The 127307-nt window shown below is 42.8% G+C and overlaps 1 protein-coding gene and 1 non-coding gene across 2 annotated transcripts; both read left to right on the forward strand.

Annotated features, from left to right (window-relative positions):
- Positions 1–17611: 17611 nt before the first annotated feature.
- LOC126490848 (U6 spliceosomal RNA) lies at positions 17612–17718 on the forward strand. Its single transcript, XR_007589260.1, has one exon. It is a non-coding gene; the product is annotated as a U6 spliceosomal RNA (small nuclear RNA).
- Positions 17719–43590: 25872 nt separating this feature from the next.
- Positions 43591–114623, forward strand: Msn (moesin). The gene is made up of 13 exons (XM_050126031.1): positions 43591–43801; positions 91078–91161; positions 99501–99596; positions 100896–101170; positions 102695–102778; positions 104340–104486; positions 106415–106511; positions 108517–108680; positions 109861–109991; positions 110212–110372; positions 111455–111547; positions 111897–112121; positions 112568–114623. The coding sequence occupies exons 1-13, from the start codon at positions 43790–43792 to the stop codon at positions 112730–112732; spliced, it is 1734 nt and encodes a 577-aa protein (XP_049981988.1). The 5' UTR covers positions 43591–43789; the 3' UTR covers positions 112733–114623.
- Positions 114624–127307: the final 12684 nt, after the last annotated feature.

Raw genomic sequence — 127307 nt, forward strand, 5'->3', positions numbered from 1 at the left:
AGTAAAGGCTAGGCACTGTCATGATTGCATATAATCCTAACATTTGGAAGATGGAGGCAAAAGGATCAGACGTACAAGGTCATTACGTTTTCTTCAGTGGTGTAACTACTGGAAAAGAGAATAAGCTTAGAAATAAAGTCCGACCTACTCTCTTGTAAACAACCCTAATTAAATCTGCTGGCTCACATACATACTACAAAACACACGAATAAAAGTAGAATGTAGCTAGTTGAGAAACTAAAGAGATTAATGGAATTTGGAAGGCGGTAAAAGAGGGTAATGGGGGTGTTGTAATGGGAAAGATATTAGTGCATGCACAAAAACATTATAAAGAAGCTCATTATTATACATTATTGATTTATGTTAGTAAAAACATTGCAAACAAAAAATAAGTTCAATATCACCTTTAGCTAACATTTGAGGCCAACCTGGGCTTTATGAGGTCCTGTCTCGAAATCTAGGGTTCAATGAAAGGTGGGATATGTGTTGAAAACTAATTCTCACTGCAACATTGTTGGGAGATGAAGCCTAATGAAAACTGATTAGACCATAAAGCTCTTCCACCCTGGAAAAATTCGTGCCACCATTGTGGAAGTGGTTTTGTCACAGGAGGACTTAGGCATTCTTCTACTGTCTCTCTGCCCTTTCTACCATGGCTAATATAGGGGCTCTTAGTTTTGTACTTCACTGCCTCCCGAATACACAAGCCAATAAAGTTTTGTTCATTATAAATTTCCCCATCTGAGAATTCCAAAAGAGGAACAGGAAGTGGACTAAGATAAGGTTGGTGATGCTGTGGTTGCAGTATAAGAAACTGTCAAGTTGAATGTTAGCCTCTTGGGAAGCTGAGGCAGAAGGAGCACGGGTTCTAGGACAGCCTGCGCTACATAGGGAGACTCTGTTTCTAAAAAGAAATAGTAAAAAGAAGAAACCCCTATGGTGGGAGAGAGGGAGAGAGGTAGGAGTGGTGATCCTTAGAAGAGCCATGAAGAATAAGTCAGTTTAGCAAGAGAAGGCTGATGTGGATACATTTCAAGCAAAGAGTACGAGTTGGGTTTGTTACGGTAGCCAGAGAAATTTGCAATGTCTCTAAGTTGAAGAGGTAAAGACAGGAAGAAGTCAGACATCACACTGGGGAATAAGCAGTAAGGAATCAAGCAAAGACTTGTTGTGTTACCAGAGCTATGAAATCCCTCAGATCCTTGGCCAGGGTGTAGCTTTTGGCAACAGCCCTCATCCTTTAGGCTTTCTTACTCTAAAGCCTGCTGGCAAAGAGTGGGCTCCTTCCCAGGTCCCTGATAGAATACTTATGTTCCTTATCCAAAAACTTTCATACAGACTGACATAGTTACATTATTTCCTAATCCTCTATAAACCATCACCAAACAAAGCCCCAAACAGTTTCAAATAACTATGTCTCGGTTATTGTTGATATCTATCTATCTATCTATCTATCTATCTATCTATCTATCGATCTCTATCTATCTATCTATCTATCTATCTATCTATCTATCTATCTATTAATTGTGTGTGTGTGTGAAACACACACACACAGAAAAAGAGGGCGGAGGGGGGAGTCAGAAGACAGCACTTCAGAGTCTGTTCTCTCCCCCCACCATGTAGATTTCTATCTCAGGTTATCAGGCTTGGCGACAAGCACCTGTCCCTTTGGAGCCATCTTTCCAATCCTTGTTTTGGGCTTTGAAACAGGACCCCCTGTGTAGCCCAGGCTTTCTTTGAATTTAGGATCCTCGGTCTCAGTCTCCTGAGTGCAGGCCCTCTAATTCTTCTCTTTTAACATTTAATTTACAATTTTAATTTAAATCTAATTACATCACTTTTCCCTTTCCCTGGCTTCCCTCAACCCCTCCTATGTTCCCTCTCTAACCCTCCCCATACCTCTACAACTCTGTCTCCTATTTCTGGCCCTTTTTCCTTTGATTATTACTGAGACGAATACTCTTCTCTTAACAATCCATATTGACGGCAAAACTCCATGTTGTTGGTGGTGTGTGTTTATGAGACAGGGTCTCACACTGAAGTTCAGATTGGTCTGGAACTATGCACGCTGGGCTTCTTGTGAATTCATGGCTATCCTCCTGTAGCCTCCTGAGCACTGGGTTTACAGGCCTGCATCACTACCATACCTATTTAAGGCTTCGGATTTGAACACCAACGCCACAAAAACGAAGCAAGCAAGTCCAAAATGCTGATGGCGAAGCACTTAGAAGTTTGGGGTCAGTCTGTGTCACATAGTAAGCACAGAGCTAGCCAGAGCTATACAACAACAGTGTGTATAGAAAAGCAAACCAAACTACACCAAGACATGTACATGCTAGGCAATTGCTCTACCACTGAACTATAGTCCCATCCCTGTATACTTGCTTCAGGGCCTTTTGTCTATGTGTCCGTATACCTACGGCTGGTATGAGTGCAGCATTATTCAAATATGAGGGTTTCTTGGGTTTATGGCCAAGTTTACCTTGGATATTTCTTCTGGGGGATGAAGACTTATCAACACCCCTGGAGCCATGGACCTTCGGGGCTCAGATTAGGACTTCACGCAAAAACTGGCATCAAACTCACTATTCCCTAGCTACCACATCCAATGCTGATATTACAAACATTCCCAACCGTTCTTAGTTTGTCTGCTGACTTGATTTTAGGCTTTAAGATGGGCAAGGAATCAAAACTTCTTTCCCTGTATGTATCCTTCCCCCCCACCTTTTATTCCTCTCTGAAGTTTTCCTTTTGTATTTTTTTTAAGACAGATTTTTTTTTTTGCAGCTTGGACTGGTTATTAACTTGCTAGGTAGCGGAGGAAGATGATTTAGAACTCCTAATCCTCCTGCATTCATTTCCCTGATCCCTGGAATTAGGGGTAGGTACCACCTAGGTGGTACTGGGAATTGAATCAAGGGCATTGTGCATATTAGGCAAGCATTCTACCAACTAAACAAAATCTCCAGCCTAATTTTAAAATTTTAAACATTTTATTTGTTCATTTCTCTCTCTCTCTCTCTGTGTGTGTGTGTGTGTGTGATTGCATTGTGTAACATCTTATTTGTTCATTTCTCTCTCTCTGTCTCTCTGTGTGTGTGATTGCATTGTGTAACATTTTATTTGTTCATTTCTCTCTCTCTCTCTCTCTCTCTCTCTCTCTCTCTCTCTCTCTCTGTGTGTGTGTGTGTGTGTGTGTGTGTGATTGCATTGTGTAGTGGTCAGGAAATCACTCTTGGGAGTCAGTTCTCTCCTGTCACTTTGTGAGAGCCAATAATCTAATGACCATCATCAGTCAGGCTGGGCAGCAAGTGCCTGTACCTGCTGAGTCATCCCACCAACCCTTTAGTTTTGCTTAGGAGACAAAGTCCTACCTCTAGCTAAGGCTGCCTTGGAGTTCACTATGTAGCCCAGGATGACCTTCTCAAACTCTTAGCAATCCTCCTGCTTCAGTCTCCCAAGTACTGACTGGGATCACAGGCATGCCCTACCATACCCAGCTTTCACTTCTCTTATTCGGTGCAGTATTGTGGACACTGTCTTAGCCATTTTGTCTCCCTCGTGCCCCCTGCCCCACCCCTGCCACTCTGTCTTCTGTTTTTACCTTCAGATTTCATTGTCTGTTCTTTTGGACTTTGTCTGGACTTCTCTGTTCATGACTATCTCAACCTCTCCTTTCCCATCCCAAAGTGCATAGGGACCATGAGAAGTGGAAAACTGAGGACTTCAGAGCTGGCTCATTCGGTAAAGCGCTTGCTATGCCAGCATAAGGGCCTGAGTCTGATTCTTAGCACTCACGTGAAAACAAAAAACAAAGACCCTGGTGTAGTGAGACTTGTATGTGTAGTCCCAGTGTCCGCATAGGCAGAGACAAGAAACTTCCTGGGGCTGCCAGGCTGGGCTAGGTCTCTATTAAACAAGAGGTTGTTTGAGAAACAAGGTGGAGGACTCCTGAGGCATGATACCTGAGTTTGACCTCTGGCTCCAACTGCAATCACACCCACTTCTACACACACACACACACACACACACACACACACACACACACACGGAAAGAAAAAGAAAGAGGGATGGAACATGGGCATGACAACAACCTGTGATCTTGTTTTCTGAAGGTAAAGGAAGCGAGACATTCAAGGTCATTCTTAGCTGCTTGGTGAGACTGAGACCAGCCTGGACTACTAGAGACCAAGTCTCAAAACAAAGCAAAAAAAAAAAAAAGTAAGCTGTTTCTCTTTGCAGAGACGTTAAGGGTGAGACATAGAGCTAAATTTGTGTTTCAGGCTTGGGTGTGTCTCTCCAGAAGACAATTAAGGAAAATTAAGGGAAAACTGGTTTGCTCAGTCATGGGATGGGAGCCTGGGTGGGAACTTGGCAGCTTGAGAGTTCCAACATTCAGTGTGTGTCCTGGCCCAGAACACTCTGACTGAGGCCTTGAGGCTATTTTTGGAAGCTTTCAAAATATCCCAGAAGGTGGGTCTGCCCCGCCCCCATTGGACTTGGGTTGCCAGAGTATTCATTGAACAGAGTAACTGAGGTCTGTCCCTATACTTTTTCCTAAGCGCCCAGTGGCCACTAGAAAAAAAAATTGTTAACAGTACCCAAGATTTGGGCACAATGGAAGAGGGGGGAGGAGGAGGAACAGATGTTGAGCCGACAGAGCATTAGAAAGCAGCAAATAGAGTGCCTCGATTTATTTCCAAGAACTTGAAGTATTTTGAAAGGAATTATGGAGACTTATGGAGACCAGATAGTCTTAATTCCCTCTGTACTTATTTATTTATTTTTGCATTTTTAATTTTTTCTGGTTTTGGGGTTTTGTTTTTTTTTTTGCTTTAGGTACACATGCATGAACAGAGGACAACATGTGGGAGTCAGTTCTCTTCTTCCAACATGTGGGTCCCAGGATCTGAACTCAGAAAATCAGAAAATGTGGCTTAAGCCACAGCTACTCCTTCCTCAGCTTCATTTATTTATTTATACACACACATATTCTCTCTCTCTCTCTCTCTCTCTCTCTCTCTCTCTCTCTCTCTCTCACACACACACACACACATTCACACACAAGCTGGATATGGTAGCACATGCCTTTAATCCCAACACTCAGGAGGCAGAGACAGGAAGATCTTTGTGAGTTCGAGGCCAGCCTAGTCTTACAAAGCCAATTCCAGGATAGCCAGGGCTGTTATACAATGAAACCTTGTTTTGAAAAACAAAACCAAAAAACATCCTAACACACACACACACACAAACACACACACACACACAAGCTCTTACATTTTGTGTGTGGGTTTTTTTTTTTTTTTTGAGACAGTTTCTCATGTGGTCCTGACTGGCTTTGGTTGGCTTTGTACACGCTCTACATCCAAAGATGACCTTGATCTCCCCTGGACTTTCTACCTCAGGCTCCCAGGTTCTATGATTACAGGTGTGCACTAGTACACGCAGAAGCCTGAAGGTAGAAATAATAGTCTAGTGTGGTAATTTACACCTGTAATTCCAGTGTACTCAGGAGACTGAGTCAGGAAGATCATGAATTCTAGACTACCCTAGAAAACGGAGTGAAACTCGACTTGGCAATTGGGTATTGAGCTCAATGGCCCTGCACTTACGCTATTGGAGAGTTTGATTGATGAGGGAAGATTATAAAGATCCCTTCAGCTCTTTCAACTCTGTCATCGTTCGCTGCTATCCGTAGTATGGAGACCTAGATTTTGTATCACCTTGTTTTATCTGCTGCCAGGCTCTCATTGATCAATCTAGTTTCCATATTGATCAGAAAGCCCTATCAATGTGAATGTGGGGCTGGGGCTGTGAGAGGCAATGGGTACCCTTTAATCTGTCCCTAGCTCCCTTGCACATACTGTATTAAGCCATCCCAAATCAGGACAGGCACACAAATCTTGTGATTTAGTCCCCTTGCACCCTTTCTAACTGTGCTTACTTGCTTTTCTCCTTGAAACCTTACAAGCACTCCCGTATTCCTGACCTAGCTTGACCTTCCCTAGCTGCTTCTCCCTCCTCTCTCTTCCTCCTTCTCTCTTTCCCACCCCTCCCTGTCTCAGGAAGGATGTAGAAAGCAGGATATTGCCTTTTGCCACAGTCTGGGGACAGCCTAGTCTACATTGTAACTTCCATCCCTGCAGAGCTACATGGCAAGATTCTGTCTACAAAATAAAAAGAAAAAAGAAGGCTGTGGGGTGGAGGGTGTAGCTCTATTAATAGAATGCTTGACTAGCATGCGCACAACTCTGAGTTGGATCTCCAGGATTACAGAAACTGGCCTTGGCTGCGAATGTCTGGGTATCCCAGCACTTTGGAGGTGGAGGTGGGAAGCAGAGAATTGAAGGAATCCTTGGCTATATAGCAAGTTCAAGGCCACTCTGGGGAATACATAAAACCCTGTCTCAAAAGGAAAAAGTCTTCACACTTTCTAGGCCCTGCTCCCATCCAAAGATGACCACTTCTACTTCTCTAACCCTGATCCTTGCCACCAATAAAAGGCTTCCTTGCTCTTGTATTCCATTCAGATTCCTATACTAGGACTTGCTCTTGTTCAATCCGCTAACCGAATGTTCTTCTCCAGTTAGTTTAATTTTTCCCTCAGCTCTTTCATGTGCTACTTAATTGTAGCCTTCTCAGCAAAGTGGTTTTTGCTTTCCCTTACCTGAGCTTGTGAGCTGCTGTTTCATCTCTTAACTCCAACCTTATTTTAGCCTTCCTTTCAATCACCAACTAATGTAGCACATAGGGATTGCTTTATTTGCTTATTGTCTGTCTCTCCTGTGAGAATATAAGTTCCATGAGACTAGTTAATTTTCATAATGGCTATTGCCCTAGTGCATGTTTAAGCACCTGCTACATCATGAGTTTTATAGCTTTATTTTTATTAATTTTAATTATGTGTATGTATTTGGATTATGTGAGCGCAAGTGCTTGCAGAGCCAGAGGCATCTGATCCTGTTGGATCTGGAATTACAGGCTGTTAGAAGCTGCCTGACATGGATGCTGGGAATTGTACTCAGGTCTTCTGCAAGCACAGTATGCACTTTTAACCTCTAACCCCCACCAAGGCCTTGCAATAAACTGCTCCTGAAGCTAATACAGTAACATACTGTTGGTGTCCCTGTATTTGGCAAGTGGAGGGGAGATCATCAGTTCAAAGCCAGAATCGGAGTTCTGCATTAGTTACATAGGGAGTTGGAGGCCAGTCAGGGCTACACATAATCCTGTCTCATCCACACAAACATCCAACAAAATGTCAAAATATTGATTGACTGAAATTCGATAGATCATAACCAACTATTTTATGGGGTTTAGACTGATTCTAGATTCTAGTTCTTGGCAAAAGTATCCTCCCTTTTTTGTTTTTCAAAACAAGGTTTTTCTGTGTAACAGTTCTAGCTATCCTGGAATTCACTCTGTCGCCAGGCTGGCCTTGAACTTACAAAAATCCACCCACCTCTGCCTCCCGAGTGGTGCGATTAAAGGCGTGCGCCATTGCCGCCTGGCAAAAATACCCTTTTTTTTTTTTTTGGTTTTTCGAGACAGGGTTTCTCTGTGGCTTTGGAGCCTGTCCTGGAACTAGCTCTTGTAGACCAGGCTTGTCCCGAACTCACAGAGATCCGCCTGCCTCTGCCTCCCGAGTGCTGGGATTAAAGGTGTGCACCACCACCGCCCAGCAAAAAAAAATACCCTTTTATAGTTGATGTATCCTCACACTTCCAGCTCATGTAATATGCTGTTCCCTGTACCTAGCAGTTAATTTCCCCCATTTACGCAGTACATGGACAGGTCCACACCTCACACTTCAAGTCTTAGCTTAAAGGCTCGTGCTCTTTCTCTCTGAAATTTCTGCTTCTTCAAACTTCTTCTATTTCTTAATAGCCTCAATACTGCTGTATTTATCAGCCTATTCCTGAATTATATATATTATTATATATTTACATATTCACTTATACACTTCTTCTAAACGCTAAGGCGCCGAAAGGCCCAGGAATTATTGAAGGTGACATCTCTGATGTCACCATAGTACCTGAAATTAAGCTGGAGACAGATTTGGTTTCCATCCAGCTGTGCTATTCTTGATGTGTGTGGCCTTGATTCAGTCTCTTTGCCTCCCAAATTGTTCTAGTTTGGTTTCAGTTGGTTGTGATGAACAGCATGACCAAGGTGTCAGGCAAATAAACACTTTCTTCCTCCAAGTTGCTTTTGGTCATACTGTTCATCGAAATGAACGAAACCAAGAGAAGCCAAGTCAGGAACCTGGAGTCAGGGATTGAAGCAGAGACCACGGAGATAGACTGCTTAGTGGCTTAAAACTAAAACTAAGCAGGACAATGAGTGTTAGTTTAATGCCCTGTAATATAGCCATCATGGTACTCACCATATATGAGGAAACAATGAAATAACTGTATAAATAAAGTACTATGAAAAATATTTAGACCTCTAGTGAAGCATGATGACTCTCAGCAGTTGGGAGACTAAGAAAAGATCATGCTTCAAGTCTGAGGCCAGCAAGAGCTACATATCAAGATGCTGTCTCAAACAACAATAAACAAAACAAAAGGTACACCCAGAGAAGCATAGCTGCCCAAGCCCTTTGGAGCCCAGAAGACTTTGAATGGCTCCCAGAAGTCAAACATTACACTTTTTTCATTGTTGAAGTTTAGTTTTGCTTTGATCTAATTGTGATTGTGCTCTGGTTCTTTCTCTTGGAGTAAGAAACACTAAAGAAAAAAGTATATACATTATATTTCAAAGGAGCCTGCTGTTAAGAGATTTTGGATATTTTAAACAGACTAAACTTTCAAAGTGAATGTTTTAAATAACCATGGGACTTTTTAAAGATGAGGACTCAGTAAAAATTTTTGTTTATGTTTTATGTCTATGGGTGTTTTGCCGACATGTATGTCTGTACACCATGAATGGGCAGTGCTGACAGAGGCCAGAGGGTGATGGCTCCCCTGGAGTTACAGGTGCTTGTTAGGCACCATGTGGATGCTGGGAATCAAACCTCAATCCTCTGGAAAAACAACCTGTGCTTTGTGCTTTTAACCACCAAAACTGTCTTCATCCAGAAATAATGGGATGGTTCAACACCTATAAATCAAAAAAAAAATGCAATGCACATAAATGGACAAGGATAGAAAGTTCATGATCTTCTTGTTACAGAGAAGTCTTTGAAGAAAACCCAACATTCCTTGATGACGAAAGCCCTAGAGCGAATAGGCATGAATGGGATATATCTCAACATAATAATTTCTATGTCCAGAGATTAATGCATCTCTCAATTGTCATCAAAGATGCTTCTCTTTGCCATAGATGGTGACTAATATAGAGACCCCACACCTGGCCAGGGTGCAGAATATGAGAGCCTGTGTGGAATGCTCAGCCTCGAAGGAAACATCTCTGCTGCACTTTTTACTCCAAAGACTCAGGGATTACTGTGGAAGAGGCGGCAGGAAGGCTGTAAAAACCAGAGGCTTGTGTCCTCTGCACGGAACAGCACAGCTGCACATTTGAACTCAGAGCAGTTTGGATAGCATGTGCAAACCCTACGCAAGTTCAAGCGCCCTTCTCCAGGGGGGTGACTGCAAACATCCCCGCTAGCCAAGAGCTTTTCAGCAAGTAACAGCTGTTAGGAGAGGGAGGGTCCGTTTTCTTTTGAGTTTTACCGCTGCTCGATCAGCCACTATCCAGTAGACGGTCAGACTTTCGTGACTATGTGGCCAGCACAAACTGTCCTTGACGGGTTAAAAAGTAGATGCCACAATATCGGGAGCATCAAGGAGGGTGAATTAGGGAGAAGTTGGGATACAGGCGAATGTGGTCAAAACTTACTGTACAAAAGTTTGAAAAAACGAATCCCAATTTTCTTTTCTTTTTTTTAATTTATTTATTAAAGATGTCTGTCTCTTCCCCACTGCCGCCTCCCATTTCCCTCCCCCTCCCCCGATCAAGTCCCCCTCCCTCGTCAGCCCAAAGACCAATTTTCTTAAAAAGAAAAATAATCCATTTTAGAAAGAAGGCTGGGAAATGGAAGTTCTCGTGATTATTTTGTTTGTTTCTTTTTTCTCTTTCTTTCTTTTTTCTTTTTCTTTTTTTCTTTCTTTTTTCTTTTCTTTTCTTTTCTTTTCTTTTCTTTTCTTTTTTTGCTTGTTTGTTTGGTAGATTGACTTGGTTTTCCAACACAGGGTTTCTCTGTGAAACAGCTCTGGCTGTCCTGGAACTAGCTCTGTAGACCAGGCTGCCTCGAACTCTCAGAGATCCATCTGCCTCTGCCTCCTGAGTGCAGGGATTAAAGGTGTGCACCACCCCTGCCCAGTAAATAGAAAGTTCTCAAAAGAAGAAATCCTGATAACTAATACACCTCTAAAAAGTACTCAACATCATTATCCATTAGAAAAAAACTTTAAACTTCTTTCACCCCCTTCCCATCCTTTGGTTCTGTCTTTGGTCTTGTCTGTTGCAAATGTGAATTCGTCGGACCTGTGGTTACCTGGACACAATTTGCACAAGATCAAAACAGATAAAATCACAGTATGATTAGGGAAATTCAGCTGAAAACCACTTTCAGTTTCAGTCCCACCCTGGTCAGAGTGGTCATCATCAGGAATACAAAGGACAGCAAATGGTGACCCGGATGCAAGGAAAGAGAGACCCTCGTTTCTATACTGTTGTGAAGAGTATAAGACATTGCAGATACTTTGGAAATCAAACTGGCAGTTTCTTCTGGACATGTTCACAAAGAGCTTTATACTATAAAAGTATTTGCACAGCTATGTTCATTGCCATTCTGTAATAATAATCAGGAAATGAAATCAACCTATATATATATATATATGTATCCATTGATATTCATAGTGTTAGAAAGTGCTATCCAAGCAGCTAGGGGAGAAAAGTCATTAACAATATTAATCAAATATGGCTAACCAACCCTACATGTTATACTTACTGACCTGTCAGGCTTTATATGTTCATTGGCACAATTGTGGCCTAATGTTTGAAAATAGCCAAGGACTTTCTGACTGGATTTGATTCCATGGGAGCGAATACACGCACGGTATTATAAACTTGGTTCAAAGCCCATGGCTTAGTCACAGATGTTAGGAAGGAGCCTACTACTTTTTGTTAGATGTTTTTGCTAAACGGCATTTAATCAAACTACCTTGTACGGATTATGCTTCCACTCATGTATTAGTGCTACTCTTGATTTGATTCAGAGAAGCTTCTTCCTGTAATGACAGCTAATGCAGAGAGTCATAATTGGGCAAAGTGCTTGAAATAAATTATTTGGAGCATCTGTATCATTTCCGCCAAAGCCTAGTGCACACTGTGAAAAGAGGAGACTGAAAGATTATTTTTTTTTACAAGACTGAAGAATTCCATGAAACACTCTCCTGTGGAAATGATAACTGTGTACTCATGAACTTATAGCAGCTGAATTACTTACATAAAAAGTATAAAAAGACATGAAAGTAGGAAAATGACTGCTAGTTGGAAGAAAAAGGGTTTCTGCAGTAGGGGGGAGGTAAGAGCAGGTAGTGGGTGGTGAGTATGATTATATTTTATACATGTGGGGAATTGTCAAAAATTACAAGGAAAATGTGGCATATATATACAATAGACTTATCTCCAAACAAAGAAAAATGAAATTATGAAATTTTTAGGAAAATGGATAGAATTGGAAAATATTATAAGTTAATCAAATCAGACTCACAAAGATAAGTAACCTATGTTCTATCTCATATGCAAAACCAGCTTCTAATATATATGTATAATATATAATATATGTATTTGGATGTGAATGAATGTATGTAGATCCTTGGAAACTAGCTAGGGGCTCATGAGAGGGAGAAAAAGCCTTAAGTACGGGGAAATACTTGAACACACATGACATGAAAGTGCAAAAGGGAATACTGAGGTTGGCCAGACCTCCTAAACCATATAAACAACTTCCATGGGTCTTGGTTTCCTACCAGAATTATATAGTAAGATCCTTTGGTCAAAGTACATAGAGAAATAAATCTAGAACTGGCTTGGGAACTTCCAGCCTGCTGGCTGGCTTTCATAGTGCTGTAGGAGGCCACTGAAGGAGAAACCCATCAATTATCTTATCTGCTGGCATACGCTTCATGCTGCAAAGCTTTTCTACCAACCTGAGAGAAAAGATATGCCTACTCCAGAAAGGATGGTGCAGTAATGCGGTAACTACTTCTTTCTGATTGGATTTGAGGGCCTGATCACCAGGAGGGAATATCACGTCTGCTACTCTAAGCCTGGTTAAAATGCCATGACTGGGAAGATCAAAGCCCCTAGGGGTAATACTGCTTTGTTGTCGGTTAACTGTTGCTTATGCTGCTGATAATGTTGCTTACCTTTGCTCTGCTAAATGGACATAGTGTCACATTGCCTTCCAATAGTCATGCTTATACTTTAGAATAGTGCTGCCTTCGTCCTTAGTCAGAGAAGCTTCTTTTTGCAATGGGTGGTAGTCGCTGTAGAAACTCACAACTGGTTGATGTCCTGAAAAAAATGAGATTTATGAATTCTTGGCCTTCTCAGGGGGATATGCTCAACATATATACTTGAAAATATGGTCATACTTACTATTAATTAAGTAATGGCAACAAAGATAAGTGGGATTTTCTTTCAGTCTTCTATATGGGTAGGTATTAGAATGATACTATCCAGTGTTTGGTAGGCATGTGAAGATAAAAACCCTTGCAGCAGCTGTGTCTGCATATAGCTATAATCCCAGTGCTTAGGAGGCTGGGATATGAGCATTCCCCAAACTCACTACCAGCCCAGCAAATTCCATACCAGCGAGGGATACATAACTAAACCCTGTCACAAATACACGACGCAAAACTCTAGTGCAAATTCTAACTGGTCTTAATAATAAAAACCTGGAGTCAGATAGTAGGGGGGGGTGAAAGCTGAAAGACCAGAGAAGCAGAGCAGCCAACCACTAGTTCTTACCTCTGTGAAATCCTCTGACTAAAGTGAGCAAGATCCTGCCTCTACAAGTCCTCACGCTAAATGCCTTCAGTTCCTGTCCCCTTCCACTCTCTCTGCTCAGCTGTATCACTTCCTGTCTCCACCTCCCTAGTGCTGGGATTAAAGGTGTGAGCCACCACCACCGATTCTGTTTCTCTTATAGACTGATTCAATTTTGTACAGCCCATGGTGGCCTTGAACTCACAGAGAGCTGTCTGAATCTGTCTCCTGACTGTTGGCGTTAAAGGTGTTGTGTGTGTGTCAACATGGCCTCTATGGCTAACTAATGTGGCTAGCTCTGCACTCTGATCTTCAGGCAAACTCTGTTAGAGCACAAACAAAATATTACCACCCCCAACAAATAGTTGGGTAATAACAGCACTTGACTGACCACACAGAGAGTATAAATTTTAACTGGCCATGGCAGCCATCACTCAAGACACTGAAGCAGATGATCACTGAAAGTTTTAGGCTAGCCTAGGCTAAACAATAAGGCTGTATCTCAAACAGGTCACCCTACGTGAGACAATTATGATGTGCTTAATGTGTGTTTGTGCAAGTGGATGTTATTTGATATATATTATATATAATTTGTAGGAGGGACATAGCCGTGCATTCCTAAGTTAGGCAGATTTCTTGAGGATCAAGCTTGCTTAAAAGCATGCAGATAAATGACAAATTGGAATCTAGCCAGAGAAAACTAAGTTAGACTGGGTGAGAATGGAAATCAGGCCAGGGGACAGGCAAAGGAGCTGGAGGCACAGAGGATAGAAATCATAGGAAACTTACTTTAATTTAAATAAAAATGCTCAGCCAGGCCTGGTGGCACACACCTTTAATACCAGCAGCGCTTGGGAAGCAGAAGCAGACTGGTTGCTGAGTCCAAGGCCAGCCTAGTCTATAAAATGAGTTCCAGGAGAGACTGGGCTACATAGAGAAACCCTGTCTCAAAAACAAACAAACAAAATTTTAGAAATTAGTTAAAATATATTTAAGGACTCTGAGCAGACAACTAAGCCACCTGAGATTATGTAAGATGCCTGGCTGGAGGCAAAGATAATAACGAGCATCTCATTATTAGCGGTACAAAAAGGGTCAGGGATTTAGGTAGATGACCCATAGGTCCCTTCCCATCTAATTTTTGAGACTGAGCTTTGACATTGTTGTGGACTTGTACTGCCTGCCTAAAGAAAGGTAAGGAGCAAGGGGCTAAGAAATGAGGCTCCGGGGTCCTAAGTGAGTTTGAGCAAATGCTGCGGTCTGGCTTACTACCCCTAACCATTCAAAACAGCCTACCCCAACTTCCTGGATCTGCCTGCTTGCTGTTCCCTTCTCCCACATTCCTGGCCTGGAGAAACGACTGGGTTTTTAGCAGAAACTTGGGACTCTTGTACTCTTCTTTAGTTTGGGGTCAGTTTAATTTGGTTTCATCATTCGGCTGAAGATAGGTAAGTGATTACCTAGAGGGTGTGATTGCCGGGCAGCTCTATCTCTTTGAAGAGAAGTCTGGGCTTTCATTGTTGCTTTGTCCTTTGAATCTTGAATGCTTTCCAAAATTATTTTGCAAAAATGCCAATAATTACGGGAAAGGGATCACCTTAAGATGCCAGGAAAAGGGATGGGGGAGGAGTCCTGCATTCTGCAAAGGGCCTTTCCTAAGTGTCTAGAGGAAGTTTTGTATGCTTGGAGACTGGGAAAAGCAAGAGGGGGAGGAGGGGTCTTCAGAGAAGAGGGTTTTTAATGTGAAAAATTTAATAACAGTATTTTTATGTAAGCAGATTCTTCTTATACATCATTTAGGACTCCCTACAATTACAGATTTCAAGATTATATATATATATCCACCCCGTGACACCTCCACTTTCTCAAGCTTAGCTGCAGAAGTGCAGTTCAAACAGTGCTGTTGCTAGATAAGTGTAGCTCTAATCCCTCATCAGAGAAGTTTCTTTTTGCAGCAAACAGAGACCAATACAGAAAGCCACAGCTCATCAAAATGCAGAGGACAGATGATTATGAGGTGTCCCAACTGATACATATACAACAGAACCCCAACACCTAGACTAGAGACCATCTCAGAAGAGCAGGCACAAAGATTCAAGGACTCAGAGGACCAGGAAGTATGCTGTAAAATTTTGTCTCCTAGAAATGTCAGGGAAGTTATTCCCATAAAAATCTCAGTGCTTGCCTAATCGAGACCTGAATAATGATAACACCAGTTGGCACACCAGTGTAGATGGAAGAAATCTCACAAGCCCTTACTTACCCCTATATGAAGAGCTACAGACAATTAAGTCTGTTGACAGAGAGTCAGTGTTCTCCAGGGACAAGTGGTCATCCCTAAACATATGAGCAAGACTTAATAAAGTGAACATCTTGTATTTATAAATGTTTATGTATATATGTAGCAGTAATAAAGAAGAAGAGGCCATAAAATTGAGGAATATGGGGTAGGGTACACAGAAGGGGTTGGAGGAAGGAGGAAGAGGGAGAAAATGACAGAAATACAGTACTCATCTATAGAATTCTCAAAAATAAATTTAAAAATTCTACTGGGTATATGTACCACATTTTCTTTATTTTATAAACTCTGTATGTGTGTATGTGTGTGTGTGTGTGTGCGTGTGTTGGGGGCATTGCAGGTCAGAGATCAGTGTATCATCTACTTCTTCTAACACTCTCCATCTTAGTTTTTCTCACTTAACCTGGAGCTTACTCAACTGGCAGACTTAGTTGGCCAGCAAGCCCCAAGGATCCTCCCATCTGCCTCTTCAGTGCTGAGATTGCAGGTGCACACTGCCATGCCAACTTTTATGTCTGGGATGTGAACTCAGTTCCTTATGGTTTCCCGGCAGACCATTACAGACTGAACCATTTTCTCAGTCCAAGGGAGGAATTTGTCTACTCAGGGTTTCTGCTTAAAATTAGAAGAGCAGTCTGAGCTACTAGGCCAACCAGTTTATAACGAAAAACAAACAAAAATTAGGAGAGCTAATTTTTTTTTTTGCAGCAAACAGAGACCATGTAATTCAGCCTGATTACATCAGTAAGATGTAATTCAGCCTGAGAGAAGAGAAGTAGAGGCTGCATTAGCTGCCTAGTCTCATGTAGGGACGGATCCACCAGAAAGAGATGACAGGATTTTATCGCTCCCTAACGACAACTCCTTGCTTCAAAAGTGCCTGGGAACTGGAAGGACTAGTGACTTGGCTAGGGTGAACAGAGTTTGTAATTAACCTGTGACTTTTCTAATGTAGTAATTGCAAGTTATAGTGGGCATATATCAGGAATGATGGCGTGTTTGCCTAGCATGCACAGAGACCTGGGTCTATCCCCATTACAGCATGAACAAAGTGTGGTGGTTCAGGGCAGTGGTGCGTGTGGAGGGCAGGAGGAGCAGGTCATCCTCCACTATAGGTTACATAGTGTGTCAGAGGGCAGCCTGGGATACATAAGACAAAACATACATAAGATACAAAGCAAACTTAAGGAACAGAAAAGAAGCTTTCAAATCCTACACAACAGGCAAATCCGAATGATTGGTTAACCAACAGCATGAATACAGGTGTTTGAACCTTAAAGTACCCTAGGTATGGTACACACACCTGCAACCCAGTACTCAGGAGTCTTGAGATGGGAGTATCATGAGCTCAGGGCCTGCCTAGGATCTATCACAAGACCGTGTTTCCTGAAACAAAACGAAACTGTCATTTGTCCAAGCACTTGTTAGAATACCCACTTTCCTTTTTTTTCTGTTTTCCACTCGGTGAAATGAGGTGAGCCTTTAAAGGAAGCACTATCTGCCTCTTTCACTGCTAGAAGATGGAGTATTCGTGAAGGGGCTTGGTGACCTACGAAGCACTAAGTAGACTTCTGGGTAGAACACTTTAAATAATAGACCTGTTCCTATGCTGAAATATCACAAAATGTTTGCCAGTTACATCTGAAATATCTATTGTAGGGTAGCCAGCTAGTTCCTGATTATTGTTCTGGTTAGTTTTTTTTTTTTTTTTTTTTTTTTTTTTTTTTTTTTTTTTTTTTTTTTTTTTTTTTTTTTTTTTTTTTTTTTTTTTTGGTCATTTTGACCTGAGCTAGAATTATCTGGGAAGAAGAACCTCGATTGAGAAAATGGCTCGATCAGATTGCCTATAGGCTACTCTGCGGGGGTATTGATGATTGATGTGGAGAGGCCCATCCCATGGTGGGTACTGCAAGCTCTGGGTAGGGGGTCTTGAGTTGCATGAGAAAGCCAGCTGAGCAAGCCAGTAAGCAGTGTTCCTCCTCCGTTCTGCTTCAGTTCTTGCTCCGTTTGAGTCCTTATTTTGGCTTTCCTCTATGGTGGACTATGATCAGGACACATAAGCCAAATAAACCCTTTCATCCACAAGTTGCTTTTGGTCATGCATTTTTGTCAAAGCAATTAAAATCTAACTAAAACAGTTATGCATTCCTTCTCATCTATAAGTGCTATTACCTTCCCCCAACATTAGAAAAAAACATCTCATAATATCAGGGGTTTCAGAGTGTAGCTTGTAGCACACTTGCCTAACATGTGGAAGGTTCTAGGTCCCACCCCCTAACATAATAGCAAATCATTTTGAATGTCAGAACTCTAGTATTCACTTCCACAGATACACTAAAATTGGAATGATACAGAGAAGATTAGCATGGTACTCGTGCAAGGATGACATACAAATCTGTGAAGCATTCCATGTTTTGCCACAAGCCTCGGTGTCAGAGAGGCTAGGTAACAAGGAGGGCCCATGGTGGGGGGAACACATGGATCTCCCTGGGAAGGGGAAATGGAAGAGCTCTCCTGTGTAGACTTGTGTCAGGTGTGGATGGGACATTGAGGGATTGGGTTGGGGTGGATGGGGGGAGGGGGGAGAGTACTGAAAGAGATGACTGGAGCAGAGCTTTGGGGGTCAGGTGGAAACCTGATGCAAGGGAAACTCCCATAAATCTACTGACCCCAGCTAAAACTCCTGGTGACAGTGGACAGTAGCCTCAACTGGCCATCTCCTGGGATGGATCGGATTGGTGACTACCTCAACTGTGGTCAGAGAGCCTTTATCCAGTAACTGATGATAACAGGTGCAGAGAACCAAAGGCAAACATTAGACTGAGCTTGGAGAATTCTTATTAAGAGAGGGAGGAAGGATCACAGGAACCAGAGGGGTCAAGGGCATCGCAAGAAAATCCACAGAAATATCTAACCTGGGCTCATAGGAACTCACAGAGACTGAACCAGCAACAAGGGAGCCTGCATGGAACCGACCTAAGCCCTCTACATATATATGACAGTTGTGTAGCTTGTTATATTTGTGGGACTCCTAACAATGGGGCGAGGGGAGAGGGAAGGGACTGGGGGGAGAGGAAGGAGCGGAACTGCAGTTGGGGTGCAAAACAAACAAATAAATAAAAACAGTGTCAGAACAACATATACATTTCAGTCCTATTGCACCATCAAATAGGTGGATAGGTGCCTGAGATCATAACTCAGTGTTAGCATATGAAAGGCTTGGAATAGCTCTTCAATATGGCAAAAGTAACAACAATACACCCAAATAGTTGGGTAGATGGAGACCTTGAGAAGTAGAGTTTTACTTCTACAAATAGATGTGGATTTGTTTTGCTTGGTTTTGGTTTTTGGAGACAGGGTTTCTCTGTGTGTAGCCCTGGCTGTCCTGGTGTTCACTCTGTAGACCAGGCTGACCTCGAACTCACAGAGACCCATCTGCCTTTGCATCCCAAGTACTGGGCTTGAAGGCATGTGACACTACTGCCCGGCTACAAATACATGTTTGTATTGGAAAAGCAAAAAAGAACTCTGGGAGCTCAAGGCAGGGGAATGGAATTAAGTGTGTGGAGTCATTTGTGGTTGAGGAGATGAAGCTAGAGGAAATGCCACTGCTTTCCTAGTAAATATGGGAGAACATTCTGACACTGGGGACAACCCAGTTAGCATCTAATGGACGCACCAAATCAGAGAACAGAATTTTGTCAGTTTAGCACGGGTGCCTTCAGGATGTGAAGGCACATATACAGGACATGAGACTGACCATATCTTCTCTGCGAAGGAGTTTGGGTTTTAGCCTGCAGGTGTCAGGATTCCACTGTCAGGTCTTAGGCTAAGGTCAGGTATTTAATGATTTGTGTTTTGCCTTTTCATAACTATTTCTTGTACTCTTGGCAAACTTCCTATTTCAGTACTTCAAGTTCTGGCATTATATATGGATGCTTCTGGGACTGATTAGTGCACTTGTAACTTCAGGCCAAGCACAGGGATTATAAAAAAAAATAGTAAGAAAGTTTCAGTCTTGCTCTCAATCTCAAGAAAACTTACATCCTTCTGTCCCAAACCACTGAATACTGGAGTTGACGCCTTGCGTTGACTCATCCCTGAGACATGGGGCTGGTGGGAAGGCTGGCCCCACCCTTCTGTCTGGGCTGAGCTGTGTAGATTTTGGACCCAGAAAATGTGCTTTCTAGGCTATTCTGGGTAAGGACATCGGTACTCCTCTGGCTCTGATATGCACTAGTCTCTCAAGGTTTTTCATTGCTCCTTTTTATCATATATATAAACAGAATTCACCCACTTATCTTCTGAGCTTCATGTAAAAAAAAAAAAATCCACCCAACCCTAAATCCCCACGGCGTAGTTCTCTTTCTTTTTGTACTAGATCATGTTTCTGGGAGTGTAAACATCCAAAGCATTATGGTATCAGAGAGAAGGGACTTTCTGTAAGCTAAGGGGTTGAGGGTGGAGTACTCTCATGGAGGAAATTACATTTGACTTGGTTTATTAAGGGTGGATATTTGCATTCATTTCTGGCTGTGGAAATGATGTAGCTAGCTGGAATTATAATCTAAAATAAATTCCTTCTCTCTTAAGTTGTTTTTTTTTTTGGTCAGGATATTTTATCATAGCAACGGAAATGAAACTAGGACAGGTTCTGACACATGGCAGTTTTTGAAAGTCCATAAGAGGGGCAGAAAGACTGTTCAATGACTAAACACATCCTAAGGACTCGTGCGGTGGAAGAGAGAGCCGACTCATCAAGTTGTCCTCTGGCCTCCACATGTATGCCTCAGTGCACACACCCCACCCCAAAAAGAAATACAAATTTAATGGAAAAAATAGTTTAAGTTCCATAAGAGAAAATGAGGATATGCATAGCTTAAGCGATAGAATCTTAGCTAATGAATACAAAATTCTGGGTGGACTCCTAAGATCTCCTTGAACTTGCTGACTAGCTGAAAATGACCTTGAGTTCTTGATACACCTACATCCTCATGCTGGGGTTACAGGTCGGCAGTGCCACGTCTGGCAGCACTCAGGAGACAGGGGCAGGTAAGGATCGCCATGATAGGTCAGCCTGCTGTGCACAGCAAATTTCAGGACAGCCAGGGTTACAGAGTGAGGTACTGAATGAAAGGAGGGGGAGGGAGAGAGGAAGAGGTCACCTTAGCTTAGGTGGTGAGTTTTAAGAGAGCTTTATCTACAGTCTGAGTGTGGCATTAGAAGCGGCAGGGCTGCGTTCCCGGCACCCGGCCGCCTGCATGGCTAGCTTATGCCCCAAAATAATTACACGGAAACTGTATTTTTTTAAACACTGCCTGGCCCGGCTAGTTCCAGCCTCTTATTGGTTAGCTATTACATATTGTTCTAACCCATTTCTAATATTCTGTGTAGCCCACGAGGTGTCTTACCAGGGAGGATCTTAACCTGCATCTGTCTGGAGTGGGAGAACCATGGAGACTCCTTGACTAAGCTTCTTTTTCCCAGCATTCTCTTCTGTTTACTCCACTCACCTATGTTCTAACCAATAAAATGGTCCAAGGCAGTTTCTTTATTATAATTAACCAATGTCCTTCCTCCATCAGTCTGAGACCCCCTCTTTCCACAAATCCACCAAAAAAGCACTAGCACTAGTGTTTTGGCACATGCCTGCAATCCTAGCTTGCCAAAGCTGAGGCAGGAGGATTACTTATTGTCCAAGGCCAGGCTGTACTACATAGTAAGTGCCAAGCCAAACTGAGTTATTTATAGAAACTATTTCTCAAAAAGGGTAGTATTTTGGGCAAAGTACACATATTCATGAAATTGTGAGAAACATATAAATTTAAAAATAAAAAAATCCTGAAAAAGGATGGCTTCAGTTACAGAATGATTCCGATGGAAAGGAAACTAGTAAAGGCATTTGAGAGGAACTGTGTAATACACTGTAGTTGACTATCCAGAATGAGGAGAAGAATTTCAGCAAGAGGGACAATAACATATGGCCAGGTCCTAAGAGAGTCCTGGACTGGTTCATGGCAATCAGAAGTTCATGTATTTTAAGTACTTGTGACTCTCTGAATCTTAAGCAAGAGTTTTCTTGTAATAAATAAAATATCTTTTCTGTCCTTGTCACATGCTTCAAAATTTCATGTCTTATATAATACAACCATTTTATATCCACTTTTAATTTATACTTGTATAACTCCATACCATAAATTGAAAAGAGAGCCTCCCACAAGTTCTAGTATATCATTTTTGTATGGTATTGCCAGGTCTCGTATTCACTAATGGTTTTGTTTCTACCTCCCAAGTGCTAGACTGTAGGTGTCCATCAACATGCAGGTTTTTTTTTTTTACTTGTTTCGGTTTTTAAAATTAGAGGTGGAAAATTGAATACAGGGTTTTATGCATGCTAAGCAAGTATTCCACTAACTGAGCCATATCTTCAGTCTTTAAAACATTAAATATCTATCTATGTGTGTGTGTGTGTGTGTGTGTGCTTTATTTATGTGTGTGTGCCTGCTTGAGTTTATGTGCACCATGTGCATATAGGAACCTTCAGAATCCATAACACAGTATCAAGCCCCTTAGAACTAGAGTTACAAGTGGTTTTGAGCCACTATGTGGGTTCTGGCTAGAGAACTTGGACTTTCTATAAGAAAGCAGCAAGCTCTCTTAACCACTTTTACCAGGTTTCATGACCTACTCTTCTGAAATTTAATCTTTTGAGATCCTAATCCAAGTACACTATTTTCCCTCTTCCCTTTCTGCCTGTAACCTTTCTCCCACATACTCTACCTTTTGCACTCATTCAAATTTGTGGCTTCTTTTTCTCTAATTATTACAAATATAATATATAGCACACACACACACACACACACACACACACACACACATACACCTGAACCTCATTGGCCTGGTAGCTTAGCCAAATCAATGAGCTTTAGGTTCATTATGAATGCCTATCTCAAAAAAGAAGGCAGATTGGGTGAAAAGGAAACCTGCCACTGACATAGGTCTCTACATGCACACATATACACACACATACTGGTACAAGCACCTACACTCACATGTGTAAAGTACACTGAGTGTGGTCATTTGAATAAAAATGGCCTCCATAGGCTCATATATTTGAATGTTTAGTCATTAGGAAGTGACACTACTTAAAGGGATTAGCAAGTGTGACCATGTTGTGGTGGGTTTGGCTTTGTTGGAAGAAATGTGTCTCTGGGAAGTGGTCCTTGGGATTTCAAATGCTCAAGCCAAGCTCAGTAGCTCTTTCTGCCTGCTGTCTACATATCCTTCCTGATGTAGAACTCTCAGCTCCATCTCCAGCACCATGTCTACTTGCATGGCACCATGTTTTCTGCCATGACAATAATGAACCTCTGAACTGTAAGCAAGCCCCAATGAAATGTTTTCCTTTATAAGAGTTGGCATGGTCATGGTGTCTCTTCACAGTAGTAAAACTCTAAGACATTGAACAAGTATATACACTATACATATGCATTCACAGGTTTTGTTAAACATCATTAAGTATAGATTAGATTAGTGATGCATGCCTAAAATCCCCACATTTGGGAAATAGAAACAGGAAGGTTAGGAGTCATCTTGAGCTATATAGAGTTGGAGGCCAGCCTGAACCAAGATCCTGTCACATCCACAAATAAATGCTGGGTATGGTAATGCTAACCTGCAATTCCAGAAGAAGAAACAGGAGGATTTCCACAAGTTCAGGGTCAATTAGAATTGTACATATGAGGCCTATATCTATATCTATATCTATATCTATATCTATATCTATATCTATAATATATATAGATATAGGTATATTCTCTCTCTCTCTCTCTCTCTCTCTCTCTCTCTCTCTCTCACACACACACACACACACACACACACACATATCCAACATCAGGGAGGAGGCTTTCAGGTCAGATCCAGCTTGGGTCCTCTGGGTCTAGTGTCTGAAGTACATGGTATCTTCAGCACTAGGAATGTAGTTTCCAGCTCTGGGGGACAACTGAGGACAATAATAATGGTTTGTAATATTTTAGGGGTCTCCAAAAAGAGGAACATGGGATGTACTCGTATTTGGTTTCTAGCCATAAATAAAGGACATTGAGCCTATAATTTGTGATCCTAGAGAAGCTAAATAAGAAGGTGAACCCAAAGAAAAACATATAGGCATCCTCCTGAATATTAACCTTCATCAGGCGATGAAAGGAGACAGAGACAGAGACCCACAATGGAGCACCGGACTGAAATCTCAAGGTCCAAATCAGGAGCAGAAGGAGAGAGAGCACGAGCAAGGAACTCAGGACCATGAGGGGTGCACCCACACACTGAGACAATGGAGATGTTCTATCGGGAACTCACCAAGGCCAGCTGACCTGGGTCTGAAAAAGCCTGGGATAAAACCGGTCTCGCTGAACATAGCGGACAATGAGGACTACTGAGACATCAAGAACAATGGCAATGGGTTTTTGATCCTATTGCATGTATTGGCTTTGTGGGAGCCTAGGCTGTTTGGATGCTCACCTTACGAGACCTGGACGGAGGAGGGTTTTCCTTGGACTTCCCACGGGACGGAGAGCCCTGATTGCTCTTTGGGCTGACGAGGGAGGGGGACTTGATTGGGGGAGGGGGAGGGAAAGGGGAGGCGGAGGTGGGGAAGAGACAGAAATATTTAATAAATTAATAAAAAAAAGAAATCGAAAAAAAAATATAAAATATTTTAGGGATCTCTTGGACAACTCTGACCAACAACTTAAAAGAAATCTTCTCATGACAGATGTTGGTGTTTCTGTTAAATAGTCTTTGACTCTTAAGGGGAGGAGTGTCAAACCGATTGTAAAATTTCATTTAAACTATGCATGCATATGTACACACAGACTTCCATGTATTATAGATATTTTAAGTAGATAGGTAATTCCTTATGACTTATTTAGACATGCAAATATTTTACCCTCCTACTTCCTTCTTCTGTATTTATCTCTTCCCCGTCCCTGACAAAAGCTCCCACTCCATTTTATCCCTTTCCCCTCAGATCACTTGTACCCTGCTTCTCTCCTCTCTATTGCTTCTCCTGACCACAATGATTTCTTTTACTTTCCTGGTTTCTAAAGTTACTCTAGGTAGTACACTCACATGGAAAGATTTGGTACTAGGGATCTCAGGTAATAAAGAACATACAACACTAGCATTTCTGGGCCTAGGTAAACTCACTAAATATGACCTGTTTTAGTTCCATCCATTTACCTGCAAAGTTTATTGTAGTGTGAATTCTAATTGGTCTTAATAATAAAAAAAATGGATCTAGATATCAGAGTAAATGATGAAAGATCAGAGAGATAAAGGAACAAGCTCCAGCCAGCTTCTAACTTGCTAATTCCTTAGCCATAGAAAATAAGACTCTTCATCTCGGGGCTGTGGGGTCGAGCCCCACATTGGGTGTCAGTTTATGATTTAATTTTTCTTTACAGTTGAATGGTGTTCTTTAATGTGTAATGCACTGTATTTCACCATCTGTTCAACAGTTGAAGGATATTTGGGTTGTTTCCATTTTCTAGCTATTGTGAATAAACAACATGAATAATGACTGGAGCATATGCAGAGGAATGGTATGACAAAGCCATATAGTAGACATATTCTTAGGTTTTTGATGATTCTCCACACTGATTTCAGGAGTGACTGGACCAGTTTGCAATTCCTTCAACACTTAACAAGGGGTCACTTTTCCCAGCATCCTCTCCAGTATTTGTCACTTGTTTTGTTGATCTTTGCTATTTTTAATGGGGTAAGATGAAATGTCAAAGCTGTTTTGATTTGCATTTCCCCAACTGCAAGGGAAGATGAAAAATTTATCAGCTATTTATTAGTTATTTTTATTTCTTCTTTCTACAACTCACTGTTCAGATCCCAGGCCTGTTTTTGAATGGATCAGTTTTGATTTTGACCTTGCTTTTTGAGTTTTTATATATTCTGGATATGAATCCTCTGTGAGATGGACAGCTGAAAAAGATTCTTCCCCATTCTGTGGACTTCTTATTCACTCTGTTGATTGTGCAGATACTTTTTAATTGTATGAAATACTACTTGTCGATTATTCAGTTTTAGAATAATGGAGTCCTGTTCAGAAATTCCTTTCGTACACCTTTATCATGTAGGGTAATACTTATTTCTTCTATTAGTTTTGTAGAACGAATTCTAATTGGTCTTAATAATAAAAATACAAAAATAAAAATAAATAATAATAAAATAATAAAAACCCTCAGTCAGATATTAGGGAGTGAAAACTGAAAGATCAGAGAAGTAAAGCAACCAGACTGGTGGGGGTGCTGGGATTGAGACACAGAGGCTTCTTTTCAGGGGAAAAAACAGCAACCTTTATCCCCCCCCCCCAGCTAAAGCCTTTTATACCTCTACTGCTTCTGTGGAAAACCATTGGCCAGAAAGAACACAAGCATTCTTGTCAATTACAGACCACAAGGAAGTTCCGCTGTCGGACAGGGGGAGTGAGGGCAGCTAGATCACAACAGTCAGCCACTAGAGAGACTTCTTACTTCTACCAAATCCTCGGACCGAATGGGCCTGAGATCCTATCTCCACCTCTCTAGTGCTGGGATTAAAGATGTGTGTCTCCCAAGTACTGGGATCAAAAGCATGAGATACCAACTGCTGGGATTAAAGGTGTATGCCACCACTGCCTGGTTTCTATGGTTAACTAGTGTCTAACTCCATCCTCTGATCTTCAGGCAAGCTTTGTTAGAGCACAAACAAAATATCACCATATTTTCCCTTTTTTTGTCTAAAATAAAAAAGGTTATAACTAATAGAAGAAAACTATATACAATAAGTACAATAACTATATATAATATATAGGCAATAAATACAACAACAATGTCTAGTCCATTAGCAATTCCCAAATTCAGAGAAAATACTCCATATCTAACCTATCTTGATGAGTTCAAAAGGTTGTACCTAATTTATTTTCTAATCTGACTTGAAATTACCCAAACTATCTTTTAATGTCTCTCAACCTTACATACTTTACACCTCTTTAGTAAATTTCTTTTTTGAATCCGGTAACAAGAAATGCCATATTCTGTAGATCTCTGAAGTGTTTGAAAATGGCCTGTCTATCTAAAATATATTATCTCTGTTTGACCTTGAAAACATACATGACTACAAGTTTGACTAATTACTAACCTGCATTTCCTTGTTATCCTAAATAGTTGGTAACAATAACTTTCAAGGGCTAAAAATTTGCATTACGTTGCTAAATGAGCTGTATAGTTGCAACACTTTGAACAAGATTAGAAAATGTATCTACAATATGTTTTAAGAAAAATAATTTTAAATTTGTGTCAATGTACAAAAATCCATATCAATGTAACATATTTAAGACTATTGCTTTTTTGGTTTAAAAGTAGATTCAATAATCTACCCTTATCCCATCATATCTATATCCCCTTTTTTTCTTTTCAAAACAAGAACTCTGTATCTAATCTTTGTTCAACATTTTTACTGACCACTACCAATAACAACTTGTAACCAGCCACCCTAAACCATGACCAATATCCATAACCTCCTGCTGTCCGGGGGCAGCAGCTTTTTTAGGAGATCCTGAGAAGAAAATTTTGGGTTAATTGTCAAGTCTGGGTAGAGGTATGGGAAAGTGCAGGGCTTGTCTCAAGCCCTAGCTAAAGTCCTCTGTGAGACTGGAATATTTCAGTTAGCTACCTCAAAATTGTTCTGAACAGTTTATAGTCCAAAGTCAATCTTTAGGTTGTGTTTTTTCAGCTTAGTGGTGTTATCATAGTCCTGGTAGAATCGTCATTGTGCGTCCCAGCCTCTTTTGGAGACTTCAAAGGTTGCTGTTAAGTTTGGCCATGGTTCACTGTAGAAAACTTAAGCATTTTAAATGTCATATGCAGCAGATCTCAGAAAGGTTGAAGGATCAATATTTGTTATGTACATCCAGACTACTAAAATTTAATTTCTAGTTACCTTGATAGAGACTCAAACCTGAAATTATGTACAGGAAGCTAAATGAAATCTTTTTATAGAATTAGTTAGTACTAATTAGTTAATAATTAGTTATTAATAATTAATTAGTTAATTAGTTCATAATAATTAGTTAATATCCTGAAAAAAGTTTAAAAATATATTGATCTTATAAATTTTGAAATAATATTTATAACTTAAGAAAAGCTTTAAAGTTTCAAAATAATGCCAAAGGATTATGAGATTAGTGAGAATACAATACTCTCTTAATTTTTTGTTTTTTTTTCTATCCCATATCAGGTAACTCTTTTGACATAGACAGAGATTTTGTTTGTTTGGTTTTTTGAGACAGGTTTTTCTGTGTAGCTTTGTTGCCTGTCCTGAAACTAACTCTGTCGACCAAACTGGCCTCGAACTCCCAGAGATCTGCTTACCTCTGCCTCCCAAGTGCCACCACTGCCCAGCAAGACAGAGATTTGGGATTTTTCTTTAACAAGCATGCTTAGATTTAGAGAAGGAGAGAACCATATTTAACTTCAAAGCTAGGTTTAATTTTTAATTAAACTGGGATTACAAAAAGGCAATTTGCATTATATGTCTGTAGAGAACAGTAGAAAGAAACATTTGGGGAGATTTATGAAATTTCATCCTGTTGAAAATGTCATATACCAATAGGCTAATTTACTCTTTTTCTTGGGACAGTTTTTCTAGATAATTTGTCCTTTTTCTTTAGATGTCATGTTCTTTAGAGTATGGTTTCTTACCGTAGGCATTAGGTTCTTTAATTGCTCTGGGAAGGAGTTTACCCCACAATGACAAGAAATGACTGAACCAAATTTGACATGGGGACCTGCAAGAGGCCCCTCAGGGTGTTTTCCAATGGCAAAGAGCTACCATGATTATATGTTGTTGATCTACATTCATTAGTACAATATTGACCTTTGCCACACCTTCTGCTTACTTCAGAAGGGAGGGATGTTCTGATTGGATTATGCTTAGAAAAACAAATGTTTCTAGGAACACCCTGTTTACAATTCCTTTTAAGGTGACCTGTTCACCACAATTGAAACACTTGACATTTCAATATTTCTTCAAACCTCTAGAAATCACCTCTTCTATGCAAGCATCATCATGGTTATGAGATTCAATACTGATTGTATATCAGATACATTCCTCCAAGGATGCTGATCTTGCCTTTCATGGTCTAATTACCCTTTTGTATTGCTCATTAGCATTTTCAAAAGCCACAGATTCAATAATTATTTGTCTAGCTTCTGAATTTGGTATCATTCTATTTACTGCTGAAGTCAATCTTTGTAAGAAATCAGTGAAGATTTCTTTTGAGCCCTTTATAACTTTAGTAAATGACTTAATTTTCTTTCCTGTTTCTCCAATTCTGTTCAAAGCATTCAAAGCTGCTGTGAGGCATAAAGCCAGGATGTGTGGTCATCACACAGAGATTACCTTTGCATAATCGTCCTCTCCAAGAAGTTGATATTGCCCTACTTCATTGTTCAATTGGTCCTCTATTGTAATTGCAAACTAGGCTCCAAGACTCCTGTAACCAAGTCTCTCCAATCTTGAGGGATAATTCTATTGCTAGGTGACCATGGATTTAACATCTGCTTCACAAAAGGTGAATTCATGCCATATGAAATTATTGCTTCCTTGAATCCAAAATTTCTACAGGAAAATCAGCTCTTATACAGCCTTGGGGATATCTATCATTTGGCGATTCCTGTAAGATTATTGGATAAATTAAAGTTGGTTGTTTGAATACCTTAGGCTGTTCCTCTCTAATGTTACAATGCAACGCTAAGATTGGTTCTCCTTTACATTCCCATGTCTGGATTTGACTATCTGTTTTAGTAAGTTTTTTTTTAAGGCCTGTATCTTGGCATTCGTATCAACCAACTATTTTTAGAGATAAACCAAGAATTATCGAACCAATAATAAGAGTTATCAAAATAATAATTAACATTTTGTTAATCCTGGTTGATTATACCTTCATTTATTTGTTCCATTTTTAAACCGTGCATTGCACAATCATCCAGAGACTTAACTCTCTCCATTAGAATAGTGTCTCCCATGTTTTAATATGGGAAAAAAACTTTCTCTTTTAGCTAATTTCTCCCTTTAAGGATTCCTAATTGTCTCACCAAATTGGCAGACAATGGCGATGAAGATGTGAGGTTTATTGCTGCTGTGCAGAGCAGTAGAAGCGGAGTGGCTTTCAAGGCAGCTACCTAGTTTGGCAGCAGCCCAAGAAGGGAGTCCAGGAAAAGCCCACAACCTACGGGGAGAAAAGAAGCCAAAGAGCCGGCAATCTGCATGGGGGAACGTATGGAAGTGCCTAATCCTGTGGTGTTCGGAGCTCAAATGCCTGTGGAGTTTACTGCAAAGAGGCTGCAACAGAAACATCCCAGACCTGTTCAGAGTGCTTGAGGAAAATAAAGGAAAACCTAGCCTACAGGGTGTTGACTCTGGCTAAGTGCAGCTCTGGCCTATGCCAGTGGCTGCAAAGTCAGAGGCAAGGGGCTGTTTAGTGAATTTGTGCCCCATGTTGAGTGCTGAGTGTCGGATGTAGAGCAAATTCTAATTGGTCATATAATAAGTTATTATTATTATAATGTCAGATATCAGGGGGTGGAAGCTGAAAGATCAGTGAAGTAAAGCAGTCAGCCACTAGAGAGACTTTTTACCTCTACCGAATCCCCAGCCTGAATGGGCCCATGATCTTGTCTCCACCTTCCTTATATTTCTATCTCCACCTCCCTAATGCTGGGATTAAAGGTGTGTGTCTCCCAAATACTGGGATCAAAGGCATGAGATCCCAAGTGCTGGGATCAAAGGTGTGGGCCACCACTGCCTGGCCTCCACCCTCTGCTCTTCAGCAAACTTTATTTGTTAGAGCACAAACAGATTATCACTACATAGTTTCAGTTTTCATACTTAAGTCTATGATCCATTTGGAGTCAGTTTTTGTGTAAAGTGATAGATATGGGTCTAATTTCATACTTCTGCATACGGACATCAAAATTTCCCAGCACTCTATGTTGAAGATGCTTTATTTTCTCTGGTTTGTGTTTTAGCATCTTTGCCAAATATCAGATGGCTGAAATTATGTATACTTGTGTTAGAGCCTTTGATTTTGTTCTATTTATCCACATATTTGTTTTATGTCAGTACCATACTGGTCTCATCGCTGTGACTATCTTTGTGATATATTTTGAGATCTGCAACTGTAATCCTTCCAGCATTGTTCTTTTTGCTTAGGATCATCATTCTAGGTATTCATAATCTTCTGTAGTTCCATATGAATTTTAGGTTTTTATTTCTGTGAAAAATGAGATAGGGATTTTTTATTGGTATTGCATTAAGTCTATAAAGGGATTTTGGTAGAATGGTCATTTTCACAATGTTAATTCTACTAATTCATGAACATGGGAGATCTTTTAATTTTCTATGTCTTGCTCTGTTTCTTCAGAAGTTTAAGTTTTTCAGTCTAGAGTCCCTCCTTGGTTAGCCTTATTATTATTATTAATTATTATTATTTTATTTTCTCTTGTGAATGGAAGGGTGTTCATAATCTTCTGTGTTTCTTTTGAGTATATAGAAAAGCTATTGATATTGGCAAATTGATTTTGAAACTTCTCACATTGCTGAAATTTCTGATCATTTCCAGAAGTTTTTAGGTAATTTTCTTTTCAGGCATCTCTTATTATAATATCATGTCATCTTCAGGTAGGGATATTTTGGCTTATTGTTTTCCTGTATTTCTTTAATTTCATTCTTTTCCAGCTAGTGATATGGGCACACCATTAAAAAGAAGCAGAGACAGCAGACAGCCTTGTCTTGTTCTTGATTTTACTGGGATGGTTTCAAGTTTTTCTACATTTAGGGTTATGTTGTTTGTGGGTTTCTCCTGTGTAACTTTTGTTATGTTGAGATTTGTTGCCTGTAGTCTTACTTTATTACTTTTTCTTTTTTCCTTTCCTTTCCTTTCCTTTCCTTTCCTTTCCTTTCCTTTCCTTTCCTTTCCTTTCCTTTCCCTTCCCTTCCCTTCCCTTCCCTTCCCTTCCCTTCCCTTCCCTTCCCTTCCCTTCCCTTCCCTTCCCTTCCCTTCCCTTCCTTTCTTTTTTTAAGACAGGGTTTCTCTGTGTAACAGCCCTGGCTCTTCTGGAACTCACTCTGTAGACCAGGCTGATCTTGAACTCAGAGATTCACCTGCCTCTTCCTCTTGAATACTGGGATTAAAGGCATGCACCACCACCCTCTGGCCTTTCTCTATGACTTTTGTCATGAAGGCATGCTGGAATTTTATCAAAGGGTATTTCTGCATCTATTGAGTTGCTCACTTGATTTTTTTTTTGTCTTTAAGTGCACTTACATGGTTTATTTTCTTGATTGGCTTGCCTTTGTTGAATCATCCCCATATCTCAACTTGGTCAAACTGGATAATCTTTTTGATTCATGTCTGTATTTACTTTGAAAGATTTTATTGAATATCTTGAAACTATATTAATCCATGATGTTAGTCTATAATTTTTTTTGTTGTTGTTGGTCTTTACTTGCTTTTGATATTAGATTGATCCTGGTTTCACAAAAATCCTGTGAATATATGGTGTGCATTTGGGTAATCCAGGCTAATATCAGTATGTGCAATTCGCCTGCAAATTTAATTCCGTCTTATAATGTAATATAACATAGTCATTGTTTCTGAAAACTTAGTTATAAGTATGTTTGAAGGAGTATTATATTGCCTACTTCTGGGAGTTAGTTATTAAACAAGTAAATGAATAACTAAAATATATTAGGATAGCTGTAATAAGGACTGTACACAGTTATGTTGACTCATTTCTGTAATCCAAGCACTCAGAAAGTTGACACAGTAGTATCATTATGGATTCCAGGAAAGTCTAGCTTACATAGTGAGCTCCAGATAGCCTGGGCTACATCATCTCAAAACAACAATGAAAATAACAAGTTCCAGGAACAGAAAAACTTTTCCACATTACATTTACCACTTTTCCCTTTGGCTAAGAATTAAGGAGCACGTACTGGAGATTGATGGATGGAGTGGCCAATATCTGTGATCCAGGAAGCAGAGGCAGAAGGATTGGGAGTTCCTTAGCTACTGGTAGGTTTCAAAGCTAGCTGAGGCTAAATGAGACTCTGTTTCCAAAAACAAAATGAATAGCAGCCAAACTAAGTGGGATTTAAGCTGTAGCAAGAAGAAAGGGAGGAGCCAGAAAGGTATGCTGCTGTAAGCAGATAGCAGGGGCGCATGTGCAGCCTTGCCTAGGAAGTGGGGAAACTCAGGTGGCGACAATTTACGAGAGTGAATATGGTATCTAGACATGGTAGCTGATATCATTGCAGCACTCAGAAGGCTGAAGCCAAGGACTGGCTGAGTTAGAGGCCAGCTTGGGCTACCTAGGAAGTTCCAGGGCAGCTACAGTATGAGACCCTATCTCAACCAAAAACAAAACATACAAAATAAAACAATTTCAAGGAGTAGATGTGGTGATTACATCCCCAGTACAATCTATAATGCCAGAGCCCTCAGGATGGCAAAGAACTCCCTGAGGCCAATATGCTAGTCTTGGGTATTCTGTGTGGATCTAATCCCCTGAAAATGGAGGCAACTAGAACATTGGAGCATCAGAACGCTAATAAATACAGTCATGGCTTAGGGGTGCAGCTAGGCAGTGGGTGGATCTAGACAGAAGCTTTGGCCGGGGAATCAAGATAATCTCATCTCTGTCGCAAGCATCATCAACAGGAGGCCTGGCACTAGACAAGCTTCTAGAAGATGAAAAGAAAAAGCAAGCTACAGCCCTTTCCTTTGGGAGCTTTTGTTGGTATCTAGACAGCATGCCGCAGTAGGAAAAATAACACCTCCATTTCCTGAGCATCTGCTGCAAAAGAGAAGCCCACGGATTCCTGGGCCTCAGATTCTGTCTCTAGAAATGCTAGGCACGTAGTCTGGGTTGTATCTTAACAGAAAAACCCACTAGCCAGCCTCTGTAGCTTTTTCCCAAAATATTTTAGTTTCCGTATTAAAATAGTTTCAATGCAGAAGATAAAGAACTACACAGCCATTCGTCTTTTCTAGGAACTCACTTGAGCCTCATTTCAGAGAGCACTGGCTTGAAAGTGTGGACTAGTTCTCTACCTTGAGAAAATTCATTTACTTCTCTTAGCCTTAGTTTCCCCATGGATAAAATGGAAGCATAAGCTAAAGAGGGTAGTCCTGTAGTCCTTATGTTTCTGAGGCTAAGGCAGATGAATTACCATGAGCTTTAAGCTACCCTTTGCTACATTGTGAGTTCCCAGCCAGCCTGGTTATAATGTGAGAAATAGTATCAAAAAGAAGATATAATAAAACATCAAAATCAATGAAGAAATAAAACAAATCGAGGATATAAAGACTAGAAGATGGGAAAGGTGTGATCTTTGTGTTCTTTTTGTTTGGAGCCAGAGTATCACATGGCCCAGTGTGTCTTGTAACTCAATATGTGGCCTTTGCTGGCTTTGAATTCCTGATCTTCCTGCCTTATTCTCCCAAGTGCTGGCTTTATGGCGGCACACCATCACAGCCTCTATAGTTATGATTGCTTAGGATTGTGATTTCTAGTTTTTAGAGTTAGTCATTACATTCCATGAGCTACACACGGGATGTTTCCTTCTCTTTCAGATATTGCGATACACAAGATTAATGACTGGACAGCTATAGACCAGTTCAACAGGGGAAACATTTAAGTCTTTATTGTCTTGAGGAGAGGAGAGCCAGATCTCTTAGACTCCCCAAACCCACATTTTTGGAGAAGGGGAGTGGTGTGTATGAGAGGGCAAACTAGAGGACTGGTCCTTCTCTTCCCTGCATCATTGCATCACCAGGGCTGCATGCTTTAGAGTCACTAGGGCAACCCAGAAACACGTGATGTGGTTGGCTCAGGGGTCACTTCAGCTGTGGAGGAGAGCCCTCCATTTTCGTCTCTGAGACGACACATGGGTTCAGTGCTGCTCTCATGCATGGCTGAGATGGTTATAAAACAGTCCCGTCAGCACAGCGAGAAGGAAAGGAAGTCTTTTTTCCCCATAGATTGGGTCTCATAGTGTCTCGCAGATTGGCCTTGATCTCACGATTCTCCTTCTTCAGTCTCCACAAAACATGGTGTGTTAGATATGCGGCACTTAATATAAACTTAGCGATGTTTTCAATCTGCATTTCTTAGCTGAAAGATTGTAGAATGTTTTCTAGCCTGAGGCTAGGATCTAAGGGATGAGGCAAAGTGAACAATGTGAGCTGTGAAGGCGGCCATTGCCTATCAGATCTACCTGGAAATACATAGTTGGCCCAATAGCACACATGGAAGCAAATGTGCACATAAACAGGAAAGCCCAGGAGCATATGGACAATACACATGATCAAAGAGAAATACATCTGAACACTAATGCCTATACCTGCAATTCACATAGCTATCATCGCTATTTTTCATTTGCAATTACTTTATGGTTTGCAACACACTTCTCAGACTTCCAGTCCCAGCACTGTTGAAGTGAAGGCAAGAGGATTATGAGTTCAAGGCCAGGCTGAACTACACAGTGAAACCCTTTCCACACACACTAGCTGTCAGACGTGAGAAACCAATCTCAAATCAACAGAGAAACTTCCTTTTGGTTGGCAAGTGTTCATAGCACTGAGAGGTACGGTGTAAGATAGGCAGCAGGATAGAAAATACATCCATGGACTTCCCAAGCCCCGGACTCTACATGCTACAACACCAACCTGCCAGGGTTGCATGACAGATAGGGGGTAACTAACAGATGTCTGATTGGATTTGAGGCCTGTTATCAGAAAGGAATTGATGAAAGACACTGTAATCCTGGTCAAAAGTCTATGGCTGGGGAGGTTATAGACCCTAGGGTAGAAAATGCCATTGTTGTTTTCCTAAATGGTCATGCTGTCAAATTTCTTTCTAAATACATGTAGACCTGGGCTTTATAAACTTTTGTCAGCCAGGCGGTGGTGGCACACGCCTCTAATCCCAGCACTCGGGAGGCAGAGGCAGGCGGATCTCTGTGAGTTCGAGGCCAACCTGGTCTACAAGAGCTAGTTCCAGGACAGGAACCAAAAAGCTGCAGAGAAACCCTGTCTCGAAAAACCAAAAAAAAAAAAAAAAAAAAAAAAAAACTTTTGTCAGAGAAGGTTCTTCTTGAAGTGGACATCAATCAATGTGCTGAGAAGAGACTGGGTGCCCATCACTAAAAGGGAAATCTTTAATTAACTTTCCACCAAGGCTTAGAGACCTTCAAGGAAGCAGAGATAGGAAGAATGGAAGAAACAGAATGGGGACTTGTCTTCTGGACATGGCATGGCCATTGCGATGACGCGATCACAACACCTGTAGTTACCCGTCCAGGATTCAGTCAGCCGAAACTCCAACATGGATGGTGTCCTGGTTTGGTTTCTGTTGCTGTGACAAAACACTGCCCCAACATAATGTGGGGAAGGATAAAATGGCTTACTTTTATTATTTCTGCTTATAGCTTATAGTTCATCATGCCATCAGGGCAGGAACTTAGGGCAGGAACTTGGAGGCAGTGACTAAGCAGAGGCCATGGAGGAAGGAGTGCTGTTTACTTGTTTGCTCCTCGTGGTTTGCTCTACTGCTTTTCTTATCCATCCCCAGTCAAACTGCCCAGGGATAGTATCACGCGGAGTGCTGGGTTCTCCCACATCAATCATTATTCATGAAAATATGAAATGGGTCCTCTCCTTCCAAGTTTATGGAGAGTCTAAGATTAAACCCAGGTTGCCAAGCTTGCATGGCAAGCACTTTTACCCACTGAGCCATGGCCCCCTTTTGTTTTGTTTTGTTTTGAGGCAAGGTCTTATGTAGCCCAGGCTGGTCTCAACTCACTATGTAGCTAAGGATATCCTCCAACGCGTGCACTATCTTGCACATGTGCACATAGCAAAGTATATGTCCAAAGGTCAGGTAACAACTTGTGAGAATGAATTCTTTCCTGCTAACATACAGGTCCTACGGATCAAACTAAGGTTGTCAAACTTGCTGGCACCCTTACCCATTGAGTCATTTTCTTGGTTCTCTTCCAGTTTGTGTTTCACATTTTCTTCTCTTACTTCCTTTATCTTTACTTCTTTCTTCTCTACCTATTCCTCCTTCCTTCTTTCCCCCCTCCTTCCCTTCCTCCCTCCCTTCCTTCCTTCTTTCTTTGTTCTATTCAGTTACTTCATTTTATTTTATAATTGACGTGGTGGTCATATATAGCCCAGACTGGTGTCCAATTCACTATATTTGAGGATAACTTGACCTTCTTGTCTTTCTGCTGAGATTAAAGACCGTACCACCAAACTGAGTTTTATGTTATGGCTGGGACCAAATACAGAGTTTTCTGAATGCTAAGCAAGTATCTTACCAACTGAACTATATCCCATCTCCCCTTTCAAGCCTGTATGTATGTGTGTTCCATATACATGTCTGGTGTTTTTTGAGGCCAAAGAGGGAGTTGACTCTGGAATTGGAGTTACAGGTTTTTGGGGACCAACCTGTGGAGATTGGGAACTGAACGAGGGTCCTCTACAAGAACAAGTGCTCTTAAACACTGAACAATCTCCCCAACTCCCCTTCTTTTTCTTTTATGACAAAGTCTCACAATATATATCATATTGGGCTGGAACATTCTATGTACCCCAGGAATGGCTTCAAGCTCACTGTAGTCCTCTGACCTTACCCTTCTGAGTACTACGATGATGAGTATGAGTCACTATGCGTGGATTATTTTATATATTATTTTAAAGGGAATTTACGCTGGGCTTTGTGATACACACATGTAATTCTAGCACTTGGGAGTCAGAGGCGGTAGGAACACTGCATGCTAAAGGCTAGCCTGATCCACATAGGAAATTCCAGGCTAAGTAAGAGTTTCAGAAGAATTACAGTATTCCAGAGAGTAAATCCGAGGTTAAGAATGCTTACTGCTCTTACTGAGGACCTGGGTTTAGTCCAGTATCTACCTCCAGCAACACACAACTGATGAGACCTTGTTGAAAACAAACAACTGCAAAAGAATACCATGCCCTAATTCCACCCTCCCTGCCCTACAGGAATTTATGGTAACTGAAAAAATCAACAATGTGTACATTGAGAAGCAAAAGTGCCTCATTTCTTTTAAAGCATTTTATTTTTACTTTGTAAAATTTCTCTCTCTCTCTCTCTCTCTCTCTCTCTCTCTCTCTCTCTCTCTCTCTCTGTAGTTGAGTACAGGACAAGGCTTCAGACCCCCGGAGCTGGAGTTATTAGGTGGTTATGGTCTGCCCAAAGTGGATTTTGGAAACCAAATTCAGGTTCCCTAAAAGACTAGAATGGATTCTCAACCACTGAGCCATCTCTCCAGCCCCTTTATTCTTCTCAATCCTGCTGTTTCCAGAGATAACTATTGCTATTAGCTTGCCATTCACCTTTCTCCTCTGGAGACTTAGAAATATGTATAATTCATAAATGGTATCATATCATTAATATCTTTTTGTGACTAAATAATAGACTGAAAGTTCATTTCATGGTAGTTTGTGTGCTTTTAAAAGGCTGAACAACATCCTGTTGAATTGCTATGCTATTTTTGTGTGACACCATTGAGCTGCATTTTCAGTATTACAATAATGTGTTTTAAAGGCCACTAATGATTGCCATTCCGATTGTTTTATTTAATTGTTATAGTATTGCAGTGAATGACCTTGCAAATGCCTCTGTGCACAACAATAGAATGTTTCTCTGAAGTGCACTAACCGCTAAGCTGGAACAGCATGTGCTTTTTGTTGTTAGGAACCCAGAAAGTAGTGAGGAGACAGGAGAGGCTACAGGAGAAGCTGAGCAAGTCCAAAGTGGAACTTTTCCCTTAGAAGGCAGTTATACTCGCCATTATATCACCAGTACCATACCAACTTTTGCCCGTAGAAGACCAAAACAGAATATATTCTATTTTAAACCTGCAGGGCTAGAAATAAGAGTCACTGTCCTCTGGAATGGAGGAAAAGAAAGAAAACAGCAGCAGTTGACGAGACAAAGCGAATGTGGAAGGGAGGCCTGATGAGCACTGTTAATTGACTGCGTGCTATAGGAGCTAAGGGGAAGCAGAAAGTTCAAGGAGGGAGCAGAGACCGGGGAGGGCTTCATGTAGGTGAGGCCCAGGTAGCCCAGGGACAAGAGGGAGCACACTGCCTGTGGCCAGAGTAGCCTGGCGGGAGGGCAAGGCCCGGGCTGGGGAGCTGTGGGAAGAAAAGAAGGCTGGGAAGGGAAGTGTGTGCATCATGGGGCAGGCCATCTGCCAACTCTGAGGACAGGTCAAAGTCCCCGTTTCTGAAGATCACCATGCTAACCACATGGAGGGAGGATGGCCAGGGCGGGGAGCCTAGAGGCAGGAAGACCAGGGAGGCACCTGTTTTCACAACTCAAAACAGTTGGGTAGGGAGGACCTCAGGCACTGTTGGTAGACATGGCAGGGAGGAAGCTGTAAAGGACAAACACACAAAGAGCACGGCTTGGTGACCAACGGGAAGGGTCCAACAGAGGAGAATTCAACAAGATGATACTGTGCACATAACAGACGGTGCTAACAACAAAACCACTAACAGATACGGAGCTGCTGGGGAGGATGAAGGTGAGCACAGCTCACAGAGCCTGGCCCCTAAGAGGTGGCCGGCACTGTGGGACACACAGCAGGATGGAGGGATGGGGCACGTCCTTCTCGAAGTGTAGAAATGTGAACTAGGCATGTTTTGCAGAGAGAGCACAAGCAGCGCATGCAGACTGGTCGCAAATGACTGGCCACTGGTCTCTGGGGACAGAGCTGGGATCTACTGACTGGACTGGGAGTCCCTGTTGGCAGAACTCATCTCATATTCCAAGAGGACACTCGTTGATATCGAGCTGATGGCCCAGCTGAGGGAAGCTCCTGGATGCCTACGGCTTTATGTGAGGAAAAGGCAGGAAGAAAGCCTACCCTCTCTCTCACTGGGGTCCATTAGTGTGATTAATAATAAATGTCCTCAGGCACTTGACGTTGGCAAGATGCCTTGTCCCTGCTGCTTATTACCCGTCCCCTGTGCCCAGCTTCTAGCCGGCCCATTAGGTGCTGTACTGATACAAATCATCAAATGCACCTCTTTCCTGACTATGCCTGTGGCAGCCTGGGACTGAGGTCATGGTGGAAAGTAGACTTAAATTCACACGACCCAGGCCCGGTTTCTTATCTTATTAGTGAGAAACCATGTGATTTTCCAAAAGGTACTTTATTTCCCGGACTCTCAATCTCCTCATTCCGAGCTTGGAAAAGTCTTTTGTGATGCAATGCGAGTTTACTAAATGACTTCGCTAATACTCACTATATGGTAGATTGTGTTTTCTCTGCCGTCATTCAAACTCTGTTTTTTTGTTTCCAAGAAAAGAGTACCCTGTTCCTTTGGTTTATATTCCCAGCCATATTGTGACACAGGGTGAACTTTATCTGTGGGGTGACTGCAGTATATTCTTTCAAAGTACTGTCTGGTTTCAGAATGTATACACCTACACACACACCACATCCACACACACACAGACACACACACACACACATACACACACCCGTCAACACTCATAAGCTCATGCACAAAAGAAGCCGGGTAGCATGTTAAGGAGCTGAGCAAACTACTTAAAAGGCAAGGCAGGCATAGGAATCCAAGTGGAGTGGGAGAGGTTGCTGAAGGGTGGGGGAAGGCAGAAGCATGAAGGAAGGCCTTATAAAGAGGCTGAGGAAGATGGGAGGGATTGGTCCCAGGTGAGGAGAGATTGCAATAGTACAAGTGCAGATTTTGCTGATCAGAACTATAGAACTGTGGCAAGTCTTTTCTAGCCTGACTATACGGCTGATTTATGTAAATGTGTACCGCAAGATCTCTGGCTGATCTGGGCGCTCACTAATTTTCTTGGCTGGCTGGCCGGCTGATTTATGTAAATGTGTACCGCAAGATCTCTGGCTGATCTGGGCGCTCACTAATTTTCTTGGCTGGCTGGCCAAAGAGCTTCTTGGATCTACTTGTTGCTGTCCTGTCCTCATGCACCTTCTTGCCAAGCTATTAGGGGATGGTAGAATTCAAACTCAAGTCCTCATGCTTATCGGGCAACCATTTTACCAACGGATCCAACTTTCAAGCCCCTAAATCTTATTCTTAGTCTCCTGTCCCTCGACTCTGACGTCTCCAGCTTTCTTGGACGCTGGGTCTGGAATGCTCCTGCACTGCATCTCCTCACAGTGGCCCTTGCCTTGCTTTACTGTTTGATGCCAGACTTGCCCAACCGTCCTTGAATGGTAGGAATTTACCTCATCTAAAACCTCAGATCTCTCTCTTCACGCTCCCTCTTTCTCCGTGGGGAGCCAATCTATGTGTGGACAGCTAGACTTTACTCTCATGTCTTTTTCTCCAGAAAGACTGGCATAAGCCAGATCATATATAAGGAAATGGCTGCATGGGGGGGAAGAACAGAAGTATTGATCACGGGAAGAAGGAGTTGGTATGCAAAGAGGAAGGGAACTAAGACGGATTTCTCTGTCTCTACTCTTCTCTGACAACAAGGAGACTAGGTTAGGAAGTCTAACCTCCCAGTTGCTTGACCACAGTCACCATCACCACTGTAAGCAGCGTCTGTTTGGTGAAATGAGGATGTGGGGCTTTATTTCACGCTCTTTTTTTGTCCCTGATTTTAACCATCATTTTTTTTCTCACTTGTACTATTGCAGTCTCTCCTCCCCTAGCACCAATTCCACCCGTCTCCCCCAGACTCTTTATAAAGACTGCCTTCACTCTTCTGCCTTCCCCCACCCTTCGGCATCCTCTCCCATTGCACTTGAATTCCTATGCCTGCCTTGCCTTTCTAGTAGATTGCTCAGCTCCTTAACATGCTACCTGGCTTTTCTTTTCTTTTTTTTTATGGGAAGGTCTTTTCTCATTTGCCATAGTATTTATTATCATTATAAGGAAGCATCAAAGAAACATGAACAATTATTAGCGATGGGAAAGCCAAAGCGGTAACTGGATAGAATCCCCTAACCATTTCTTATGGTTAGTAATCAGAAGGATAAGGATAAGGTTGTATTCTAACTCCATAGGGTGGAAGATCAGTATCGGTGTCTATGGTTTTAATTGGCACATCTCAGCCATCACGCCTTTCACTTCTCTCACCATGCTTAGAATGGCTGTCTGCATCTTTTTTATTTTTTCGTGTGAGGGGAAAAATGAAGTGAAGTGGGCACAGAAGAGAGGAAGAATAAGTAGGAGAGTAAAGGGAAGAAGTAGGAGAAGGAGAAACAGTGAGAAGAAGAGTAAGGGTAAGTGTTCCCCAGTTTCTCTTTGTTCATGTGTTTGCAGGGAGTAGATGGGAGGGTGTGGCTGTGGATGCGCACGTACACGTGGGGCTTAGGGAATGGCATACTGGGGATTTCCACTTTCCACAAAGTTGAACTAGCCTATCGTGAACTTATTTTATTTTAGGTATTTATTTTAGCGCCCAAATCCTTTAGCTTCTAGGTGGACATGAATGAAGAAATCAGTAAGTTCCTTTAACTTTTTGTGGGGGGAAATGGTCCACGGGCCATGGTAGTATCAAGGACTGTGATTGGATATTATTTCTACTCCTGCTACCAAGGTCTTCTGAAAGGTGCTGCTCTTCCTTGGGGCAGATGCTCAGGTTTTGTCAGAGGACACTTTTTCCCCCTCCCAGCATCTGTTATTGAACTGTGGTATCAGAGACAGAAATGGAGGCATGTTGACACATGGGCTCTGTTAAGTTGTGAGAGGAGGAGATAGGACTGTTAGGGTCCTGAGTGCAAATGCCAGACTTTATGCAATCACATCTTTTTTTTTCCTGTGCAGGCTACTTCTTTCTCCTCCTTTTATAATGTTTGAATGGGAAAGGACCTTGGAAACCCAGTAGTTTGGTCATTGTTACAGAAGGGGAAGGGACTTACCCAAGAGAGCGCAGAGGACACAGAGTGAGTTAAGGGCAAAACTATGACTTGAAGTCAGGTGGGTGTTCTGGTTGCCTCCTTCAAATGACCTTTCCACTATTCTGCATTTGAGTCTCCATCATTGAGGTATATGGTACGTTACCTCATAACACAATCCATGTTCCTGTACAGTTGCCAGAACAGGAGTGTATATCTCATCTGAGACTTATACCCTGATCAAAAAGTGAATGTGAGTCTGGTGTTGGGGTACATACCTGAAATCCCAGCACTAGGGTGGCAGAAGCAGGAGGCTCAAGTCAATGGGTTACTGCTACTACTCTGTGTTAAACAAACAAACAAACAAACAAACAAACAAACAAACAAGGGAATGTGTAGAAATGGTGGCACACACCTGAAATCCAGTAGAGACAGTAGGATTATTAGTTCTAGACTAACCTAAGATAATATAGTAGGATTGTGAGTTCAAGACTATCCTAAGCTACATAGTGGGTTTAGGTGCCAGCTCCGGTGACAAACAGATCAAATAAAACTAATGTGTTGGGGAAGGGCTAAAGAAAGGATCGGTGTACTAATCCGAGGAGAGTTGAGACTGCGAATAGGAGGAAAGAAAGTGAACTTAGAAGACAGATATTTGGAAATGATCTCAGTTCTGAAGAACACGAGGCCCAAACAACGTAGAAGGAAATGGGCCAGGTGAACCGAGTCCTGTAGAAGGGAATGGAGTGTTGAGGAGGAGCCGAGGCAATTTAGTCAAGAGAAGTTTCCTGAGAACTCTGAGGAGCTGGGGCAGCAGAGGCTTTGCTGTGTTCACAGGGAGCTTAGATGAAGCATGATTGGAAGTCACAGAGAAGAAGAGTTCAAACGTACACCGGGAACTTTCTACTCAGCAAGAAAGCTTAGGGAGGGAATAGGCAGTTCTAACGGGCAACTGGTGACCCAACAGTGGTAACTCACAGTCAAGGGCTGCACCAGCAACTGTTAGGGTGTGGCCCCCCAGCAATGCTCTGGCTCAGACTGGGGGCGGAGTCTGATGGGGGAAACTTGAAGGGTTAGGGGCAGTGAGAAAGGTGGGAGGGGGCAGAGTGGAATTGGGTGGGGCGTGGGAGTCCTTCCTGGGGCGTTTGGGACCCTGGCCTGTCCCCCCCACGTGGCCGGAGTGGCTGCACTGGGCTGGGCCGGGCTGGGCGGGGCGATGCCCGAAGTCGCGGGCAGGCGGGCGGGAGGGCGGGGAGAGGCGCGGAAGCCAGGCCACATAAAGGAGCAAGCGGCGCAACGGGGGCGGCTCTTTCCTGGGTGGGGTTTGTAAAGTCGTGGCCCGTTAGCAGGAAGCGGAGCAGTCGCCCTACACTAGAGTGGGACCCAATCTGAGCACCCGGCTCTCCCGAGTCCTTGCCGAAGTGTACTGCGCGCTCAAAACAGCCCAACAGTTTCTAGCCAAACTTCACCAACTCGTCCGCCTTTGCCGCCACCATGCCGAAGACGGTGAGTGCCGTGCAGGGGCACCGACTCTGTCGGTCCTGGGGGCTCCAGTTTGACCTTTGCAACTCTTTGCCTGGGGGCTTGCCTGGCCACAGGCCTGCCGGGGATGCCAGGCTGTCCCTCAAGGTCCTAAGAAGGAGAGGATAATGGGGTCCTGATTTGAGCGCTCTAGACGGCGAGGGGGTGTCCGAACTAGACGTGTGGTTAAGGAGGGGCCAACCTTTCTTAGGGTCCAGCTCCCCGCCTCTGGGATGAGGCAGTGGAAACTCGGGGTTGTTGGGCACTGGGACGAGACTCTACTTTGGAGAATATTTCCCCGGCCCAGGAATTGGCGCCTTTCAGAAGTAAGGCTACTACTGTCCCAGAAGAGCCCCATGGTAACAGAGAAGCAGGGAGGAGAGAGGAAGTTGCTCAGGGCGGATCCCGCACGCCCATCCACCTTTCCCACAGCCGCCTCCCTTCTTCTCTACTCCTGCTCGGTCCCCTTCCACCGCTCCTCCGCTCAAACTGCTTTCCCCTGGGAGATGAAGGGGCTGTAGGGGGGCTCATCTGCTGGGTTACTTCCTTTTACCCAGGGGTGCAAACACTTCACTAGGCACAAGTCTGTGGAGGGGCCCACTCAACCTACTGGAAGAGAGGGCAGGTTTCTCTTCCTCTACGAAATCCCTGGTAGACACAGTGCCTCTCTATCCCCCTCAGGGCTGTTGTGTGAGGTACGGGTTTTCTCCGGTGAGGGCCACACCTATCTAGTGTAGTGGTTGATTAGAGATCTGGTCTCCACCCCACTGGCTGTTGCTAGAAGAGCAGAAGCCTCCAGGGAGTGAGGCCTAGGGGGGCCGGATGCCCAGTAGGGAGGGTTGGGGGAGGGGTGTGCTTGACTAATGAGCTCTGCTTGCTTTTGTGCAAGTCACGCCAGGTCCTTGTTCATGAAGGCCCGATGACCGCTGTGACTTGAGTCTCTTAGGTGAAGGAGCTTGCTGGGCTGCTATGTTGTATGTTGCTAACCCATCCATCTTCCCGGGAATGCGTGAGCCTGGTGGAGCTCAGATAGTGACCAGGATGCTTAAGAAGGGATGAGGGCCCCTGGGAGGAGAGGAGAGTGAATAGCTAGGGGGAGGCCTTTGTGTCTCTACTGAGGTTTGGCTTCCACCTTACTGCATTCCAGCTTCGCTGCTCGGTCGTTCTTGCCTTCATAGAGCTCGGTCCTTAAGAAGCACAAGTTTTTTTTTTTTTTTTAAATTTTTAATTTTTTTGAGAGAGTCTCATGGTCTTATGTAAAATTATACTTGTGAAAGCCTATACATATGTGAAAATATACTTCATTCTCGTACACTGCCCTCCTGCCATCTCCGTTACCCCCCAGATCTCTGGCAGGTTCTTTTCCTCCCCTCAATCGTGCCTTCTATTTTCTTACCACATGTATTCCGTTGCTGGGCTTCTTGGTTTTGGCTCTTTTTGAAGCAGGATCTCGCCCTATAACTTAGGCTGGCCTGGGACTCCCCAATTAATGCAGATCGGTCCTGAATTTTTACCAGGCTTCCACAGTGCTGAGATTACAGGCTTGTAAACAAGACATCACACTCCTGGCTTGTTTTGATGGTGGTCTGATTTTAGCCCAGGCTGGTCTAGAACTCACTTTGTAGCCCGAGGTAGTCTTAAAATCTCTTGGAAGTCGTCCTGCTCCACCCTCCCAGTTGCAAGGATTATAGGTTTGAGCCGCCACCAAACTTGGCTGCTACTCCTTCTGTATTGTGTACTTAACCATTTACTTCTAAACTATGAAAAACACAGGAGTGTAAAATCAAATGCCTTCGTTTGTATTAGCCATGGTCAGTTTCACTGTTAGATTTATGATTTATTAAGTGCTACAATTTATTTATTTACTTACTTAACTGGTTTTATGAAACAAGGTCTCATATATGCCACGCTAGGCTTGAACTCTGATGCTTTTGCTTCGATTTTTCCTAGCCAGGCCAGCCTGCATTAAATCTGTTGAAATGAGACTTTCTTGGACCATTGTCTGGTTGCTAGTTTTCTAAGTCTTGTCTTTGATGTTTATCGAGACAAGGTCCCACACTGCAGCACAGGCTGCCAACTCCTAGCTGTCTTGATGCAGTCCTAGGAATGCTAGGGTCATGGGCTTTCACAATATGGCCAGCCCATCTATCCCTTCTGGAGAGAAGGCAATTCTACATTCACATGTCTTTCCTGGGACTTGGAGAAGTGGCTCAACAGTTAAGAGCTCATGCTGTTCAGCATTGGGTCTCAGTGCCCACCTGGCAGCTTATAACTGTCTGTAACTCCAGTTCTAGGGTTTCTGACTCCCTCTCCTGGGCATCAGGCACAAATATGGTGCACATACATACATGTGGCCCAAACACTCATGCACATAAAAGAAACCCCTTTCTCTTTTTTTTTTTTTTTTGAGGCAGGGTTTCTCTGTAGCTTTGGGGGCTGTCCTGGAACTAGCTCTTGTAGACCAGGCTGGCCTCGAACCCACAGAGATCCGACTGCCTCTGCCTCCTGAGTGCTGGGATTAAAGGCGGGCACCACCACCATCCAGCTCGAAATCTTTCTTTTGAAAAGGCCTTTCCCTTCTTTAACTTAAAAAAAAAGTTCAAAGATTTTGGATACTCTTTTGTATTCTCTAAAAAGAGATGGTAAATTTTCAGGGTCTTGAGGTTTTTTTTTTTTATATTAAGCTTTATGATTTATTAAGTGCTACAATTTATTTATTTACTTACTTAACTGGTTTTATGAAACAAGGTCTCATATATGCCACGCTAGGCTTAAACTCTGATGCTTTTGCTTCCACTGCCCACCCAAGTGCTGGAATATGAGGCATATGCCATCATACTTGAGCAATTACCAATTCCAACTTTTCCCATGGCATAGATGAAGACATTGAAACTCGCGGTCAGGGAGGACCGGCCACGAGTGATACAGCGTACCAACAGGAAGGCTCCAACTTGAGTCTAGGTCTTCAGCGGTCAGACTTGGAAAATCCCATTTGGTTTATGGGGATTCTAGCTTTAGAGCATCAGCAGGCCAGGGAAAAGGTGCTCAGTGGTCGTTTGATGCTATCCTCCAGGACAGCAGACGCGGAGCCCAGCTCCTTGAAGTATTCGAAAATGTCTGGGTGTGCATTCAGCTAAACTTTAACAGGGGCTAAGAACTGTGTATTTTCCTGCCATTCCTAGCATTGCTTGAGCCACTGAAGTGGCACTAAAGTGGTACTTGGTAAATAGGGGGCAGAATTTCAGGCTTCTAACCCTTGAACCAGCCCTGCCTGGACACTCGAGGGTGGGGCGAAGGATCAGGAATGAAGATTGTGTGAGAGGCTTCTGCCTCTGTCCACTGCCCCACCCCCCAATATGTCTCTTGTTTTTGGAGACAGGTTCTTGCTCTGTAGCCCTGGGCGGCCTATAGGTTGGTTTTTAACCCACAGCGGTCTTCTGGACTCTGCCTCCCAACTGCTGCAATTACAGGTGTGAACTGAGGCTGTTTTGTTTATTTTGAGAGTCTCGCAGTGCAGCCCAAGTTGGCCTTGATTCCAGGCCGTCCTGCTTTCCTGCCTCTTGAATGGTGGAATTATCTAGTCTCTCCCACATTAAAACATTATTTAACTTATTTGCATTGTTATTGTTATTGATATGTGTGTGTGTGTGTGTACGTGTGTGTACAAATGGAGATTAAAGGGCAAGTTTCAGGAGTCAGTTCTCTCCACTGTGGGATCTGGGAATTAAACTCAAATCATTAGCTTTGGCCGGTAAATGCTTTACTCTTTAAACCGTCGGGGAAGCCACTTGCTTTGTATTGTTTGTGACAGGGTCTTATGTTGCCCAGTTCGCGTTTGAACTAGTCGTATAGCCAAGGATGACCTTGACCTCTATCCTCCCACCTTCGCCTCCCGTGTGTTACTGTGTCCAGCTTTTCTCCCACTTTTTGATTTTCCAATTTTTGGACCCTTTGTGAATGTGTAGGTGGTGGAGAATAGAACAGGAACCATCTTGGGGATTTCATCTATGCTTATCCATGACAGACCTCTTGCACAGGGAAGGAAAAATCAAGGCACAAAATAGTCTTTACTTTCATGTTAATCTTGGGGGAAAGGTTGCTCTGTGGATCAGTGATGGGGTGGTATTGACTGTTGCATTATTTTCTAACTGCCTCTATGGCAGCCTGTAAGGATAGTGTTGCCAGGCGTGGTAGCTCATGCTAGTAATTGTAGTACTTGGGAGGCAGAAAGATTGTAGTGAGTTTGAGACCAGCTTAAGTGTTATAGAGTGAGGGTATCTAAAATCTCCCCCACAAAAGGTGGTGTCTTTTCTTTGGTCTGCTTTTAGAATCCAACTGCTTTGCTAGGTTGTGGAAGTGGAGGGGACATTTAGAGGTCTTTCCCCATGCTTCCAAATCTAATTCTCTATGGATGAGAAGTGATGACAGCTACAATTATTCTGAACTCTGTTCTAATAGTGTTGCTTGGCAACAGTCTTTCTTAGGTCCCATTGTATATTCCTGGGAGTCCACCCCCACCCCCACTGGAATTTGTAGATGCAGAATCCCTGGAGGGGGAGATCTGGCTACCAACATTACGATTAGGGTTGGGCTTTTCATGGCTACACTGGCTCTGATCTTCGAAGATAGATCTGACTGGGATCTTTGGAAGATAGAATTGAGTTTCTCATGTGCTTCTTCCTTAACTCCCAGTCTTTTCTCTCTGCTAACCCCACCTCATTCTGCTGTCCTGAAAGAGGGAAAACAAGCAAACAAGCAGTACAAAAGTGGTCTTTTGGGGGGTCTGTCCGTTGGTCAGGTCATGATGGGGATAAATGACCGACTTTGCTGTTCATCCCTCTTACTTCATGCTTGATTGAGCTGAAAAGCTTTTCAATTCGCAGTTCTATTTGTGGTATCTATTTGTGGTAGAAGAACCCTCAGTTTGGAGGGTTAGCTCAGCAGTTTGGATGGCGGGTGTTGGGAAATAGAAAGTAAAACTGAGCTTAGACTATTTGTTCTCCTTCTATAGAAGACGAGATGTTCTTTGATTTTTAAAGATTTAGTGTGTGTTATTTATATTTGAACAAATAAAAACTTTGCTTGAAGTCGGGTGGTGCTGCTGCATGCTTTTAATCCCAGGACTCTGAAGACAGAGGCAGGCTCATCTCTGAATTCAAGGGCAGCCTGGTGTACAGTGTGAGTTCCAGGACAGCCAGAGGTACACAGAGAGACCCTGTCTCAAAAAACAAACAAACAAACAAAAACCAAAAAAAGAAAAAGTGTTTCTAGGACCTTTAAGGTTCTGTGAATGTATAGATACCTGTATAGTTTAGAATAACTGAAATTCTAAATCTTGACTGAGTCTGTTTACAGAATTAAGCAGATATCTTTTTAAAAATTGTGTTTTGAAACCCAAAGTTTCTGTTGGTTCATAATTGACCTGAAATGTATGAGAATTTTCAGACTCAGCCTCCTAAAAGTATCTCAAGTCGTATTAAGCAGAAGACTGAGGAAGATTCTACTTGTCTCATTTTCCTTAACGTTTGTTAAATCTACAGGTATATACGACAGTTAGTATAAGTTAATTGTGCTTATCAGTGTTGTTTCACAGCAGCAAAGATCAAATGAAACTAAGGGAAATAAAGTTCTGAATGATGAAGAAAGTCTGGGCGTGGTGGTGGTACAGGCTTGCAATCCCAGCACTTGGGAAGTACAGGCAGGATCATCAGGAGTTCAGGGATATTCCCATCAAATAGAGAGCTTGGATACAGCTTAAGCAACATGAGACATTGTCTCACAACACAACAGAAGAGCTACTCACAGTGGGCCATTAGCTGATTTCTTTCTGTCGGCTCTCAATATCTCTTCCAGTTTATCATAAGGGACCTGTACCAATAAGAGGTAACTATAGGTCCCCTTCTAATACTGATTTTCTTGACAGCCTTCACGGTCCAGTGGTGTAGCCTTGGCTTTCCTGATTTCACATGCATTCTTTCAGACAGTCTGTAGGATTTGAGTGTCTTTGCTGTGCAGAGGGTACTGGGAATGCAGAGTTGATAGTGCTTGCCAAAAGCTATTATCTTGTCTTCCTATGCTTTGCAGTATCGTTTGTTGAGGATCAGTTCAGAATGTGGAATTTCTGGTTCACTTCATTAGATCCTGCCAATATTACTGGCATGATTACTCTTGGCTAGTTCTCTGTTGAGTCTTAAGGTTTGGGCCGCTTTGTATTTTTCCTTACTAGGCAAGAAAGAAACCAAATGACCCTACGTTGTGAAGGTGGTAAGTTTATCGAAGAGCTCTAGAAAAACAGGAAAAGCTTTAGAAGAGTAGGGCGTGGTGGCTTATGCCTGTAATTGCAGCACTCTGGAGACTGAGGCAGGAAGATGCAGTGAGACTGAGGTCAGTCTAGGCTATGGAGTGAGTTCAGTGTCAGCCTGAAGAACAGCAAAACCCTGTCTTCATAAAGAAACAAATAAAACCTTGGTAGGTTTCCCGACTTCTTCTCTCACATTGTATAGTGCCAGCATCATAGATTTCCTAGAGTCTCACTGAAACGTTAGGCAGATACTAGGTTCCTTTTTGCGGGGAGAGAAAGCTATATTGAGACAGATTTCACATAGCCCAGGCTTGCCTTGAACTTGTGTAGAGGAGGATGTTTCTACTGCTTCCATCTCTAAGTATTGAGATTACAGGCATGTGCCACCACAACTGACTGGAAGCTATGAAGCTCTATCTCAAACTTATTTCTTTTTTTCTTTTAAATATTTATTTATTATGTATACAATATTCTGTCTTTGTATATACCTTCAGGCTAGAAGAGGGTACCAGACATCATTACAAATGGTTGTGAGCCACTATGTGGTTGCTGGGGGATTGAACTCAGGACCTCTGGAATAACAGGCAATGCTCTTAACCACTGAACCATCTCTCCAGCCCTCAAACTTATTTCTAAATATGGTTGAGTAGTTAGAGATATTGGTAGACATTAAGAAAATGGTGAAGATAAAGCATTCTAAGGTATATATATTACCAATGAGCTGAAGACTGAGTACTACGGGGTACAGCATTTCAAATAAATGCATCTGCACTTGGAACATCCCAGAGCTTCCTCAGCCCTAAGATCCACTTAATCTAGTTTATTTTATTTTATTTTATTTTTTTTAATCAGGGTTTCTCACAAGAGTATGTTGGGTTACAGAAAATCTGAGCTGGCCTTCTAGTTCAACCTTCGTATTTTCGATAAGGACACTGAAACCCACAATAAGATAGAGATTTGAGTGGGCTAATTCTAGGTCCGGACATCTTGCCTGATACCACTATCAGGGAGGATGTTTAGTGTTTTCTGACTCAGCTGGGGGTGACTTGACCATCATGTTAGTGACTGTACAGCAGTCCCCAGGGACTCTTAAAAATGGCCATAGTCACGTCCTGGACTTTACTTGGGAACTCCGTAGCACTTCCCAGATAGCTGTTTTATCTTGACTGTGAAGGGTTGGTAGAAGACAGATGGTTGAAGGTACCTGGTGAGAGGATATTTCCCGTTTTCCTGCTCGGGATAAGGCCTTCTTGTCCTAAAAGCCACATTTTTCTTTGAAAGAGGATTTTGAGTCCAGGTTGAACTTGATCTAGTTATGTAGCTGAGGGTGACCTTTTGAATTCTGCTTCCACCTCTCCAACTGCTGGATTACAGATGATCACTACCATGACTGAGTTTTTTGAATCCCTTAAAATTATTTATTTATGTACATGTATCTCCCTCTCTTCTTTTCCCCTTCCTCCCCAATCTGTGTGTGTGAGCACCCCCCCCCCCCCACCTATGTGTGGAATTGTCTATGGCATGTATGAAGGTCAGAGGACAAGTTCCAAGAGTCAGTTTTCTCCTTCCGCCAATTTGAACTCAGGTCATTAGGCATAGTAGCCCTTTTACTGGCTGAGACAACTCACTGCCCTCGTATTTGTTTCTTGTTTTGAAATAGATCTTATGAGCCCTGGTTGGCTTTGCACTTGGCTATGTAATCAAGCCTGAATTTGAACTTCTGACCTTCTTATCTCTATCGCCCAAGTGTTGGGAGTATGGACTTGTACCTCCATGCCTATTAATCTCTGACCTCTTTGAATTCAACCTTCCTCTGTCTCTTGCATTATAAGAATACTATAGTATTTGTCTTTCTAATTTGATGCTGTAGCAACTCTTTCAGTATAGTCTAGAGTCAACTGATCTCAGCTCTCAATACTCACTTCTGGGTGTTTTACTAGTGGGTCAAGTCTGGGGAAGGTAGTTAGCCAGAAAATGACATTTTAGGCTTTCTTAGAAAGGATGTAGGATTAACAAGTACCAACTCTAGAACTAGACTGTTTGGACTTATTCCAGCTATGTGACCAATGAGGTGTTCCTAACATGCACAAAGCCCTGGGTTTCACCTCAGAACTAAAAGGCAAAGGAGCAAAGTAACGACCCCAGCTATAACTCATTAGTTGCATGTGTGCATACACCGAAATACACATGTGTGCAGGCACACCTACATGCATATATGATGAAAAATGGTTCCTTCCTTCATGCTTCTGTTTGAATTAAGTCAAGAAATTGAACTCCCTGAAGACTTTCTCTTCTCCCATTGGCTTTGTTGTGAGAGGAGATGTTGGGGGGAAGTGGAGGGATGAGTTTTCAACGTGTGATTGTGACAGATGGAGGAATACAATGCTTGCTGACCAGAACCTACCTACGGCATGCGCACCTTGGATTCTGAGACTACGATTTGGGGATAATTTTTTGAGTACTGTTCTTTGGGTATACCTGGCAACAGAAATTGCAGATTTAATTTGATATAAAATTTGTGTAACTGATGAAAATTTGTATGGTACTGATTGAGGCAAATTATGGGAAGAGTTGAGGTTTGAGCATTTGGACAAAGTAGAGTCCTGAAAAATTACATCTTGATTGTGTATTTGGGAGATAATAGGAGCCAACACCTGTGAGAGAAAATAAAGCTTCTCTATGGGGCATGGCCAGTATTTCTTCTCTTTAGTTCTGGTCTCCTTTAGAAAGATGGATGAAGCCTCATTCTTATTATTTGTATGAGTCAGGGTTTTACCATGTGGGTCAGTGTGGCTTCAAACTCACAGAGATCTACCTTCTTTTGCTTTCTGAATTCGGAGATTAAAGGCATGTGCCACCAAGCTTGGAAAAGCCATGTTATTCTTAAGATAGCTGAAGTAGTTTCTTCTCTTGTCATTTTGTTCTAATCCACCCCCATCTCTGGGTCCAGGCCTTTTTCACAAATCTTAGGCAGATTTAAGTACATCTAAAGGCTCTTTTTTTTTTGATGGTTATAATCTTCAGTTAGTCTGTGAGATGGGGTTCGAGGTGTCAAGGGGAAATTCAGTATGATTGTTGTTAGTTAAGTTGAATACGTCTTTGCTATCTTCAAGGGTTTAGAATAAGCTAAACACCTAAAATCATCATAATAGACACTTATGAGGAGTCTGACAAACCTACAAGTGTTTTTACTAAAACTAAAAATTACATGGCCGTTTTGTCTTGGACTTGTTCTTTCTGCAGCATGAAAATATCAGCAACTTCAGAGAGTTGTAAAGGTAGAACTTCTTCCCCAATGTCCTTTATTGTCCTTGGTCGCTGGGGGCATGGGAAATCTAGCATGTACCCAGGAAGAATATCGGCCATTTGGCTTCAGGTTACTTTACTTCTCTTCTTTGGGTCCTCGGGGGGTGCTCATGAAGCGTTTGAGGTGGCTCTGAGAACACTTTTGTCTATTTCTCTTCCTGCAATAACCTAGGCATTTTCTTATGATTGGGAGTTTGCTTCCTGGCCAAAGGCCAGTTGCCAGAGGAAACCAGTGACTAAAGGCTTCCTCTCTGTGATGTCACCTTCTGGAACCATTCCTCACGATTCCCTACGAATCAAGTGACCTTATTTGGCTATTTTTGCCCCCCTCAATTACCCATCTCACCTCACTTAATCTCCTGTTCTTCAGAGCAGCGACTGCCTTCTTCAAGTTTTTGCAACTCTACCTGTAAACTGTTCTCCTTAGGTAGAGCCCTGAGAGGAGGAGGAGGAGGAGGAGGAGGAGGAGGAGGGGGAGGAGGAGGAGGAGGAGGAGGAGGAGGAGAGAGGGTTCTGGAATGCCTGTGATTTCTCCACCCTGCTTGCTTATCTTTTCTTGCCTTCTTGTTCCTGCATAGTTACCCCTCTTTAGTTTCTTACCACGATTTCTGACTGCTCAAGTGTGGTCTTGCTTGACCTGAGAAGGCATAGAGGGTGGGGTCGGGCTAGAGCTCTCAGCATCTGAAAGTATTCTTTTGGAGTAGGGAAAGCCTTCCAATTAATAAGGCCAAGTCTTGGCATGTGCCTGTCGTATGCCTAGGTTTCATTTGGCTTTCTTGAGCTGAGTCAAAGGTCCATCTGCCTCCTTTCCCCAGTCCTCAGATTAGGTTAGAAGAGTCGAGCTTTTGCTGCAGAACGCTTCAGGCTCTTATCTCATTGTCTTTTCTTTCCTGCTTTAAATTTCCTTTTCAGATGATTTTAGTTTGTTATGTGTATAAATGTTTTGCCTGCCTGTATGTCTGTGCACTGCTTGCATGCCTGATGCTTAAGAAGGTCAGAAGAGGACATCAGAGACCTTGGAACTGGAGTTAAGTATGGTTGTGAACCACCATGTGGGTGCTGGGAACTGAGCCCTGATCCCCTGCAAGAACAGCAAGTGACGGCTAAGACATCTCTCCAGTGCTGTGCTCCCCCGTTTCCTGCTTTATAGTAGAAATTGTGCAGTGGAAGCAATAGTAGGCTGAATCAGGATATCTGGGTGACCTTGGGCAAATATTTTCATGAACCATAATTTCTTTATGTTTGAGACAGATCTTCTGATAATGTATTTACTCTTAAAGAGAATAGAAAGATGATATTTGTGTAGCGACAGAGAACAGTGAGTGTTTGAAGTTGTCCTATCCCCTATTAACATGACTTTGAGGTTGTTTTCTCCCCCAGGTATCAGCATGTAAACATTCATTTCAGGAACTCTATTGTGGGGACAGTGACTTTGGGAAAAAGCTCTAGACAAGTGCGCCTTGGAAGGACCTTTCTGTCCACCCTGACGACTAGAGTGGCTGGCTAGTTTTGGTTACAGAGAGAATCGAAGACCACTGGAACAGCCATACTTCTCTCAGGAAGGGGATGACCAGGAAACAAACCAAAACTGATTGCGAATGAGATTTCCCCTCTCTTTATACAAGAGCCTTTTTGGGGCTATGGGGTTACTTTTATTTCGAGCCTTGCATTACTAAGATTTCCTCTTCTTTGAGTCACTGGTGTCTCTCTGCTGCTCTTGTAGAGGGAGAACTTCATGTGTGGCATTAGGTGGAAAGAAGAAGAATTTCTAGGCAGGGAGTATTTTCCCCACATACTCCCCATGCTTGGTGTTGGGCTTTCAGCTGACCCCGCATTCTGTGAATATTGTTAGGCCTATACACCAAAGGTGATGAAATCATGAATTTGTTGTGAGGGCATGTTCCACTGATAGAGCATAAGAAAGGACATGCTTTTACTTCCTCCCTAGCTTCTCTGTCTTTGGCCCAGTACTTGCCTGTGAAACCCGCCTTGCATCTTAGCCATTTAGAAAGTGGCCCTGAACATGAACCTCATGGGTTCTGAAGTACTGGTAACCGTCTTCCTTTTAGGAACAATTTTCTTAGGCAGTTTGCCTAGAGATGACTTACTTGTGTAAGGCTTTGTAATGCTGTTTGGAAGAAGTTTCTTTCCCAGCATTGAGCTGGAATGGTTTCTGGGTCGCAAAGGCAGTTCATTTCTTCTGCTTTGTTGGCAGCTCTTTACTCTTCCATGGTTCCCATATGGGATCTACCAGTTGCAAGTGGTAGATCAAAATGGCTTTTGGTGAGAGACCATAGGCAAGCAGGTCACGAAGGAAAGTAATGTGTAGTTAACCAGGAGAGGAATGGGCGTATTTTTCTATTCTTTTTGTAAAATGTCCCATGGCATATGAGAATGTTTAGCTTACACAGAGAACAATCCTTCCAAAACCAACTTTAACATACTAGTTTTTATTTAGATTTCTTGTCATATGTTACATTCATACCTTAGTTTTTCTATGGCACATTGATTTGAACATAAGAACTCCTATTTCTTTACCTATCACTGAAAAATGATTGGGTAGATGCACATTTAGGATTATTTTTCCCAGTATTTCATCAATATTCTTAATATTCCAAGCTGGCCTGTAATTTACTGTGTTGTCCAAACTGGCCTTGAACTTCGGGAAATTGTCCTGCCTTGGGCCCTGAAGTGCTGGGAATATAGATGAACATCATCACTCCTGGTCACTTTTTTTTAACAGTGGACATTTTTTAGGGTTGGGGTTGTAGCTCAATTGGTTGAGTGTTTGCTTTGCATGAAATAAGCCCTGGGTTTGATCCCTAGTGCTGCATAAGCTGTGAGTTTGATTCCCAAGCACTGCATAAGATGGGGCAGTGGCTATATGCTGTAATCTGCAGTCATTTGGCTGGTGCAGGGCCAAGGACTGAGTGTAAGATCATCCTTTGCTTCAGAGTGACTCTTAGGCCAACTTAAGGTACATGACACCTGAACTCAAAAAAAGAGAACATTTTAATGGCTTTATAAAATTCCATCCAATGGCTATGTGTTTCTGTAGACGTGTTGAGTTTCCAATTTTTTTTTACTTCAGTAAACTTGTAGATTTAAAAGCTTCTAGCTTAGCCTATAGCTCAGACTTGTCCCATTAGCTCTTATAACTTAATCCATTTATATTAATCTATGTTCTGCCTTGTGTCTTTTTACCCCTCTTCCATCTTGTACCTCCTGTTTCCTCTCCGTGTCCCCTGGTGTCTCTCCTGCTCCTCTCTGTGTCTTCTGCTGTTTCTCCTGCTCTCTCTACCTGGAAGTCCTGCCTAACCTCTTCCTGCCTAGCTAATTAGCCATTCAGCTCTTTTTAAAAACCATTCAGGTATCTTGGCAAAGACACACTTCACAGTACAAAAAAGATTATTCCATAACACAAAATTTTTCTTTTCTGTTCGATACAGTATCTCTTCCTGTCAGTCCATTGTAGCCTACGCTCAATGTGTAGTCAAAGATCCAAGGATGACCCTGAGCTCTTTATCCTCCTGTCTCCATCTACCAAGTGCAAGGTTACATGCCTGTACCACCTTACTCATAAGTCTCTATGCCCAACTTGTGTTTGAAATAGGATGCCACTTTGTAGCCCAAGGTGGCCTAACATGCAGTGTAGCCCTGGTTGATCATTTTCTTGCCTTAGGTTCTTCAATAGTAGGATTTCAGGTATGTGCTACTGTACTCAGCATGGGCAAACCTTTGTAAAGGTTTTAAGTCAGCAGTAGACATAGAGAGGGAGAAACAGCACAAGTTTATGTAAGGGATCCTGCATGACACATGGGAGGTACTGGTAATAGACAGAAGACTCTCTTCTCTCTCTCTCTCTCTCTCTCTCTCTCTCTCTCTCTCTCTCTTTCCTCNTAGGTTGAGGGTGTAAAATGATATTTTATCTATGATTTATGTATCTTTGTAGTGCTGAGGATCAAAACCAGGACCCTGTATTTACTCTATGTATGTATTAAATGTACTCTACCACTGAATTACATCCTGAACACATGACTTCTTTTTATTTCTCTCTCTCTCTCTCTCCTCTCTCTCTCTCTCTCTCTCTCTCTCTCTCTCTCTCTCTCTCTCTCTCTCTCTCTGTGTGTGTGTGTGTGGTATGATTATCTATTAGCAGCTATAATGAAGAAGGACCTGAGTCAGTGCATAGAAAGCCAAACTTATTTTTGTAACCAATCACTTATTTTCTTTTAAAAGGCAGTCTGTTCTTTGTTCACTTGTGCTTGTTCAATGTGCCACTCCACCATGATTTTGTTGTTGTTTTGGTCTTTGGTATTTTCTCATTTGTTTATTCATTCATTCGTTCGTTTGTTCGTTCGTTTATTCATTCACTTATTGGTTTATTGAGACAGAGTTTCAGTCTATCACCCGGGATGGCCTGGAACTCATTAGGTATAACAGGATATTGGCCTCATACAAGTTACCCTCTTGCCTCAGCCTCCTAAGTACTGGGCTTGTAGATATGTATCACCATGTCCTGTTACTAAGCGGCCTCTTAAAGGGCTGTCACTTGTGTGACTCCTATCCTAACCCTTTCCGAGTGCAAAGATGCTGCAGCTTTCCTGAGGCCCTCATAGTCTAGTTTCTTTTTATAAGGATGTATTTGTAACATAGTTTCATCTAGCCCAGCATGGCCCTGCTCAAGAATGACTCAAGATGGGAGGTGCTCTCTTTAGCAGCAGGTGAGTGTGCTAGAGAAGGGTCCTTCACACTCGTTCAGATAAAGGTAGAAGGATTTGTAGAAGCTGCAGTGAAACTGGGACCCTTCCATGTCTCCTCACCCCACGATTCTTAGAACAGTGTTAAGAAGCCTGCTCATCCCAGCTGTGATGGGCCAACAGTTTAGGGGGGAACAATCCAAGCTAAGTTCAAGGTCTTTGGGGGATAGGTACTCTTTTTTTCTTTTCTTTTTTTTTTTTCCACTAGGGTATCATGTATCTTTGCCCGACCCAGAAATCTGGAGTAACTAAGGATAACCTTGAATTCCTGATCCTCCTGCCTCGTTCAGCCAAGTTTTGGAATTACAGGCGTATGCCACTACATCTGGTTCATGCAGTGCTGGGGATTTCACCAAAGGCTCTGTGTGTGCTAGGCAAGTACTCTGTCAATTGAGCTACGTCCCTTTGCTCTGGGTAGACATTCCTGCTACAGCATGCTTTTTGTCCTTACCATATTCTACACATAGCTTTTTGCTGCTCTTTTGTTTATTTGCAAGCCTGGACTTTACCCTAGGATTTGTGACTTGTAAAGAAGCACATGATTTTAACCCATGAATTAATATCTTGGTCAACTGTAAAACACCACGGGAAGGGTCTTGTCCAAAGACTAATAGTAGGGCCAGGGCTCTAGCTCAGTAGAGTGCTGGGGTTCATCAGTAGAGTGCTGGGTTTGATTCCTAGCACTGCATAAATCATGTGTGGTGGTATACCCATAGAGTGTTAGCATGCAGGTGGTGGATGCAGGAGGATCAGAAGTTCAAGGTCATATACAATTGAGTTTGAGAGCAGTTATGATAGTGAGACCCTGTCACAAAACAGGGTCAGAAAAGTCAAGTCAGGCAGTTAAGTCAGCTGCAGCGGAAGTGTTTTTGAAGTTGAGACCACTCTCAGAATTACATTCTTCATACTGTATTAGCTGAAACCTCTAGACCAGCTGTTCCTAACCTCCCTAGTGCTTTACCCTTTAATAGTTCCTCATGTTGTGGTGACCCCCAGCCATAAAATTACTTTCATTGCCACTTCATAAATGTGATCTTTCTAATATAAATGTTATGAATCGTAGTGTAAATAAATATCTGATAATGCAGGATGTCTGATATGTGATCCCAAAGAGGTCGGATACCTATAGATTAAGAACCGCTACACTAGAGTGTAAGCTGAACCCACTTGAGTGAGATTGGTTCTCACTATCCATTATATAGCCTCTATAGCATAGTGCCTGGCACAAAATCGGTACTCAAGAAATGCTTGTTGACTAGATACATTTAGCATTCATTAAATAGATATGCCAGCAAGCCAACCAGCTCCACAGTGTGCTGGAAAGCACCTAGCATAGATTTCTTTGGGTCCTGGCAGCGTGGAGTGTAATAGTGCCAAGGCATGGAAAAGCAGTGTCCTTGCTGTGTTCCTCAGAGTGCCCATTTATCTGGGAGTATTCAGCCTGATTACAGTTAATTTCCACTCCCCCTTTCCATGTCTTCACACAGCAGTTTTCCTGCCAAGGGGGAATATTGAAATAAGAGCATTTAGTGGATTCTAATAGGCAGCTGTGTGAGCATTTCAATCTGCCTTTGTGGAGCAGCCTAGAATTTGGCGGTAGAGTACATATTTGAGGCATTACCTAGTGTAAATTTTTTTTGGTATGTGTAGTGCTCATTATGGCACAGCCAGTAGGCAGGACTGAATTATGTAATCAAATCTGAAGAAGTTAGGGTAGAGCCAGGCATAGATGGGTTGGATAACAGGGAAACCCAGGAGATCATCTTGGAGGTCCCAACAGCGATTGCTGCCTGAGAGCTCAGCACTGCATATCTTTGCAGATTTGGGCATGTTTTGTCAAAGTAGGAGTCTTTTATGGGAAGCAGAGAGGTCCCCCCCCCACTCAATTCTGAGATAGAGATATGGATATCATTGGGAAGGTCTAGTATTCTGTTTGGTAGGTAAGGGTACATGTTATAAAATAGAGCCTCTGAAGGTTATCTTGCCTTTGTTCTGTTTTATTTTGTTTTTTTTTTTTTTTTTTTTTTTTTTTTTTTTGAGATGGAATCTCACTAAGCAGGTGTTGTATGGCCCAGGACTTGGAATACAGACCAGGCTAGTTTTGGACTCACAGAGATCTGTCCGCCTCTGTTTCCCAAGGACTAGAATTAAAGGCACGTGTGACCACACCCAACAGTTAGTTACCTTACTATTAAGAGACCTTTCCCATTTGAATTTAAAAGAATTTTCCCACCTCTTTTGCAGTTCTGAGCTAGACTTTGTGCCAAGAATATTAATAGTCATAGACCATAGGATAGATTTAAATGTACATTGTCTTTATTTTACAGCTTCAGACTTGACTTTTTGGCAGTACTAGGAATTCAACCTAGGGCATCGTCTATGCCAGTCAAGCACTCTGTTTCTCAACTACATTCCTAGCACTCTTTCTGGTCCTTGTTTTTATTTTATTATATACTATTCTTAAGATAGTTCATGTAGGCCAGGCTGGCCTTAAACTTGCTGTATTGCTGAGAATGACTTGGAATTTATGATCCTCCTGTTTCTGCTTCCAGAGTTCTGATATTACGTGCCTGATGTATACTCTTTATTTTGGGAGGCCTCACTAATTAAACTCTCTCAGTAGGTCAAGCAGGCCTTGAACTTGAAATTCTACTGTTTTAGCCCACCCACTGAGTAGCTAGGATTACAGGCACAGCTGTGAACTTGTTTATTCATTCATTTCTTTTCTGTTTATTTGTTTATTTTTGAGGCAGGGTCTTTCTGTGTAGCCCTGCCTGTCCTGAAATTCTCACTGTAGACCAAGTTAGTCTCAAACTCACAGATATCCATCTGCCTCTACCTCCCAAGTGCTGGAATTAAAGGTGGGTGCTACCATTGTTTTTGTTATGAAATGATTACATTATTTGCTTTGATGAAAAAACACAAACAACAAACCTAGGGCCAGGCATGGTGATGTACATCTGACCTGTAAATAGAGCACTGCACAGGCAGAAGGACTATGAGTTGAGAACAGACTAGTTTACATAGTGAATTCCAGACCAATGAAGGCCACTTAGCGGACCCTCTGTCTTAGTTTGGGTTTTTATTGCTGTGAAGAGGCACTTTGACCACAACAACTCTTACAAAGGAAAACATTTAATTGAGGGAAGCTTAAAATTCAGAGGTTTAGTCTGTTATTGTCATGGCAGGAAGAATGATGGAGTGCAAGCAGCTACCTCTGCTGGAGAGTTAGCTAACCTACATCTTCATCCTCAGATAGTAGGAAGAGAAAGTGACACTGGGCTTGCTCCAGCATTTGAAACCTCAAAGCCCACCCCCAATGACACACTTCCTCCAACAAGGCCACACCTCCCAATAGTATCACTCCCTATGAACCTGTGGGAGCCATTTACATTTAAACCATCATACCCTCACAATCAAACAAACAAATAAAAAGAAAGACAAAATTGAAAAAAAAAGGTGAATTCTGTCTTCTGTGTCTGACTACTCTTCTGAGAGGACCACTTTTAACCAATATAAATGTAGACTCGACCTTTTCTCTATTTTTTTCCCTTCTTTGTTTTTCTATTGAGTTGAAGTCTCTATATAAAGTCCAGACTGACCTTGAACTTTGAACTTTTCATCCTCCTACCTTAACTTAATGGATTACAGGTGTGTGCTGCTATATCCTGCAAATGTAGACTATTTTAAATACATTCTTACGAATGAACCTTTAAGTATGCATGCTGCACTAACTAATCTGTGTTGGTTTGAAACTTGCTTTGATTCCATAGAGCTATGGGGAAAACTGCATAGGTATAGGGTAGTTATCTTGCCAAATCAGGTTTTAAATTTTTGAATGGGCATATTAATAAACAAATTAAGAAATAGGTGAAACTTAGTGCATATAAAGAGTGCATATGTTTTCTCTTCATTTCTTTTTAAAATATTTGATTAAAAAATTGTGTGTCTCACTGGGTGGTGGTGGCACATGCCGTTAATCCCAGCACTTGGGAAGCAGAGGCAGGAAGATCTTTGTGAGTTTGAGGCCAGCCTGGTTTATAGCATGAGTTCCAGGACAGCCAGGGCTGTCAAACAGAGAAACTCTGCCTTGAAAAGCCAAAAAAAAAAAAAAAAAAAAAGTGTGTCTCTGTGTGGGTATGTGCTTGTGAGTACAAATGACCTTGCAGTCCAGAAGAGGGCATTGGATACCCTATAGCTGGAGTCACAGGTGGTTTCAAGGTATCCAACATGTTTGCTGGGAACCAAACTCAGGTCCTCTGGAACAGTAGTGTGTACTTTTTTAACTGCTTAGCCATCTCTCCAGCCCCTGCCCTCTTCTTTTTGAGACAACATCTGTAGTGATATTTCATTTGTATTTTAATAAATAAAGCTTGCCTCATGTTCAGAAAAGCAAAACAGCCAGCCACTCGCTCTTACCTCTACCTCAGTCCAAAATGGCGATCCTGCCTCTAGTAATCTCAGAATGAGACTGTGAGTGAGAGCTGTCTCCTCTCGTTTTACATTCCTCTCTGGTGCTGGGATTAAAGGCATGTACCACTACCACCCGGTTTCTGTGGCAAACTAATGTGGCTACTGGGATTAAAGGTGTATGTCACCACTGCCTGGACTGTAAGGCTGACCAGTGGGGCTGTTTTACTCTCTGATACTCAGGCAATCTTTATTTATTAAAATACAAATGAAATGTCACTACAAACATCTCAACATAGTTCAGGTTTGGCCTCCTAAGGGCAGTGTAGGATGGTCAAGTCAGATGGCCTTGAATTTAGGATCCCTAACTCCACCTTCTCAGTGCTGGGATTTCAAGGTTGAGCTACGATGCTGTGCGCGACCCACACTCTTATCAAATGGGAAATAAAATATATCCTGAGCACTTGTTTGCCTAGGAGAAAACATGCACTGACAGTGGGATTTGTGGCCCTTTCTACCGCAACAAAGGATATGGAGAGTTGCTTCCCTTCCTGTGCTCATCCTGAAGGAGAAATTGTTGTGGTTTCACGCATATCTAAATGCTCTGTGAAGTACACGTTGGTAAGGCAACTCATGTTCCTGTGCATAAAATGGCCTCTTCCCCTGTTTTGCGGGTTTCCAGTTTGGAGTCGTTTGTTTCTAGGCAGCACCTAGATGAGAAGCCTAGTTCTCAGAAGACTGCTAGAAGATGAAGCGGTGTGAGATGAAAGAAACAACGGAGTCCATCCGTATGTGTGATGGTGGGTACTTGCCTTTCAGGCTCTAAAGAAGACCTGGTAAGAAGCCTGTCAGTTAACAGTGAAACAGCTAAACCTTCTCCCCCTTTTAACATGCGTATTAGGGATCTCCTCTTTGTGGCACCAGAGCGGGCTTTGCAAAGTGCTCCCAGGTGCCGGAGTCAACAGTTGAGGGAGACAGTCATTTGTGAAACACAGATGTAGAAGTAAACAAGCAAACAAACAGATAAATCCAGCCTCTTGGTTGCTAGTCCTAGTCTTAGAAAGTTGCTTATTTGAGAATACTGATAATTTGGTAATACCAAGCCAAGAGAGAAGTGGAATTACCTCCAACGCTGCCTTCCTTTTTCCCACTGTAGTAGACCCGCCTGACTCCTATATTGTCCGTTGCCAGGCTTCCCCAGGGTGTGGAGAAGACTTTCAGTTTGCCCTCCTTTTAATCAAGCAAACTCCCCTACCAGAGGTTGACATCCCCCCCCCCTTTGCTGGGCCCCCAGGCCATTGTAGGCCTGATTGCTTTCCCCTTTAGACAAACAGGAAGTGGCCTACAGACTGAGTGTTGGAACTTTCTGACTTCTTGTGAAGCACAGAAAGCAAAGGTCAGAGATCACTTCCCAGAAAGAGAAAGGGAAGGGCATTTTTCTTCCTCCCTCCCTCCCTCCCTCCTTCCCTCCCTCCCTCCCTCCCTCCCTCCCTCCCTCCCTCCCTCCCTCTCTTCTTTCCTTCCTTCACACAGTTTTAGTAAGTAGTAGTGGCTGGTCTAGAACTCATTACACTCACTATGTAACCAAGGCTGACCTTGAACTTCTGATCCTCCTACTTCAAACTTTGCAAGTGTTAGGATTACAGGTTTGTGGTGTGCTGTCATGCTCAGAAAGAACCATGGGTTGGGATTTTTTTTGAGTGAGAGAGAGAGAGAGAGAGAGAGAGAGAGAGAGAGAGAGAGGTGTTCTGGGGATTAAACCTATGGCTTTGTGCCTGCCAGGTTAGAGAGCTAAACCCCAGGTGCGCATCCATATGCTTTGTTGTTTAGCTGCATAAGATTTGCATCCAGGGTAGCACCTGACATTTATTGTGGGCCAGCCTTGTGGGAAGGTCAGTGCTTCTGGGTTGTCTGTGTGACCTTAGGGTAGTCCTTTAACGTCACTCAGTTTGGTATTCTCCCATTGGTGAAGTGAGGATGATTGTGCTAGCTTCAGAGTTAATGGGCAAGTTGAATAATGTCAAATTGGAAAGCTCTCAACTCTTAGGTCTGTAGAAAGTCAAGCACATAGGATTCAAGTGCTCAGAAAAGTTTAAATCATGTTTTAATGGCCAATGTTGACAAAGGCAGCAGAGCATGTCAGATGAAAAACATTCAGCTCTCCATTAGGAATGGTTATGATATTTAAAAGGGTAAGCTTCAGTTATCAGAGAAAGTTCACTTTGGATCAGCTTATTCATAGTCCATTTGGGATCAATGAGGCATTGCTGTATAATCAGCTTTGAACTCTCTACTGCCTGGCCTAAGCCATGTGACCACAGGGCATGGAAACTGTTGGCTCTTTCAGGGGTAGTCCAATAGAGGATGTAATTAGTCGAGGAAATATGCTCTCTCGGATTTCCAGTGTAAAGGGTCTAGCTTGTGGTTGCTATAGAACTCCTTTTGTTTTTAAACCGGGGTCTTGTAAAACCCAAGAAGCTGCCTTGGAATTTAGCCTGGTTAGACCAGGCTGGCCTCAAACATCTGGTGGTCCTCCCACCTCTGTCCCCCAAGTACTGGAATTATTAACCCATCTTAAATTGATGGGGACAACTGATCTTAATCACAAAGAAAGAGCAAAATTTACCATCTAGAACAAGGGCTTTTCTCTTGTAGGTCATTTATACTCTCACTGACCCATCCCTCTAGGCTGTGAACTCAGGTCTAGTTGGCAAAGTTAGGAGGTAGGGATGCAAGCTAGACCTTGTGTGAGTGTGCCCTGTATGGACTGGGTTTTAGGGAAGGTTTGAGTAATTCCTCCCTAAGCTCCACTGGGATTCACCCTTGCTATGAGGAGCTAAGCTTGCAAGATCTCGGAAGTCATTAAGTCTCCTTTTAAGCAAGATCCTTTAGCTGTTGAGCCTTCAGAAAGGGAAATTCTAAGGTTAGGGAGCTGAGATGGAGTTCTTCTTTTAGGGGATAACCGACTGCTTTATAATAGTTTCCTATTTAAAATTGGCAAGCCAGTTATGATTTAGACACCCCCTATCAGGTTTTCTGTTATTGCTCTGTAAATATTTTCATGTACTCCCAAATTTCTTGCTTCCTTACCCTGCGTCTGATTTTATTTTATTTTATTTTTTTTGGTTTTCGAGACAGGGTTTCTCTGTGGCTTTGGAGCCTGTCCTGGAACTAGCTCTGTAGACCAGGCTGGTCTCGAACTCCCAGAGATCCACCTGCCTCTGCCTCCCTAGTGCTGGGATTAAAGGCGTGATTTTATTTTTTTTAAAGACAGATAAGGGCTTATACAGCCTAGTGCTGAGATTACCAGTATGTGCCACTACCTGCTTCAATGTTGGGGATTGAAGGAGTACAGAGACTTCATGGGTGGTATCTAAGCGTTCTGCCAACTGAGCTATATCCATTCCCAGCCCTCTCACTGGTGGCCCAGATAAGACAAATAACACCAGCACAAATGGTGGTAATTCCTTGCAGTTGCCATACGTTTTATAGTTTTAAAGCCCCCCCCCCTTTACTGTTCTTCATAAATCATTTGATATACACTAACTTTTCTCTGCTTAGCAGGTTAGGAATGATCTCTTCATAGGGAAATCAAGGCTCAAAGTGGGTAAGGAATTGGAAAGATGATCTAACCAGTCCTGGGGGATGATTTCAAATGTGAGGAAGAAGATGAGTTTTGGACTCTGCAGGATACCATGTGGGAAAGAGAACACACATTGCTTCCTAAGGACTTGGACTTTCTCTCACGAAGCCAGGGTTCTGAGATTTGCAAGGAAAAATCACTTTTGAATAGTTGGTCTTTCCCCATTCCGGTAGCTGCTAATCGCCCCCAATCTCTCTGAATAATTTGGATCAAAAATGAAGCTTAAAAAAATGAAGTTTAGAGAGAATTCTCGCATTTGAGGCTTTTGTGCTGTTGGCAACCTGTTCCATTGTTTTCTGTCTGCTTGGGGCCCCTTTGATTGGCTTCACGGTTGTCTCCTGGTGTTACCCACCCTCTTGCTGGTGTCAGGCCTCTGCTTTCAAGGCAAATTACCCTTTCCATCTGGTTGAGCCAGTGACTTGCTTGGCTTTGTTATGCAGAGTTGCTTACTAGCAAGTGAGAATTGCTTGGCCTTTGCTTCGACCTAACAGGTCAATGTAGCCTCTTGTATGTTAGTACGAATGTGAACATTGATTTAGTTTTCTTTTATTTATTTTTGTTTTGAGATAGAATTTAAGGTACCTCAGACTGGCCTTGAACTCAGTATATAGCTAAGGGTGACCTTGATTCTCTCACCTTAGTTTTCCAGGTTCTGGTGCATGCTAAGATGCCCAGTTTTTTTTTTTTTCACTTTTTTTTGATTCACTAATTAGTTCTCAGAATCCTTTGTAGAGACAGATGTATATGTTAGTGAAAATGCATTTTAATATGTTTTTTTGTGGATTCAATGGAAGGTTTAAAAACGGGGATTTGGTGCCAGCAAAGTAACCTGATCATGGAGTACTTGCCTAACGTGTGTAGTCTTTGGTTGGAGCCAAACTGCTGAAGAAACGAAAAGGAGTGGGGGTTCTGGGTTTGGTGGCACATGCCAGTAGTCACAGCCTTAAGGAAACTGATACAGGAGTATTGCTGTGTGTGAGGTCACGGTCTCCCTGGGCTAAATAGCAAGCCATCCAGGACTACATACAAAGCAAAACAGAAATAAGCCAACGAACAAACCAAAACTTGTGATGAGGATCTGAACTCACGACTATAGTGGCCTAAGAACCCAAGTAGGGAGATGACTAGTTAGAGCAACTCTTCCTTCAGTAGGAGCTGAGTGCTGTTTGGAGAGAGCTGGACCTGCCGTCTTCTGACCGTGTGTGCGAGAAACTCAAGCTTGCCTGTGCAGTAGGTCTTGGAGTATTTGTAGAAGTTCATGTTGGCTCTAGCTGGTATGAATTAAGACTGGGCCTAAGGATTTTTGTCCAGTTCCCTATGGGATCCCAGTGTCGGGTAAAAACTGAAGGTAACTGTATCGCTAATGGGAACTTTTCTGAGAAAGGAGAGTCCTATGTTAGTGGGCATACGGCATGAGAACAGTTGAGATGAGCGAAAATTCTATTCTGGACTCTTCATCCTTTGGTCGCTGGAGGTAGACGTGGCCCTGATAGTTCAATTAGGAATCCTCTAAACTTGGTCAGCGATGTAGGTAATGGAAGTTGCAGCCTTCAGCCCCAAAATGCTGGAGGAAGGTTTGGGGTTCACAGGAAGTAAGGAGCCTCAAGGGAGATGAGTAGCTCTCTTTGGAGAGTGAGTTCACTGTCTGGGCATGTCGCAGACTGGGCCGGGGTGGGGGTGGGCCTAGCACAGGATGGGAGGTGAGTAATGCTGGGGCAAAGGCATTCAGTCAGTAGGAACATTCAGGCAGTTGGTGAGTAAGAGCCCAAGGACTTGGTGACTTCACCCCTCAACTCCATATGGGAGTTCTGGCATGGTGCTCTTGGGAATTGAATGCTGTTTGTTCTCCACTTCCTGTTTTAACTGGATAGCCTTTATACCTGACTAGGGAGTGGGGCCACCTATAGATCAGCCTCCAGTAGCTCGCCATCCCTTCTGCTACCCTGCATCCCAAGTGCTCGATTTCACAGTGTTGTCTGGGATTGTTTCCCCACTGCTTCATCTGTGTGGTACCCTGATTAGAGACTAGGCTTGTTTGCTTAGGGTCATGAGAGGATGGTTATGGGAAAAAATGAGGCTACCTTAGGCTTTCTTTTCTCTAAGCAGCTTCTAAGGCAGCTGCCTCCTCTCTCCTGCACCCACTTCTCACTTTCTTGAAACAGAAGAAACAGAAATCATTATGTAGCCAGCCTAGCCTTGAAATCACTTTGTTCTTTCTCAGTCTTTTGAAGGCTAGGATTACAGGGCCGGGTTACCATGCCTGCTTCTGCTTCTCTCTCTCTCTCTCTCTCTCTCTCTCTCTCTCTCTCTCTCTCTCTCTCTCTCTCTTCCCAATAGTTGTAAAGGGCCACGGTGAGCGATCAGAATGTGGGCATGCCTGAATGATGGGTTTCTTCTCTTTAGTCCTATGAGAAAAATTCCCAGCCAGATGACAGTATCTTAGAGCAGTCGCAGAAGAGAAGCTTGAAGGCAGTATTGACTACCGAATGTAAATTGTAAAAGCGAAACACACGAAACCTTCCATCCAGCCAGTGGGCTAATGAACTGACCAGGCAGTTCTCAAAAGAAGAGGCAAATGGCCAATACGTATATCATGTGCATGGCTGTTCTGCCTGCATGTTTATCTGCGAATCACGTGTGTGCCTGGTGTTCATGAAGGTCAGAAGAGGGCATCAGATCCCCTGGGATTGGAGCTAATAGGGTGGTTGTGAGCTGCCATGTAGGTGCTAGGAATTAAATCCAGGTCTTCGGAGGAACAGTCAGTGCTCTTAACTGCTGAGCCATCAAAATTAATTTTATTTATTTCTTTTTGTTTAATCTTGACCACACACATGTATTTGTTTGTTTGTATGGGGGACTGGTGGGAGGCATTCATACTTCTGTATGTGGAAGTCAGAGGACAACTTGTCGGAGATCGTTCTCTTTTTCTACTTTGTGGGTCCTGGGGGTTGAACTAAGTTTGCCAGGCTTGTCAGTAGGCACCTCTTAGCTACGGAGCCATCTCTCTAGCCCACCAATACATTTTTGAAAAATGTTCACTATTCTTAGCCATCGAGGAAATGCAAATTTAAACCATTTAGAGATTCCACTTTACCCCAGTCAGAAGGGTTATTTTATATAAAAAAGTCAAATGACAGAAAGTAGTGGTGAGGTGTGGGAAAAGGGGAATCCTTCTTCATTGTTGGGAGTGTAAACTGGTACCGTCACTATGGAAATCAGTGTGGCGGTTTCTCATGAAGCTAAAAATAGAACTACCATATGACTAAGCAGTATTGCTCCTCCATATACCCAAGTAACTTACGTTCTACCACAGAGCTTCTTTTACATCCATTTTAAGGAATTTTTCTTTATTCTTTGAGATTTTCGTACATTGGTACAATGTATATGTAGCATATCCATCCACCACTTCCCCGCTTGACATCCATGAGGTCAACAGCCATGCCACGTCCAGATGCCAGTGTTTTATAGCTCTCCTCCTCAGCCACCAGATCTCCCATTCTTTTCACCCTGTTTCCATCAATGTTCCCTGAGACTCGACTTGGAGGAGGTTGGTCATGATAACTCATCCATAGCCGAGCACTCAGTGATACTTGCTTTTGGCACTTTGACCAGTTAGGAGTCTCTGTATTAACTACTAACCACCGCACAGAAAACAGAAAAAAGGCTTCTCTGACCAGAGCTGAGAGCAGTGCAAATGCAAATCTATAGGTATAAACATAAATATTCAGAATGCAGTTTGACAGCATGAGCTTTTAGCAGAGCACGTAAGCAGGTTCCCCTCTAGGGCCTATGATCGACTCAGGCGTGGACTTTTGACTAGGTAACAGTACCAGGCATGGAATGCTTCCTGTGGAGGAAGCCTCATCCAGTCAGGAAGCAGTTGGTTTACCCCTAGAACTGGCATGCTGCTGTTTTTATCAGCGGGCACATTGTGCCAACATGTCAGCACATGACATACGGGAGTCTAGCACTGGGTAAGATCATTTTTTTTTGTTTTTTTTTTTTGTTTTTTTTTTTGCTTTTGGGTTTTCTTGAGATAAAGTTTCTCTACATAGTCTTGGCTATTCTGGAATTCACTCTGAAGGTCAGGATGGCTTCGAACTCGCAGAGATACTCCTATCTCTGCCTTCCAAGTGCTGAGATTAATGGTTTGTACTAATACACACAGCACAAGGCAATTGTTGAAGACCCACGTTTATTGCTATGCTGTCCATGATAGCCAGGAAAGAACCAGGCGAATGGAAAAAGTAAATGGCTATATAAACAGTGGAGTTTTATTCAGCTGGAAGAAAAAAATGAAATCATGGCATTTGCAGGGAAATGGGTGGGGCTGGAAATCCAAATAAGCAAAGTACTCTTATTACACATTTTCTCTCTTGTGGATCCTGGGTTTTAAGTTAGGGAAAAGAGAGATCTGAGCAGATGGGCAGAAGGGGGAAAGCGAAAGGAGGATGATAGAATACTGGTAACATGAAAGCAGAAGGGACGTTAAAGTTAGTTGGAGGGGGTTACAACAGGAAGAGGACAGAGGTTAGGGGGTAAGAGGAAGTCAGAAGTGAAGGGCAAAAAGAGTGTGAATGAAAATGCTATAAGGAAATTCATCACTTTGTATGGTGATTAAAAACAGAACTAATAAGATAGCGTTGTCGGCGTGAGAGGTGGCTCGGCAGTTAGAGCACTTGCTGCTCTCTCACAGGACTTGACTTGGATGCTCAGCACCCGCATGAGGCAGCTCACAACTGGCTGCACTTTCTAGTTCCAGGCTATGTAAGCCTATAGCCATGAGCACCTGCCTCCATGCACATGTTCCCACAGGCAGATCCGTAGACCTCCGTATAATTAAAGTTAAATCTCTTTTAAAGTATTGTTAAGAAAAAAAAAACCCAGAAGAATATGTAACAGAGACTGTATGTGGCCCAAAGAAACAGTTGTCAGCCACCTATAGACTGTGTGCTTTGGATTATCAATTTAGTATGCATCCATTTTTTTTTTTTCCTGAGAAAAGTTCTCCCTGTGTGGCTCAGGCTGGTTGCAAAGGGTCCTCCTACCTCAGCAGCTGGGACGGTTGGCTTATACACCGTGTTCAGTTTATGTCCACTTCCTAGAGATTCAAAAGTCCTCTATGGTCACTTGAGCCAGGTACACTGTAGGCCTTTTACTTCTGAATTAGGATTTGGCTGCTTGTTGCAAATTAAAAATCATGTTGGTTGCCAACTAACCAAACTCCTCTCTCCCCTTCTGGGGTACAATTGGAGGTCATAATTACCTAAGGTTAGAATTAAAATTGAATCTCTGGAGTAGGAAGTAAACCCTGTAGACAGTGTGTTCCCTCACGTCACTGTTCCTTTGTGCACATTTGCTTTGCGTTACAGGTGGCCCCAAATCTGGTAAGTATGTAACTGCTGTTGATAGGAATTAGAGAGCTCTGGAAACAAACATGAAGGGCCACGCTGTATTCAGTGTGGGCTTCTAGGACTCCAGCCAGCATGTCCTGTTCCTTCTTCCGCACTCCATCCTTGGCTGTTGTCAGGGCCACACAGAATCCACCGCGTCCTTGTGAAAAGGGCACCTCTTCTTTGTGTTGTCGTGGGACCACTTTAAACATTAAGAATGCTGGATCCTTTCGGAGTTGTGGGGGTGATACCCTGGTGTGGCTATAGTAGGGGGCTACACAGCAGAGGCATCACTTCCTTTGTGGTCCTTTTGCTCATTGCACTGGGTTTAGCTTTTGTGTGGTTCTTTGGGTATGGTATATGCCTGTTTGAGCAGTTTTGCCATGCTGTGTCTTTGGGAATCTTGTTGTGGAGAGAGCATGGATCCACTCCCCTCTTCATGTCAGTGTAACAGGAGTTGACCCAAGTCTTCCTAGGAATGCCTTCTCTTCTCCTTGCTGCTCTCTCTGCCTTGTCTAGACATACTTAGAACCATAGGTATTCACCTCGTCATGTGCTGCTAATCCTGAGAGGCAAAAGCCGCTGGAATTCCCAGCCAATGGTTCCACCCAGGGCACAAATGAATCAAGGCTTCTTAGTCTTATCCTTTTCCTCAAGTCTTGCACCTCTACCCCAGGGATGAAGTGGTTGCCAGGAATCTGCAAACATCCTTCTGCTCGTCAGGACTGACACATACCTGTGGGTAGGGAGTGAGTGAGGATGATGTGACCGATCTTCTGGTGACAGTGGAGATTATAGTGACCCTTCTTCAAGATCAGGGTATGGAGCCTGGTCAGCATTAAGGTGATCTGAGGGGAGGAAGAGTAGCAGCTGTAGATAAATGAGATAGGCCTAGTTGTAGGTGAATTCTCAACCATTGCATATAGTTGTAAGTCCTTGGGTGTAGTGCCTTAACTGTTGACACTCAGGTTTCCAGTTGTGCAAGTTCAAATTGATGGGGATACCTATTTCCTTGGAATTTATGAGAAGTACATGACTATGTTAATAAGCTAGGTGCTTAATAATGTCACATCTCCCTAAATCTCTTATCATATTTTCCCTCTAAATATGTAAGATAAAAGAATTTTAGGACTCCAGTTATGCATTGCCTCTAATTATTATTTTTTAGTATTTATTTATTTATTTATTTATTTTGTGTATGTGTGTGTGTGTGTGTGATGGATACGCCCATGGCAAAAGAGGGTCTTTGATCCTCTGGAGCTGGAGTTACAGATGGTTGTGAGCCTCCTGAGGTGAGTCCTGGGAACTGAACTCAGGTCCTCTGTGCAAGAGCAGTAAGTACTCTTAATCTCTGGGCCATCTCTCCAGGTCCTCTTTCTCTATGTTTAACGATGTCCCTTGGACTGCAGTAGCTCCGTTTGATTTTCTCTTCATAGATGGGGGAACTGATATGCGAACCAGTGACGATCAGGACTGATCTGTTTTGCAGTGGACACACCTCTCTCTGAGTCCGCCGCTGCTGTTTTTCGGGTGGAAGGGTGAACAGTTTGAGAATCTGTGGGTATTTGTCACTTTGTGAAGAGGAAGCCCAGATACGCAATTTAAAAAAGTCCTAGGCTGAGGGAGTGCCGGGGAGGAGGAGGGTGGAGGGGGGGGGGAAGAAGTACGTGAGATCCGAGGTAGAAAGGATAGTTCCGGTATGAGGGAGACAGAATGCTCAGAGGAGAGAATGATTAGAGGAACCCTTACTCAAAAGGGCAAAAATAGTTTGTGAAATCAGTGACGCCCTGCTCCTCGGAAGAGGTCAGGCAGCCTGGGCTGGGGCCCACGCCCAGGCCCTTTTGGTGTTGGTAGATTTCATTTCCTTTTTCTGTGTGTGTGTTGGGGGTGAATGGGTGAGGGTTGAGCATCTTGCCCTGGTTGCCCCTCTAGATCTGTCTGTAGGAAGACAGGTTTTCCATAGGAACTGGAGGTGAATTGTAGTTCTTGTGTGATCTGAAGGTGTTAGGCTTATAATGCTAAGCTGGTATCTCAGCGAAGCAGCAGGAACAGCCTCCTCTCTGTCTTGTCCATTAGCCCAATTTGTCAGGCCTTTTGCTTTAATCTTTCTCTTTCTGCCTGCGACACACCTCTTTCCCACGTCTGATGAATTGGTGTAGAAAACCAGGTTGGTGAGGTCTCTAATTTATTCTCTTCTCATAGATTCTGGGGAAGCCTACGAGATGGGGAAGGAGACTTTAACATTTAACTTGATGCCCTTTGGAAGGGTTTCATTTATCACATGTATCTCTGTGGCATTTGGAAGACATGAATTGTTTGTCTTTGTTCTGGATCCTCCATTTGGTGTCTGTGTGACAATACAAGTTCCCTTTTCTTTTTCATCTATTTCTTGTGATTGTTTTATCCTTTAGAATGTGTTAGCTCTTTAGAAATGAACTTAGATGTGTCAGCGAGATAAAGGCTCCTGCTGACAAGTCTTGTGACTTGAGTTTGATCCCCAGAACCCACATGGTGAAAGGAGAGAACTGATTCTCAAAGATTGTCCTAGGGCCTCCACAGCATGCTGTGGCATATGCCTACAGACAGACAGACAGACAGACACACACACACAGCAACAAGTTACTATCTGCTTAGCTATTCCCCTTGTCTATAAATCTATCTCCCTTGTGTCTCTCCTCTGCCCCGATGGCCTGGATGCCCCTTCTTTGTGTTTTCTCAGCTGGTTTTGATTATTTCCACCTTTGCCCTTGCTATACGGAAGAACAGTTCCACATTCACTGATCTACCTATTACCTCCGGCTAACAAAAATTTCTTTCAGAAAGAGGTAGTGGGGAGTACTTGTATTTCCAGACCCTGAGTCAGGGGAAGGGTGGTGAGTTCGAGTCCAGCACCCCCTATCTCATATGTGCATGCGCATGCCCCCCCCCCGTTATTGTAGGAGTATGGGTCCTGTTTGAAATGTCTGAAGTGGGTTGAGAGGTAGCTTTGGTTAATTTTCTAAGTCCTGTTAGACTTACAGATTTAAAGACTTTGAGTCAATTGCGTGCCCTGTCCATGCACTGCCTCCAGGGACAGACCTGAGTAGGCCAGCCAGGAGATGAAGAAAAGAGAAATACACAGAGACACAGAAATAGGCAGGGTCAGTTTGTTTGGGCTCTCGGCTGGAGACACCATGGCACCCTGGAAGCCCAGTGTATTTACGGTGTAGAGGTGAACAAAAAGGCGGAGTTAATGCATACCGCTGAACAAGGCTTAGGCAGGTTTTACATATCAATAAACAAGGAGGCAGGATGTGTGGCCTGCAGCTGGCCCAAAGACTCTGGTTTAGCTAAGCTCACTAGGAGTTGTCTCTGTGGGAGAGCAGTGTTCAGGTCGTGGAGGCTGAGGGGCTGAGGGTGCTACGGTGAACAGTTTCTAAAAACACTGTCAACATGCACACTCAGAATCTCCATGGGTCTTGGTGCTCATGTCAACCACGTACGTGCACTCAGGCTTTCCCTCAGTCAGGCTTCCTCTGCTCCCTAAAATTGCACAATTATGCGTGTGCTTAGGTCATTTAAAAAACCGTTGGTAATTTCTGGAGAGATCCTGGTGGGCTTGTTTTCTGTTCCTTTCTGAAGACACTAGATAAAAGTTAAGATAATGGGGAAGAACGTTCTTGTGTTCGGTTTCTTGGACATTCACTTCGGTTCTGGAGCATGGCGGGGCCACTAAAAGTGTTGATATTGTTGATGGATAGGCTAAACAGTTGTTCCTGGTTTCAGTAAATTGGTAGGTCAGCTTGTAAGTTTAGAGGCTACGGCTTTACCAACTCAAAAGAAAACAACAGCAACAGCAACAACACCCCCCAACAGTGTTTAGAAAGGTTATCTCAAGCTATGGATTGTTCAAAACTATTACGTTTGATGTCATATATTGTCTCACAGAGCTTCCTCCCTTCCTTTTTTATTAGGGCTCACCAGGGCCTTTTCCAAAAGTAATCATAGCTCCACAGGCTCCTACTACACTCCGCTGGAAGCAGGTATTTTTGAGACTCTTCATTTTCTCAAGGCCTGTGTGATAAATGTTCCGTTTTGATGCAGCCAGAAGGTGAACTGAGCTGTTGCACTGAAGGTTGCTGTGCTCAGTGAGGCGGTACTGAAGGATGATAGCTGACTTCTGACTTTTGCCCTTGGATCAGTGAGGAGGCCTTCCCTAAACGTGGAATGTTCAGCCACATGCTTTACTGTATTTATAGGCTAGGAAGGGAAGACAGAGGGGAGCCAGGGAGTGAGCAGGTTAGAGAAGTGAAGACATCAGCAATGATGGGGCCGTGGGACTTCGCCATAACTTTCCATTTGTTTGGGAGCTGTTCTTACAGATTCAAAGTCTTTTTTTCCCTCTAAATTGGCTAATGCCATGCCAGGTCCATTAAGTTGTGCTGCCTTAGCAGAAATGCCAGAGCTGGTATTTAAGATTACTGTGGGATACTTGTGTGACACTTGGGAGCCTTTGGAAAATAGAATTGTACTGTCCTTTGTGTCTTCTGGTTCACTGATCAAAGAAGGACGCTGGCATGTCGTCTTCCAATCTTGGAATGTAAAAGAAGCTGGCATCTTGCTTTTTCCCTCCCAGAAGGTTCATTTATTTTTTTCTCTGGAAACAATTTGGGCTATCACCTTTTATCTCGAGGTGCATCTTGTCTCCTTCAGTGTAGCAGGTGCTCTCAGGCTTATCTCGTCCCTCTTCCTGTCTCTCTGTGAAAATAGGAGATTTCCTTCAGATTATTGAGCCTGGGCAGGCAGAGAACTCTGGCTCCCTCTCCAGCCAACCAGATCCTCCTCCGCAGAGGGGAAGTGTGGTAATGACATTATCTTTCCCCCAGGCAACCACGTGTTCTCTGAGAACAGGATGTGGGGAGGGCTGGGGCCCAGTCACAAGGTGTGGGGGATGGCCGTGGAAAGTGGCTGGCATGTAGCCATGAAGGTTGGTGCGGGCTTCCTTGGATTTGAGATTAATTAAAAGCCCCTCTATTCATTCACAAGTGTTCACTCATGTGTATACCCCACCCCTACCAAAGGCATGGCTCTATTCTTACCCCAAGAAGGACATACCAGTGAAACACCTGTGTCTGTGAGCGCCTCATCTTTGCCCTGCTCTCCAGTAAACGGGCCAGATCTGCTTACTGTACGGGCCCATTCCTAATTGATCCTGCCAAGGTGTTGTTGAACGGCTTGGCCTTAGTAGGCATGGGGGACTGCCTTTGCTGCTCTTTCTCAGGGTCCTCGTTCATTTCCTACCCTAAGATGGCTCCTTAGTACACTGAGGTAATTTGCATGTTCAGTTTCGCTTTAGGCCTCATCTTCTTCCCCCTGCCCCCACGGCTTCGCTGGGTCCGACTGGAGATGTGCTGCTGAGGGTGGGGAAAAGAGGATGTAGCTAGCTTCCTGTGCAAAGGAGGGTGGGGCTGCCGCCTTCCTGCTTGTCTGCCCACCCAGCTGCCATTCACCCAGTGCTTAACTGCCTGAAGAGGTCAGCTTGAAATGACCAGAGGCCGAGGGAATCTACCGGGCATATTGAAGTGGGGATTTGCTCACTGGTTCCTCTTTTCAGTGAGGCAAGATGGACCCTCTGAAAGCACCTTTGGAAGCCAACTAGTCTGACCCTTTATTTCAGGCAGGGAGATGGAGGATCCAGAGAGTACTATAAGGAATTTGTGGCAGAACCAGGATCAGTAGAGTTCTAGAAGGACCAGACTTGGAACTAACTCTTCATCCTCCCAAGATGTTAGTCGAGTGGGGCTCAAACCGGCCAAACTTCCTGGTGGACTGTGGCACCCTAACATGTAATTGGAGGTTCCTCTGTTTCTTCTGTCCTGTCCTGCAGCTGCCTGGCTAGCTCAGGCGGTAAAGCATGAGACTCGTATTCTCAGGGTCATAGGTTTGAGCCCCATGTTGTACACTGTATGTAACTGGTCTTTTCCTGTCCTGCCAGCCTGAGATGCAAAAGGATCAGACATGCAGGAAAAGAGGTAACAAGCCATGAGGCATGTGGTAGCAGAGATGAGTAGAAATGGGTGATTTTAAATCGGAGCTAATTAGAAACTAACTACCTAAGCTATCGGCCGAGCTTCCAAAATTAATAATGTCTCGGTGATGTGATTTGGGAGCTGGGCAGGACAGAAAAAGACTGATTACACTAAGCGACAGCTTATGGCTAGAGAACACTTGATTTCTTAAAGTAAATGATAACAGGCAAGCTTTTGACAGAAGGAGCTTTGTAATTTTAATGAAGAGAGCTTGAGAATGGCAAATAACAGTCAGTAGCTGTAGAAACGCAGGCTCTAGGTTTATCTCTGAATTTGCACTAGATGCTTCTTTTCTTCTGAGAAACGTAGCCCAAGGTGGTCTCGAACTCATGACAGTCTTTTACAGCATGATGCTGCGGTTATAGTTGTCTCTGGAAAGCCTAACTAAACAAATTGCTTTTACCTCACTGAACCTCTGTTTCTCCCTTCCATGAAAAGTTGCATTACTGCCTTGCCTTTGATGTTTGTTCTTTGTCCCTTAGCTCTCAGAGCATCCAAGAAGGGGTGTTTGGTGTTTAAGATCTGCTCATTGCCTGAAAATTCCCCTGGGAATGATTATGTGTGGAATGTTTACAAGGCAGAGAATGCAGGAAGACTCTGACAGGGGCCTTAATTAGAGCATTTTGATCAATATGTTTTGGCTACGGAAGTATCTGTACCTCCCACTGTCTGGTTCTTAACTAGATGGAAGGAAGGAAGGTTGAAGACTCTGGACCATAGCTCAGAAGTTTGACACAATTTTCTGATCAGAATTTCAAAGTTTCCATTTTCCCCTGCCTGGAGCACCTGATCTGTTAGGTCCTAACTTCACGGTCCCTGAATGAGGATTTCTGAGCCAGGAAATATTTTGCACCTAGAAGCCTGCTTGTACTGTGCTCTGATCTCACCAGCATCTGCGCCAGAGTGTGTTTCTTTAAACTCAGGTAGTAAGTATCTCTTGGCACTTTTTGAACTATAGATTCCCAAGACACTCCTCTCACGAGTCTGCTCCAGTAATCCTGGCTTGGGGTTCTAGGCATCTAGGTTTTTGGCTAATGACAGAAATGATGTTGACGAGCAGTTAAAGGGCACCATCTCATTGGCACCAAACAACACGTTTGCTACATGGCATCATTTTGCTCATTTTACAGGTGGGGAGAGTTAAGATCCCTTGGCTCATTGCTAGTGGAGCTAGATCTTGTATTGATGGTTTTAGAATATAAATCTATGTTCTTCCTGCTACTGAGATACTACTTTAGTTTGTGGCTTTAGGTTGTGGTTGTTGTTGGTAGGAAGGAACAGGCATGATGATCACTCATACTTTACAAACAAGGATACTAAGATGTAGAGGGATAGAGGGATACAGTGACTATGGAGAGACACTGCCATCCTTGGTCTTTTTGGGTATTATGTTCAGCCTTGAAGAGAGCCTTATACTAAGCCACCAGCCTAGATGTCTTCTGGTTAATTTTAATTGTCTTTGTTTCCCTTCAACCAGATAGTTTTCTGGCCAATTTGTCATTATGAGGCTTGTAATTAATTATCTTGGTGGCTTTTAATTTCGGATGGTCAGCCCAAGAATTCAAGATGGATGGCCAAATTCTGACCCAAGAAGCCAGAATGAGCAAGGGAGTCTTCCAAAAAATTTCCTTAGGTGATTCTATTGAGTCATTTTTAAGCCTACTTTATGGTGGTTGGGATACCAGCTGAGATATTTAGGATATCTTGGTAAGTTGTATTGAGTGGTAAGGGTTAGTAATACAAGACAATACAGGATAAAAAAAAAAAAAAAGAACTCAGGCAGAATTCAGAATAAGCAAGGAAGGCAAGGCAGCCTTTGAAGAGGGTAAAGTATTATAAATGCTCTGCTGTATTCACTAATCCTTTATGACTCTGTTTCTTGGAGAAATTTCCTATCTCTCCTGAGAGAGAGAACATTAAAAAAAATTCTGGGCCAGGCTGTGTGGTGCATGCCTGTAATCCCAGCCGCAGAGTTGTGAAGGGCAGGAAAATTAGGAGTTAAAGGTCAGCTCTGACTACATACCAGGTTAGAGGCCTGCTTAAGCCACAGGAGATCCAAATAGATTAATAAATAAACGAAGAAATACATGCAGAGATAAATGTGTCTCACTGTTGTATATGGCTTTGCATTATCTAAGTGACTTAGAAATTTCATTACATAGTAGAATTTGCACTCAAAGATTTCTAGAAGGGTTCTTTTGAGACCTCTGGTATTCAAACAGACTTTTGCTTTAACTCATCCCTACAGAGAGGATATTCATAATGATAATGGCACAAAGGAAGGGGGGTAAATAAGCCTCCTAATCTATTTATGATAGACTAGGTACTTTCTTATTACTTAAGTTTAGTCTTTCAATAGCCCTGTAGTGAGGTTGAAATTAGTAAAACCACTGTACAGAAAATAATTTTCTGTTTTGGCAAAGCTGGGGATAGAGCTCTGGGTCTTGCATACTAGGCAACCACACTGCTACTGAGCTGCACCCCAACTCTGGAAGTGAGTGTTAGAAAAGGTAAAAGAGACCCTCATACCTCTTTCCACTCCCTTCCCTTTGGCTCTTGATAGACCTGGGGCCATTATTCCCAGGGGCAAGCACTTTCAGTATTGGTGGGTTCCCTTTCACCAGGTTTGGAAGTCTTCTCCCCACCGAAGTGCCTAGGAAGTCAACCTTAGCCTAGCCCTGGGCTTGAAAACAGTACTTTCTTATTAATTAATTTTTTTCATTTATTTTGCATACCTACCAGAGTTTTCCTCCCCTCTTTTCCTCCTGTCCCCCTCCAGTCTTCCATTTGCCCCCTCCCCATCCACTCCTTCTCTGTCCCCAGTTAGAAAGGGGCAGGCCTCCCATGGGCACCAACAAAGCATGGCATATTAAATCGAGGCAGAACCAACTCCTCCCACTGCATTAGAGCTGGATAAGGCAACCCAGCATGGAGAAGAGGTTCCCAAAAGCCAGTTCAAGTGCCAGGGGCAGGTCCTGATCCCACTGCTAGGAGCCCCACAAACAGACTAAGCTACACAACTGTCATACACATGCAGAAGGCCTATGTCAGTCCCACGTAGGCCCCCTGGCTGTTGGTCTAGAGTCCATGCTTCCATGAGCTCAGATCAGCTGTCTCTGTGGGTCTCCTCCCTTGTCATGCCCTTGATGCCCCCCAGTTCTTAGAGTCCCTCCTCTCTCACTTCAGCTGGACTCAGAGTTTGGCCCAGTGCTTGGCTGTGGATCTCTGCATCTGCTTCCATCAGTTACTGGATGAAGACTCTATGATGATGTTGAAATAGGAGCGGCAGGGCTGCGTCCCCGGCACCCGGCCGCCCGCATGGCTAGCTTATACCCAGAAATAATTACACGGAAACTGTATTCTTTCAAACACTGCCTGGCCCGGCTAGGTACAGTTTCTTATTGGCTAGCTCTTACATATTGTTCTAACCCATTTCTAATATTCTGTGTAGCCCAAGAGCTGGCTTACCAGGGAGGATCTTAACCTGCGTCTGTCTGGAGTGGGAGCATCATGGCGACTCCTCCTAAGCTTCTTTTTCCCAGCATTCTCCTCTGTCTACTCCGCCTACCTAATTTTCTGTCCTATAAAATGGGCCAAGGCAGTTTCTTTATTAATAAGAAACCATTCCCACATCATGATGACAATTAGGGGAGTCACCAATCTGATTACGGGGCAGGCCAGTTCAGACACCCTCTCCACTATTGCTAGGAGTCTTCGTTGGAGTCATCCTTGTGGATTCCTGGGAGTTTCCCTGGCACGAGGTTTCTACCTAACCCTCTATTGAGACATCTCTTTCATTACTCTCCCCATCTGTCCCGCTCTCATCAGGTTGGGTGGAAAACAGTACTTTTTGACTAGGCCGATAAGCTTCCTCCAGGCCCTTCAATAGTTTACTGATCCTGGTTTTAGCAACTGTAACACCTAGAGACACAGGGCTTGGCAGGATTCTGCTGAGCAGTTGAAGGAACCTAAGCTTGGTTCAACTTTATTGTTTTTCTGAGACATGATATTGAAGGTTGGGATGCTGTGTCCCTAAGAAGAGGGAATAGAGCCCTCTTCTGGTGCCCTGGGCAAAGCCGGCATCTTCAGGCAGCCAAAAATGGTCTGTCTCCAGTCTACAAACAACTTCCTGCAAAACTTGCTGGCAAGAGCCTGGGTCAAGTAGGAAGCTGACTGGAGAGAGTGAAGGCCAGCTGGGTGTGGTTCCAAATAACAGTTTCTCACATTCGGATGCATGTGTTATTAATGATTGGCTTGCTTCCTTTTCATTTTGCCACTTTCAGAGTTGTATGGGGCTTGAAGGACTCTGTTATTCTTTGCTACCTAGGTATGACCCCGTTTCTTTTATTCCCATTTCTTTATGTTTTTGCCTCCAGAGAATTAGGAAAGATTTTGTCTCCCTAGAATTCACGGTAGTACATTTCTCAGCATGGAAGTTAGATCTACCCCCTGTTGAAAACCCAACTTCCAAATAGTGCCAGCTTTGGGTTCTTAGTGGAAGCAGACTGAAGCTGCCTCCTCTGCATAGCATCTCTAGATGCAAAGGGACATGTATGGAGGGGCTACTACTTAGGAGATTGAGGATGGCATGAGGGCTTATTAAATGTGCTGTGGGAACAAGAGACATTCTTTTAAAATTCAATCTTATTATTTCTGGTGCTGGAGAGGGAACGCTGGTCTTCATTAATCCTTGGCAAGCCTCTAGTGCTGAGCCACACTGCTAGCCTAAACAGGCAGATTTTAATCTCTCTTCTCACACTGCACGGGAGCTGGATGACACTGGGCCAGTGCCTCTCTTTCCCGTACCTCACTATTCATCTTCAACTGTTGGCTTTGAGCCAAATGATCACCGAGGGACCTTTCAGGTTTTAGAGTTTGTTATTCCACACTGCTCATCGTTTTGCAGACTAAAGGGGAGAAGCTCTGAAGGGAGAAAGCAGGTGAATTTCTGGGGAATGGCCATGCTAAGGGCACTGTGGGCCACCCCATGTGCCTGGAGGAAGATAAGAGCTGCAGTTGGCCATTGTTTGTTTCTAGCACATGTCTCGACTGATGAGCTGCTTTTGATTAGTGAGACTATAATTAGTTTTGCACGCGCGCGCGCACGCGCGCGCGCACACACACACACACACACACACACACACACCAGTAGTTTCTTTCCTGACTTTCACATGAGAGGAGTAGCAGGGGAAAGGATTTGAGTCTGGAGCTGAGCAAAAGTCCGTGAAATTGAGGCTGCATTGAGGAAGATGACATCATCGTTTCTGATTTTTGTCATCTTAAGCCTTTGTGCTGAGCTCTTCCCCCACACTGATAAGGTGGTTGGTTGTGTTCTCGCTGCTGAAAAGGTCTAGTGCTCCAAACATGGTAACCGAAAGAGCAACCCTCCAGTCTCTAGTGTGCTCTTGTCTGTCAGTTGAAATGCTTCTTGGAATTTTTCGGAGGGCAGGGCTGAGCCAAAACAAATGAAAGAGACTCTTGTCTCCTCTGCCGTTTTGGAGCAGCTCGAGTGTTTGGAGAATTAATGTTGAGTCATGAAGGTATGGGTGTGGGTCAGTCAGGATTGGCGTGGTTCTCTTTTATAAAAACTGTGGGCAGCAGACACAGGCATAGGGAAAGTTAAGCCCAGGCAGGTCTGGAAAGGTCTGGGAATAGGTCAAAAGAGAGGGAAGGGGTAATCGCACCAGGTACCATTTCCAAATCACTAGGGAGAAAGCAGAAAAAGTTGTTGCATTTGAATGTGTGTGTGTGTGTGTGTGTGTGTGTGTGTGTGTGTGTGTGTCTGTGTTTGTGTTAGAGGAGGGGCATGGTGAAGGACTTTCCAGCTCCTGGGCTACAGAGTCAAGGCAACTCTTGTTTTCTTCCTAGAGAAAAGAGGGGCTTGAACCTGTTCTGGGATCCTGAGGATCACGATAGACCAGGCCCTGCTGCTGGAAATGCTGGGGGAAGGTGAATCTGGTCACACTGGTGACTGAGGAAGAGATTGGAGTTCTGGGGTTGCCCTAGTAAGGCTTGTACTTCCTCTGGCTCCTCTCCTCCCATCATAATTGTCTTTCTTACATTATCAGTCCCCTTGAAAGCCCAGAAAGAAAGGCCACTCCCTCAGAATTCAGAGATGGCAGGTAGTCGGTGAGGCTGTTGAGCCGCCCCAGAGAGACAAGGGAACCCTCCCTACCCAAACAGTGTTTCCCAAATGTCCCCAGGCTTCCTATGCTGCAGTGTGTGGGCTTTGGCAAAATAGTTACCAAGGCAGTGTCTGAAGAGAGCGGTGAAATTGCCATGACTAGAGAGGTGGGTGGAGTTATGGAAGGAGCTCCAGGAATGTCCAGAAGACCCGCCTCCACCAACTGCTAGCAGAGGACATTTGGCTTCAGTGATGTGAACTGAGCCTGTGGGTGATGGGGCTGGCACAGGCTTGGTATCCAATACGTGTCTGTCACCTGCCCCTATATACTTCAGTTTTTTTCACTTACGAACTGACAATATTTACTTTACACTCATCTTTCCAGCGAGTTAACATGTGATTATTTCTCTCTCCTTCTCCCCCCTCCCTCGGGGGGGCATCTCTTTTATATAGTTAGGAACGCCCAACAGGTGGGGGCAGATTACGGCCAGACCACTTTGCCGTGGAGGAGTGCTGCTTCCATGGGTGATCCTGACTCTAGGGAAAGGGAAGGTCTTTTATTTGAAGCTACTGGACACATCAAAAAAGCACCCCCAGCTACTGCTGCCCAGACAGAGTCAGCGTCTAGCCTGATTATGTTTCAGGCTAACCAACTTGGGTGTAGGAGGGATCCTGGTGAAGGCTTTGCATGGGAAACCACCAAGATGAGTTCATTTGCACAGAGGCTTCCTGTGGGAAGTATCTATGTTCGATTGTTCAGCAAGCTTCAATGGATTTATTGTTCTTGGGCTAGAGGTGGGAGGGCCAGTGGATGTGAGAGGATGACACACTCTTGAAATTCGTACCCATGATTTTTTTTTTTTGTCTTGATCCTTAAACCCTTCTGTTCTCCATAGATGCAGTCTTCGACCTCAGCCTATGTCTGCATACTCAGGCCCGGCTTAGGCAAGGATTTAGCTGTGTAAACAGTTCTCTCTACTGCGAATTATGCTTTAAATTGCTACTTTACCCAGTTCAGCTCCTTTATTCCCTGCCAGGGAAATTTTTGCTGGATTTGGAAGCTTCAATTTCAGGGTTTTCAGAAAATTTCTGAGTGTATTTATGTGTGCATGACCATAAGTGTGCAGAGGTCAAGGGACATCTTATGCTAGTGGGTGCTTTCGTCCCAACATACAAATGCATGGCTTGAACTCAGGATGTCAGGTTGGCCACCTTTTTTTAACCTTCCCAGACAAGATGCCACCTCAGTGAAAGAGAAGGGCCAATTCCAAAAGGAGGACAGTAGGTTCCTATGCCCAGAGGGCCGAATGTGACATGGGTCTGGACTGTAGCTTGTCTTGTCTATGTACATCTTACATTATCAAAGAACAAACCAACCTTCCCCAGTACTCTTACCATCCGCATCACTTTTAGGCTTCATTTATTTTACTTAAATCCGCTTTCCTCACTTTTTTTTTGTTTTAGTATTTCTATTTTGAGGCTCACTCCAAAAATTAATCCTGTCCTTGGAGATCTATGGAAAAACCACCTTAACATGACTCTTACTTCACACAAAAGATTTTTCTGTTCTGCTTTTCAGGGACTTCCCTGTGTAGTAGCATTGCAGTTCTTTGGTAATTCAGTAATTGCCTCAAGGTCAGAGAATAGTTCTACAGTTCTCCTACACCCATAATTCTTTAAACACTGTGCTGCTTCTGTATTAGGTGAATTGAAATAAATTTCTAGGAAGTTCTTTAACCAGAAATCCTTCTATCCATGAATAACATTTGAAACAGGGAAGACCCATGAATGTGGACACAGTTGGCCCTCAACCAACTGTGGGTTGAAAATATTTGGGGAAAAATTGAGCGTGTACTGAACATGTGCAGACTTTGTATGATTATTCCTGAAACAACAAAGAATAGTGGTTATTTACATAACATCAACATTGTATTATAGCATTGGTTTATGTTTTCAGAGACTGAACCCAGGGCCTCTGTGTGCTAAGCTGTGGCGGTACCACTGAGCTACATTCCCAGCCCTTATATTTGGTATTATAAACTATTTAGAGATGACTTAGAGAACCCAAGAGGATGTATGTAGGTTATATGCAAAGGTTACCACACTTGAACGTTTGTGGAGTTTGGTGTCCATGGGGGTCCTGTAAGCAGTCATTTACAGATACTAAGCCAGCTTTTGTTTTCACTAAGCTCTAACTTAAGAGTTATCCTTTTAATTATAAATATAAGCAAAAAAAAATTAGTATTATGCCGGGCGGTGGTGGCGCACGCCTTTAATCCCAGCACTCGGGAGGCAGAGGCAGGCGGATCTCTGTGAGTTCGAAACCAGCCTGGTCTACAAGAGCTAGAACCAAAAAAAAAAAAAAGAAAAAAAGAAAATTAGTATTAGTGGTACCTATGATACTGTCATCAGTGGAAGTCTTTAGACATTTAGTTATTCCAACTCTCCCAAAATATCATTTAGACTAAGTTTAAATCTACAGTAGTGCAGTAGCTATGTTGTATTCAGAAGACTTGTTCCCCCCCCCCCCCCCGGGACTATTGACAAGGTATGCTGATTGGAGGAGCGGTGTCACTCCTTTAAATGATGTAGCCACAGATGAGCTGTCCTTGCTGTATTCACAAACTTCCCATTCATGCTTGGGCAAGGAAATCCAATTAAACTCAGTGGACTAAACAGAAAAAAGAAGCCATAAAAACAAGGAGAGGGCCTCTTTGAGAAGAAGAGTGCTAATGGAAGATGGAAGGAGATGAGAAATGTATGGATCTGTCAAAAATAAAAATATTCTAAAAATAAATCACAGTAGTAATTATTAAGACCCAATACGCGATAATGCTAGATAACTTAATATGGTATATAAGTACACGTTATTACATTTGACATCTGTTTCAATATAAATTGTCTCCTTGTATTTATTTTATGCCTTTAAAAATATTCTGATATGTGTTCCATTGGCTTTGCTAGATTGGCAAGAATGGTATCTGACATAAAAAGGTCAAGAAATGCCCTCTTTTCTCTCTATATGTACTCTGTTCAGGCTGCCTGTGCCTCCACCCCCGTACTGTCCATGAAGCCTTGTGCATGCTGGATACCTGCTCTACCACTGAACTGCATCCTTACCCCTATATCCGTCTATTTTATAGCCTCTTATTTGATGGCTATTTATGTAACCAGCATTTTCTTGTGCCTACTTAAAATTATGGAGATATAATTCTAGAGTGCTCACCATTACACCATAGAACCACACAAGATGTAATTCTAAATTACAAATAAATATTGAGATGAGAAAAAACCAATGTATTAGAAAGGCCACTATCCCTTGCTCATATATTCCCTCCTCCTCTCTTCGACTGGATTTCTGGAGCTTGTTCTAGTGTTTGGCTGTGGATCTCTGCATCTGCTTCCATCAGTTACTAGATTAGATGAAGGTTCTATGATAACAGTTAGGGGAGTCACCAATCTGATTACAGGCAAAGGCCAGTTCAGGCACCCTTTTCACTATTCCTAGGAGTCTTAGCTGGGGTCATCCTTGTGGATTCCCGAAAATATCCCTAGCACCTGGTTTCTCCCTAATCCCATAATGGCTCCCTCAATCAAGATACCTCTCTTACTGCTCTCCCTCTCCATCCCTCCCTCAGCAGGGCCATCTGGTGTCCTCACATTCCCATCCCCCATCTCCTCCCTTTTACCACCCCCAGGACCCCCGTTTACCCAGGAGAGCTCCTCTAATTCCCCTTTCCCAGGGCGATCCTTTTGTCCCTCCTAGTGTCTGTCTTCTTTGTTACCTCCTTGGTCCTGCCTCAACTCAACTGCCAGGGTTTGATTACTCCCCGTGGGAGGCCTTACCCTTTCTGAGGAGTGAATTGGAGGTGGGCTGGGGGAGGTGAGGGGGTATGGGAGGAGGGGTGGGAGGGAGAATTGTGTTGGAATGTAAAAGGAAGCATATATATGAAGAAAGGCTACTATCCTCGTTCCTCTCTCTCTGTCTATTCTTAATCACTGCTTTTTTTTTTTTAAAAAAAATTTGGTTTGCTTGGCGCGTGTGTGTGTGTGTGTGTTAGGTGTCTATGCATGCTTGTGTGGGTATGTGCGTGTGTGGAGGACAGAGTTAAATGTGAGGTGACTTGCTCTATCACTGTTTTATTTTATTTGTATGAAAAGGGCTCTCCTGCTGAAACTGGGGCTTATTGATTGACTAGGCTGATGAGCCATCGAGTTCCAGGAATCTGCCCCCCCCCCTCCACCCCTTGCAGTGCTGGGACTGGAGACACGCACCACTAATACCAGCTTTTATGTGGGTGCTGAGGATTGAACTCAAGTCCTCATAATTGCACAGCAAGAATTCTGCTCGCTGATCCATTTCCTCATCCCCACTGGATAGTTTGCTGTCACTTTTCATCCAGCACAAGGTGACTTGAGGTCGTATTTAGCATGGCAGCCCTTTTCCCTACAAATTCTAGCCCACTGGACCTTTTTCTCCATACTGTGTGAGGACTCATTACTATAGGAAGTGTAGGGTAACAGCAAGTAAAGTGGCTAACCTCGCCTTACTCACAAGGCGCTTGATTTACTTGTTCCTACCTTCAGGGCCTTTCCTGTTTCATTGTCCGTCCTGAAATAGATTTCCTCCCTGAATCTCTGGTGAGATTTATTTACAAAGGTATTCCTTGGGTCTGGTATTTATCATAATTCTTTAGCTGGCAAAATGGTGTCTGCTTCCAAGTTGGTGCTACCAACTTTTGTGCTTGGAAAAAGCCCAAAGTTACAAAGACTTAATAAGGTTTAATATCATACCTATTCCATCGGGATTTACATCTTTGGCAATTCCATATTTTGGTTTTTCCTCAATAATGTGATTTTTTTTTATAATTTAAACAAGGGAGAAAACACAAAGCCTAACTAGCACTAGGATATTATTCTATCTATCTATCTATCTATCTATCTATCTATCTATCTATCTATCATCTATCTATCTATCATCTATCTATCTATCATCTATCTATCTATCTATCTATCTATCTATCTATCTATCCATCCATCCATCCATCCATCTTATGAAGCTGAACTTGTATAGTATATGAAATATTCTTTATAATTTATTACATGTGCATGTGTAACATGGAAGCACGTGGAGGTCAGAGGACAATCTCCAGAGTTGGTTCTATTCCTCCATGTGTGTCTGAAAGCTTCAGTTGAGATCATCAGGCTTGGTGGCAAGCACCATCTTTAATAGCCTAAAAGCATGAGATTTTATAAAGTCTGGACACAGACCTGTATTCAGACTTGCACTTACTAGCATTATGTATATGCATCTTTGATATAATATATAAGAATATGTTAATATTTTTTCATTTAAAATATTTTTGGATTAAAATATACTTAGATCATTCCACCCCTCCCTCTTTCCTCCAGTGCCTGGCTCCCTCTCTTTGTGGTCGCACGTTTCTGTTGTCCACACTCACCTCTGCTGATGCCCCTGTCCTCTCCTGTGCCCGGAGAGAACAGTGAGACACAAATACAGCAACTGTTAGCAGACCGAGGCAGTATATCGAACAACACACTTCACTATTAGAATGGTCCTTAGTCATTGCTTTGATGTCTGTCTGCCCTTGGGCAGATGAAGGAAACTAAGCCCCCCCCCAAAAAGATAAGAACTATTCATGTTGGTAAATTGAGACCATTATGCTGTTAGCATTGGCCCCCAGTTCTAAATTTGGTTTTAGTTTTCCAAAATTTCATGTACACACACACATTGTGTGTGTGTGTGTATAAAATCGTGTTTGTGTGTGGACACCTTGTATACATGCACACATACTTTGATTATATTCTTCATGTTGTCCTTTCTTATCCTCTTTACCTTCAATAGTTTATTTTTGTGCTCTACTGCATTTAATTAGAGTTTCTTGCATGAGCACATGTTGGAGGTTATTTACTTGAGCAAGTACAACTTGCCCATGGCTGCACCAGAATGACCCCTCCCCCTGCAACAGCTAATTGCCTAGAGCTCCTGGGGAGGGGGGATGGAGTTGCCTTAGCTACTGCCCTATCCCTGTTGATGTGCCCAGTATTGTGCAGGTCTTGTGGAATGTGCTCAGTATTGCTGTGAGTTCATAGTTGCAGCTGCCATGCCATATCTAAAAGACAGTGTTTACAACACTCCTCCCCAGCCTCCAGCACCTCGTACCATTTTCTATGATGTTCTCTAGGCTTTAATTTGGAGTGGGTAAATGCAGGGCCAAGCACTTAAAAACCATTTAGTCTCAGCACTTTGACCAGCTCTGAGTCTGTGTTAACTGAAAGCTATTGCAAAAAGAAACTTCTTTAAGGTTCAGAGTGAAGCTAGTCTATGGATACAAGCACATATTTAGAGGCCACTTTGACTACATGTCTATTAAGTAAATCAGTAGTAAGTAGTAGGTTCCTCACTAAGGCGTATGACCTCCCCAGTCATGGGCTCTTGGGCAGGTTTACAGTATTGAGCATGACTTCCCTCCTATGGAGTGGGTCTCAGAACTCACTTTCAAACAGAAATTGGTTGGTTACTTCCATGGCTCTATTTCAGTGGCTCTCAACCTTCTTAATGCTGCAACTCTTTAATACACTTCCTCATGTTGTGGTGACCCCCAAATAGAAAATTGATTTCATTGCTACCTCATTACTATAATTTTTCTCCTGTTATGTATTGTAACATAAATGTTTGTGTTTCCTGATGGTCTTTGACCCCTATGAAAGTGTTGTTGAACCCACCAAAGGGGTCATGACCCCTATAGGTTGAAAACCGACACATCAGTGGCACCTTTTGCTTGCAAGGTTGCTATTGTAGCTTGGAAAGTCCACAGCAGAGAACCCAGTATTGTTTTTTAATTTTACCTTGTTTCTTCAACTATCTCCTAGTGCCATAGACAAGCCAGGCTGTAGACCAGAGGTAGGGAAGAGAATGTGGTGACCTGGAATTGGCTGGTGTAGGTAGGGAACACTTTCTGAAAGAAATATAAACAATATTTTCTTCCTCTTTGTAGCATACTGATTTTACATTCGTGTTTGCCTCTTGGTGAAGCAGTGTCTCTGGCTGTGTTTTTATCTTCAGTAATGTGGTTGAGAATATGGTTAGGATATGACTTATGTCAATATTTTACCTTTCTCCACACCATTTTCTTATTTACTCAGCTTCTTGGCATTTGGATTTTTTTCCTTCAAAGTTGAACAGAGACATTTAAAGCCAAGGGACTAATTTGCTTTCTTTCATCTCATCCTAGATCAGTGTGCGTGTGACCACCATGGATGCAGAGCTGGAGTTTGCCATTCAGCCGAACACCACTGGCAAGCAGCTGTTTGACCAGGTAAGGAAGGCCTTGTTCCTTAACCACTTCTTTTGCCGGTAGGTCTCATCACAGTGCGGACTACCTACTCCTGTGTTTTGGAAAAGGTATCTTTTTCTACTTGCCCTTCCAAGGAAGGTAAAAACAAAGGCCGATTCCAGACTTGATTGAAAAAAAGGCAAAGTATAATTTTGGCAACTCAAATCTCTATCTCACTGCCCTAATAATCCTATCCTTGATCCTGAACAAAGGAGACAAGAGACAAGGAATGTTATTCTATGCTAGATTTGTTGAAAAGATGAATATATTTTCTTTCAACTTTGAAAGATATTTATGTCTGTCTGTCTGTCTGTCTGTCTATCTTTCTATCTATCTATCTATCTATCTATCTATCTATCTATCTATCTATCTATCTGTAGACAAGTCTCTTTAAAAAAGCCCAGGGTGTCCTTGAAGTTACTACCTAGCCTAAGCTGACTTCTAACTCAATGTCTGTATTCACCCGCTTCCCAAGTGCTGGGATTATAGATAGGTGTGTCTCTCCATGCCTGCAAGTTCCCCTCTTACTTCCATAAGCAGACTGTAGCATGCGTGCCCATGTGCATACACAAATAGGAAAGAAAGGGGGGAAATTCATTTTTATGCCTTTTGTTTTTATAAAAATATAATATTATTTCTATCTTTACCATTATCCAAAAAAAAAAACCCTGATTACTGTGACATATAAGGTTGCACAAAATACCAGATCAGAAATAGACAAGACAATAAGAAAGCCCAAATATCTTGGAAGAAAGCATTATGTACAAACACGTGGCAGAGTAGTAAATGATGGGTCCCCTTCTAATACTACGATGCTTTTTGTCTCATTTATGAACTAGAATTGAGAGAGAGGTTTAATGATATAATTTTGGATTTAGTTGGAACTTATTCCTTCTCTGGAGTTTGTTTTGTGTTTTTGTTTTGAACAGTACAGGGTAATCACTGATGGTTAATTTGTGAAAATACAAGTTAGTCTGAGGAACTTTGGAACACCTAAGTAATGTTTTGACATTCCCTTAGCTCACAAGTAATTACAGTACTAGTCTGCAATGACTAAATGCATTTTGATTATATTAAGGTTTTCATGTGGGTTCTATATTGGAAAGCTTTTAAAGGGACAGCCTAATGAATTGGCAAGAACACTAGCTTGAAAGTCAGAAATTCTGATCTCTAGAGCTGGCTTTGCCACTAATTTCTTGCTTCCTGTAAACATTTCTTCAGGCCTCGGGTTTTCAAGCTGGACATGTTTCCTCAAATTTGGTTGTCTCTCAAAAATTTATCTCTGCCCCTTTTTTGACACATCTGCTTCTCTCCCTTCTGTATTTTCATTGTTCCAGTGACCCTTTTCTGTAAAAAGAAAGGAAATGCCTCATTTGAGTTGGTAGGAGAAGGCAGCTGGCAGAACATCACTTCTGGATTGGCTTCTAGCAGTCCATGAGACAAACATGAGGAGACCACATAGACTCCTGGGTCCCTTGTTTTAGATCGTAAGGTCTTAGGAAGAGGTGCCGCGGGGAGAGTATCAGTCATGGTAGATTTTACTTTGACCTCTTCTTAGACTCCATCCAGAGTTCTGATTCCACTCATCTCCCAAACCAAATGATCCTCCTTCCTGCTCTTACCACTGGGGTTTGTCCTTTTGCTTTGGAGGTTGCTGGCTCATGAAGACACGGCTTAGAGTCTGGGGCAAAAAATAATCTGTGGGTCAAGTTTTATTAATTTCAAAAAGCCTCTACTTGGTAATTTATTATTAGTATTGATTTGCTTTATGCACTGTGCATGTAGTTCCGTGGGAGGCCACTATGACTATGAGTCCTGGGCAGATTGGAATGGTAAATTTTTGTCCAGTGTGGGGGGTTCTTAGTATATAACTCTGGCTGCCCTGGTACTTGTTATGTAGTCCAGGCTGCCTGGAACTCAGAGCAATCTCCTGCCTTATCCTCCTGACTCCTGGAATTACAGACGTATGCAAGCTTTCCTGGCTAGCATGCTGCTCTTAAGGTTATTGCCTCCCACACAGAGCCCTGAAGAGATTTTGATCTTTCATAATCATTGAGAAAAGGGATGAGAGAAAACCCGGATGATTTATCACCCAGACAACAGTGTCTTGAGAAGCATATTTATGAGCACCTACCGTAGATTATCCCTGGTAGGTGCTTGAGCTGAAATTTCATTCAGATTAGAGTGACTCTGAAGTTGGGTGTGGTAGCCTGTATTCCCTGAAGACCCAGGCAGGAGGATCAGGAGTTCAAGGCCCTTCTCGAGAGAATAGTGTGTTTTAAATGAGGCCAGCTTGAGCAACAGGAGATCCTGTCTCAACAGATAAATGAAAAAGTGACCTTGAGTTCTATTATACAACATGCTGACTATTATTAGTGACAGCACATTATATTCTTTAAAAAAAATGGTGAGTTGGGTTGGAAGTGGTAAACATGTGAGGTTTTACATATAACTGGGTTCCTTAATCATCACGTTGCTCCTGTCCCTAAGAGGATACGAACATACCTTGGTATGTTGGAATATGCAGTTTCAAATGCAGTTCTGAACAGTCATATTTTTCTCCCACTGCACTGCACTGTGTGGAGCGAATGAGGGCGTTAGAGCTTGGGGATGTCTCAGAGAAGATGTGTTTTCTATCCCTAGGTCCCCTGACAGGCTACCAAGGTAAAAAGAACACAGCCACTCTCTGTGAGGTCAGAAGGATCAGAGCTGTGATATCGTTGGTGAAAATTGTCGGAATAAAGTATCTGAACTGGACAAGATACTAAGCAGCTGTCTGTCTGGAGATAGAGAATGAGAGTGCACAGGTGGTGGGAGGATGTGAGCTCTTCCCTTTCTGTAGCTTGATAAAGCCTAGCGAAGAAATCCATTCTATCTGACTTTGAGACCCATCATTCAAGGAAGCTCTTCTGCCCGAGCTGGGGCTTGAAAGGAATTGAATAACGCTCTAGGGCCATTCTGGAACTCAGCAGGCTTCTGACCAGAGAGGAAGTAAAATAAAGAGGAAGCATATATCTTGGCACCGGGTGATAAATAAAAGCAGTGGGAAAGCGTAGCTTGAGGAGGCCCAGGGCCTGGTGGGAAATGGGAATGGGGCCACAATTGCTCCCACTTACTTCGGTTTCTTTTTTGTGAGTGTGCTCTCTGCCAGGAAAGAGAAAGAACACGTTTTGCTTCAGGCATGCGGCACTTGCTTGCTTTAATCTCTTAAGGCAGTCTTCAAATGGCTTCTTCTTGAATTTTGTACCGGCCACTAGGTGGCAGGGCCACCACTCTGAATAAGACTATGTTTGCCTTTTGAGATTATAATATAATTACATTTCTCCCTTCCCTTTTCTCTCTTGTACAAACCTTCCCGTATACCCTTGCCCACTCTCCTTCAGATTCGTGGTCTCTCTTTTTCACTAATTGCTATTGCACATATATATGTATATAGAAATCCTGCCTGGCATCTCAGCCATTCTAATAATTGATCTTTTAAAAAGCCAAACGTATGTGGACTGTCCTGGGAGTTCAGTTGTGGGAACCATAAAAATCACAAAGCTTTCTGATTCAGTAAGGTACTTATGACTGGCTGACTTTGCATTAGGACTTTTCTGGTTTTTTTTTTTTTTTTTATAGGACGATTAACATCTATTATGACACTAATATGAGTAGCAACCCCGTTCTACAGATGAGGAATTGAGGCTTAGTGAGGGGGAATGTTCTGCTTAAGGTCACGTAGCTCGAAGGAGTGGTATAGCTCGAGCTTGAACCTGGGGAGACTCTACTGTTTCCCAGTGCCTTCTGTCAATTATGCCCCGTGTGAGCCCCCTTTGTTTAGCCTCTGCCCTCAACAGAAGCTCAGCTCAGTGACATCTGTTCTGTGAAGACGACGCTCACTGGAACACAAGCTGTGTGGAGCAGAAGAAGCAGAGGTTGTGGTAGCGTCTTACAGATTTTTCCAGTTAAATATTGATTTGCTTTTAGATGGGTGGTGATGCAGCTGCTGCCAAGCCTGTAATAGAATCTTAGTGCACCTCAGATGTCTGGGCTTTGATGCAGTTTTGCACCTAATTTTTCATGCTGTATTTTTCTTAAGGCTCTGGCCTTGCTTCTGATGCAGCTCTGGGCTTCTGAGATGGCTCATGATGCCGCCGGTTTCTTACAAAGATACACGAGGAAGGTGGCACTGACTCTTGAATTGATTTCTGCAAGTAGAAAAAAGAGATGAAAAGGATTCTGTCTTATCCCCCGAAACGCCTAGAAATTAGCAACGATTTTCTTAGAGGCAAATCTCTTCCTTTTATTGGACTTCAGTGTTCTTTCCTGGTAGTTTTTTTTTTTTATTATCATCTGTAAATTGCACATAATAATTGCTTTTCTTTTTTGTTGATATTTTTTGAGACAGGGTTTCTCTGTCCTGGAACTTGCTCTATAAACCAGGCTAGCCTCAAACTCAGAGATTTACCCCTGGTCCCCTTGAGTGCAAGGTTTAAAGGTGTGCACCACTATGCCCAGCACAATAACCATTCTTAATGTGTTTTGGTATATCCACCCCTCCCTTATTCCCACTAGTCCTGCGGCCGGTCTCTTTCCTCCTCCCAGCGAGTCCCTCTTCTCCTTTCCTGTCTGTCCCTGCCCCTAACCGGTGAGTTTCCTTAGGGCCGTTTACAGAAGCCTGGGTACTAACCAAACTGCCTGTAGATCTTCAGGAATGGGTGTGGCATCCCAAAGCCCATGCCGTGACAGGATCCTGGCTCAGATCTTCCGGAGGGCTCATGTGGGTAGTCACAGCTGCCGTGCCTTCCTGACTGCCCTGACCAAAGCTGAGAGCAGTTGTTGTTATGTGTGGTTATGCACTTCATCTGACAGCAGTTTGATGGGCACATCACCGGACTTCATTGTACCAGCCTACGCTCAGTTAGCCCTGCTTCCTCTCCACAGTCTATCCGGGGGAAGAGTGCAGAGTACAGAACAGAATTCACAGTTTCTATCGAGGCTTTTTTTTTCTTCTTCTTCTTCTCCCAAAACGTGTTTATTGGGATAGCTTCCCACTCGTCTTGATTCATGATGCTTTTAGTGCACCTCTCAATTCCACCATACCCCTAGGCCTCTTTGGTTATGATGGTCAGCTGCTTAAGGGTTTTTGTTTTGTTTTGGTTTTGGGTTTTTCAGACTGGGCTTCTCTGTATATCTTTGGAGCCTATCCTGGATCTCTCCCCGTAGACCAGGCTGACCTTGAATTCACAGATATCCATCTACTTGTGCCTCCCAAATGCTGGGATTAAAGGTGTTTAAGGGTTTCTTAAGGGCAATTGTGAGAAATACTAGCATAGGTCATATGAGCACGGTGTTTGCTACCAAAGGGAGCAAAGTTTTTTTTTTTTCCTCAAGCATTATAAGGACTCTGCTCTCTGGATCCAGAGAGGTTTGTTCCTAGAAAAAAGAGCTAGATACTTTTCTCGAACTTGAAAAGCAGGACCTTTCCTACCCCAAGCCCTGGCCCACTTTTACTAGATTTCTTGGCTACTATAGGAATTGGAAATGAGTAATTCTGGCCTCAATTTCCTTGTTCTTGGAATTGGAAATAGATCCAGGAGTTGCCTGACCAAATGGCCCCCATCACTCCCTGGACCTTAATTGGAGATTTCCTTGTAGCCTGGAGGCACAGGTCATTTCTTTTGTCTTTGTTTTTTTTTTTTTTTTTCAGTATCAATTCTGACTTCAGACTGTATTTCCTTCCTCCCATATCCTCACGGAGCTTTAGCATAGGTTGAGAGACTGCTCATCTCTCCAAGCTCAAGAGCTTAAGGAAGTGGAAAATTCATATCATTTTGATTTCCCTATGCTCACAAAAGAAGAGGCAGTGTTCATATCAAAATCCCCTTCGGTCCTAGGTTTTCTGAGCTGCCACAACTGGCCTCTTGGTTTAGGTTAAGGCCAACTGTTTCTTTATCACTTCTCTCTTGCTCTTCTGTCCCACTCCCCCAGTACCTAGGCATGTTAGCCCTGTGGTCTGTACTGTCTTCAGTGGGTCTTTTTTCTCTCCAGGATCTGAATGGTTTATGGAAATTTTCTCCTTCCCACCAGTTACATTTCAGTTATAACTCTGAAACTACCGGGAAAAGTCAGGATTATTAGTTGGGTCCTGTGTTAAATGTAGGATGAGAAAGAGCTTTTTTTTTTAAAAAAGAAAAATCTTCCCATACCCGTCCTTAGGTGTGAGATCATTTAACAGTTATCCTCACAACTAGATAATGAGGAAGTTGGGGCCAGCAAAAGAAATATACGGGCTGCAAATTAAAGACAGAAGATTTTTTGTTCCTATTTCCTGATACGTGACATCAAAGTATAAAGAGAAAGTGTGACATATTAGGAACACGATTTCTCCTCAGAGTGATTATTGTACGAGATGGGAGAAGGTGTTGGTTTGTTTATTAGAAAGAACATTGGTGACTCTGGGTCCTTGTTTTTATCTCTAATTAAGTCTCATAGATTTTCTGCTCGCTGCATCCTAAAGATTTATTTGCATCCATTTATATCCAGACTAAAAGATGAGAACTGTCTGATGTGGCTCTCTCTAGTGCTGAGCGTGCCGGTGTGGAGACTGCACCTGGACCATCAACATGGCGTGCTAGAGTCAGGGCCCAAGAACAGACTCCATCATTACCCAGGAACAGCATAGCTTTGGGGTATGGGATGCTTGTACACTGTGCTCCTTAATTTGTCTTCTCAAGTGTTCTTTCTTGGGATATTGCAAGAGACTTTGCCTTAGATATTGAAATGACTCCCACTTTCTAAATAGAAAGGACAGCTATGAAATTTGAATTAATGACATTAATGACTGTCAATTCAGTCAATTATAATGAAGTAATTTTTTAACAAAACTAAAAAAAGCCTGAATTGGGAAGCTTCTAGGTAGCTGGACAGGTAGAAGTTGCTGAAGAGACATGGGAACCCTGCCCTCCTCCAGTTGCATCTCTGCACCTTTTCTGTCTGTTCAGCTGAGTCTTTTTAAGTGCGCCTCCTTTGGTAATTTGAGACAGACATTTAATATGTAGCCCTGGCTGGCCTGGAACTTGCCATGTAGACAAAGCTGTTCTTAAATTCACAGAGACCAGGGACCAGTCTGCCTCTGCCTCCCGAGTGCTGGGATTAAGCACAGCCCACGCCCCTACTTTTGGCACAGGATCTCATCTAGCCCCAACTGGGCTCAGACTCTGTGTAACCAAGGATGCCAACACTGAACTTCTGATCCTTCTGCCTCCGCTTTCTCTTGAGGACTGGGATTACAGGCATGCATTACAATTCCCAATGTAATATCCTTTAGACTAAATACAAAATCAGAAATAGCAAGGAACACATGAGAGTACCCCAGAAGGATATGATACAGGACTTAACCCAAGAATCTTTGTCTACAGCCTCTAATCCATTCTGGGAGCAGACAGCTGTATAGTGTTGTCAGAGAAGGCAGTGGTAGAGAATGGGCTTGATTTAGAAATATGACAATTTAAATCTTGCCTTTGTCACTTCTTATCTGCACCTTGGGCATATCGTTTTATTTCTGGGCTTTTAATATTACTATCTGTAAAATGCACATCACCTACTTCTGTCATAGGGCTCTTTTGAGAATTGAAGATGATAATGCATGTAAGGTTATTGATGTGGACCGGTGTTCACAGTAGTACTTAGTGGGGAAAGAAGCTGATAGCAATTCTTTCTTTTTCCTTTTTTGTTGTGTATTAAGCTTATGTTAATTGTAAAAAAATAAGGGATTCGTGACATTTTCATACATGTGTATTATATTTTAATTACAATGACCCTCCTTTCATCCATTGGTCCTGGTCCCTTTTCAAAATAGTTTCCTTTCTACTTCCATGTTCTTTTTTTTTTTTTTTAAAATAGACTCCTTATATGACATTAATTCCTTTAAAAATACATTTTCTTAATTATTTAAGAAGTGCATACATGTATGCAATACATTTTGATCATATTTACCTTCCTCCAGCTAAGTTTAGACCCTCTCCCCCCAATTTTATGTACTCATTTCTTTAACCCACAGAGTTTAGCTAGTCTTGCTAGTACTTTCATAGGTATAGAGCCATTCTCTAGAGTACAGGAAACCTACTAAAGGCACATCTCTGAAGAAAATGGATCCCGCTGCTCCAGAAGCCATCAATTGCCAGTAGACATTAGTTCTTGACAGCTGCTCTCCAGACTAGCAGTACCTTAAACCCTTTCAGGGTAAATTAAGTTCCTTCCAGTTTTCTGTTCCTCGATTCCTGGCACAGAATAGCTATTAAACTGGTGACTATTTTGTTTTTTTTTTTTTTTTCCAGGTGGTGAAAACAATTGGCTTGAGGGAAGTTTGGTTCTTCGGTCTTCAGTACCAGGACACAAAAGCTTTCTCGACTTGGCTGAAACTCAATAAGAAGGTAATCACTTACTGATCTGTCAGAAGTTCTTCCAGCTACTAACATATGCTAGTTAACAAACCCGAGATCCTTACTCAGTAATATATTGAACAAAACAACGAAGGAAACAGTGTTTAGAGTCCTAGTTTAAAAAGTTATCTGGAGGGGAGCAACCAGACTTAGTCAGCTGTCCTATGTCAGATATGTCCATTTTTATGTAGGATTGTGTTTTCTCAGGTCTGCATGGCTGGTATTGGAGCTTCCAGAACTCCCACCCTCCTTTTGTATTTAGAGAAAGGGTTTCTTGTTGTAGGCTGATCTCGAGCTCCACACATAGTAGACGGTGACCTTGAACATCTGATCTTCCGTTTTTTTTTTAAGAGTGTTGGAATTACAGGTAGCCCAACACCATGCCCCCCCTGATTACTTTCAACAAAATAGAGGCAGAGGACTCAACTGAGGGAAGGTTGCTGAGTTTCCACTTTGAATTCTGAGCAAGATGGCCACGCCAAAGGGAGTGGAGATGATTCTTTATTTTAGACTTGTTGCAGACCAAAGCTTTCAGTGGTTTAAGGTGTTGAGATCCCTTTCTCAAAGCCTGTAATTGGTAAGAAAGAGCCCAAATACCACCCCATGTAATGTCTGCAGACTCCTATCAGACTTTTCTCCCCATACCCCCAAACTGTTGGCCATTAACCCTAGAGGTCTCAATACTGTGCTCCGGCTTATTTTCCTGATTGTATCTAGAGGTGGGCGTCTCACTTCTGCTCCAAAACTCTTGTTTATTAAAGAACAGGAGCTTTGTAAAATTACATTTATTTACTGTGTCTGTGCATGTTTATGTGTGCGTGCATGCACGTCATGGGAGCCATGTCAATCTTCTCTTCCATTTTGTTGTTCCTTAAGATCTAAATGAGGTCATAGCCCTGGAAACAAGTGTCTTTACCCTCTGAGGCATGCCGGTGGCCGCAGCAGTAGCCACTTTTGCTGGACAAATTAGGAATGATTTTTCAGGCTTTGCACAGTCATCTGGTGGCTGTCTAACCTAGCCAATTCTGTAGCTTTGACCAGATTTGCTCGTCTCCAGTAGTTTATGGCGTAGGAGAATAAGATTCCCCAGTGAAAGTAATGCACTGCTTCTGTGTTTTAGTTGTAGTTTAGTTTTGTTTCATTTTAAATTACGAGGCGAGTGGCCTTCCAGCCTTGGGAGATTACCTGAACTTAAGCTCTCTCAGCGCTCCTATCATTCCCATCACAGACTCGCTCCCATCACCAGAGTCTATTGTTCGAGAGCCTCTATAACCTCCGTGTTCCTCCCAGGTGACTGCACAGGATGTGCGGAAGGAAAGTCCACTGCTCTTCAAGTTCCGGGCCAAGTTCTACCCAGAGGATGTGTCTGAGGAACTGATCCAGGACATCACCCAGCGCCTGTTCTTCCTGCAAGTGAAGGAGGGCATTCTCAATGATGACATCTACTGCCCACCTGAAACTGCTGTGCTCTTGGCCTCCTATGCCGTCCAGTCTAAGTACGGTGACTTCAATAAGGAAGTGCACAAGTCTGGCTACCTGGCTGGAGATAAGCTGCTGCCCCAGAGGTGAGTTGGTACCCTGGTCTTCTTTGACCTGGCTAAAGTGGGTCATGGGTAACAACCAAACACTGGCTAATTCCCACTCTCTATGGGGTGCCAGAGAACTTTCTTTTCACTAGGTTTTGTCTAAACACTGCTGTGCTGCTCAGAGACACATTTGCATATAGTCTTATATCCTATTGTATTTCTGGTCTTCAAAAAGCGTTTTCCCCCTTTGTCTCCCTGATTTCAAAGCTTCATTACCCTGGAGATAGGTGCTTACATAGAACCAAAGATGGGTTGATTTGTTTTGTCCTCCCCTGTTTCCATTTCTTTTGCACTGATGAGATTTTATTTTAGAAATTCACAGGAGAGAGAGAGAGAGCGAGAGAAATAGGCAAGCCACGGGTACCATTCTATACAGTTTTCTGATTTTGCAAACTGCAAAGGTGAAAGCTCTTAAACACTTAATATTTTTGTTTTAACATCACAACAATGCCAAATAAACAAGGCAAGAGGTTTCCTTATTTTCTGGCTCAGGAAAGAGAAATACAGGGGTACTCGTTCTGATTCGCCCCATCTCCCACATTTGAGCCGGAACTGGCCTGAACCCCCAATGTATTGATGGTTCTTTTTTCAACCTCGAAGGTTTTGTTTCATTTTGCATCAGATGGCTATTTATTTCCATAAGCCTTTGGATTAGAGCAGGAGAAGAAAAGTGAAGCAAGCCTGACTCAGGGATCCCTAGTGGAATTGGTGCTGTGGTCTATGCACACACCATCAGGAGATCTTAGGGATAGGAATTGTGCCCCTGGAAACTTTTGTGGTCAGGGCCACAATGTCCAAGATGGCGTATTTAAAGCAGGCCTTGTTTAGTAATCTGGTAGAATTATGGGTCAGACCTCTTGGTTCCTTCAGAGTAGTTTGGGACTAATTCCCTGCACAGTACACAAAACTGTCTTATAAACACAAACTCTTGGCCCCAAGGGGATGCAGGAGAGAATATCTCTGCCTGTCCCTGCTCTTAGCCACTTAATATGGACTCCTGATGCATTATTGTTGAGTTTGGGGATGCAACACATTATTAGCTTTTTGGTTGAAGGAAGAAAGAGGGCATGGCCTTTAAAACCAGCACTTGGGAGGCAGAGGAAGGGGGAGCTCTCTGAGTTTGAGGCCAGCCTGGTCTACATAATCAGTTTCGGGACAGCCAGAGCTATAAAATAGAGAGACCCTGTCCAAAACAAACAAACAAACAAACAAACAAACAAACAGATGAATCCTGTCTCGGGTAGGTAGGTAGGTAGGTAGATAGATAGATAGATAGATAGATAGATAGATAGATAGGGAATTCTGTTTGGTCTTCTGTTCTTGGAGGAAGTCCCTTAGGTCTGTTTAGGTATGTTCAACTCTCATTGTCTGTATGAATTCAGCAGGACCTCAGTGGTCTAACTTTATATTTGCATCAACTCTATAGAGAACTGAGTGCGCTTCCTTTCCCTCCTGTCTTTTGTCTGCAATTTTTTTTTTTTTTATCATTCATTGTCTTTCTAGAGTCTTGGAGCAGCACAAACTCAACAAGGACCAGTGGGAAGAGCGGATCCAGGTGTGGCATGAGGAACACCGAGGCATGCTCAGGTAAGCCTCTCCTACCAGCTGTGAGCTTCACTGGCCTTACAAGAAGGATGAGGATGGGGCCTACAAAGAAGAGGCAAATGATTAGGGAAATTGGTGCACTTTAAGAAAGAGAGAGAGGAATGATTTGGGGACTTAAATATGGAAGGCAAAAGGTAAGACTGTAATTTAGTTTTAGGCTTTTTTTTTAATTTACAAGATCAAAATTTTAATGTAAAGGACTTTAACTTGAAAAGATCATTAATTATCAAATCAGGGCTTCATCTTTTGTTTTTTATTTTGCATGTGTGTGTGTATATATATATGCATGTGTGTGATACATGTTGTGTGAATGTGGGTATGTGTCAGAAGGTCATAGAACAACCTTCATTTTCAGTAGTTGGTTCTCTCTCACTCATGGGTTCTAAATATTGAATTCAGGTAGTCAGGTTGTATGTCAAGCACATTTACTCACCAGCCCAGATCAGAGGTTTTTTTTTTTTTTCTTAAATTATTACATTTATCGAAAATCAGGTGTTCATAGGTTTGTGGGTTAAAGTCAGGGTCTTCTATTCGATTCCATTGGTCGACTTCTCTGTTTTTATGCCAATACCAAGCTGTTTTCAATACTGTAGCTCTGTAATAGAGTTTGAAGTCAGGGATGGTAATGCCTCCAGACGTTCCTTTATTGTATAAGATTGTTTTGGCTATCCTGGGTTTTTTGTTTTTCCATATAAAGTTGATTATTGTCTTCTCCAGATCTGTGAAGAATTTTGATGGGATTTTGATGGGGATTGCATTGAATCTATAGATTGCTTTTGGTAGAATTGCCATTTTTACTATGTTGATCCTCCCAATCCAAGAGCAGGGGAGATCCTTCCATTTTCTGGTGTCCTCTATTTCTTTCTTCAAAGACTTAAAGTTCTTGTCAAATAGATCTTTCACTTCCTTGGTCAGGGTTACCCCAAGATATTTTATGCTGTTTGTGGCTATCGTGAAAGGTGATGCTTCTCTGATTTCCCTCTCTGTTTCTTTATCCTCATTCTCATCTTGCTTCCTCTGCATCTGGGTGGCAACTGACTCCCTCTTCCCAGAATTTTCCTAGTTTGGTTGCCCTGCCTATATTTTCTGCCTGGCTACTGGCTAATCAGTGTTTTGTTAAACTAATACAAGTGACAAATCTTTGCATTGTATAAGAGCATTATCCTTCAGGAACACTCTCTAAATATTGTAAAAGAATTTGATGGCTGAGGAACAAATCTCATTTTACTGTCATCCCTCTGTCTCAGTTCTGCTAGGAAGGCGCTTCTATACAAAGATGTCACAATGCAAAGGAGGGAGAACATAACTTCTGTAGGGCTAGTATTCCAGAAGACAAGGGACAACTTTTCCTTGTTCTTTAGGTTCCTATCGGCAGTTTTTGTTTAACAGAAATCATGTATATTCCTGTTACTCATCATTTGCTTACAGTCTATTTCCCAATCCTACGTGCAAGACCATTGTCAGAAACACAGATCAGCCTGACTTTTTTATATTGCTGGAGCTCTATTTTGTGATAATCCCGCTCTCATTCTGCGTCATTTAGGGAGGATGCTGTCCTGGAATATCTCAAGATTGCTCAAGACCTGGAGATGTATGGTGTGAACTACTTCAGCATCAAGAACAAGAAAGGCTCAGAGCTATGGCTGGGTGTGGATGCCTTGGGACTCAACATCTATGAGCAGAATGACAGGTATACATACCTCAGATTTCTCCAAGTTATTTGGATTAGTCTTAAACATAGATGCAATTCCTTACTGCAGAGTAAGGCAGTACCATTTGAATCCCATCTCAGTTATTTTTCTACCTAATGAAGTCCAGCCATATGTTTGTACAGCTTCCTTAGTCCTATATTGACTAGAGTTGTACGATTATTATGGTAGTCACTCAACCAGATGTGAGTATTGAACATTTAAAATGTCATTACAACTGAGATGTGTAATAACTGTAAACAGCATACTACAATTAGAAGAACCACTATGAGAAAACGATGTGTGCTCATAATCTTTCTGTGCCTGTAAAAGAATTCCCAGGAGAAATCAGCTTTAAGGAGAAAAGGTAGATTTTGGCTTGTGCTTTTAGAGTTTTGAATCTGCAGTTATGTGGTGCAGTTGTTTTGGACCCGTATTGAGGTAGAATTGTGTTGTGGAGAGCACATAGTTGCTCACCTCCTGGCAGCTGAGAAATAGACGATGAAAGAGGAAGAGACTGGAATCCCAGTATTTCCTTCGAGGGCATGCCCCAGTAGCCTACTTCCTCCATCCAGGCCCCATTCACAAACATCTGCCACCACTAATAACACCATTATCTGAGAACCCACCATTTAACAAATGATCTTTCGGGAGGCATGTGTTAGCTAAATTATGCTGGGTATGGCAGTGCATGCCTGCTAACCTAGCATTCAGGAGGTGCAGGCAGCGAGAATCAGACGTTCACGGCCAGCCTTGGATACATAGTTAATTCAAGGCTGTTAAAACTGAGGTTTAGGATTGCCACTTCTCTGATGAAACACCATGACCAACAGCAACTTGCCTGGAGGAAAGGGTTTATTTCGCTTGCTCTTCCATATTTATCAATAAAAACAGAGAGGGCAGGAACTGAATAAAACGGGGCAGAAACCCAGAGGCAGGAGCTGATGCAAAGGCCATGAAGAAATGCTGCTTACTAGCAAGCATGGCTTGCTCAGCCTGCTTTTGTATAGAACTCAAGGCCACCAGATGTCACCAACCACAACCGGGTGGGCCCCTCAATCACTAATTTTAAAAATGCCCTACCGCCACTGGATCTTCCAGAGGCATTTTTTTTTTTTTTCAGTTGAGGTTCCATCTTTTCAGATGACTGGAGCTGTGTCAAGGTGACCTAAAAGCAGCCAGCACAATTGCTGTCCTGGACTATGTGAACCTTGTTTCATCTGCTTCCTCATGTGAAAATAATTCAAACTACAGTAGTGTAAAATGTACCCATAGTTTTAAATGTTGATATATATATATGTTCAAATGATAGTATTAGGATCTATAGTGTTAATTAAACCTTTATAATTAGATCATAATATTTCCTTTTTATCCGTTTTCCTAAAGCTCCTAGGAAATGGATAGATGTGAGCATTATAAGATTATATTATTATACTATATAATTATAATTTTGGACAGTGCTGACCTAATATCAGTTTTGTGAGGGTTCATAAAGTTTAAGCCTCGCGTTATGATTAAGGAACTTTTGGCCTATAAGTCTTGCTGTACTGTTGTGTTTCTTATTTATTTCCCCTCCCCCCCCATCTGCTCTTGGTGAAATCATGAGATTATTGTTCCATTTGCTGACTGAATCTTAGAGTTTGTTATTTATCTTCCCAAAGTTAATGAGGAAATATAGAAGGTTTTCAGTTAAACAGTGCTGCAGATTCTCCAGAAGGTCTTTACAAGGTATTTGCTTCAACCCCAAATGGGACAAAACAAAGGGCTATAAGTATATTAACAGTAGCCGAGTTGACAGTAGGTCTCTCTCATCAAGGGAGAAGTTTGTGTTAGTGGATAGAGTGGGATTGGTGGATGTGAGGCAAGGTGCTAGGTCTGTTTCTTCCTTGCTTTCTCCTTGTCATGGTGTTGTTGACTCCTGTTTCTACAGACTGACTCCTAAGATTGGCTTCCCTTGGAGTGAAATCAGAAATATCTCCTTCAATGATAAGAAATTTGTCATCAAGCCTATTGACAAAAAAGCCCCGGTGAGTGACTCCTCTCTTTGACTCTGCTTGGCAGATTTTTGCCAAGGCTTAGATCATTCTAAGAACAAACACGTCATTGGGTTCGCCTGCCTCTCCATTTTCTTTTGTGTGTAGCTTGTTCACAACAGAACATTCTGTCAGAGGAAGTTGATGCTGAGAACTGGCCAGGTCATACCTGTTATTCGGTCGCTCTCTATTGTCAAGCCCCCTTTGTGGGTGAGCTGTGCTACAGGAAGTCTTAAGTGCTGCTGCTTTGCAATTATCTCAGCTTCCTAAGTCCCCAAAATGTACTCTTCGTGTACTTGGCTCGTGTTTAATTGTGGAGAGAAAGCAGAGCCAGAAGCTCAAATTCAAAGGTGACATTACAAATTTACCTTGTAAAACTTTCAATAAAAGAAGATTAAAGCATTTACTTTACACATATTTCTTTACCCATGAGTTTTTAAGGCGAAGTTTCACTTTAGCCCAGCCTGGCCTTAACTTAAAGTCACCCTCAGGCTTCAGCCCCTGAGTGCTTGAATTGCATCCATGCATCACCAGATCCTCTAAAATGTGCCTTTCTATTTTTACATTTCATTTGTTCGTTTATTTAGTATGTGACAATAATAATTTTGAAAGAGATCATGAATTTGGGGGAGGCACATGAATAGGGTGGCGTGATGGACATGAAGTGCTAATGTATGTAGTTTTCAATAAAATAAAAAGCCAGGTTAAACCAAAGGCTTTAAAAAACAAATATCAATCAAGACAGTTGATATTTAAGAAATTTAGATACTTGTGTTCTTACAGCTTGCTTCTTGTAACTAGAACAAACTTTTCAGAAATTATGGAAATGGTGTCGACACCCATGGTATACCTGTTGACTAGAGTATTGCCTCTCGTCCAGGAGGCCCTTTGAGACTCATTTGAGAACTGTAGCTAGACATCTAGGTACAGAGACATGACATCGTCTGCTCCCTTAAGAGGTGATCCAGTTGGGCCAGTTAATCACTCATCCAAGGGAGTATCACTCAGAAAAGTCAATCCACCTTAAGCTAAGGTAAAGAAGTAGTAGGAGTAATTATTATCTCGTTAATTAGCTAGTGTACTTTCCCTTCCCCGAGTGCCTACCCCGTGTCATGAGGTCTGTCGGATGTGCGTATCCTACTGTATTCTGGTGCAGAAAACCATAGCTCTTCCCGTTTGTTCTCTTCCGAGGTTTGGTCTCCAGTGCTGACCAGAACCTAAGTATGCATTCTCTGGTGCTTTGGGCTTTTTCACACTTTGTATAAAGATCACTCTGCCATGTGGCCTCTTTCCCACTACCTGGCTGATTTCCATATTGGCTTAATTTAAGGCCATGGCCCTCTTACGCTCCCACCTGTGAATCAATAAGAAAATAATTTCAAAACCTGAAAAAAATACTGTAGGAGAAAAACACACTCCCGATAAAGTATTAGAGGGTGCTATTTTTTTTTTAAGATTTCCTTTTCTATTTTCCATGTTTATTTTGTGTGGAGGGGTTAAAAGGATACGCAGTCCATGATGTATACATGGAGGTAAGAGAACAACTTGCGAGAAATGATTTTCTTTTTTATGTTGTTTTCGGGCATCAAAAGTCTTATTGTCAGGCTTGGTAGCAGGCTCCCCTTTAGTTCCTGAGCCATCTAGCTGGCCAAGGGCTGCTTTTCATTAACAGAGTTGAAGAAAAATTGATGTCAAAGATAACAGACATGGGTTCTAGCCTTGAGTCTGCCACTACCCTGGCAATTGACTCTAGGAAAACCCCTGTCCTTACTCTGATATAGTATTTCCACTGGAGTGCAAACAATTGGGTTATACAATAGGTCCAGTACTTTGGGGTTTAGCTTTACAGAAGCCAGAAGGTCACTTCCTCCAAACTGTAAAAATTTTGAAATTTGGTACGCCGTTTCTGGTGTGTGCGTGCATGCATTGTGTGCTCAAGGGCATACGTGAGCCCTTTTGTCAGCCCTGAAAAACTCAGCTGCTTTTTTTTTCCCTCCAGGACTTTGTGTTCTATGCTCCTCGTCTTCGGATTAATAAGAGGGTCTTGGCCCTGTGCATGGGGAATCATGAGCTGTACATGCGTCGGCGGAAGCCTGACACCATTGAGGTTCAGCAGATGAAGGCGCAGGCACGGGAAGACAAGCACCAGAAGCAGATGGAGCGGTAGGTGCCGTAGCGCTGGGATTCAGAGTCCCGACTCTATGCTGTGATAAGGAAGTGTCCAAAAGCTTCCTAGACTGCTTAGGGTGTCCCATCAGCCCAGGACCAGGACATATGAACTGTGGAGGGGGAAGGAAACCCCATATATTCAATGGCAGCACAGACATTTTTGCTTTTTTTGTTTGTTTACTTGTTTGTTTTGGTTTTCCTCTGTAGCTTTAGAGCCTGTCGTGGAACTAGCTCTTGTAGACCAGACTGGCCTCGAACTCACAGAGATCCGCCTGCCTCTGCCTCCCGAGTGCTGGGATTAAAGGCGCGTGCCACCACCGCCCATTGTTCTAGAAGTAGGAGACAGATAAAATAGACAAAGTTTTTTAGCATATGCAATATGGAAAAGTGCATGCCAAGCATTCTGAGAGGTCTGAGAGTAAAGACAGGTAAAGCCAAGGTCTAAGAATGCTTCCTAGGGGCTGGAGAAATGGCTCAGCAGTTAAGATTGCTTGCTGCTCTTGCAGAAAACCCAGGTTCAGTTCCCAGCACCCACATGGTAGCTTTCAACCATCTGTAACTCCACTTACAGGGGATCTGGCACCTTCCGGTTTCTGTGGGCTCTGCGTGCATGTTGTGTACTTATATACACACAGGAAAGCACACACACATAAAATAAAAATTCATAAAGTCTTTAAAACAAAATATAATGCTTCCTTAAATAAGTAGTGAGGCCAGAAAAAGCAAAGACATATTCTAGATAAGCAACAAAATCTGGGAAACGGGAACCTAAAGCTAAGGTTTAAGGCAGGCCAAGTTAGCCCTAGCTGTAGACTTGAAGCATAAAACCTAACCTCACCATGCTATAAAGCTGTAAGACAGAGTGCAACCATTAGTAAACCATTGTACAGATGGAAGGGTTGAGAACAAGAGCAAAGCCATCTGATCTAGGTGGTTACTTGCAGTACCAGCAGTCCCGTTCAGGGCTCATGAATTTAAGGTAAACGGACTGAGCATGGAAATCTGTGTGGGGCTGCGATGTGATGGCTAGATTATGGAGGAAAGTGAGAGTGGTCCTTGATCACAAGCTCTGCCTTACGTAGAGAAGATGGGAACTAATAGACTCAGGTCGCGGAACTCCTCGAGGCTCCTTGCACCTTGCTGTCCTGTAAGCATCCCTCCTTCTCTTTTCTAGTGCTCTGCTGGAAAATGAGAAGAAGAAGCGTGAGTTGGCAGAAAAGGAGAAGGAGAAGATTGAACGGGAGAAGGAAGAGCTGATGGAGAAGCTGAAGCAGATCGAGGAGCAGACCAAGAAGGCTCAGCAAGGTGAGGCTTAGCGTCACTGTGGAGGCCAAGTTTCCTCAGAACCTCACCCCGAGCTGCAGAATAAGACTACGTAATCCAGGTGTGGCCACAGAGTAGATAAGGAATTTGTCGAGAAAAATTGTTGGAACCACTGGGCCTTGAAGTGCAAAGTTTGTAGCAAGCACATTAGTGTGTCATCTTCATCTCTGAGCCCTCTATCAATTTCCTCCTTTTCTACCAGAACTGGAAGAACAGACCCGCAGGGCCCTAGAACTTGAGCAGGAACGGAAGCGTGCCCAGAGTGAGGCTGAAAAACTGGCCAGGGAGCGTCAAGAAGCTGAAGAAGCCAAGGAGGCCCTGTTGCAGGCGTCTAAGGACCAGAAGAAGACCCAGGAACAGTTGGTAAAGTGGCTTCTTGGGCTGGGGCTGTGCCTTAATTGTCTGCCTTAAGGAGGCCTGTAGTCTAGGAGGGGAACTGTGACTTATGAAGGGTCACAGTTTTCTTGCTTGCCCCCCCTACTGGTTTATAAATTCCTTTGCCTGTGTAGCTGTGTCCTTCTAGCTCATTTGCATCCCAAAGGTCTCTAAGCATTCATTCAAAAGCAAGCTGAAGTATCATTAGTATGGCCCACAGTCTCCCATAGCCCTTGGGTTTCATTTATTTTCTTAGATAGAGATCTGATCCTGTAACCTAAGAAAGGAAAAGGAAGAGGATCTGCCATGAGTTGCTTTTGCCGGGTTTCCTCATTTCTTGCTTTCTTCTGTTCCTTTCTTCAGTAGCCCTGTGCAATTAAACCCCATAGAGAATAATGTGACTAGACAAGGAATTTGGGAATCGTGGAGGCTGAGAGACTTGTCAGAGGACACTGCTGTGTGTCATGAAGGTTTTCCAACCCTTCCAGTCTCCTTTGGAAAGATTCCCTCCCTGACATCATATATAAAACACGGGTTCTGTGACTTACCTAGGGCCAAATTTCCTTAAGATAGCCCCTTCCTTTCTGAAGTATTGATGAGTTAGTATCTCTCAGGAAAAAGATGTCATGAGAAGTTTGCTCAAGGGATATGGGCTTGTATAAACTCTTCCCCACTGCATAAATTGCCTTCTGATATTAATAATTCATTTATTTGTTCTGGTAGCAGCAGTCTTGGTGGACCCCTGAGATAGCAGTGAAACATTTGCTACTTGAAGCAGTGACTTGCAAGCTTTGCTGAGGGCCACTGCATAGACATTTGACAACATTAAGAGGGGAAGAGGACAGAGATGACCAATTGTCTGCCTTAAGGAGGCCTGTAGTCTAGGAGGGGAACTGTGACTTATGAAGGGTTCAAGAGTGGAGTAATTTGGTTTCAAGAGTCCCTAGGGCGGTAAGAAATGGAGTAGCTAGTTACGTACCAGTTCCACAGAGGAACTGGGGTTACAGGCTTCTGTCTGGATCCTGAAAAGCCAAAGGTCAAGCCCTTACAGGCTTCTAATATGCCTATAGGCTGCAGAAATGGCAGAGCTGACATCACGGATCTCGCAGTTGGAAATGGCCCGAAAGAAGAAGGAGAGCGAGGCTGTGGAGTGGCAGCAAAAGGTAAGATACAGAATCCGGAGTGAAACATTGTGGGAAAGAGTATGCTGTGTGTATATTCCAGTCCTTGCCTTTCTTAGATTTAGACTCCCCACATTTTAGACAAACACCATTTTTTCAGTCCTTATGGGAAAAGGTATTCGAAGCTTTCTCAAATACTTTAGAATTCCCCAATACCCGTGGGAAGTTGATTCTATCACTCTTATTTTCAATTAAAACAAACTTCAGAATCAAACCAATAAAGTCATTTGTCCTAATTGGTCTCTTACTAGACTTGTCTTCCTAGGTATGATTAGCTTAGCAGAAGTTACCCGATCTGACTGCCCGTCCTTCTTTTTCTGTCACTGGCCAGGCCCAGATGGTACAGGAGGACTTGGAGAAGACCCGTGCTGAGCTGAAGACGGCCATGAGTACCCCTCATGTAGCTGAGCCTGCTGAGAATGACCAGGATGAGCAGGATGAGAATGGGGCAGAGGCCAGTGCTGAGCTGCGGGCTGATGCTATGGCCAAGGACCGCAGTGAAGAGGAGCGTACCACTGAGGCAGAGAAGAATGAGCGTGTGCAGAAGCATCTTAAGGTATCCAGGCTGTGCCAAAAGGTCAAGGAGACTGTGTGATGACCTTTGCTAGAGCTAGGGTATACATGCTGTGGTGATGTCCGTGCTGAATAAGAGGCTGGGACAATAGAAACCTAAAGGGAAAACACTCACTAGGCATACCCTAGAATGCCTCATTTAGCTCTCTCCTACTTCCTACTTCTCTCTGTTCAGAAAACACCTGGCTAACCAAATTACTACTTGAATATTTGGAGTACTATTCTGATTGTTCTACTCTCAAGAGATAGCCACCATTAATTCATTCTATGCTGTGTGTATGTGGTGCAGGCTCGTGTATGTGCATGCACATGTGGATTATAAGGCTAGGAAAGAGGAGATAAAAGAACAAAGGAGAGAAATCTGATCTAAGGCGTGGAATTGGGATGAGAAGAAGCCATTGACCCTTGACTTCTCTTGCATCCTCACAGGCCCTTACTTCAGAGCTGGCCAATGCCCGAGACGAGTCCAAGAAGACTGCCAACGACATGATCCATGCTGAGAACATGCGGCTGGGACGAGACAAATACAAGACCCTGCGCCAGATCCGGCAGGGCAATACCAAACAGCGCATTGATGAGTTTGAGTCCATGTAGTGGGCATTCAGCCTTTAGGGACCCCTCCTCCTCCTTCCTTGTCCCCCCCCCACTCCTCTAGTTTTGCCTAACTAACACTGCTGGAGCCACTAACTAGAAAAGCCTTGGAGCCATGTCAAGCATTCATTATAGCCATGGGACCAAATTTAGCCCTTCAGTCCCCCGACTCAGATCCCTAGGCAAACATATGGCCCACTGTGGTGCCAATGGAATCTCCTTCTTTTCTGTCACATTCAGCCTAGCTTTCTAGAGTAGGTCCTGTTTCCCCAGCTCACAGGCTCATTCCTTTTGATTTGGCAAGCACTCCCCACTTACTCTCTTCCTCTGGGACTCAAGTGTAAAATAGGCTGATAGCTAGCTCCCATCCCTTGACTTTTTTCCAAGTCTTGTGATTTGCAGAGTTAGAATATTGTGTGGTTTAGGGACAGAAGTACGGCCTTGGCTCTGTCTATTAGCATGTCAGCTGACGAAGGATTTGGCCTCTTCCTGTACATCCCTTTTAGAGTCATTTAGGCTTAGTAACAATTGGAGGGTAAAGAGATGTTTAGTCATTCTTATTTCCTCTACCTCCCGTGTTGGGCCTATTACAAATTCAGTCCCAATAAGCCTCGTCCCTGTGCTCGGGGACTCAGTTTCTAATCAAGGAGAGATAAAGGGATGACGGAAACAGTGCGTTCAAGAGAGCACACTAACAACCTAGAAAAAGCCTCTTGCCACTGCGCATCTTTAGAGCCTTTTTTCTATCAAGTTAGGTCTATGGGTAGGGCTACCCCCATGTTAGTCCATGTTCCTGGTTCCATCTCCGAATCTGTCCCTGTCCTCTCCAGTCTCTAGTTCTCTTCCAGCTAGGACAGAGAGGACGAGCACCCCCAAACCTAGCCAGTTACATCTAAGGCTCTTGCCACAAAGGGAGACATGGTTATTCCTGGCTTAAGTATTTTCTCTGCCAGGAGTTCTAGACTCCTCCCACCCAGAGCTGATTGGACCACTGTTCCTGCTTCACAGATAGACATTATGACAAGGAAGAGTAGCTCTTCTTTTTCAGTCACCCAGTAGTCCTTCCCCAGCTTACCCAGTCCCGAGTGGTGAGTGGGTCCTGCTTCTGACAAATCTCTAACCCAGGTCGCATCACTAGCTGTGCTGTGCCTTGGAGCGACATCCAGAAAGCCGCTGGGTGTTCTAGCCTTGTCCCTTCACAGTCCCACACCCTTCCCTCCATTTTGGAGCAGCTGCTTCCTCTTTTTGTCACATTGTGCTCTTCTAATTTTTTTACCAGTATTATATATTCTAGGGATAGCTAACTTGATATTGATTTCTACTTTTTTTGGGGGGGGGGCTAATGCACTATTAGAGATGCTAGTCTTGGAGTGGGATCATTTTAGCTTCATTATTTTGACTACCCCTACCCCATATCTGGGAAGTATATACTGTATTAGAAAATATTTTGCCAAAACCAATATGTATGAAGATTTCAGTATTAGTGGTTCACCTGTCACTATAGGTCATACAATCCATTTAAAATGTACTTAATATTTGGTTTTATTGTTCCTATTTGCCTTTTCCCCAGGGTTGAGTCCCTCCATTCAGTATCCCGAGCCCAAAGCCTCCCTCAGCCCATGCCCCTTACTTAACCTTGGGTAATCTTGTATGCGTTGCTGTGAATTATATTGACACTCGGTGAGCTGCCCTATATTGGCTAAAGTCAAACCTGGAATTGTGGGGGCAGTCTAGCTGCATTAAGGGCAATAACCCACCCCTACAGAGACTTAGGGGGTTAGATTTATATTCAGGTTTTTTTTTGTGTATTTTTGTTTTTTAAATAATTGTTTTGGAGGGGTTTGTGCTCAATCTGTGTTCTATTTCAGTGCCAATAAAATTTAGGAAGACTTCACTGTGACTCGGTCTTTCTTTCTGCATATTTCATTGTAATTTCTTGTCCATAGGCTACCTTTCTATCTTTTAGCACATTTTACCTTGACTTAAGTTCTAGTGAAAGGAGGACTATAGTTGTCTTTATTTTAATAGGAAGGACTGACTTTAAACACCACTAAATCAAGAGCAAGCAGATTCAGTCCTGAGGTTACAGGTGTGATGGAGCTGACGGATCTGTTCCTTTTTTGCTACTTCCTGACATGTTTTGCCAGTATGGGTTGGAGAAACAGCTCATCTGTTGAAGGCTCACAAATCAGTTGTTTGGTGTGGCTACGGGACCTGCATTAACCACAAGATACTCCTAGTCTTTCTTGGCAGTGGAGCATGGCGCTTTGAGGCTAGGTAACCTAGGCTGGCCTTAACTTCAAGATCCTCTTGCTTTTGCCGCCTCTGTGCTGATGTTCCAGGAATTTGCCATCAAGTATGGTTAGGCTCCTTATCTCTGGCACACTCCTGGGAGGGTCAGCCCCTGTTCTGCCTCCTTGCCTGGAAGATTTCTGACTCATTTTGCTCCCCACCACCCTTCCTTTACTGCACTGCTAACGAAAGACAGGGAAACTCCCTTGGGTCTTGTTAGAGAAGGCAGTGGAGGATGTTGACTGAAGTGGGTGGTACTTCGAGTTTATAAAGCGTGTAAATTCTGTAGCTTAGAAGTGGTTGTCTTCGTGTAGATGAAGAAATTGAGATCCAGACAACAATGGTCTAGACTTTCTTGGACCTGACATTCCTGCTTGTTCCCCTCTTGGGATGCAAAGATTTGGAAGGAAAGCTAATTTACTACACCTACATTGTGAATTCTCTCAACAATCCTTTGTCAGCATGTCTGCTAAATGTAATCCTTCAGAGACCCAGTTTTCAAATATTAGAAAACTTTTAGCTTTTGAGGCAAAGTATCAGTTACGTATGGAGTTTGAGGCCAGCCTGGGCTTATTGACACTGTCTCAAAATATAAAATAAATAAACAAAAATCCTCAGACCCAAAGGAACCAGGCCCAGTGGCACAGGTTCGTAATCCTACCTACTCAGAAGACATGGGCCAAAAGATCAAAACACTCTGCGGGCCGGGGTCCAGAATGAGTTCTAGGCTATCCTTGACTATTAAGAGCTCTTTTTTTTTTAAGGAAAGAAAGAAGTATTTGAGGAAAGGGATGAATGCAGACAAGGGTGTCAAAGTGTACAGGAGGAGAGTGTTGAAATAAGAGCGGCGGCGGGGCGGCGTCCCCAACACCCCGGCCGCTTGGCTAGCTAATGCCCGAAATAACAACACACAAACTGTATTCATTTAAAGAACTGCTTGGCCCATGAACTCTAGCCCTTACAGGCTAATTCTCGCACCTGGACTAACCCATTTCTAATGATGTGTGTAAGCACCCCAAGGTGCACTTACCGGGAAGATTCTAGCCTACGTCCATCGTGGGTCTCAGCTTCATGCGTCTGCCTCAGAGCGCAGAGCTATCGCATCTACCCGGGAGAGCTGAGCATGGCGTCTCTGCTCCAGCAGAGCTGTCCAGTCTCTCCGGGAGCAGAGCAGAGTCTGACCTCACTTCCTCTTCCACACAGCATCCTATCCTGTTTATTCCGCCCACCTATCTTATAACCTATCAGGGCCAGCAGTTTCTTTATTACTCAGCCAATGAAATCAACAGATTGATATATGACACTCCCACATCAGGAGAGGAATGAATGAAAACAAAGTATAGTGATGAATACAAATGCCACAATGAAATCCATTTCTTTGTATGTTTACCACAAAGTACTAATAAGGAAAACTCAAAGGGCAAGAAGAGGGCTATGGATGTATATAGTTCAGTGGTAGAACACTTTCCTAGCACGCATGAGGCCATAGTTCAACCTCTAGGGCTCAAGAAATGAGCAATAGACATTGAAACAACTACATGAGTGTGGTTAGGCTAAGGGTTTTGAGATAGATTAGAGATGATGCTGTAATATCCAGATCATTCTAGCATGATCTCAAGACCTCTTAAAAGATGGAGAGGATGAGCTAAAAGAAGACACCATGTTGCTGGCTTTGAAGGTGGATCAGGACACAAGGAATTTCAATGACCTCTACAAACTGTGCCCCTCCCCCACCGCCAAACTAAGACAAAACAATGCATTGAGGGTTTTTGTTTGTTTTGATTCATTTGTTTGAGACAGGCTTTCCGACCGCACGTCAGATTATCCTGGAACTGACTATATAGACCAGGCTGGCCTCAAATTTGTGGCGATTCTGCCCTTACCTCCCACGTCCAACTACTACAGATGGGAGGAATGTTAGTTATCAGGTTTGCATTTGTGTTCGTCCAAATGGCTGTGTCACACTGCCTTCTCATTCTAGGAATGACACTATTGCAGAAATAAAGAATACATTAGTGCTCTCCAGTAGTTAAGAATCAAGGTACAAAAGCTGACCATGGGGCTACGGCACTGTAAGAACAGTGCTGGAGGAGGTCAGCCTTTGTTGTTGCACAATGAGTTTCAGACGTTTTCCTAGACAAACGAGCAAACCAAGAAAAACTAGCTAAATGAATAGAAAGAAGGAACAGGGTAGAAGGTATGCAGAGTAGAGCTTGTATGTTATGTTCTATATCATAACCGTCTCTCATTATCTTGGCAGCGATGCAGGATAATGTGTAGGATGCCACCCCTGGACAGACCTGAGTGAAGTGTCTTTGTAGTGTCTTCATTGTTTCTTTTAAAAAGATATTATATTTTATGTCTATAAATACCTTGTCTGCATGCATATTTGTGTGCATGCCTGCTGTCCTTACCTTAGAGAGCAGAACTGTGTGACAGATCCCTTGGAATTGAAGTTACAGACAGGTGTGAGCAGCCATGGAGGTGCTGAAGTCTGAACCTGCATCCCACAAGAACAACAAGTATTCTAAACCTGCTGAGCCTTCCCCAGCCACTCTTTATATTTTCTTACAACTGCGTATGAGTCTTTGATGTGACTTGGTTTAGAGAAATGAGTGGGAAGGGGGGGGTTAGTGGGAAATTGAGTAAGACAAAAAAATATCACAATGCAACTTGTTATTTTGTATACTGTAGGTAAACAGTAGCTGCTTGTAAATGCCAAATGCCACGGCAAAACTATGTAAAACGATGTTTATCGGGAGATATCTCCAGCGAGTTAAAGCAAATAAACAATTTCCAGCATATTTATATGCTACATTACTCAGGAACATAAGTAAATATACTACTGAAACATATAAATGGCACTCACAGATATTCTGTTGTATAAAACAAGGAAAACATAAAAGAATATATGTAGCATAATTCTTTTTTGATTTAAGAATCAAGCTTTATTTTAAAAGTACAGCACATAAAAATTTTATTAGTGGTAGAATCCTGGTAATCCAGGTAAAACCCTGCAGCAATATTAGAGCATGTGGCTCCTTTGCATTTACCATCAGAAGACAAATCCAGCATGGGTAATAAACACAGCGCAGAAATCCAACATTCAATACAATCCCAACAATGAGTCATTTCATGCAAAAATAGGTCAGGACTCTAAGTCAGCAGGCGCGCTCTTGCTGTGTCTAATTAAAATTTTTGAAGCAGGAAGTGTAGTTAATGCTTGAAGTTTTAATTTCAACAAGAAATTCTGAAAATGCCTCAGCATCCCCAAGTGAAGGAAGGGAGCCAAGCTCATTGTCTACTTCTAAGAGAAACGGAGCTTGTTCCAAGCAGAGAGCAAGCTAGCTGTGCCTAAGAGGAAATGCTGCTATCTGTCCTTAGAAAGTGCCATCTGGAAGATAGGAAAGTGGGAGCCATGATGTCATTCCTCCATCTGTCCTCGTGCCCATAAGCATACTTTAATCAACTGTCAATGACTTGATACTCATATTTTTAATGGTAAGTGGGGGTGTAGCAGCAACAGAAAGAAATGTCACTGATAGACTTCTGAAATGGCAGCATGAGATTCCATTGAGTTCTAGAAAGAAATGACCGCACATAAACAAAAATGGGGGGTGGGGAGAATTCCACATCTGCTCCCCATCAGCAAACAGCCAAAAGCACAGGACACCAGAGAGGCCAAGTTGGCTGACATGCCCAAGAATTTAAAAATTCTTACATCTGGGTGCCTGGCTCGACCAAAGCAATTCTCTGAGAAACTTGAAATATACATCACCTGAAGCCCAGGAAATTCATATGCCTGGGAAAACATTTCAAGAGGGAGCCTGATTTTAATGACCCCTGTTTCTCTAAGACATAGTCCTGTGCAAATCATTTCCAGTTTATTCATGCTGTCTTGAATAGGATTAGCAGAAAGAGCTGTCATCGTCACAGCCGGAAGGCCCTGCTCAGGCCTGCAGGCTTAAGCCATGTCCATCACTACTCCATCCTTTCCCAGGAGTCCTTCCTACATGGCACCGGTTTGGGGAACACTTAGCCATGTGCCCCACAGTGCCCTGCATCCTTGGCCACCAAATACAGCAGGCCACCTGCTAGCCCTCAGCTCTCACTATTGTTTCACCAGCACTTAAAGAATCTGAATGCTGGCAACCCCACTGCCTGCTAACCAGGGAGAAAGTGACTCCCCAGTAGCTGCCATTCTCTTAGAATTCTATTTCTATGGTGTTCTAGAGCAGGTGTGGTTCCGTGGAGCTAGACTGGAGACAGCTGACTGGAAAGAAGCATTGAGGAACAAAACACCAGGATGGTGAATGCAAAGAAATCTTTTTAAAGAAGGGGTCTTTCACCATGGTGGGTTTTTCAGGCCTGACAGGAAGAAGGGGTCTAGCACGTCTGTTGGTAGTCACTAGGAAGATAAGTTAGATAAGATAGAAGTTATGCTATATTATCCTTGCTATATCCCTCCAGAAGAGCGTAGCTTCAGGAACCTGGTTCCTGAATTTGAACCTTAGTTCTGCTTGCCTAATCCCCTGCAAGTGCTATAAGTACTTGCTGTACTGGGCTTTGTATCTACAAAGAAATAATATCTGTATGCTTCAGAGGTTTGTGGATTATTAAATAAATTGTTACATGTGAGGACAGGAAGATGTCTTTCACTGAAAATGTTGGAAAATACTATCTTTTTTTAACTTAGTATTTATTTATTTATTAAAATGTCCACCTCCTCCGCTCCTCCCATTCCCCCCTCCCCCTTCTTCTCCCCCTCCCTCTCCAGTCCAAAGAGCAGTCAGGATTCCCGCCCTGTGGGAAGTCCAAGGTCCTCCCCCTCCATCCAGGCCTAGGAAGATGAACATCCAAACAGGCTAGGCTCCCACAAAGCCAGTCCATGCAGTAGAATCAAAACCCAGTGCCATTGTCCTTGGCTTCTCAGCAGCCCTCATTGTCAGCCACATTCAGAGAGCCTGGTTTTATCCCATGCTTATTCAGTCCCAGTCCAGATGGCCTTGGTGAGCTCCCAATAGATCAGCCCCACTGTCTCAGTGGGTGGGCTCACCCCTCGTGGTCCTGACATCCTTGCTCGTGTTCTCCCTCCTTCTGCTCCTCATTTGGACCTTGGGAGCTCAGTCCAGTGCTCCAGTGTGGGTTTCTGTCTCTATCTCCATCCATCGCCAGATAAAGGTTCCCTCGGATGGATCTTCTGGTACAGGATCAGGGCCCCTTGCTGGTCAGGGACCTCGCAGACAAGAGGCCTAGCTTGTTGCCTGCAGGCTTAGTGAAACTGGAAAATACTATCTTATTTCTCAAAGTGTATCGTAATCATTTGGTGCACTTACAATAGATTGCTGGATGTGGAATATACCATAGTAAGTGTAGTGCACATCCCAGAAAACTCAGGAGGCTGAGGCAGAAAGGTTATAGGTTCAAGGTCAACTTGGAATATAAAGCAAGACACTGTTGGAAAGTCACTGTTCTGGAGGCTAGAGTAGACCAAAACTTGCATGGGTGAAGATTTAGAGAGAAGGAACTCAACTCTGTTCACAAAACTGCCAGCCAGAAATCCACTTAGAACTTGTTTTATGACTGTGTTCTCCGGGTTTTAAAGGTCAGGACTTCCCTATTCTTACAATGTTGCCTTCGATTTGGAAATAGTGCTGCTTTACCAAACGTAATTATAATGTCTGTTATTATACCACCCCTACTGTCTTCTTTTACTAGAGAGATGGTCGTGCTGAAATCAGGAAGGAGCACTTGCCTGCACTGGAGGTGGGGTGGTAAGGAACAGTCCCTGTCTTTCTTATGATGGCCATCTCATGACTCTGGGTCGCTTTTCACATACTTATTGCAGTCTGCCTACCAAAATAAATGCCAGGTGTGGCTGTGCATACCTTTAATACCAGCACTAGAGACCGCATAGGTGCATCTGGATGAGTTCCAGGCCAGCCAGGGCTACATAGTGAAACCGTGTTTCAACAAACAGCAAAGAAGAATCACATACTGTTTTTGGTAATGTAAAATGGTGTCACCACTTTAGAAAATAGATTTACTGTTCCCTTAAAACAATATAGAGGATAAAAATGTGTCATAGTGGTAAAAAAACTTTACTAGCATGCATGAGACCCTTGATTTTATCCCTGAAACCTCAAAAATTATAGTTACCATATGTCCTTAGCTCTATCCTCAAGAGAAGTAAATATATAAAATAATAAAAATTAATAAAACTTACATGCAAGGTTTGTCTATCACATACAAAGATCTGAGTTCAATTTCCAGAACCACAAAAACTTATACACAAATATTAATAGTCATATTATAACCAAAGTTGAAAAAATTCAAAATCTTTCTCAACTTGGATAAATATAGGAAATCTGATGGAGGTATTTTCTTAATTGAGGTTCCTCTCTCCAGATAACTCTTGCTTGTGTTCTGTTGATGAGAACATAGCAGAAAACCATTTCACTCCATTCAGCTATTACCAAGAACACTGACAACAAATGCTGGCAAGAATGTGAGAGGGAAAGTAATCCCTAGTCATTGATTGTGGGAGTATAAACTAGAATATCCAACAATGGAAGTCCGTGTGGAGTTTTCTCAAAGAATTAAAAATAGAACTACCATATGTCCCAGTTATACAACCCCCCAGGGAGTTTGTCGTAAGAACTGTATATGCTACTACAGGGAAACTATGACATCCGTATATACAATGGGTTTGTATTCAACTCTAAAGAAAACGGAAAGCTTGAAACTTGCAGAAAAATAGAGCATCAGAAAAGTACTCAGACAAGAAAAAAAATCTGCATGTTCTTTCTCGTATAAAAAAGACCGTGTGTGTGTGTGTGTGTGTGTGTGTGTGTGTGTGTGTAATATTTCTGTAAATGCCGGTAAAGCCTATAAAATTAGAAAGGAAGCCAAACGAGGACAAAAAGATGTGCAGAGCAATGGAGATGGGTATCACAGGCACCATGAAAGCTGAATGGACAATGGGGATAGGATAATTTAAGGAGAAGACAGATGGAGACTGTGAAGGAGAAGGATCAACTAGAACAAATTTGGTGTTTGGAAATTCTATAATGAAGCCTAATATTTTATAGTAATCAAAAATAAAAATAAATGTGACATGCATCATGCTGAAAGAATGTCACCCTAGACAGCAACTGGATCCCATACATGGAAATGAAAAATGCTCACACAAATGCGCATTCTTCTGCTCTCTTGTTTCTAGTTTTTATTTATATGTAAAAAATAAAAATAGTGACAGTGAGAGACGAGAGAGAGAGAGAGAGAGAGAGAGAGAGAGAGAGAGAGAGAGAAAAGGAAAGAGAGAGACTGTTGGTTTCTGTTGGCAGAAAACAGAAGGCATTGGACTCCATGGAGCTGGAGTTACAAGTAGTTGTGACATGCCTGCAGTGGAGACTTGAAACTGAACTCAGATCCTCAGGAAGGGGAGCAAGTGCTCTTAACTACTGAGCCTTGTTGAAATAGGAGCGGCAGGGCTGCGTCCCCGGCACCCGGCTGCCCGCATGGCTAGCTTATACCCAGAAATAATTACACGGAAACTATATTCTTTCAAACACTGTCTGGCCCGGCTAGGTCCAGTTTCTTATTGGCTAGCTCTTACATATTGTTTTAACCCATTTCTAATATTCTGTGTAGCCCACGAGCTGGCTTACCAGGGAGGATCTTAACCTGCGTCTGTCTGGAGTGGGAGCATCATGGCGACTCCCTGACTCAGCTTCTTTTTCCCAGCATCCTGTTCTGTTTACTCCACCTACCTATGTTCTAACCAATAAAATGGGCCAAGACAGTTTCTTTATTAATAAAAAATCACTCCCACATCAGAGCCTTCTTTCTAGCCCCTTTTAATTGATTTAGGCAAGAATTAGGCAAAGAAACGTGTATTATTATAGTGTGGATCCTATAAGATACATTAATAGAAATGTAATATATTTGGCATTATTAACCAAAAAGGAAATGGGTATTGAGGTATTTGATCCACTTGGAGCTAATTTTTAAAGATTTATTTACTTTTATTTTATGTACATTGGTGTTTTGCCTGCGTGTCTGTCTTATGATGGTGTTAGATTCCCTGAAACAGGAGTTACAATAGTTGTGAGTTGACATTTGAGTGCTGGGAATTAAATATGGGCCCTCTGGAAGAGCAGTCAGTACTCTTTTTTTCAAATTTTAATGATTTTTATTGAGCTCTACATTTTCTCTGATCCCCTCCCCTTCAACCCTTTTCCAAGGTCCCCATGCTCCCAATTTACTCAGATGATCTTGTCTTTTTCTACCTCCCATGTAGATTAGATCCATGTACGTATCTCTTAGGGTCCTCATTGTTGTCTAAATTCTCTGGGATTGTGATTTATAGTCTGGTTTTCTTTGCTTTATGTTTTAGAAACCACTTATGAGTGAATACATGTGATAACTATCTTTCTAGGTCTGGATTGCCTCACTCAAAATGATTGTTTTCTAGCTCTATCCATTTGCCTGCAAAATTCAAGATGTCATTATTTTTTTCTGCTGTGTAGTACTCTATTGTGTAAATGTACCACATTTTCCTTATCCATTCTTCAGTTGAGGGACATTTAGGCTGTTTCCAGCCTCTGTCTATGACAAACAATGCTGCTATGAACATAGTTGAGCACATGTCCTTGTGGTTATGATTGAGCATCCTTTGGATATACCCCAAACCCCTTATTGGACCTTGAGGAAGGTTGTTTCCTAATTTTCTGAGAAATCACCACACTGACAACCAAAGGGGCTGTACCAGTTTGCACTCCCACCAACAATGCAGGAGTGTTCCCTTCCAGCATAAGATGTCATCAGTGTTTTTGATCTTGGTTATTCTTACAGGTGTAAGATGGAATCTCAAAGTTGTTTTGATTTGCATTTCTCTGATGTCAGTCAGTACTCTTAACCACTGAGCCCTATCTTCAACGCATGGAGCTAATTTTTCCACATAGTCATAGATACAGGTCTAATCTCATACTTCTTTGTGTGGCCACCCAGTTTTCCCAGCACAATGTATTGAAGATGCTGTCTTTTCTCCAGTGTATGTCTTTGCCTCTTTGTTAAATAAAAGGTGGCTGTAGTTACAAGCACCTTCTAATATTTCAAGTGGATTAGATACCTCAATCTGAAACATGAATGCTAAAACTGCTAGAAACAAATTATGGGCAGTAGCCTACAAGATTTAAGTGTCGGGAAGGACTTTCTGAAGAATACTCCATTTGCTCAGAGACTAAGGCCAACAACCGACAACTGTGAACTCAGAAAACTAAAAAGTTTTTGCACGTATAGGGACGCAATCAGTCTCCTGCAGAGGAAACTCAGCGAATGGGGAGGCAATCATTACCAGATACATATCTGACAGAAGATTACGATCCAGACTGTGCAGAGCACTCACGAAACAAAGAACTGAGGAAACAAACGAACCAATTAAAAATGGGCTAGGGATCTAAACAGAGAGTTCTCAAAAGAAATAATAAAAAAGGTTACAGAATACATCACAAGTTGTTCACCATCCTTGGCAATTAGGGAGTTGCAGATTAAAACAACTTTGACATTTCATCGCATCTCAGTCAGAATGACTAAGATCAACAAAACAGCTGACAGCAATTGTTGATGTGGTTTTTGGGTACAGAGGAACCCTGTTGGGGGGGAGTGAAAATTGGTGCCGTCACTCTGGAAATCAGTAAGGATAATATTAGAAAAAACCCTAAAAATAAATCTACCGTGTGATCCATTAATATCGTTCCTTGGCATATGCCTGAAAAATGTCATTCTTTCTCCACAGATACTAGCACAACCCTGCTCATTTCGACACCATTCACAATTGCTAGAGAGTGAAACCAGTTCTAAATGCCCTTCAATAGATAAATGGAAATTGAAAATGTGGTACGTATATGGTGTGTGTGTGTGGGGGGGTCATTCTGTCTATGTGTTGCTTTTATTGGTTAATGAATAAAGAACTGGCTTGGCCTAGAGCATGGGAGGAGGAAGGTGGAGTTGGAGAGAAGTGATGGAGCCACTGCCAGGGACAGACACTGGAAACTTTACCCGGAAAACCACAGCCATGTGGCAATACACAGATTAATAGAAATGGGTTAAACTAAGACGTAAGAGTTAGCCATTAAGAAGCTAGAGCTAATGGGCCAAGCAGTAATTTAAATAATATAGTTTCTGTGTGATTAATTTGGGTCTAAGCTAGCCAGGTGGCCTGGAACCAACAGACTCTTCCAACACATATACACAGTGGAATACTATTCAGCTGGGAAGAAAATTGAACATGGAGTGATCAGAGAAAGCAGGAAAGTATAAAGGGATCATAAGTGGGAAAGGTTGGAAGGGGGATAACAGGATATAGGGGATATGAAGCAGAAAATGGAAAAACAGTAAGGGGGATGCTAACTGGTTGGTGAGAAAGGGAGATCAATACAGAAGGAGGAGCAAGGAGCCATATCAGCAAGGTTGTTTGATAAAGCTTCAAATGCATCATATTATTTAATATTTATTTAAAAATCATACATAAAGCATATCCATATATTTTATATATAATAGACATATATATATATACACATGTGATATATATTAAGGAAGTTATGGAACTAGGGCTGACGATGCTCCTTCTGAAAACCATAGACTAACAAGAACCCCAGTCTGAGGCACAAGAATTCTCCTTTAGAATAGTTTGTCTACGGAGTCCAAGTGACACCCCAAACATATAGACTAGAGCTTCTGCTCTAGGTTGCCTACCAGAACTTGAAGGTAAAATCCTATTGCAGAAGACACTGCACACTTAGGTCACAGGATTTAAATAACTGGAACTGGATAAAACCTGAAAGAAAGCCAGCTTCTTGCAGTCTGGCTTCCATGGTTTCCGAAAAAAAAATTATGCAAACTACCAAGGCAGGGAAGCAATCAATAGCCTTACTCAGCTGTGGCACCTATGAACCACAGCAATGATCATGATGGCAAGATGTACAGACAGATACAATAAGTGGCACCCATCTGTTGATGGTAACTAGTATTAAACCTAGTACTATTTACCATGTCTGGTACGAGCAAACTAGTCAGCATCCTTGTCATGAATATTAGAAGAGAATCTTTTATCATCACTTTGCTAGATTAGCATAGTTCCTAATCACATTGTAAATCTTATCCCTATGACTACAGACAAATGTAGCTATCACCTCTCAACAAAGAAGTCTCTCTTTGCATCACAGAAACAGACATCACAGAAACAGACACAGGCCATCACAGAAAACCACAAGTGGACACAGTGGAGAGATCAGTGATAATGGGAATTACAGGTTCAATGGATACATCTACATCATAGCTCATGCATCTATAGCTCAGGGAACTTAGTGGAAGAGCAGACAGAAAGATTGTGAGAGTCAGAAAACCAGGAAATGCACTGTGAAACAGCCTCTCATAGAAATGGCTGCATGAAAAAGATCTGAACATTAGTACATCAATAGATATGCTAGCCCAGAAGGGGAACTATCTCTCATGGGATCTCACCCCTGGATAAAGAACTATAAGCCACTGATGAGAAAGTTGGCCTTTCTCTGGAATGAGTCCAGTAATTTGTTGTCCAATACAACATAGTCAGCCTTGAAACCATATACACACAAAGAACAAAAGTGAATTCAACAGGTTGTGTTTATATATTAGTATACAAGGATCAGGGGGTTTGGGAAGGGCTGGGATGAGGAAAGGAATGGGTGAAGCTGAAGTAATTAAAAATAAATATATGCAAATATTTTGATGAGACTGATGAAACAGAATGTGCTTAAAGTGTAGGTATCTCTGGAAATTTACTTTCACAAGACCACAAGACCAAACTGGAAATATGACATATTAGTTCCTTTTCTCATTACTGTATTCAAAGGTCTTACAAGAAACAACTTAAGGGAGGAAGGGTTTGTTTGTGCTCAGATTCATGAAGGGAATGTGGGGGCTTGAGCTCGATCTAGTGGTCATGGATTGCAGAGTGACTTGTTATATCTCAGCTAGCCTACCAGGAAGCAGAGATCGCAGGTCAGAATGGGGTTGGCTATAACCCTCTCTATCCCTGTATCTGCAAGCTGGATCCCATGTCCAAGAGGTTACATCACATTCCCTAGCATCATCGTCATCGCAAGACCAAGTGTCCAAACATATGAACCTATGGGGAACATTTTTTCTTTTTTGTTTATTTTACTTTTTTTAGTTGTTGCAAAAAAAAAAATTCCGCCTCCTCCCCGTTTCCCATTTCCCTCCCCCTCCTCGCACACATCGC

The sequence above is a fragment of the Alexandromys fortis genome, unplaced genomic scaffold, assembly GCF_014885135.2.
Source record: "Alexandromys fortis isolate MF-2015 unplaced genomic scaffold, M_Fortis_MF-2015_v1.1 scaffold_246, whole genome shotgun sequence".
NCBI classification, from domain to species: Eukaryota; Metazoa; Chordata; class Mammalia; order Rodentia; family Cricetidae; genus Alexandromys; species Alexandromys fortis.

Excerpts from the sequence above, each read along its gene's own strand:
- Msn (XM_050126031.1), top strand. Across the intron at positions 102,779-104,339 it reads GAACACCGAGGCATGCTCAG|GGAGGATGCTGTCCTGGAAT; the intron begins GTAAGCCTCTCC and ends TGCGTCATTTAG. Across the intron at positions 106,512-108,516 it reads CTATTGACAAAAAAGCCCCG|GACTTTGTGTTCTATGCTCC; the intron begins GTGAGTGACTCC and ends TTTTCCCTCCAG.